The sequence below is a fragment of the Protopterus annectens genome, chromosome 6.part0 (genome assembly GCF_019279795.1).
Source record: "Protopterus annectens isolate FY-2018-M chromosome 6.part0, PAN1.0, whole genome shotgun sequence".
Lineage (NCBI taxonomy): Eukaryota > Metazoa > Chordata > Ceratodontiformes > Protopteridae > Protopterus > Protopterus annectens.
In genome coordinates, this window is record NC_056737.1 from 396,165,948 (window position 1) to 396,310,126 (window position 144,179).

The following is a 144,179-nucleotide window of genomic DNA, read 5'->3' on the forward strand; positions in this document are numbered from 1 at the left end:
AGTAGATATTAGAACCTCTCAGATTTATTTGTTAAGCATTTTTCATCTCCACAAAATGAGACTTCTTCAGAATAAAAAGTATACCAAAAGGATTAGAAAACATCACATAAGGGTTGTTAAATGATTTATTAGAATGCTGATACTCACAAGCATTAACATTTTAAAAGTGCAAAAATTTCTGCATGCAAATATTTTCTGTCTACCCAATATTGTAGCATTGACAAAAATAATTTTTAGTCCAAAAGCATTGTGAGAGCTTTGTGAACATTGTTTTTTTTAATTTACTGGATGGGTTACAGTATTAGGCATAAGATCTAGGTTGGGATGAATATGTACAGAAAGTGGAATGATAAATTTAAGTAGCTGCATATATGGAACATAACCTGTTTTCTATATGTACTTAATTTATTGATTTATCTAGTTGGTTAGTTAGTAATTTCATTGTAACAGGTGACGAAGGGTAATACATTATTATGCATTTTATCACCATATAGATTTATTTTTCAAACAGACAAAAATAACACATGCAAACTATGAACAGCAACAGTTAAAGAAATTATAAAAATGGCAACTTATAAGGAAACAAATTAACCATTTACAAGCAAATAGTAGATTTTAAAAAAATAGAAACATATGCATTTGGCAACTGGTAAATATATACTTAAAATGTAGAATCACTAAAGATCTGCAAATTGGAAGTACATCTTGTGATATATATCACAAAACATTTTGCAGTCTGTGACGCCCATGCCCTGGCCCAGCAATCAAGGAGCGTCAATCCTCACCACTAACACCAGCGAGAGGCGTCTCATATAGGAGTAAAGGATAACAAATACACACAGTAAAGTGCAATTTCCCTTAAGAGCACACAGAGATCACAGTCTGTCCAGGGCTGGTCGCTCCCTTCCTCTCCAGGTCCCCAATAAGACTCCCCACTGGCACAGCTATAGGATCCAGATCTCAGCCTAGTGGGCAAGCTAAAACCTCCAGCACCCTCTCTGTCCAACTAGTGCTTCATGTCCCTGCCAAAGCAGTGGCACACACACACACACACACACACACACACACACACACACACACACACACACTCTTTAAGAAGAGGTTATACAACCACACAGACACTCCTGGGGAAGGCTGGCACAGGTTCTCCAGCTGTGCCCCTTTTTCCCAGACTATACGGTAGTATCAGCTGCCACAAAGGCCCTTAAATGGGTGTCCAGGTATTACTGTGCAATGTTATTATCCAATTGGTAGTATAGCCCAGGGCTAAAGCTATTGAAGTGGCTTTGTACAATTTTACCAAAGACATGCAAGTACTCTAAAGAGCTTAAAATATCTCTACACAAACAGCCACAGTTGAAAGGGTTTAAAAATATTTAATAACAAATAGTCAAAACACAAGACAATACTTTTTACTACACAGTGCTAGTCAAGAGTTCAGAGATCACAGAGAAATACTTAAAATAATTCAGTAGTACAGTTCTGACATCACAGAAAAACAGTCTAATATTTCTAGTTTCTAGCTATTTCTAAGAGAAAACACAAGTCTAAGATATACTTACATATAGAGCAAGGGCAGTGCTGAGTTGGATGGTCAAGACAAAAATGCTTAATGCTCTCTGATTCTCTCTGTTTTTAAAATCACATTCCTGGTTCATATTACATCATTCTTCACACTTCCCTGGGTTCCCTGGCTAACAGAAACTACATTTACATTCTTCACCTCTGGGCAGAAACCAGAGCAATAAAGGACATTTATGCATGCAAATTCTGGTCATTAACTCTGGCCTTAAAACAGTAGCAAGAATTCCCTCATCTACAATGGCCGGAGCTGTGTTTACATCAAAGGGTCACAACATGCTTTACTTGGTCAGTAGAGTGCACTGTTGTTACATTTTTCTCAGTTCCACATGTAACACTATTTTTTACCATTTAAGACAACAAGGCTGTGATTTACATTAATATTTACAGATGACGGAATTATCTATAAAATTCTATCTGGCTAGGCTGGCAGCCGTCACATCCCCCCCCCCCATGGAGAACTCAAGCTAGTTTTTCAAGTGACCCTTGAGAAACCCTGCTTGAGAGGGTTAGGTCTATCGGAGTATACCTTACCCCATTCCCTCTCCTGAGAGCCCATCTGCATTGGCATTGCTAAACCCACTGCAGTGCTGCACTGACATATATGCTTGCAATCCTAGGCTCCATCTTAGCAACTTGGCCTTTTGCTGGCTGGCTCTGTTCTTCCTTGTCAGGTCTGTGAGGGGAGCAGCTATGGTACTATATGGGGACAAACTTTCTATAGTACCCTGCTGTCCCTAAAAATGCCCTCACCTGCTTTTTAGTAACAGGTGCAGGCCATGCGTGAATGGCTCCCACTTTACAAGCTCTGGCCTGGCTCTGGCTCTTATCTTACCAATCCCCACTCTATGTCCTAGGTAGGAGACCTCTGCCATACACATCTGACATTTGCTCAACTTAATGGTCAACCCTGCCCTCTGTAGTCTGCTCAGCACCTTCCGGACATGCTGAAGGTGCTGCGGCCAGGAATGGCTGTAGATGGCAATATCATCTAGGTAAGCAAGGGAAAACCCTCCTGTCCCTGCCAGGATATGATCTACCAGCCTCTGGAAAGTTGCTGGGGCATTCTTCATCCCAAAGGGCATCTTTGTGAACTCATACAAGCCAAAAGGAGTCACAAAGGCTGACTTCTCTCTTCCACTGGGAGTCAAGAGCACCTGCCAGTAATCCTTGGTAAAATCAATGGTTGTAATATACGTAGCCCCACCCAGCTGCTCTAGGGCCTCATCTGTCCTAGGCATGGGGTAAGCACCTTACTCTGTGTGACTATTTAATTTACTTTAGTCCACACAGAATCTGGTACTTCCATCCTTCTTTGGCACCAGCACCACTGGGGAGGCCCAGGGACTGTTGGACACTTGAATCACCCCTAGTTCCAACATCTCCTGTACCTCCTCCCTCAGAGTCTGTTTGACTCTCTCAGGCACTCTATAAGGGGTCTGCCTAATAGGCCTCTGGGGTCCTGTGTCCACCTGGTGCTGCCCCAGGTGGGTGCACCCTGGTTTTCCAGTGAACATGTCCCCAAATTCCTGCAACACTGCTCGGATTTCTCGAACCGGGATAGGAGATTGCTGCTGGGACATTGCTACCCCTTCCACTGAGGTGTCAGCCTGAGCATCACTGAGGAGATCAGTGCCTGGATCTCCCTCAGACTCCTCATGCAATCCACTGCAAATGCTCAGCACAAGGGCCTCCCTATCATGGTAAGGTTTCATCATGTTAACAATGTACAATTTGTGCCCCTGTTTTCTGCCTAGTGGTTCCACCATGTAACTAACATCACTTACCTTTCTTACCACCTTGTAGGGTCCCTCTCAAGCTGATTGCAGTTTGTTGTGTCTGACAGGAATGAGAACCATTACCTGCTGCCCCACAGCATACTCTCAAGCTCAAGCATTCCTGTCATACCACACCTTTTTCTGTTGTTGGGCTTTTGCCAGGTTCTCCTGGGCCAAGGCCATGAGTTCCCTGTGCCCTGTCCTGAGATTTAGGATGTATGCCACAAAAGACTCTTTGTGAGACTCACACTCACCTTCCCACTCATCTCGAATTAAATCTAGAGGTCCTCTCACCCTATGCCCATACAGCAACTCAAAGGGTGAAAAACCTGTGGATTCCTGGTAAACCTCTCTGTAGCAAACAACAGATGGGGCAAATATTTGTCCCACTCCCTCTTAAACTGATCTGCAAATACCAGTAGCATGGACTTGTCTGTAGAGTTTAACCTCTCAACAAGACCATTAGTCTGGGGATGGTTGGGAGTGGTCTTCATGTGCTTCACCCCACAGGACTTTCACACACAAGCCAGCAGATCTGACATGAAATTGGCACCTCTGTCAGTCAGTATTTCTTTTGGGAAACCAACCCTGCTGAAAATCTCTAACAAAGCATTTGCCACCTTCTCAGCTTCAATGGAGGAAAAAGTCACTGCCTCAGGGTATCGTCTAGCATAATCCACTACCACTAGGATATACTTTTTCCCCGTGGAACTTGGAGTACTCAGAGGTCCCAGAATATCCATAGCTACCCTCTGAAATGGCTCCTCACTCACAGGCAAAGGTATCAAAGGAACTCTCACCTTGTCTCCTGCCTTACCTACCTTTTGGCACTGCTCACAGGTCCTGCTGTACCCTGTTACATCTCTGGGAATTCCAGGCCAATAGACGTTCTGCGTAATATGTATCTTTGTATGTTTTATGCCCATATGACCTGCAAAGGGAATATCATGGGCTATGGCTAGAAGCGCCAGATGGTAGGCTCTAGGCACTACCAACTGCTGTACTCTCTCACCTTCTAGCCCTCCCTCAGGGGTCCACTCTCTGTATAGTAACCCTTTGTCCCAGTATACAGATTCCCCCTTTCCTTGAGAATGAGGTGCTTCCCTAGCTACCTGCCTTAGACCTTGCAATGTAGGGTCTGAGAGCTGAGCCTCTCTTAACTCCCTCCTTGTAACCCTTCCCTCACTGTCAGCCTGGGTACTACTACTCACCTCTACCTTTGCAGTCACTCTGTCCAAGGGACCATCAGTACCCCCAAGCAGCTGTAGCTCACCTTCAGTCTTACTGCTACAGGGTAGCTCCCTCCCTGAAGTAACCAACTCAGCAATCCTGTCTGCAAGTATGCAGTCTGTCTGGGTTTTCCACAGAGTACCAGACCCACATGCTTGTCTCCTAGCCTGACTGCATGTAAATGCATAAGCACATGGTACTGCCTCATCCAAATCATTCCCTATCAGGACATCTGCAGGATGGTAGTTCAGTACTCCTGTTGTCTCAAGACAACCTACTATTGGCATTTTGTCTTTCCCACTTACTGGCTCCCTTGACTTTTATTCCCCACCTTGCCTCCGTGGACATCTGTATGCCACATGGCCCCACTGGTTGCATTCAAAACATTTAACCCTAGGTCCTGGACGTGTACCTGGACTAGTGGCTTCCCCTGCTACTGGCAGATTCTGTTGGGGCAGACTATGCTGCTCACCATGGGTTCCTTTAGACCCATGAGCAGTACTGGGGGGCCTTTTCCTGTGCAGAGCTGCCCTGCCTGCCAAGTCTAGGTCTCTCTTCTTCCCAAATCATCTGAAGTAGCACATTGTCTATCAGTGAGCCAGATCTGCATGTCCTCAGGCAAAGTGCGAAGGGCTTGTTCCGTCACCAAAAGGTTGCCAGCCCTTCAAAAGTGGTGACCTGACATCCAATCACCCACCTATGGAAATAAGTGCCCAGTTCAGCAACATAGTCACACACACTTTCATCTGCCTTGCGTCTATGCTCACAAAACATTTTCCTATACATTTCAGGTGTTAGCTTAAACAATTCTATTAAGTGATTTTTAACAGCAGTATAATCAAAACATGCAACTACAGACATTTTTGACAAAACAGTTACAGCTTTACCATGTAGTAAGGGGGTCAGGAACCCTACACAGAGCCTTTGGTCAACACTATACTGTTTGCATACCCTCTCAAACATATGAATGAAACTATCAAAATTATCCCCTCTTTAAACTGCAGAAGAAATTTACTGACCTGTTGTGCTACTGGGATCCAGTTACTCCCTTCCCCATTACATCCATGACTCTGGTGAAGAGCCAGCATCTCCTTGTCATGCTGCCTCTGCCTCTCCTTTTCCTCAGCTTTCAGGTATCACAGTCTCTCATTGTCCTCACTCTCTAGATGCCTCAGTCTCTCAGTTGCTTCTATTATACATGCCTGGCCTCCAACTCAAGTGTCTTTAGCTCAAGATGGATTTTAAAGTCCTCTGCAGAAAGGTGGAGCTGTCTATTCTTCGAGGGTATTATATCTCCACTGCCAGTCTGATTGTCCTCCTGGTTGCTGTTTTCTGATGCAGCTGTAACCAAGGCTGCAATCAGGTCTGCCTTAGTCAGGTTTCCATGCAACAGTCCCCTAGCCTGGCACATCTCCGCCAGCTGTCTCCTTGTCAGCTTTCAATACTCCTCTGCTGACATGCTACCTGCTCACCCTGACTAACTAAGCTAACAAAAGAAATAAAACAATTCTGATCTGAACTCTGAGTATTCACTGCATAGCTGATTTAGAGTACAAAACACCTTCAGAGCTCACTGTACACAAGCTACAAGAATTCACTCTACCCACACCACTACAAGCCAATTAGTATTTGCCAACCAATTAATATGAGGTGTGGATATCCCACCACTGCCAAACAATTAATATGTGACACCCGTGCCATGGCTCAGTAATCAGGGAGTCTCAATCATCACCACTAACACCAGCAAGGAGCATCTCTTATAAGAGGAAAGGATAACAAATACACACAGTACAGTGCAATTTCCCTTAAGAGCAGACAGAGATCACAGTCAGTCCGGGGTTGGTCGCTCCCTTGCTCTCAAGGTCCCCAAAAAGACTCCCCACTGGCACAGCTATAGGGTCCAGATCTCTGCCTAGTGGGCAAGCTAAAACCTCCATCACCCTCTCTGTCCGAGTGCTCTGTGTCCCTGCCCAAGTAGCTGACATGCACACACACATACACACACACACACACACACACACACACACACACACACACACACACACACACACACACGCACCACCTGTGCCCTTTTTCCCAGACTATACAGTAGTACCACCTGTCACCACCCACTAATATTTATCAGCTACTCAAAGGCCCTTAAAAGGGTGTCCAGTTATTACTGTGCAATATTATTATCCAATTGGTAGTATAGCCTGGGGCTACAGCTATTGAAGTGGTTTTGTACAATTTTACCAAAGGCATACAAGTACTCTAAAGAGCTTAGATTATCTCTACAAAAACAGCCACAGCTGAAGGGGTTTAAAAATATTTAATAACAAATAGTCAAAACACAAGACAATACTTTTTACTACACAGTGCTAGTCAAGAGTTCAGAGATCACAGAGAAATACTTAAAATAATTCAGTAGTACAGTTCTGACATCACAGAAAAACAGTCTAATCTTTCTAGTTTCTAGCTATTTCTAAGAGAAAACACAAGTCTAAGATAAACTTACATATAGAGCAAGGGCAGTGCTGAGTTGGATGGTCAAGACAAAAATGCTTAATGCTCTCTGATTCTCTCTGTTTTTAAAATCACATTCCTGGTTCACATTACATCATTCTTCACACTTCCCAGGGTTCCCTGGCTAACAGAAACTACATTTACATTCTTCACCTCTGGGCAGAAACCAGAGCAATAAAGGACATTTATGCATGCAAATTCTGGCCATTAACTCTGGCCTTAAAACAATAGCAAGAATTCCTTCATCTACAGTGGCCGGAGCTGTGTTTACATCAAAGGGTCACAACATGCTTTACTTGGTCAGTAGAGTGCACTGTTGTTACATTTTTCTCAGTTCCACATGTAACACTATTTTTACCATTTAAGACAACAAGCCTGTGGTTTACATTAATATTTACAGATGGCAGAATTACCTATAACATTCTATCTGGCTAGGTTGGCAGCCTTCACATTTCCCCCCCCTGGAAAACTCAAGCTAGTTTTTCAAGTGACCCTTGAGAAACACTGCTTGAAAGGGTTAGGTCTATTGGAGTATCCCTTACCCCATTCCCTGTCTTGAGAGCCCATCTGCATTGGCATTGCTAAACCCACTGCAGTGCTGCACTGACATATCATATGCTTGCAACACTAGGCTCCATCTTAGCAACTTGGCCTTTTGCTGGCTGGCTCTGTTCTTCCTTGTCAGGTCTGTGAGGGGAGCAGTTATGGTACTATAACTGGGGATGAACTTTCTGTAATACCCTGCTGTCCCTAATAATGCCCTCACCTGCTTTTTAGTAACAGGTGCAGGCCATGCCTAAATGGCTTCTACTTTGGCAGGTTCTGGCCTTATCTTACCACTCCCCACTCTATGTCTTAGGAAGGAGACTTCTGCCATACCCACCTGACATTTGCTCATCTTAATGGTCAACCCTGCCCTCTGTAGTCTGCCCAGCACCTCCCTGACATGCTGAAGGTGCTCTGGCTAGGAATGGCTGTAGATGGCAATATCATCTAGGTAAGCAAGGGAAAACCCTCCTGCCCCTGCCGGGATATGATCTACCAGCCTCTGAAAAGTTGCTGGGGCATTCTTCATCCCAAAGGGCATCTTTGTGAACTCATACAAGCCAAAAGGAGTCACAAAGGCTTACGTCTCACTTGCACTGAGAGTCAAGGGCACCTGCCAGTAATCCTTGGTAAGATCAATGGTTGTAAGATACTTAACTCCACACAGCTGCTCTAGGGCCTCATCTGTCCTAGGCATGGGGTAAGCATCTGACTCTGTGTGACTATTTAATTTCCTGTAGTCCACACAGAACCTGGTGCTGCCATCCTTCTTTGACAACAGCACCAATGGGGAAGCCCAGGGAATGTTGGACTCTTGAATCACCCCTAGTTCCAACATCTCCTGTACCTCCTCCCTTAGAGTCTGACTCTCTTAGGCACTCTATAAGGGGTCTGCCTAATAGGCCTCTGGGGTCCTGTGTCCACCTGGTGCTGCCTCATGTGGGTGCACCCTGGTTTCCCAGTGAACATGTCCCCAAATTCCTGCAACACTGCTCGGATTTCTCAAACCTGGGTAGGAGATAGCTGCTGGGACATTGCTACCCCTTCCACTGAGGTGTCAGCCTGAGCCTCACTGAGGAGATCAGTCCCCAGATCTCACTCAGACTCCTCATGCAATCCACTGCAAATGCTCAGCACAAGGGCCTCCCTATCATGGTAAGGTTTCATCATTTTAACATGGTACAATTTGTACCCCTGCCTTCTGCCTAGCTGTTCCACCATGTAATTAAAATCATTTACCTTTCTTACCACCTTTTAGGGTCCCTCCCAAGGTGCTTGCAGTTTGTTGTGTCTGACAGGAATGAGAACCATTACCTGCTGCCCCACAGCATACTCTCTAGCTCGAGCATTCCTGTCATACCACACCTTTTTCTGTGTTGGGCTTCTGCCAGGTTCTACTGGGCCAAGCCCATGTGTTCCCTGAGACTTGTCCTGAGGTTTAGGATGTATGCCACAACAGACTCCTTGTGAGACTTGCACTCACCTTCCCACTCATCTCAAATTAAATCTAGAGGTCCCCTCACCCTATGCCCATACATCAACTCAAAGGGTGAAAAACCTGTGAGTTCCTGGGAAGCCACTCTGTAAGCAAACAACAGATGGGGCAAATATTTGTCCCACTCCCTCTTAAACTGATCTGCAAATGCCCATAGCATGGACTTGATTGTAGAGTTTAACCTCTCAACAAGACCATTAGCCTGGGGATGGTTGGGGTGGTCTTCATGTGCTTCACCCCACAGGACTTCCACAAACAAGCCATCAAGTCTGACATGAAATTCACACCTCTGTCAGTCAGTATTTCTTTTTGGAAACATACCCTGCTGAACCTTCCCTGGCTCAATGGAGGACAAAGCCACTGCCTCAGGATATCGTGTAGCATAATCCACTACCACTAGGATATACTTTTTCCCCTGTGGAACTTGGAGTACTCAGAGGACCCAGAATATCCATAGCTACCCTCTGAAATGGCTCCTCAATCACAGGCAAAGGCATCAAAGGAGCTCTCACCTTGTCTCCTGCCTTGCCTACATTTTGGCACTGCTCACAGGTCCTGCAGAACCCTGTTACACCTCTGGAAACTCCAGACCAAAACACGTTCTGCATAATATGCATCTTTGTACATTTTATGCCCATATGACCTGCAAAGGGAATATCATGGGCTATGGCTAGAAGTGCCAGATGGTAGGCTCTAGGCACTACCAACTGCTGTACTCTCTCACCTTCCAGCCCTCCCTCAGGGGTCCACTCTCTGTATAGTAACCCTTTGTCCCCGTATACAGATTCCCCCTTTCCGTGAGAATCAGGTGCCTCCCTAACTACCTGCCTCAGGCCTTGCAATGTAGGGTCTGAGAGCTGAGTCTGTCTCAACTCTCTCCTTGTAACTCTTCCCAGCTCCCCTTCCACAGGAAGTCTGGCATCCTCTGACAGTGGTGCCTCACTGTCAGCCTGGGTACTACTACTCACCTCTACCTTTGCAGCCACTCTGTCCAAGGGACCATCAGTTCACCCAAGCAGCTGTGGCTCATCTTTAGTCTCATTGCTACAGGGTAGCTTCCTCCCTGAAGTAACCACCTTACCAGTCCTGACTGCAAGTATGCAGTCTGTCTGGGTCTCCCACAGGCTATCAGACCCACATGCTTGTCTCCTAGTCTGATTGCATGTAACTGCATAAGCACATGGTACTGCCTCATCCAAATCCTTCCCTATCAGGACATCTGCAGCATGGTAGTTCAGTACCCCTGTTGTCTCAAGACAACCTACTATTGGCATTTTGTCTTTCCCACTTACTGGCTCCCTCACCTTTTCTTCCCCACCTTGCCTCCGTGGACATCTGTATGCCACATGGCCCCACTGGTTGCATTCAAAACATTTAACCCTAGGTCCTGGACATGTACCTGGACTAGTGGCTTCCCCTACTACTGGCAGATTCTGTTGGGGCAGTCTGTGCTGTCCACCATGGGTTCCTTTAGACCCATGAGCAGTACTGGGGGCCCCTTTCCTGTGCAGGGCTGCCCTGCTTGCCAGGTCTAGGTCTCTCTTCATAGGTTCATAGGTTCATAGGTAGGTACTAGGCTATCTGCCCGAGGGCATTTATAAGCCTTGCCAGAGTGTGTCGGCTTTCGCCGCCCCATTGATTAATTAACTGAGCCTCTGCCAAGCAGAGCCAATGAAGTAATCCCAGGGGTGTATTTTCAGTTACCCATCCACTCGTCAAGGCTTCTCTTGAAGAGTGTTAGTGAGGGGCTCTGCCTAATGTAGTTAGGAATGTTGTTCCAAAGCATGGGGAGTCTCTGTGACAGGAATCTATCCCTCCAGCATGTTCTATTTATTGTTGTGGCGAGGTTTAGCTCACTAGAGCGTGGCTCACAGTGAATTGGATTTGTTTAGGTGGAGCATGTCCATCAATTCTGAGTTGGACATGGCTTTGTAAGTCAGGCAGAGATCACCTCTGAGTAAGCGATATGTCACTGAGTACAGCCAGTGTTTTTTCTGTCGGGCTGCATACGACATATGTTTGAGGCTAGTAATCCTTTTGGTGAGGTGCTTTTGTGGTCTTTCCAGCTGTTGGAAGTGTCCTGTGAAGTACATCCCAAATGGGGCATTCTACTCTATGATGGGTCTGATGAGTGACGAGTAGAGGGGCACTATAACCTCTTTATTTCTAGATGCGAACCCCTTAGTAATTAGATGGGCCACATAGAAGGATTTCCTAACTACTTTGGCAATATGATTGTCAAAGGAGAGATTACTATCTACCTGGGTCCCCAGATCTCTTATTACCTCTTCTGTATTAAGGGGGCTGCTGCCTATGTGGTAATTTGTGGGTGTTTTGTTTTTCCCAAATGGGATGACTATGCATTTTTTGGCATTTAGCTTGAGGCCATGACTTTGACACCAGGTGTCTGTCTCAGTAAGGCCTTTTTGAAGGATGTCTGTGTCAGCCAGAGAGTCAATTATGGCTCCCAGTTTGCAGTCATTGGTGAACTTGGTTAGCCATAGTCCTCCTGTGTATACTTCTGAGAAATATATGCTGAACAGTAGGGGTCCCAGAACCGAGCCTTGCAGGAAACCACTTGTGACTGGTTTAGAGTCGGACCTGGAGCCTGCTATTCTTACCGTCTGAGTTCTGTCTGTAAGCCAGTTGGCAACCCATCTTGTGACATAGGGGTTTATGTTCAGACTGGTGAGTTTTTCTATAATACCCGAGTGAGGAATGGTGTCAAACACCTTGGCGAGATCAAGGTAGGCTGTGTGAACCACCTTTCCCTCATCTATGGCCTTGGTGACTGTCTCGAAGAAGTTAACCAGGTTTAGTAGGCATGATCTGCCCTTAACAAAGCCGAACTGGGTCAGGTCAAGTGTTTGGAGGCTCCCAATGTCTTTGTTAATGAGTTCCATGATGATGCGCTCCATAGCCTTGCAGTCCAGGCTACTCAGGCTTATGGGGTGATAGTTACCAGGGTCAGTTGTGGCCCCTCATTTGTGGAGTGGAATAACCATTACTGTATGTCATTCTATGGGCATGTAGCCTATGGAGAGGCTGAGGTTGAACAGTGTCTTTAGGTGGGGGGTTAGTTTGTTCTGTAGTTCATGCAAGACACAGCCTGGGACACCATCTGGTTGATGCTGTGTTTTTGGCTTTTGAAAGGGCTGTTTTCACCTGTGCTTCTGTGATTTCCAGGACACTACACTTTTCCAGTATTGCTGTGGGCCCTTTTGAAGGTGAGAGGGAGGTGAAGTTTGCACTGACTCTATCTGCCAGGATGTTGGCAATATCAGTAGGTTCAGTATATTTTGTGCTATTTTGCACTAGCTCAGAGCATATCTGCAAGTTGCCACTTAGATTCTTGACATAGCTAAAGAAGGCTTTGTGGTTATCTTTCCAATCCTTGGCTATTTTTCTTTCAAAGTTAGCCTTGGATGATTTTATGAGGGACCTTGGTTTCTTACTGATACTGATCAGGGATGTCTTTCCTTCTTGGGATTTGCTTTTTTTCTGAACTAGTTTAATCCTTTTGTTGTATAACCTGTTTATGGCAGGGGTCCACCAGACTGGTTTCCTTCTCTTAGGGGAGTGAGTCTTGGTTTTGCTAGGGATGGCATGATCCATGCATCCTTGTAGGTGCTCATATAGTCCATTTGTAAAGGATTCTGCATCTTGGGCAGTGTTATCCTTTAGCGTGGGGACTGTGAAACTTACCACCTCTGCCTTAAGTAAGGTGAAGTTTGCTTTAGAATAGTTTTTCACTGTGGTTTCCTTGGTTGGGGGTGGTGGTGGGGTGTGGACATCCAGGGTGATTAGTTTATGGTCTGATCTAACCAGTGAAGGGTTGACCTCCGGTACGGAACACCTGTCGCACCCATGTTGGTGATGACCAGATCCAATATGTTGTGGCCTCTACTAGGGGGAGTTTACCAGCTGATCCAGGGCATTTGAGTTGATAAATTCCAGGAAGCACTGAGCCTGGGAGTTTGTACTCAAGTAGTTTTCCCAGTTAATGGTAGGGTAATTGAAATAACCCAATATCAGGGTGTTTGGTAAGACCTTCATGTTTTCCAGTGTCTCCAGAAAGGTGGAGTGGTGGTCCTGAGTCATGGAGGGTGATCTGCAGCAGGCCACAATTTGCATTGCAGATTTACCCAATGTTAGCTGCACGTGGATGATCTCAGAGGTATCATGCTGTGCCACTAACCTGGAGGTGTGGGTATCCTTGATGAATATGGATACACCCCCTCCTTTTGTGTTTCAGTCCATGTTCTGTGGCCGAAATGTGTGGTATGAGTTATAGCCCAGTAGTGCTGGAGTGCTCTCTGGAGCCTTGAGCCAGGTTTCAGTTACTGCACAGATGTTGACATTTTCCATACTTAAGAGTGCTTCAAGCACATGCATTTTGAGATTTAAACTCCTGGCATTGAGTAGCATAACCCTCATTTTTTTACTTGTGCTGTTTACGGAGGTGGGTTTGAATTTTGAGCCTTGCTTAAAAAAGGCACTATGTGGGCAGCAAGAGCCTTGGCCAGTATTCAAAAGTCAAGGGGTGACAGGTGCAAGCCATGTCTTGCAAAGCAACGCGGCTTGTCAAGCATGTCATCCCAGGCTGACAGACACTGGATCCCCTTTTTCTTCTTCTTCCCCAACACATCTGAAGTAGCACATTGTCTATCAGCTAACCAGATCCTCATGTCCTCAGGCAAAGTGCTAAGGTCTTGTTCCCTCACCAAAAGGTTGCCAGCCCTTAAAAATTGGTGACCTGACATCCACTCACCCACCTATGGAAATAAGGGCCCAGTTCAGCAACATATTCACACACACTTTCATCTCTCTTGTGTCTATGCTCACAAAACTTTTTTCTATACGTTTCAGGTGTAAGCTTAAACAATTCTAACAAGTGATTTTTAACAGCAGTACAATCAAAACATGCAACATCAGACATTTTTGACAAAACAGTTACAGCTTTACCATGGAGTAAGGGGGTCAGGAACTGTAGCTAGAGCCTTTGGTCAACACTATACTGTTTGCATACCCTCTCAAACATATGAATGAAACTATCAAAAGTATCCCCCTCTTTAAACTGCGGAAGAAATTTACTGACCTGTTGTGCTTCTGGCGTCCAGTTACTCCCTTCCCCATTACCTCCATGACTCTGGCGAAGAGTCAGCATCTCCTTCTCATGCTGACTCTGCCTCTCCTTTTCCTCATCTTCCAGGTGTAACAGTTTCTCATACTCCTCAGCCTGCAAACGTTGCAGTCTCTCATTGTCCTCTCTCTCTAGATGCCTCAATCTCAATTGCTTCTATTTCCACATGCCTGGCCTCCAACTCAATTCTCTTTAGCTCCAGATGGAGTTTTAAGTCCTCTGCAGAAAGGCTGAGCTGTCCATTCTCCAAGGGTATTATATCTCCACTGCCAGTCTGATTGTCCTCCTGGTTGCTGTTTTCTGATGCAGCTGTAACCAAGGCTGCAATCAGGTCTGCCTTAGTCAGGTTTCCATGCAACAGTCCCCTAGCCTGGCACATCTCCGCCAGCTGTCTCCTTGTCAGCTTTCAATACTCCTCTGCTGACATGCTACCTGCTCACCCTGACTAACTAAGCTAACAAAAGAAATAAAACAATTCTGATCTGAACTCTGAGTATTCACTGCATAGCTGATTTAGAGTACAAAACACCTTCAGAGCTCACTGTACACAAGCTACAAGAATTCACTCTACCCACACCACTACAAGCCAATTAGTATTTGCCAACCAATTAATATGAGGTGTGGATATCCCACCACTGCCAAACAATTAATATGTGACACCCGTGCCGTGGCTCAGTAATCAGGGAGTCTCAATCATCACCACTAACACCAGCAAGGGGCATCTCTTATAAGAGGAAAGGATAACAAATACACACAGTACAGTGCAATTTCCCTTAAGAGCAGACAGAGATCACAGTCAGTCCGGGGTTGGTCGCTCCCTTGCTCTCGAGGTCCCCAAAAAGACTCCCCACTGGCACAGCTATAGGGTCCAGATCTCTGCCTAGTGGGCAAGCTAAAACCTCCATCACCCTCTCTGTCCGAGTGCTCTGTGTCCCTGCCCAAGTAGCTGACATGCACACACACACACACACACACACACACACACACACACACACACACACACACACACACACACACACACGCACCACCTGTGCCCTTTTTACCAGACTATACAGTAGTACCAGCTGCCACCACCCACTAATATTTATCAGCTACTCAAAGACCCTTAAAAGGGTGTCCAGTTATTACTGTGCAATATTATTATCCAATTGGTAGTATAGCCCGGGGCTACAGCTATTGAAGGGGTTTTGTACAATTTTACCAAAGGCATACAAGTACTCTAAAGAGCTTAGATTATCTCTACAAAAACAGCCACAGTTGAAGGGGTTTAAAAATATTTAATAACAAATAGTCAAAACACAAGACAATACTTTTTACTACACAGTGCTAGTCAAGAGTTCAGAGATCACAGAGAAATACTTAAAATAATTCAGTAGTACAGTTCTGACATCACAGAAAAACAGTCTAATCTTTCTAGTTTCTAGCTATTTCTAAGAGAAAACACAAGTCTAAGATAAACTTACATATAGAGCAAGGGCAGTGCTGAGTTGGATGGTCAAGACAAAAATGCTTAATGCTCTCTGATTCTCTCTGTTTTTAAAATCACATTCCTGGCTCACATTACATCATTCTTCACACTTCCCTGGGTTCCCTGGCTAACAGAAACTACATTTACATTCTTCACCTCTGGGCAGAAACCAGAGCAATAAAGGACATTTATGCATGCAAATTCTGGCCATTAACTCTGGCCTTAAAACAATAGCAAGAATTCCTTCATCTACAACGGCCGGAGCTGTGTTTACATTAAAGGGTCGCAACATGCTTTACTTGGTCAGTAGAGTGCACTGTTGTTACATTTTTCTCAGTTCCACATGTAACACTATTTTTACCATTGAAGACAACAAGCCTGTGGTTTACATTAATATTTACAGATGGCAGAATTACCTATAAAATTCTATCTGGCTAGGTTGGCAGCCTTCACATTTCTCCCCCCTGGAGAACTCAAGCTAGTTTTTCAAGTGACCCTTGAGAAACACTGCTTGAAAGGGTTAGGTCTATTGGAGTATACCTTACCCCATTCCCTGTCTTGAGAGCCCATCTGCATTGGCATTGCTAAACCCACTGCAGTGCTGCACTGACATATCATATGCTTGCAACACTAGGCTCCATCTTAGCAACTTGGCCTTTTGCTGGCTGGCTCTGTTCTTCCTTATCAGGTCTGTGAGGGGAGCAGTTATGGTACTATAACTGGGGATGAACTTTCTGTAGTACCCTGCTGTCCCTAATAATGCCCTCACCTGCTTTTTAGTAACAGGTGCAGGCCATGCCTAAATGGCTTCCACTTTGGCAGGTTCTGGCCTTATCTTACCACTCCCCACTCTATGTCTTAGGTATGAGACCTCTGCCATACCCACCTGACATTTGCTCATCTTAATGGTCAGCCCTGCCCTCTGTGGTCTGCCCAGCACCTCCCGGACATGCTGAAGGTGTTCTGGCTAGGAATGGCTGTAGATGGCAATATCACCTAGGTAAGCAAGGGAAAACCCTCCTGCCCCTGCCAGGATATGATCTACCAGCCTCTGAAAAGTTGCAGGGGCATTCTTCATCCCAAAGGGCATCTTTGTGAACTCATACAAGCCAAAAGGAGTCACAAAGGCTTACGTCTCGCTTGCACTGAGAGTCAAGGGCACCTGCCAGTAATCCTTGGTAAGATCAATGGTTGTAAGATACTTAGCTCCACACAGCTGCTCTAGGGCCTCATCTGTCCTAGGCATGGGGTAAGCATCTGACTCTGTGTGACTATTTAATTTCCTGTAGTCCACACAGAACCTGGTGCTGCCATCCTTCTTTGACAACAGCACCAATGGGGAAGCCCAGGGAATGTTGGACTCTTGAATCACCCCTAGTTCCAACATCTCCTGTACCTCCTCCCTCAGAGTCTGTTTGACTCTCTTGGGCACTCTATAAGGGGTCTGCCTAATAGGCCTCTGGGGTCCTGTGTCCACCTGGTGCTGCCTCATGTGGGTGCACCCTGGTTTCCCAGTGAACATGTCCCCAAATTCCTGCAACACTGCTCGGATTTCTCGAACCTGGGTAGGAGATAGCTGCTGGGACATTGCTACCCCTTCCACTGAGGTGTCAGCCTGAGCCTCACTGAGGAGATCAGTCCCCAGATCTCACTCAGACTCCTCATGCAATCCACTGCAAATGCTCAGCACAAGGGCCTCCCTATCATGGTAAGGTTTCATCATTTTAACATGGTACAATTTGTACCCCTGCCTTCTGCCTAGCTGTTCCACCATGTAATTAAAATCATTTACCTTTCTTACCACCTTTTAGGGTCCCTCCCGAGGTGCTTGCAGTTTGTTGTGTCTGACAGGAATGAGAACATTACCTGCTGCCCCACAGCATACTCTCTAGCTCGAGCATTCCTGTCATACCACACCTTTTTCTGTGTTGGGCTTCTGCCAGGTTCTACTGGGCCAAGCCCATGAGTTCCCTGAGACTTGTCCTGAGGTTTAGGATGTATGCCACAACAGACTCCTTGTGAGACTTGCACTCACCTTCCCACTCATCTCAAATTAAATCTAGAGGTCCCCTCACCCTATGCCCATACATCAACTCAAAGGGTGAAAAACCTGTGAGTTCCTGGGAAACCACTCTGTAAGCAAACAACAGATGGGGCAAATATTTGTCCCACTCCCTCTTAAACTGATCTGCAAATGCCCATAGCATGGACTTGATTGTAGAGTTTAACCTCTCAACAAGACCATTAGCCTGGGGATGGTTGGGGTGGTCTTCATGTGCTTCACCCCACAGGACTTCCACAAACAAGCCATCAAGTCAGACATGAAATTCGCACCTCTGTCAGTCAGTATTTCTTTTTGGAAACATACCCTGCTGAAAATCTCTAAGAGAGCATTTGCCACCTTCTCTGGCTCAATGGAGGACAAAGCCACTGCCTCAGGATATTGTGTAGCATAATCCACTACCACTAGGATATACTTTTTCCCCTGTGGAACTTGGAGTACTCAGAAGACCCAGAATATCCATAGCTACCCTCTGAAATGGCTCCTCAATCACAGGCAAAGGCATCAAAGGAGCTCTCACCTTGTCTCCTGCCTTGCCTACATTTTGGCACTGCTCACAGGTCCTGCAGAACCCTGTTACACCTCTGGAAACTCCAGACCAAAAGACATTCTGCATAATATGCATCTTTATACATTTTATGCCCATATGACCTGTAAAGGGAATATCATGGGCTATGGCTAGAAGTGCCAGATGGTAGGCTCTAGGCACTACCAACTGCTGTACTCTCTCACCTTCCAGCCCTCCCTCAGGGGTCCACTCTCTGTATAGTAACCCTTTGTCCCCGTATACAGATTCCCCCTTTCCATGAGAATCAGGTGCCTCCCTAACTACCTGCCTCAGGCCTTGCAATGTAGGGTCTGAGAGCTGAGTCTGTCTCAACTCTCTCCTTGTAACTCTTCCCAGCTCCCCTTCCACAGGAAGTCTGGCATCCTCTGACAGTGGTGCCTCACTGTCAGCCTGGGTACTACTACTCACCTCTACCTTTGCAGCCACTCTGTCCAAGGGACCATCAGTTCACCCAAGCAGCTGTGGCACACCTTTAGTCTCATTGCTACAGGGTAGCTTCCTCCCTGAAGTAACCACCTCACCAGTCCTGACTGCAAGTATGCAGTCTGTCTGGGTCTCCCACAGGCTACCAGACCCACATGCTTGTCTCCTAGTCTGATTGCATGTAACTGCATAAGCACATGGTACTGCCTCATCCAAATCCTTCCCTATCAGGACATCTGCAGCATGGTAGTTCAGTACCCCTGTTGTCTCAAGACAACCTACTATTGGCATTTTGTCTTTCCCACTTACTGGCTCCCTCACCTTTTCTTCCCCACCTTGCCTCCGTGGACATCTGTATGCCACATGGCCCCACTGGTTGCATTCAAAACATTTAACCCTAGGTCCTGGACGTGTACCTGGACTAGTGGCTTCCCCTACTACTGGCAGATTCTGTTGGGGCAGTCTGTGCTGTCCACCATGGGTTCCTTTAGACCCATGAGCAGTACTGGGGGCCCCTTTCCTGTGCAGGGCTGCCCTGCTTGCCAGGTCTAGGTCTCTCTTCATAGGTTCATAGGTTCATAGGTAGGTACTAGGCTATCTGCCCGAGGGCATTTATAAGCCTTGCCAGAGTGTGTCGGCTTTCGCCCCATTGATTAATTAACTGAGCCTCTGCCAAGCAGAGCCAATGAAGTAATCCCAGGGGTGTATTTTCTGTTACCCATCCACTTGTCAAGGCTTCTCTTGAAGAGTGTTAGTGAGGGGCTCTGCCTAATGTAGTTAGGAATGTTGTTCCAAAGCATGGGGAGTCTCTGCGACAGGAATCTATCCCTCCAGCATGTTCTATTTATTGTTGTGGCGAGGTTTAGCTCACTAGAGCGCGTGGCTCACAGTGAATTGGATTTGTTTAGGTGGAGCATGTCCATCAATTCTGAGTTGGACATGGCTTTGTAAGTCAGGCAGAGATCACCTCTGAGTAAGCGATATGTCACTGAGTACAGCCAGTGTTTTTTCTGTCGGGCTGCATAGGACATATGTTTGAGGCTAGTAATCCTCTTGGTGAGGTGCTTTTGTGGTCTTTCCAGCTGTTGGAAGTGTCCTGTGAGGTACATCCCAAATGGGGCATTCTACTCTATGATGGGTCTGATGAGTGACAAGTAGAGGGGCACTATAACCTCTTTATTTCTAGATGCGAACCCCTTAGTAATTAGATGGGCCACATAGAAGGATTTCCTAACTACTTTGGCAATATGATTGTCAAAGGAGAGATTACTATCTACCTGGGTCCCCAGATCTCTTATTACCTCTTCTGTATTAAGGGGGCTGCCGCCTATGTGGTAATTTGTGGGTGTTTTGTTTTTCCCAAACGGGATGACTATGCATTTTTTGGCATTTAGCTTGAGGCCATGACTTTGACACCAGGTGTCTGTCTCAGTAAGGCCTTTTTGAAGGATGTCTGTGTCAGCCAGAGAGTCAATTATGGCTCCCAGTTTGCAGTCATTGGTGAACTTGGTTAGCCATAGTCCTCCTTTGTTTGCTTATACTTCTGAGAAATATATGCTGAACAGTAGGGGTCCCAGAACCGAGCCTTGCAGGAAACCACTTGTGACTGGTTTAGAGTCGGACCTGGAGCCTGCTATTCTTACCGTCTGAGTTCTGTCTGTAAGCCAGTTGGCAACCCATCTTGTGACGTAGGGGTTTATGTTCAGACTGGTGAGTTTTTCTATAATACCCAAGTGAGGAATGGTGTCAAACGCCTTGGCGAGATCAAGGTAGGCTGTGTGAACCACCTTTCCCTCATCTATGGCCTTGGTGACTGTCTCGAAGAAGTTAACCAGGTTTAGTAGGCATGATCTGCCCTTAACAAAGCCGAACTGGGTCAGGTCAAGTGTTTGGAGGCTCCCAATGTCTTTGTTAATGAGTTCCATGATGATGCGCTCCATAGCCTTGCAGACCAGGCTAGTCAGGCTTATGGGGCGATAGTTACCAGGGTCAGTTGTGGCCCCTCCTTTGTGGAGCAGAATAACCATTACTGTATGTCATTCTATGGGCACGTAGCCTGTGGAGAGGCTGAGGTTGAACAGTGTCTTTAGGTGGGGGGTTAGTTCGTTCTGTAGTTCATGCAAGACACAGCCTGGGACACCATCTGGCCCCATTGATGCTGTGTTTTTGGCTTTTGAAAGGGCTGTTTTCACCTGTGCTTCTGTGATTTCCAGGACACTACACTTTTCCAGTATTGCTGTGGGCCCTTTTGAAGGTGAGAGGGAGGTGAAGTTTGCACTGACTCTATCTGCCAGGATGTTGGCAATATCAGTAGGTTCAGTATATTTTGTGCTATTTTGCACTAGCTCAGAGCATATCTGCAAGTTGCCACTTAGATTCTTGACATAGCTAAAGAAGGCTTTGTGGTTATCTTTCCAATCCTTGGCTATTTTTCTTTCAAAGTTAGCCTTGGATGATTTTATGAGGGACCTTGGTTTCTTACTGATACTGATCAGGGATGTCTTTCCTTCTTGGGATTTGCTTTTTTTCTGAACTAGTTTAATCCTTTTGTTGTATAACCTGTTTATGGCAGGGGTCCACCAGACTGGTTTCCTTCTCTTAGGGGAGTGAGTCTTGGTTTTGCTAGGGATGGCATGATCCATGCATCCTTGTAGGTGCTCATAGAGTCCAATTGTAAAGGATTCTGCATCTTGGGCAGTGTTATCCTTTAGTGTGGGGACTGTGAAACTTACCACCTCTGCCTTAAGTAAGGTGAAGTTTGCTTTAGAATAGTTTTTCACTGTGGTTTCCTTGGTTGGGGGTGGTGGTGGGGTGTGGACATCCAGGGTGATTAGTTTATGGTCTGATCTAACCAGTGAAGGGTTGACCTCCGGTACGGAACACCTGTCGCCCATGTTGGTGATGACCAGATCCAATATGTTGTGGCCTCTACTAGGGGGAGTTTACCAGCTGATCCAGGGCATTTGAGTTGATAAATTTCAGGAAGCGCTGAGCCTGGGAGTTTGTACTCAAGTAGTTTTCCCAGTTAATGGTAGGGTAATTGAAATAACCCAATATCAGGGTGTTTGGTAAGACCTTCATGTTTTCCAGTGTCTCCAGAAAGGTGGAGTGGTGGTCCTGGGTCATGGAGGGTGATCTGCAGCAGGCCACAATTTGCATTGCAGATTTACCCAATGTTAGCTGCATGTGGATGATCTCAGAAGTATCATGCTGCGCCACTAACCTGGAGGTGTGGGTATCCTTGATGAATATGGATACACCCCCTCCTTTTGTGTTTCAGTCCATGTTCTGTGGCCAAAATGTGTGGTATGAGTTATAGCCCAGTAGTGCTGGAGTGCTCTCTGGAGCCTTGAGCCAGGTTTCAGTTACTGCACAGATGTTGACATTTTCCATACTTAAGAGTGCTTCAAGCACATGCATTTTGAGATTTAAACTCCTGGCATTGAGTAGCATAACCCTCATTTTTTTACTTGTGCTGTTTACGGAGGTGGGTTTGAATTTTGAGCCTTGCCTAAAAAAGGCACTATGTGGGCAGCAAGAGCCTTGGCCAGTATTCGAAAGTCAAGGGGTGACAGGTGCAAGCCATGTCTTGCAAAGCAACGCGGCTTGTCAAGCATGTCATCCCAGGCTGACAGACACTGGATCCCCTTTTTCTTCTTCTTCCCCAACACATCTGAAGTAGCACATTGTCTATCAGCTAACCAGATCCTCATGTCCTCAGGCAAAGTGCTAAGGTCTTGTTCCCTCACCAAAAGGTTGCCAGCCCTTAAAAATTGGTGACCTGACATCCACTCACCCACCTATGGAAATAAGGGCCCAGTTCAGCAACATATTCACACACACTTTCATCTCTCTTGTGTCTATGCTAACAAAACTTTTTTCTATACGTTTCAGGTGTAAGCTTAAACAATTCTAACAAGTGATTTTTAACAGCAGTACAATCAAAACATGCAACATCAGACATTTTTGACAAAACAGTTACAGCTTTACCATGGAGTAAGGGGGTCAGGAACTGTAGCTAGAGCCTTTGGTCAACACTATACTGTTTGCATACCCTCTCAAACATATGAATGAAACTATCAAAAGTATCCCCCTCTTTAAACTGCGGAAGAAATTTACTGACCTGTTGTGCTTCTGGGGTCCAGTTACTCCCTTCCCCATTACCTCCATGACTCTGGCGAAGAGTCAGCATCTCCTTCTCATGCTGATTCTGCCTCTCCTTTTCCTCAGCTTCCAGGTGTAACAGTTTCTCATACTCCTCAGCCTGCAAACGTTGCAGTCTCTCATTGTCCTCTCTCTCTAGATGCCTCAATCTCAATTGCTTCTATTTCCACATGCCTGGCCTCCAACTCAATTCTCTTTAGCTCCAGATGGAGTTTTAAGTCCTCTGCAGAAAGGCTGAGCTGTCCATTCTCCAAGGGTATTATATCTCCACTGCCAGTCTGATTGCCCTCCTGGTTGCTGTTTTCTGATGCAGCTGTAACCAAGGCTGCAATCAGGTCTGCCTTAGTCAGGTTTCCATGTACTAGTCCCCTAACCTGGCACATCTCTGCCAGCTGGCTCCTTGTCAGCTTTCCATACTCCTCTGCTGACATGCTGCCTGCTCACCCTGACTAACTAATCTAACAAAAGAAATAAAACAATTCTGATCTGAACTCTGAGTATTCACTGCGTGGCTGATTTAGAGTACAAAACACCTTCAGAGCTCACTGTACACAAGCTACAGGAATTCACTCTACCCACACCACTACAAGCCAATCAGTATTTGCCAACCAATTAATATGTGGTGTGGATATCCCACCACTGCAAAACAATTAATATGTGGCACCCGTGTCATGGCCCAGCAATCGAGGAGCCTCAATCCACACCACTAACACCAGTGAGGGGCATCTCATATAGGAGGAAAGGATAACAAATACATACAGTAAAGTGCAATTTCCCTTAAGAGCACACAGAGCTCACAGTCAGTCCTGGGCTGGTCACTCCCGTGCTCTCCAGGTCCCCAGTAAGACTTCCCACTGGCACAGCTATAGGATCCAGATCTCAGCCTAGTGAGCAAGCTAAAACCTCCAGCACCCTCTCTATCCAACTAGTGCTTCATGTCCCTGCCCAAGTAGCTCACACACACACACACACACACACACACACACACACACACACACACACACACACACACACACACACACACACACACACACACACACACTTTGGGAAGAGGTTATACAACCACACAGACACTCCTGGGGAAGACTGGCACAGGTTCTCCAGCTGTGCCTCTTTTTCCCAGACTATACGGTAGTACAAGCTGCTACCACCCACTAATATTTATCAGCTACTCAAAGGCCCTTAAAAGGGTGTACAATTATTACTGTGCAATATTATTATCCAATTGGTAGTATAGCCCACGACTAAAGCTATTGAAGTGGCTTTGTAGAATTTTACCAAAGGCATACAAGTACTCTAAAGAGCTTAAATTATCTCTACAAAAACAGCCACAGTTGAAGGGGTTTAAAAATATTTAATAACAAATAGTCGAAACACAAGACAATACTTTTTACTACTCAGTGCTAGTCAAGAGTTCAGAGATCACAGAGAAATACTTAAAATAATTCAGTAGTACAGTTCTGACATCACAGAAAAACACTTAGTCTAATATTTCTGGTTTCTAGTTATTTCTAAGAGAAAACACAAGTCTAAGATAAACTTACATACAGAGCAAAGGCAGTGCTGAGTTGGATGGTCAAGACAAAAATGCTTAATACTCTCTGATTCTCTCTGTTTTTAAAATAACATTCCTGGTTCACATTATATCATTCTTCACACTTCCCTGGGTTCCCAGGCTAACAGAAACTACATTTACATTCTTCACCTGTGGGCAGAAACCAGAGCAATAAGGGACATTTATGCATACAAATTCTGGCCATTAACTCTGGCCTTAAAACAATAGCAAGAATTCCTTCATCTACAACGGCCAGAGCCGTGTTTACATCAAAGGGTCACAACATGCATTACTTGGTCAGTAGAGTGCACTGTTGTAACATTTTTCTCAGTTCCACATGTAACAGTATTTTTACCATTTAAGACAACAAGCCTGTGGTTTACATTAATATTCACAGATGACATAATTATCTATAAAATTCTATCTGGCTAGGCTGGCAGCCTTCACACAGTCTAATACAGTCTTCTGTATTAGGTGGGTTTAATAGCTGAATAAAGAGAATGCCCAGAAGAATTCCCCAGACTACTGACTGTGAATGCTGAAGGACAAATTCAACTAATAGTGCTTCACCTTTCATGACATAACGGCAATCTCTGGAACAGAGCATTAACCTTTGGATTTCTATGTTAATGACTCACAGATACTGTATGGTAGCACAAACACAAACATACAGTTAACAGGATAAATGCTCAGTTATAATCCTTCTTTAGTATAAGACACCATTGCAATCCATGAAGGAGTGGCAGTTAACAGAAGCAAAGAGTTGAAGATAGGGGGTGGAAGGCAGATCAATTGCATATGTGATATATTTATATGACAGTAATAAGGTGTTGGAGAAGTGTATTGGATAGTGAATAGGATCTACAAAAAGAGAGAGTGAGAAACAGGTGGAAAGTGTGCATTTCTCAAGTGGAGCAGGAGGAAGAGTTGTCAACTTGAGGAGAGGGTGACATTGCAATTGGCGAACAGAGGGTGAAAATGATGATAGCAGGGGGTATGGAAAAATTAAGTTAAATGATTTGGGTGAATCTGCATTGAACTTCAGCTGCCAAAACAGTTCTCTAGACTCTAAAAAACTTACCTCCACCTATAAAATACATGGAAATATGTTTAATAACACTAGTGTAAATTTCGTAAAAGAACAATTTATTAAATTATGTTCGTATAAAGCATTAGCATTTAGCATTGTTTTTAATCTTAATAACATAACTGTGTTCCTATACTTCCCATGACAGCTTCTGAGTGATTTTTCCTTAGTAAAACCCATCACGTGAAACACATTTTGCTTAAAAGACAAAGCAACCAGATTTATATGTGAAAAAACCCTTCTGGTTCTAAAGAAAAATCTAGCCTGTGCAAACACATAGCATGAAAGGGAGATTTTCATATTTGTTTAGAACCCAAAAAGCTGTTTCTCTATATCAATTAAGCAGACTGAAGGAGAAAGTAGAAAAAGTAGCTGAGCTAGGGTAGTTTAGGTAAGGGGCTAAGGAAACCATAATGAGGATCCCATGCATTGAGGGTTTAGCAAAGATTTCAATGTCCCCTCCAGTGAGGTTTTAGCAAAGATTTCAATGTCCTATCCATTGAAAGTTAGCAAAGGTTTCAATCACTTACACATAGAGGGAGGGGGTAATGTGGATTCAGAGGAACAAGGAAAGAGACAGCATGGTGGCATTGGACTTGCTGGGTTTCAAAAGATTTAAATTGTGTAACATAAAGAGGATCCTAGACCTTAAACACTTGTCCTATATGGACAGATTCAAAAAACTCCAACTATTCTCTGTCTCATATCGCCTACTTAATGGCGATCTCTGCTTGACTTACAAAGGCATGTCTGACCCAGCTCTGTTAGAAATGCAACATCTAAAGAAATTCCAATCCCTCCGCACCACATGCTCCAGAGACCTCAACCTCATTACCACAATCAACAGAACATGTTGGAGGGACAGGTTCATAACCCAGAGACTTCCCATGCTATGGAATAGACTTCTCATGCATGTCAAACAAAGCACATCACTGGCCCTCTTCAAGAGAAATCTTGATGAGTGGATGGGAAATAGAAAATTCACCCCAGAGGTCACTTCAGTGGCTCTACTCGACAGAGGCACTGGGAACTAAGGTCAGGGGTGCCACGATGCCAGGGTAATCCTATGGGCTAGGCTTGTAAAGGCTCCAGGGCCATTAGCCTAGTACACACCTATGAACCTATAAGTGAAACTGAGCTTACAAGACATGAGAACAAGTATTTATGAAAGGCATGACCTTCGTTCCCTCTGCTAAAGCTTCTTTAACTAGAATATAACTGAGCTTAAACTGCTTGTTTGTATGTTTAATTCTTTCTTTTTTTTGTTTAGAGAAAAGGTATCCATTTCCAGTCTAATTGAGACACATAAAATGAGTACTTTAAACCTCTTTTGGATGATATGCTTCAAAAATTTGAACATTTATTTGAAAATGAGATTAGGACTGTGTTAACGATTCCTAGTAAAAAAATAATATAATTGTTATAGTAAGTAAAACTAATTGTGTAAATGCAATTTTATCTACTGTAAAACTTTTTTACCACTAAAAAATCAAACATAAACTGAGAGTATCTCATCTCATATAGGTGCTTCCTTTTCAAGTTATCATAATACAATTAATCATAAACCAGTTCCTTAATCACAACTGATCAAGAATGCACTTTTCCTGAAACCCACCCACACTTATCAAAACAGTGTTTTTGCATAGAGGCAAGCACACCTTGATCTCTCACATCCCCTATATAGTCTAACTCCACAAAAACACAATAGTAGAGGAAAAGAGAAACCTCGCCAGTAGATCACGCCTTAGTCCCACAATGATACCATGGTCTCTACAGTACAATGAAATAACCTATGAGCAAATATAACTATGACCAAATGTGATAGAGCAGTTAAAATCCATTCCAACAGCCACTAATCATTTGCTGGGAAGATCTCAGGCCACATACCAGCAGTACATCATTCTTCTAGGTATATTTGACTATTACGGCTCTGTAATGGGCATCAGAAAACAGTGCTTGCCAGAACATGACATTACTGATGCTGATTATGTGACATCAGATAATGATAGACAACTTTTAAAAGGATAGAGTTTGAAAATTGAAATAACAATAGGATTAATTACCTCAAAGTCACTGCAATGGAGCATTTAACCGTTGCTTTTTTAAGACATAAGCAACAAAGCAGTATTTTTAGAAGTGTTCTGATGAAGTCTGATTTCCTTGGACAAAAGTGCTTAGCTCTTTTATTTTGTAGATTAAATATTATTTTTTGAGAGCCCTCTTGCAGAACTTGTGCATAACCTTGTGGTTGCTGGTTTGCTTTGTTATACTTTCTGCTCTTTCTTTGGTTCTTAAATGAATGTCCTTGTTTACTACATGCTTATAAAATGCTGGAGTAGAAGCAAGTCCAAAGACAAGAAAGCAGGACTGGAATGGGAATTGGATACACATATGTAGAGACTCTTATGGCACTCTTCATTAATGTAACATGACAGCAAGCATTCCACAAGTCCAGAGAGCATATTCTGAGAGTAAGACAACCTATAAAAATGATCACATGGTATCTTTATTATAGATCAGCTTAGTCTTCTGAGGTTCAAATTAGGTGAACATATCTGACATTAATGTAAAGAAAAAATACTAAGGAGTAAAGTCTATTCCTCAGTAGTCATCAAGTGGCCAGATGGATCAATACCTTGTTCAGACGTATGTCAACTTTGCTGATAGTCTACGCTCTGATGGAGTAGAACATGGCAAATGGTAGACTAAGGTTCTGACTCCTGATTGAACTCCAATACGTAACCTAATTTTACAAGTGGTTAATTAAGAGTCTGTCATTCATAATTGCTTGCTAAGCCACAAGATATAAGAATGTGCTTCTTCTGGTATGAGGAAGAAAGTATGAGTCAGGGCTTCTGATGTGGAAATTCAATAGATGTCTTCTGATAGATGTGAAATATCACAGAAAGACAGAATGCATCCATTTGGTTGAAAAACTCAAAATATTGAAACCTAAAATATTGAATAACTATTCAATGCTGGGGGTGTCCCCCTGCACCCCCCATGGGAGGCACTCCCCATCACAGACTTTCTGCTAATTATACATACACTAACTCTAAGATCACACAATAGTGAGGAAAGGGCAAATTCCTATCTTCAATATTTCACGGTTTCAACATTTTGGGTTTCAATATTTTGAGTTTTTTGACCAAATGAATGTATTCCCAGCTAAACACAATGTCTGTGTTGGCATGGTCACTGTTGTTGGTTTTACTCCTGTGATCTCCTGGAGAAGGGTCTTTTCTTGCTCCATTCACAGAAATTCTAATTCTTTTAGATCCTCCAGAAAGATCTGGTTAAATCTCTTACTGGGGCTCTGATATTATTTAGGTGTAAATATTCTTATTTTTTCCCATCCTTAAGTAAATGTATGAGATGAGAACATTAATAGCATTGGATATACTCAACTAGCCTTGTGACTCTTGTCATGATAGAGCCCTTCCATTTCACTTTCATCCTTATATTCAGCAAATATCACAAATATGAGACAATCCCTGATATTCTGATATAAAGCTGAGTACTTCAGCTGTTTTCCTTGCTGCAAACAGTACAAAATAACCTATCATGTTATGCAGCCAGGTCCATCTCCACACCCCGCTTGCATTTCTTTTTGGCAGATACTAGAAGCAAGCCAACAGCAGACAACTCTTGATGTTCTGATAGTACCTGTTAGAAATATTATAAAACCTTTAAATGTGGCCCCAGTTAATGCATTCATCTAAATTTTATTGTAGTCATCCATTTATCTTGCTTAATTAGTTTAGCCAAACTTCCATGCAACTGACCAGAATGTGTATATTGCAAGGAAGGAAAAATATCTGAAAACATGTGTTGTAAGCAGTTACTCCAGCTTTCCTATGCAGATGAAGTATTTATTTCTTTAGAGTAGCATATAGTAACAGTATTCAGCTATTTCAGGTTTATTTGATATCCAAACTCTGTCAGGTGACATCATCAGTGGAAGGCTTGCTTGCATAACTGATATGATGTGATCTGAAAATAATATCACACTTCAGATGCTACCAAATGTGCCCAGATGGGATTGACCAGTCAGTTCTGAGTGTATTTGGGAAAAGCTTATAAAACAGTTCTGAATGAAATGGTGACAATGTGTACATTTTATACCTTATACAGATGTGCCTGGATGGGACTGACCATTCATGTGTGTTACTTTTCTTCCTGGGTTTCTGTGGAATATAGGTTTCTTTCTACCCAGTCAGACTTTCCCAGTAATCAAATGGCAGTAAATAAATAAAATAAATAAATGTTTGTTTGAGTGTATTTGGAAAAGTTTATGAAACAGCTTTGAATGAAATGGTGACAATGTATCCATATTAGGCCTTAGACAGGACATTCTTTCATTTATTATCATTACCCACTTAATTCATTTCAGGGTCCCAGGTAGCTGGAGCTTCGTTTGCAAACAACGGGCATAAAGCCAGAATTCTGTCCTGAATGGGATGGCATTCATCACAGAATACATGCAAATGTGCTCACATACACACACACACACACACACACACACACACACACACACACACACACACACACACACACACACACACACACCTAGAGGAAATCTGAAAGTTAACAAGCATCTCTTTACGATATGAGAGAAAATAGACTCCAGGACATTGCTATGTTCTTCCATTTAGGTTTTGTCCATAGAATAATGCATACTACAAAGTATTTCCTAACAAGTTAATTTATTGAATAACATATTATGCAGCATTATGTGTAAATATTCTCTTGTATTTGCCGAGGTTTCATTTTAGAATATATGAAATACTACTGGCTATGATATTTGCAACTGAAGAGATCCACAAAGACCAATACCTTTTGCCAAATGTTACACTTGGATATGAGATTTACGATTCCTGTACAACTGTTGCTGGAGCTCTTGAGGGTACAATGAGGCTGCTTACAGGACAGACAATGACAGTTCCAAATTATCAGTGCCAGACTCATTCCTCATTTGTAGCGGTAATTGGTGAGTCATTATCTGCAACATCAATTCCTATTGCTAGGCTGCTGGGACTCTACAAATTTCCACAGGTAAGTCAGAAAAGTCCCTATTTTTAATTTACATTTAATGTGTGCCACCAAATATCACGTGTCTCTCCTTTTTGCATTTGGCCATGGGTATGGAGCTTGATTAATGTGATGTGCCATCTGTCAAAGTGCTACAGCTTAACACTTGCAAACGTCTCTCCAAAGATGGTTTCCAGCAACTTTGGAAATGAATAGCACTGAACGATCTAGCAATTGACTACTCCAAGTGTACCATAATGATATTAGCTATTCTTTAGGATTTACAAACTGCATCCACTTCTGGAGTTAATGATCCATATGAATCCCCAAGTGTCAGTGAATGACCAGAAATGCCTCCTTATTTGGATTAATCAATATCTTCCCATGTAAAAAACAATAGTGCAAGGAGAACATGCTTTATACTTTGCAGCATGCTACATATAAAACAAAGAGTTTGAAATCAATTGCTATCATACAAATGTTCACATTTTTTTATTTTCTAAAGCCAGGAAACATTAGCACCAAATGTGCTCATCCCCATTTAGAATACCATATCAATAACTGCACTAAAGCCCAGCTCAAATGCATCAGTTATTACTCCCCGGATATTAACTAACTAAATAAAACAAAATAAAATATTTCAATGTATATCCTTGGCCTTAGATAAAAAGCACCATTTCCTAGTTATATCCAAAGCTAACTGGTTGTCAGTGACTGGTAGACCCTGTTTCGTATTGAACTATTTAATATTCATTTATATACCTGCCCTCCCACTGCAAATTAAAAAGAAGATATTTATCTTACTTTTTTCATAAAGAGGAGGGTACACTTCAAGTTAAAACTCTTTTTTTAATCTAGACTTAGCAGAAAAAAACCCTTTTCCAAGATCACATCAGTCAGATGGAATACTTTATCTCAAGACATTAGAAATATTATTGAGCACACCAGTTTTATACAGAAACGCATGGAACACTTAACAGATACCCATCAATGTAACTATTTTAGTGATCCAGGTTAAATGTCAGTTTGTCTGCAAATGTGTAAGAATGTATTGTTCATCGCATTTCATTCACATTACCTCACAATATGTAGGACACCTAGTATGTTACCTGTTGATTATTTTACTGTATACTGTTTCTATAACATTCTGTATACTGGAAAACATAAATTAATGTTTAATGCATATATATATATATATATATATATATATATATATATATATATAGACATTTATATATATAAATATATAATGTATATAGTTATCTTTCTCTCTCTCTCTCTCTCTCTCTCTCTCTGTATATGGTTACACTTCAAAACATCTAAAACTCATAACATCTAAATTCAAAACATTGAGACCACAACATCTAAAACCCAAAACATCTAAAACTCATAACATCTAATTTCATAACATCGAAAATGTATAATATGGAATAGTGTATTGTGAAATGTGTAAATGTCATTGTTTAAGCTGTTAATCTTGTGGTATTAGTATGAGATGTTGTAGTTTTTATTTATATATTTTTTATTTATATAATGTTGGAATTTATTCTATTTATACAGTGTTTATTTTGCCACTTTGTATGTGGTTTTTAGGCCATACAAGTAAGTGATATAGACATTATGTGTACATTCATTATGGTGATCGTGATACAGTGGGGTTAGGAAATTAACTTTTTCCACTGTAGTGCAATCTCGGAGTTGGTATATTTAATTTACGGGGCATGTGGGGGCAGAGCCCCCACATGGCAGGTGCAAGGGGGCTTGACCCTGCAGAAATGTAGTAAAAAGTGTGTTTGTTAGTTTGGTGTTATAGGTGGAGGGGATGTTATTTTCAAGTGATTTGTAGTGTTTGATGTTGTGATGCAAAGTTTAGATGTTATGAAATTCAATGTTATGAGTTTTAGATGTTTTGGGTTTTAGATGTGGTGTCAATGTTTTGAATTTAGATGTTATGAGTTTTAGATATTTTGAATGGTAACCATCTATATATATATATATATATATATATATATATATGTGTGTGTGTGTGTGTGTGTGTGTATATGTATATATATATATATATATATATATATATATATATATATATATATATATATTATATATATATGTGTGTGTGCGTGTGTGTGTGTGTGTGTGTGTGTGTGTGTGTGTGTGTGTGTGTGTGTGTGTGTGTGTGTGTGTGTGTGTGTGTGTGTGTATGTGTATGTATGCTACATGAAAGTATATTCTGTTCTGTACAATCTATAATTATAAGACCTGCATTTCACATTTGTGTATATAAGATGAGCATTTCAGATGTGTATATTTTTTGTTCTTGACAAACGAGTCTGTTCTCCCTGTTTGTATTTTTCTATGTGTTTGTGATTGCATTTGACAAAAGTTGTGACTAAAAAGGGTACCTAAACCAGTGCAGTTTTTTTAAGTATTAGAAAAAACATGGTGGGGGACAAGAAAAAGTGAATTAATGAGACTAGAGACAACAGAATAAGAAATTGAATTACACAGCAGTTAAAAGATCAGCACTTCTGAAGACAATTTTTATTTCATTCTTAAATGTTTTAGCTTCAGAGTTGTACTTAAGATTAAAAGGGAGCTGGTCCTAAAAATATTCCTACATACACTGACAAGGAAGCATTATATTTTTTATTCTTTTGAGAGAGATAGAAAGACATTTGCCACTAAATATCTGAGTTTATAGATGTGCTGAACCAAGTAGGAGATTTCAGAAAGCAAGAAACAGTCTGCTGTATAACTCCAATCTTTTTGTTAGGAGTTCATGGATAGAGACAAAGTGATGAATGCATTCATAGAAGCAACCAGCATTTGGGTCAGATATTTCATTTTTACAAACAATTCTCTGAAACGGGCAACAATATTCCTAACAAAAAAGAATAAAATTAGCAGTCTTTCTAAAACATTGACTCTTGTATTCTAAATAAAATAAGGAGCAATATAATTATTTATTATATTGACAAACTAAATTCTAGATTTTTTTTGTCTAGGAAGATAAATTATGGATGCTGATTTTTATAAATCAGGCAGAAGCAGTCAATATTAACAATGCTTTAAACATAAATTAATTACCTGCCATCATCATTTATGATATAAACAAAGTTACTGATTTAATTGACAAATTATGCATTTTTGAAGAACTAAAAAGTCCAATCAATGTAATATAACAATAAAACCAAAAAAATGCATAAACAAGAAGCCATGAGTTTATTCTTTTTTTTTTCAAAATTCTTTTTTTTCCTCAAAATTTTTTTATTTTTCAAATAGAGTTAAATAAATTCCATAGTATTTGTATATAACATCTTAAACAACTATGTACACTATTTACATCAGCCTAACACTATAACAGGTCTCAATATATACAATTACTTTATAGGTATAACAATCCAGTTATCAGAGTGTATCCATTCAGTTATTGTAAAGTGTAAATTAATGATAAAACTTTTTTCAATGGATTGTCAATAAATGACTTAGGATGAATCCTTAATTCTTTAATTTTAATTTTAATTTCCAACAATGCTGTGATCTCCGGTAGGCTGTAGAAATCTTCAAAAGTTGGTATTGTGTTTGTATTCCATCTTCTTGTTATACACTTCCTTGAGATTGCAAGTATTGTCCAAACTAGATACATATTTGACTCATGCAAATGAGGACCTTCGTACACATTTAATAATACTAGAGCTTTAGATAAGTTAAACAATTCATTAAATAAAGCTTGTAAAAAGTTTTTAATACCATTCCAATATGGCAACACAGTCGAAAAAAATGTGATTCCAGTCTGCATTGTGTATTTGCTCACACCTCCAACATATTCCCTTTGTGGAAGAATTAATTTTAGTAATTCTGTTTTGAAGGTTGGGTGCCAGACTGCCAACTCAACACTGTAAAAATTCACTGCCAATCATTAGCAGACTGGAGTTCCGCTGTGGTGACCCCTAACCAGGAAAAGCTGAAAGACAGTTTATCTGGAGTTAAGAATGCTCTGTGCAAGCATTTCCAATTAAAAACTTTCCAGTATTGTGTATAGGATGTATGTTTTATGGATAATAAAATTCTTGATTTAATTTCTTCAGTTAGCTGTAATGAGTGTCCTTTTGTTATATAATTCCAATATGTGGATGTGGGTGTTGTTTTATAATTTATCAGTATATTGTAAAATTTCAAAATACTATTTCCCATGTCATAATCATTATATATGATTTCATATAGGTATTTCATAAGTTTAGGTATTTCTTTAAATGAAGAATTACAAATTATTCGGCATAGATCTTGCAAATACATGAGAATGCTTTGCATAGTTAGCCAATCTTGTTGTGGAATTTTGTATGTTATTTCTATTGCTTGCATATCCAGAACTTTTATTTCTTTAATACACTGAAACCAACAAACCAATCCTTTCTGTTCCCAGGAATTACTTATTTTCTGTATATTTTATGTGGGATAGCTCTTTGTAACTATGAATGGTGTTAAAAGATAAAACCAGATTTTTAAATCTATATGTGCATTAATAATTTTCCTAAATGAGTCAATGTAATTAATCATATGAGTTTTAGTGGGCTTAGTTATATTATATTGTATACTAATGCATAATATGTGCCACGGCAAATTATTTTTATCTGTTATTTGATTTTTTTTGTAAATAAAATTCATTTATTGATATCACAGTTAGTAATTCTTTCCAATTTGCTGAATAATTTGGACTTATCCAATCTGAGATTGTTTTAGATATCGATGCTTTTATATATGTTTCTGTATCAGGAAAATTTAATCCTCCCTGTTTCCATGGTCTGATATGATGTATTAAAGCTATTCTGTTTCTTTTGGGAAACCATAAAAGTTTTAGGCATGAATTTATTTCTTCGAGTATATTCGTTTCTGGTAACAGTTGTATTGTCAAAGCTATAGACAGAATCTTGGATAGTAAAACCATTTTATTAAATATAGTCTATCTTCAAATGTTAATATTATTTTGTTCCATCTTTCCACAGAGATTTTAATTGTATTGATAATATTATTATCCTTGCATAACTCAATTCCTAGATATTTATGGTAGATGCTTGTTTCCCTATAATGTATTCCCCTTTTGTCTGCAATTCTTTTTTTTTATTTAAAAATAAACATGTTGATTTTGATTTATTGAAATGGAGTACTGAAGTCCTGTAAAATGTGTCAATTAAAATATCTAATTCTTCAATGTCTCTTTTGTATTGGATAATGTTAATAACATGTCATCAGCAAAGAGCATTACTTTAGAATTGTATTGTTCATAAACATATACTCCTTTGATTTTTGTATTGTTATGTATTGAATCTGCCAATATTTTAATACCCAAAGCAAATAGAATCGGTGACATGGGACATATGTTAGGTTATATGTATAGATTCAGAGGTGAAAGGACCTAGCTTAACATATGCTAAATTATTTGTATATATATTCTTTAGTAGATGAACAAAGGAAGGAGGAAATTCAAATTACAGTAGAAATTTGAATAAATAGTCCCAATTTAGGGAATCAAAGGCTTTCTCTATATCTAAGCCAACTATGAGTGTTTCTATATTTTCTTTATTAATATAACTTATAAGAGAAATTATACTTTTAATATTGTCATGTGTGTGTCTATGATATATAAATCCAGTTTGATCATTATTTATTGTTTTGGATAGTGGTATTTTCATTCTGTTTGTTAATATTGTCATAAATATCTTATAGTCATTATTTAATAATGATATAGGTCTATATGAGGTACAGAGGTTTGGGGATTTGTTTTCCTTTAGGATTGGTGTGATTAAGGAATATCTCCAAGAGGGTAGCTTTAAAGCTTGTGAATGAATTTCTAATGGAGTTTTATGGAAGAGGGATAGTATCTTTGAAGGAAAAAAAGTTTATATATTTCCATAAGTATACCATCTATAGCTGGAGATTTATTATTTTTACCCTCTTTTATTGTATCTATAATTTCTTTGTAGGATATGGGTGCTTGCAGATCTAGTTTAATTTCTCTGTTTTTTTATATTAGAACATTTTTCATCTAGATTTAATTGATTGATATGTATATTTTCTTTTTGGAAATGCTCCATATACTGATTTCTATAGGCATCAAGAATGTCACCTTTATCCGAAACATTTTTCCCTTTCTTTTCATGGATGATACGTTTAATGTTATTAGCTTTTGATTGTATTTTGATTCGTGTGGATAAATTAAGTAGATATTTGGGAGAAGTGGTCAAGGTATTAATTTTTAGTTTTTCTAAAGCTAAACTAGTTTTATGGGTTAGAATTTAGTTGAATTTATTGTTTAATACTTCTACTTTCTTTCTCATCTCCAAATGATTTTGATTGTTTTCAGCTTTTACTGACAAAAGTTTGGATTGTAGATCTAATAATTCAGAATCCCATTTTCTGATTTGTTTATACCAAGTTAGGGTTTTACCATATATGTAAGCTTTTGATGAGTCCCATATCATTATTTTATTTATCTCTGTGGTGCAATTAATATCTAAGAAGAACTGTAATTCACATAATAAGCAAGGTTTGAACTCTTTAATTTTAGTTATATATGCTGGAATTCTTGAGTTAACGATCAATGGATTGTACCCATTTTGAAGTTTTAGTATCAATGAATTGTGGTCTGAAAAGGGGCAGGGAGTGATTGAGAAATTAATGATTTTAGAGTGTAAGTCATGGGCAGTAAATATTTAATCTATTCTTGTTTGGGTACCAAATCTGTGATCTTGATGGGAAAACAACAAAGATTTGTCTTCTTTAAATTTGAAAGTATCTACAAGATGAAATTCTACCCACTTGTTTAAAGCTTTTGATACAGCAGATCTGTGCATCTTTTATTTGTAGTTTTAGAAATATCAAATATACAGTTAAAATCTCCTCCTGATATTAAGTTGCCTTTATAATTACTGGAAATTAAATCCAAATGTTTTTTAACAGTTCCTGATCCAATACCTGGAAACCAGTATAGATTAGCTAGGGTACATATTCTGTTATTATATTTAACTATTACTAATACCATAAGGCCTTCTTTATCTTCATACTTATAAATTATTTCTGGGTTAATCATATTTGTTTTCCATAAAATTGTTACCCCTTTTGTCTTTGTCTTATAAGTGGATTGCGCCAATATCATATATTCCTTAGGATTCCATTTGTAATTGTCATTTGTTTTGAAATGAGTTTCTTGAAGGAAGACAATTTGTGCTTTGTTCAGTTTTAAATATTTCAGTAGATTTGATCTCTTCGAAGATTGTTTAGGCTAATTGTATTTAAAGATAATAAAGTTAAATCCATCTTAGGTTATTTAGACTATACATTTTTTTGTTTTATTGTGACTATTAAACATTTTCATCTGATAACTATAAAGTATATGTTTGAGCTTTTAAAGGAAATTATCAGTTTTATGCTTTGATTGTTTATCAACAAAGTAATGTTTTGGTCAGGCATACTAAAAATGTTTTTGTGAAATAACAAATTTAAATTAATAAATGTTAACAAAACTACGATCCGCACTAGCCATGGAATGAAAATCATTCCTAATCTGATGGATAAACCTAAGTCCATCAGATTATCACTCATATGTTGCAATCCAGAACATCTGAGCTCCATAAATTGAATTATCATATGGAGAATATTTGTATTAGGAATAAGCAATATTTATATTATTTTGAACAGCTATAGTAGTATTGTAGATTAGACAGAATTCTAATACAATAAAAATGTCTACTTATTGTAAAAGCAATTAATATTTACATGAAAGATAGATAACAAGCAATTCAATCATAGTAAAGTAGGATGTATCATATATAAAACGTCAGTAAAAGATTATAGCACACAGTTATTTAACATATTCACCCTTATTGATGAAGTCTTTCAAAACTTATTACTTAATATAAATAGATGGTAATAATATTTATACCTAATGTTTATAATCGAATGTATTTTACTGGATATATCAGAAGTTATATTTTGGGCAGCTGCAGTGGTGCAGCAGTTAGCATTGCCACCTCACAGCAAGAGGTTCTCCAGTTCGATCCTCGGCTGGGGTGCCTTCTGTGTGGAGTCTGCATGTCCTCCCTGTGGTCACGTGGGTTTCCTCCGGGTGCTCTGGTTTCCTCCCACATCACAAAGACATGCTGTAGGTGGATTAGACACACTAAATTGGCCCTAGGTGTGAGTTCGTATGTGTGCCTTCAGTGGAAGGTTGGACGCCAGGCAGGCAACTCGACACCGTAAAAACTCCACTGTCAATCATGAGTGGATCAGTGATCCGCTGTGGCAACCCCTAACTGGAAAAAGCCAAAAGGAGAAGAAGAAGATCAGAAGTTATATTTCATTGTTTACCAGCATTTAAGTAATCACTTTGTCGCTAACTTACTTAAAGCATCAAGTTTGTTTTATGTAAACATTGATGAAAGTTAGTGCATTTTAAATATCAGTGCATCTCTCTTCCCCCATTTCCTACACATAATGATTTTCATATCTATAATTTCTTATTATAAAATGAGTGTAATTATAGGTTAAAAACAACAAATTCACTTATTGTAATTAATGATTACATGGTTCCTTTTCATATTCATAAATTGCCATTTTATGGCATATACTGAAAGGCTTTAAGATTTAAATGGCAACCTTCTATTTTCTGTAGTCAGCAAAGGTTAAACTGAGTGATTATTGTCAATTTAATACTATTTGTTCAGAATGTGATTCTTACATTCTGTGACATTCCTAGTTCAGGATTCTATTGTTTCCCTTGAACAACTTTGTCAGTTTGATGGCATGTATAAAATATTAGTTACCTTGGTAACAGCTTAAATATTATATATGGTCAAGATGTGTTACAAGACCACAATTCAACAAAGCAATTATATGACTCGTTATGCACATTTACCTATATGAGAAAATCATAATGCTTCCCCTTGATGTCCAGTATAGTGTATGTCATTTATGACAAGTTAAAATAGTAGTGTTATTATACTCAAGCCCATGTTATTAAACTGTCTATTGTCAATTTAATACTATTTTTTCAGAATATGATTGTTACAGTCTGTGGCATTTCAAGTTCAGGCTTCTATTGTTTCTCTTGAACAACTTTGTTTGATGTCATGTATAAAACATTAGTTACCTTGGTAACTGCTTAAATATTATATATGGTCAAGATGGGTTAGAAAAACTACAATTCAAGTTAAAGCAATTACATGAGTTGTTTATGCATATTTACTTATATAAGAAAATCTTCATGCTTCCCCTTGATGTTCAATGTAGTGTATGTCATTTATGACAAGTTAAGACAGTAGTGTTATTATACACAAGCCCATGTTTTTAAATCCTGTCTTTAATATCTAAATTCAGCAGACTGTTTCATCTTATATGATGATTATATATGTCATATCTAGATTTACTAAAATCATACATTACATAACTATTGTGTGTGTATTTTTTTATCAAGAATCAACTTAATGAGCTAAATGAAGTGTTGGGAGACCATCACTATGTGTACATGTGGTTTAAAAAAGCCCTTTTATTATATATCTTTTTTTAAAACCAAAAATGTCATTGCCGAGAATCATCTCGGAGGCTCCTCAGAGCCGTTAAGCATTATCTTCACTCTGTCAATGTTACCATAGCAACCTGGGAGCATCTGTTTCTGTTAATGTGTCTGTGTACTGCATACTAGAAGGCTCACTATGCACCTAAAGCAAAGTTTCACTTCACTGCAACCTCAAGCCTAAATTCCCTCCCTTTCAGCTAGGCAGGAGACAGGAAAAGAACAGAGAGCAAACAGACTAAAAAAAACCTTCCCAACAAGCTGCCACAACAAGAGAAAACACACTGCTCCAGCCCTCCCACCACTCACTCAGCAGACATAAAAACAAACCACTCTCTGCCAAAATATCCCAAATCACAGCCCCATCCACCCCCTTCCCTCTGATCCAGGCCAAAACACCAAATGTCTCTTCCCAATGCACAAGCATCGGCAAACCTTGATCACAAGCCACAACCCACAGCTTCCCGGAGATGAAAACGGCAACACATAACAGCCACCAGACACAACTACATCCACACACACCATGTCAGGTCCAATCAAACAGCACTCAAAGCCATGATACCTGCCATAATTGATATTAACTATGTTTAGACAGAATAATAATGACATTTGTACTAGCTGCCAGACACAGCTGCATCCACGCACACCATATCAGGATTGATCAAACAGCACTCATAGCTGTGATACCTGCCATAATTGATATTAACTATATTTAGACAGAATAATGATGACATTTGTACTAAGAGCTTGCTACTATTATTTAACCAGGATATACATGACATTTCAAAATCATACTTTAACTGAAGAAGGCATTAGTCTCCATGACAGCATTTTTTTTTCAAAACACTCTACTGGAACTGCTATTATATATTATGTTAATTTGTTACATTTGAGTCTGAACTCTGATGAATGGTACCTTGTTGAATTAGTTAATTAATTACTTAAATTATTATAAGTAAAATCAATGAAAAATTAACAAGATAAGTATTCATTGAGTTTAAGTAGGGGAATAGAAACTTCTATGTTTGTATTATATGCTGCTTTGTTTGGCTTATATATAATATAAATAGTAACACATCTTGACCTGCCTTTGTTTGTGAAGAATTATTGGACTCTTTGAACATTCTAAATAAATCATTACTGTTTCTCAGTTGTTTAAGAATTCTTCTTTTTTTAAATAAAAACAGATGACAAGTGATGTACCATACCAGTTGATACTTTGAGAGATGTAGTTGTAAGAGTTATTTTTTTGGGACAGTTATCTTGGAATCTGTTTTTTCTTTTTTTTTTTTTCTTCTTTCTAGCATCATTCCAAAGATTTGTTTATTTTATTCTTTTAAGAGTAGGAGCCATCCATTCCATTTCTTCTGGGATAGACACTATGTTGTTGTTTTTGATGAATATAGTAGCTTCTTCTAATTCATTAAAGGTTTTCATCTCATTGGCAAAAAGTATTTTTATCTTGACTGGAAAGGTCAGCTGTGCTTTAATGTTGTTTTGTTTCAACAGTTTTATTATTGGCCAGACTTTTTTCCTTTGTTCTAGTATTCTGGAAGAATAATCACTGTCAAGCCTTATCAGGCTGTGATTCTATTTTAAGGGTGATTTTCTCCAAGCAGATTTTAATATTAGTTCCTTGTCCAGGCCATGAGTTTATTCTGATGCTGAGGAAGTTATGTGATATTTCAAGAATGAAAGCATTCAATAAATCCATGGCTGGTTGCATATATCAGGGTTTCTTTGTTTGCTTGTTTGTTTCATTTTTAAACTACTAGAATATTGTGGCTATTGAATTTCATGTGTTAATATAATTTAGAATATTTATGCAAACATTAAAACAAGTTAAGATAAACAACAATTTTACTCCTTTTTTCACTTTGGATACAGGATTTAAGTAAGGTTGCCACTTTTGATTTCATTTCATATTGTTGCAATTAGACATTTATTGCTACTATTTTAAAATACATATTAACCTAAAATAATTTGCTAGGAATACATCTGAATCAGGATAACATTCAGTTTTAAGGTTATGCAGATGATTTTGCTTTTGCTCCAAATTACAATCTTCCTTACGATGTTTTATGACGTAAAGAGATGAAACGTATCTAGGATCCCTTGCCAGTCCCTTTCCTTCTCTAGATGACGTTCCCATTTCTGACAAAGTTACATTTTAGGATTTACTTTTTTTTCAAAGCATTTGCAAACAATTAATGTTAAGTGTGTTAGATTCTAGAGTAAATTGTCAAGCTTATTTAAAAAAAATGTAACAGCAAACAAAAACACAGGCTCGGAATCGGAGGTAAACACAAACCAAAATGAAATACAAATGAGCCCAAACTGACTAAGCATCCACATAATGCAAGGGAAAGCCAATAAAAATAAATTTATTAAGCAATTTCATTGTTTGTAACAAATGACCACTTCAGGATGATACCAAACAACGTCCAAGAATTTTTAAAAACTACCACATATCACATGATTGAAGCAACCAATGAAAAACACTTGAAAAGTATAAGGGATACACAGTAACTCAGCAAGCAAACTAGTAATTAAAGGGCAAACACATCTCAAAATATTACAGAAATACAATCCTGCCCTAAAAAAATATATGCATTAAAGAATTCCAGATGTAGAGAAAAGAAAATCAAGTTGAATAAAAATGCAATTTTAAAACACTGGTGATAGAGAAAATCATTTAAACTGGGGAAAGAGCATGCATTAGGTCAAATTTGCCATATGAGCTCACTGCCCTCAAGGAGCTCTGACCAAGGTCCACCACAGAGATTTTTTTTCTAACTTGTGTAGCCCATAAAACAAAAACTGATGGTTAGGAAATTTATGAATATGTTTGTACAGGGAATTATTCTTGTTCATACGCTTGATATCACATCGGCTCAGAAATACACTCCTTAAATTTCCTCACTGTTTTCCCCATGAAAAAACAAAAGCAAGACTGACAAATAGCTACATAAATGAGACCAGAAGAATAACAGGTACAATAAAAATAAGTTTTAGCAACCACATTTCTTATAGTGACACTTGTCGACTCCAACATGAATTTACTTTGGGGCAAAACCCACATCTAAAAGTACATCTTCCTATTCATTGAGTGGGACAAATTACCCAAAAATTCCAAAAGATTCTTAATATGTTTACCTCTTTTAAAAACAGTAACAGGTTTGCCCCCTACTTTTTCCACTTTTTCCAAAATCTGCTTAAAGCAGGAAAACACAGTCCAGTATTTTTGTAATATATCCTTAATAGAGGAATGGTCAGAAGTAAAGGTAGTAATGAAGGAATCAGAATAGTTAACACAATGTTGGAGTTCAAAATTGTTGCTTGTAACAAAATCAGAAAGAACAACATTATCATCGACCTTACAACTCTAAAGGGTACAGAATGTAGCATTCATTCTTTTAAGCTTAGCCTCATTAAATTTTTCATACACCAAGTCTGTGGGATACCCCCGGTGGTAAACATACTAATTAACTTGTTATAGTCATTGAGATATAAGCTATCATCCAGCACCATCCTTGTTAAATAAACAAACTGCCCTTTTACAATCCTTCTTTTTTGATACAAAGGATGTCAACTAGTAAAATACAAAATAGCATTAGAATACAGGTCTATATTGCAAGCTCGAAAGCCCTAATAACCGAATACAAAAATGCCGACACATATTCCACGAACCACTAATACACTGAATGCCCTAAACTGCAAAATTCAAAAGCTCGAACCATCATACTTGTCCCACTCCACCACCCGCTACATACTACCTACCCAAACAAACTAAACAAACACATACATACACCAACCAAAACCCTACTTCTAACCCTAAACTAAACCCTACTTCTAACCCTACACTACATCTTGCATATACCACCATCTATTCACTTACCTTAACCCACACCCTAACCCTAAGGTCCGTAACTATCGCACATTTACCTTAACAAGCTATACCCAAACAAAATAAATAATCCACACACATACACATAACAAAACTCTGCATCTAACCCTATGCTAAATCTCACATACATTACCATCTATGAACTTACCTTAACCCGCACCCTAACCCTAAGGTCCATAACTATTGCACACTTACCTTATGGAGCTATACCATGGAAGGACCAACCATGATTTGACGTTTCGGATTTCGCACTTCAGAACGGTCGATGTTTACGTGGTTCGATGGAGAAGTGTCAGTGTTTATGTATTCGGGTAAGTGCGTCTTCGAGGATGTAATAGGGAACCTTAGAATATTTAGGTTTCCTATATATGTTAGTAATAAATGCTTTGGAATTGTAGTCCTTAAAAATCTCCACATCTAAATAATTAATTTGATCCTAATTATGTGAATGAGTAATTTTCAAGAAAGAAGTAGTAGAATTAATGTATTCCAAAAACAGCAACTATTTCCTCAGGGAAAACCTTCCATGCAATAAAGGTGCCATCCAATAAATGGGTGCAAAGGCCCCACAAGTTTGAAATAGGATGAATGAAAAAAATGTCTTCTCTCCTTGAATCATGATATTGCTACACCGTCAATTTGCAAAAAATATTGGCCTTCAAAAAATATAAAATTATTCTTCAATGCAAGTTCCATAAGCACTACTAATACTTGAATGTTGCTAGAAGAAAAATTAATAGATTCAATTAAAAACTCCTGAAACTATTCTAAACCAATAGCATAGGAATGACATTGAATAAATTAACAACATCAATAGTAAAAAAAAAAAGAAAGAAATATCATCACAAAAACTAACTTGTCACAATTTGAATAAAAAGTCTCATGAATCCCTACATAAATTAATAATTTGCTTTAAAATATCAATATCCTTAAGAGTGTTGCCAATGTATCTGGCAAGGGGGTGGGTTTTTGACCTCCCAACATTAACAATGAATCTTAAGTGAGGATCTACAACAGTCTTATGGATCTTCGGAATACCAACAATTGAAAGAACAATAGGATATGTTAATAGCATAGAATGGTTTACAATGGTTTCAGGATTCAAGTGTTAGTAGTGCTTATGGAACTTGTATTGAAGAATAATTTTATATCCTTTTAAGGGCAATAGTTTTTGCAAACTGAAGGTGTAGCAATGGGGACTGCATGTGCCCCATTTTTGCTAACATTATCATGATTCAGTAGAAGAAATTTTTGTTCAACCATCCTATTTCAAACTCATGGGTCTTTTATACCTTTTTTTTTTTTTTTGAGGAGCTTTTTGTTAAAAGAAAGGTTTCCCCTGAGGAAATGGATGCCTTTTTGGAATACATTAATTCTACTACTTTCTTGAAGTTTATACATTCATGTAATCAAGATCAAATTAATTATTTAGATGTGTAAATTTTAAGGCCTACAATTCCAAAGCATTTATTACTAACATATATAGGAAACCTACATATTCTATTGCTATTTTGCATTTTAATAGTTGTCATCCTTTGTATCAAAAAGAGGGATTGTAAAATGGCAATTTGTTTTTTTAGCAAGGATGGTGTCAGGTGATAGCTTATTTCTTAACGAATGTAACAGGTTAATTGGTATTTTTACCACCAGGGAGTATCCTATAGTCTTGGTGTATGAGAAATTTAATGAGGTTAATCTTAAAAGAATGAATTGTACATTTTGTCCCCTTTACAGTTGTAAGGTCGATGATGACGTTGCTCTTTTTTATTTTGTTACAAAAAAGCAATTTTTAACTAGAACACTGTGTTAACTATTCTGATTCCTTCATTACTACTTTTACTTCTGGCTATTCCACTATTATGGACATATTACTGGATAGTGTTTTCCTTATTTGAGCAGATTTTGGAAAAAGTAAGAGAGAAACCTCTTATTGTTTTTAGAACATGTAGAAATTTTAAGAATCTTTTGGAATTTTCTGGAAATTTGACCCAAACAACAAGTAGGAAGAAGGGCACTTTTAGATGTGTGGTATACCCCAATATAAATTGGATGTATATTACGTTATCGAATTGTTAAAAGTTCGAACATCATATGATCGAAGCCATATGATCAAAATTTGTTCAAAAAGCAAAAAAATAAATAAACAAAAAAAACCTATCTGACCATTTCAAGATGAGGGCAAGCCCCCTTGCACCCCCCCACACCCCCCACTCTTTAAATATACCAACTCCGAGATCGCACTACAGTGCAGGAAAGGGAAATCTTCCCATTCCGCACTGTATGGAGATCTCCATTGAAACATTCAAACTTTTAAAAGGTCAATCATATGGTGTCAACCATATGACATTTGAACTTTTTAAAAGTTCGATAACGTAATATGTACCCTATAAATCCATCTTGGAGACAAGTGTCACTATAAGAAATTTAGATGTTAAAATTCATTTTTTGTACCTGTTATTCTTTTGGTCTCATTTATGTAGCTATTTGTTAGTCTTGCTTTTGTTTTTACTTGGGAAAAACAGAGAGGAAATTTAAGTGGCATATTTATGAGCATACATATTACGTCAAGTGTATGAACATGAATAATGCCCTGAACAAACATATTCATAAATTTCCTAACCATCGATTTTTGTTTTATGGGCTAGACAAGGTAGAAAAAAATCCCCGGGGAGAACCTTGGTCAGAGCTCATTGAGTTCAGGGAGCTCATATGGCAAATTAGACTTAATGCATGTTCTTTTCCCAGTTTAAATGATTTTCTCTCTATCACCAGTATTTTGAAATTGCATTCTTATTCAACTTGATTTTTTTATCTCTACATTTGGAATTCATGAATGCATATTTTTTAGTGCAGATTGTATTTGTGTAATGTTTTTTGATGTATTCGCCCTTTAATTATTAGTTTGCTTGCTGAGTTACTGTGAATCCCTTTCATTTTTCAAGTGTTTTCCATTGGTTGCTTTAATATGGGGAGGAAGTTTTTAAAAACTCTTGAATATTGTTTGGTATCATTCTGAGGAAGTCATTTGTTTCAAACAACAAAAGCCCTCAATAAATGTATTTTTTTCGATTGCTTAGCCAGTTCAGGCTCATTTGTATTTCATTATTAAAAAATATATATACCATGACTGTTATTTATTGGTAGGAGTAGTCACGTTCATAAAATAGCTGTCCTTCCTGAGTAGTTGCTCCTGACAGAATATTTTGTCTCATCTTCTCTTCAATTAATCAAGTATTTACAAAACTCTTACTGCAAGAAGATTGTTCTCATATACCACTGAAAAGAGCAGTGATGTCAACCAGTAAATGTGGATTTTCAACAACTTACTTCCCTTCATTTGTAACTGCCAAAGGTTTTAAATGACATGCAGATCATACAGTAGATTATTCGTCATTCTAAACAGTGTGGTAAATAGGATGACCTCAAAACAATTCTCCTTTGTAAATTATGAATGTAATGCATATCCTTCCCTAACTTCATTAAATATGTTTTCTGTGGTTATAAACAATGACCACCACTACATATTACATGGAATTTTGCTTTATGAATCATTAAACATGTTCACATGTTTTTTTTTCCTACATCTTGAAATATGTTCATAATCCATGCCTTAATAAGTAATATGGATATTCAACAAGGTTTTAGAATTATAGAAGACACTGCTTCCATATCAGTTATTTGTAGAATTATAAATGTTTATACCCTAATTAAGGCACTATTTCCATATCAGTCATACATTAAAACAGTATACTTATACTAAGTGCCTTGTCCAATAAACATGAACTTATAAAATGCTCCTCGGACATGAATCCTATAAGAAGATATGAGTTTGGATACGTGTGGAAATCAAAATAGGTGCAGACATTACCCGTCTGTTTGTCAAATGAAGGCTGTGATCATGTAGGTAAAACAAATCATAAACACATTTCAGTGAAAGATAAGTAAATAGGCTTGAACATTATGTATGCCATATGGAATACTACACAAGAATCAATCATAAAATCTTGAAACCAAAAGACTAAAATTGCATCTTCCTAAAACTGCCCTTAACCACAAATTATTGGAAATATAATCCATACACTTAGGTATAATGACCTTGGAGTTGGAGATGAAACATTAAATTAAGAGTCATATGGGAGCAATCCACACTGCAGTACTTGTAGTGTGTTTGTGGGTATGTTTCAATATCCAGAAAATGTCCCTCTTTTTGGTTTGAAGATATTTCATATTGATACATTTGATATTTAACAACAACCAGACAGTGTTCCTAAGTTGTATTTGAAAAGAGGCACTTGTGTCCAATAGGCTTGCCTAGATTAAAAAATAAATAATAAAAAAATGAATTTTCATGAAACAAACAAGGATAACAAAAACAGCGTGAATAGTGCAAATTAAGTTATATGTAGATATCATTTTCAAGTGTGAAAAGTATAAGTGAGAAATGTGATTATATTTAATCACATATTTCTGTGCATCACAGACAAATAATGAACGTGGATTGCAAACTGACATGTATTGTATAAAACCAAGGAACAAGAAAAAAAAACATAAGGGGCCAATGTTTTTATGCATTCAGTAAAAATTGAGAAAATAACGTAGAAGCCACATCATAAATAAGAAGTACTGTATAGTGGTGGGTATGAGTACTGGAAAAATCCTTGAGTTACTCCAGAGTTGAACATCTATCTGCTATGAATGGAGTCAGATAATAGAGAGTTAAAAGCATGTTTAACTGTGTTCCTAACATTGGTGAGAATGCATTGGAAAGTTTAACAGTGTAGAACTGGAATTTTACATCCCAATTCTTCTTATGAGATTTAGGAATGCCAAAAAGATGGGTCATAGATTCTTGAAGAGACATTGGAGGGTCTTCCATTTGGTAATGCCAGTTAAACATTGGATAGTTTGAGTAGTATGGTAGTTTGTGAGTGAGGTAAAGCTGTGACAAGGTTAGGTAGTATCTGATTACTAGCCAAAATATTGAAATGAGAGGCTATGATGAAAAAATTGTTATGGCCAGTGACAAATCTGTCTGTTGTATAATATGTTTGTTCCAGTTTGAGATGGCTAGGAGAAGTTAAGTTTGTCAAGGGTGAAAAGAGCAACTGAAAGTGGAAAAAGGACCTAGTGGTGCCTAGTTCAGAGTTGTCAGTAAGGAATAAGTTAGCTCTGGAGTACTTAACCAATGTAAATATAGCTTTTGTAACTACATTCTTTACATAATGGATTAATATGAGTTGGCTATGAAGTATTACACCAAAGCATTTTGCAAGTTTAACTTAATCAAGTGTTATGATAAAGAGTGAAGAATTAACATGATAGAATGATAGGACTGGAGATGCCCAAGCTTAAGTAAGACAGGTTTTTGAAAGAGATTAGGGCAAAAGAATGTTAATTTTATTTTAGAGGCATTAAGGTGAAGGCTCATCATTTTAGCCATCATAAAAGTGAGTGAATAGCATTGGTGAATGATATAAAAGAAATGGAAGAAAAAGTCTAACAATGGCAGAAAATGGGTGCACTAGCACCTATTATAAGATAACAAGATAAGGAGTGATAAAAATAGGTATGTTGTATATGAGTGCAGAGAGAATAAAAAAGTATACATAACTGAAAATCAAACAGAGACCAACAAATAAAGGTGGCAGGAGTTCTTAAACAAGGGTAGTGACTATGAGCAATAGCATAAGTTACACTGTATAACTGAAAAATATATAAAAGAAAAGAAAGAAAAACAGATGAGATCACTAAAATAGAAACAAATGAATGGTTCAAGTGGAGCTTGGTTATGTAATCCTTGGTTCCGGGTTAAGTCTGTTGCATAAATTAATAAGAATAAGGTGATGCCATTACTTTATTAGAGCTACTTTTTGGAGAAACCTGGTGAACCACCAGGGAAAACTGATAGTGCATCATGCATGTGGACTGCACTGACATTGTCAGGTGTTTGTGAAATAATAAAGCAGCATTTCTTTAAAAAATAAAAATATTAAAGTCAGTGTAAGTAGGACTGAAGCTGAGGGCAGACATCTGTGGAAATGCTAGTAATGGAACATTCAGTGTACTGGATGAGTTTGACAGGCCATACACAGGGAATCATATTCCTCATTTAGAGACTGAAGGGAAATAGGCTAAGTACACAGCTTTAAGGAACATGTTTACACTGGAACAAGAGGAGAGATGCAGACATTCTAGTTTATTGTTTGTGATTTTTTCAGAGATTGCTATCAAACCAATGGAGGGCACTGCAGGTGAGACCAACATATTAGAGGGTCTGTAGCAGTATGCCATGTGACACTATATCAAATGGTTTTCATAGCTTTACTAAGACAATTTTCATCAAATCTACCAGAATGAGTCTTCTGACGAAGGAAGTCCACAAAGTCAAGCAAGACTGCATTTGTATCTTGACCGAGCCTGAATGCTTATAACCTTCTGAAGAAAATAACTGGGCTTAAACCCATGTTGAGTAACACAGATTAAGCTTTTGTTTAGCAGATGGCCAAGTAGTAGTTTACACATAAGAAAATATCACCAGCATGGGATTTATTCATTTTTATTACATAGTACAATATTTATAAAGATGGAAGAGCAGGATAAAGAAAAGGGACAGACTTGCTGAGTGGAACAGCATGGCATCTGCATTCATCAGATCAAATCCATGACATATATGTGGAAAATCCCTTTCTGTCGCTTTACATATGTTTATAGATTCTCATGTACAATCCAGGTGTCTGTCAAAACTTGCTCATGGGATAATGAAGCTTTCATGGATGAATCTAAATTACAATCTCATTCTAAAGCAGCATAATCCCCAAAAGAGTTGCAATACTTTCAAAGAACTGTGCTGTGAGCATATTGCAGTCATGGTTTAATTTCAGTAGATACTGGAAAACAGAAAGATGGTGGCGTTGACTGGCTGCCTAGTGAGTAAGAGAGTTTTCTTGTTGCTATTGTGTTAATTTTCTGTTCTATGGTTAATGTAACAGTTACCTTTACAAAACATATCTTCTGCCAGATCTAGTAACCAAATCAAATCAAAATGTTTCATTTATATCGCTAGAATTGGTTTCAACAATCTATTGGCTTGCTGAGTTTTTTTACTACACATACTGTACTCCACCCTCACTTTTCTAAACTGACAAATGCTGTTCAATTTAAGACTTGATTGATTCCTATGCAAGTGCTCCAAAATGCCTTAAAGTGTTGCAGAGCAGTGTTTTTGAACTTAACTGCATTTTTTAATCGAAATTACAATAACTGCTTCCAGTCATCATTTGCTTATGTCTGGATTTATTACCTTGCTACTCAGACAGCTTTGAATCAGAATGAGACTAAAGTAAGCTTTAAAAGACAATGCAGAGCTCAGATTATATTAGGTTTGCTTTATTGGAGACTTCATTGCACTCTAAGTCATTAAAGCAGAAGCTGGTGTTTTCCTGCTGCTGTTTTAATAATCTCAGCTTTGTGTTTCTGAAGAATCTGTTTTGATATATTAATTAGACCTTTAAATGCTACACTTTGCTTCCCACAATTCTTATTACCTTTTAATGAAGACTGTTGGAATATAATCTTTTACTGAAGCAGATGATTACACTGTTTGGTTTGTAGGGTCACTGCCTATCACTGACTTTATACACTTGCTGCTTCTGGACACTTGTTGGTTTGTTTGAATTAACTTCTGGGTGGCTGGTCAATCAGACCAGTCATTTACATAGTTGATTTCTTGGTGGTTCTGAAAATTTTTATTGCATTCCTGGTGCATGATCACTTTTGCCTTTGCTACACGGAAACTGAGTTGTTTCACTAGACTGACTACTAGCTATTTCTGTTAACTGTGTCAGTTTGCCTAGTGATGCTTAAAGACCTGGACTTGAGCAGAATAAATCCATAATGTGATGAGTTGAAGAGGATGTTCATAAACCCATGTGATTTATGCAAGAGCACTAACTAATTCTAGGGCTTAGAAGACATTGTATCTCTTTCTTCTTTGCTGTTCTAAGCTTTCAGTCACTTAAATACTTTTGAATCAGAGACGTTTATTAAAAACTTATTTCAGTGTTTTGCTGTTAGGATTTTAATGTAACAATTTTACAATTTGATCATCTGGAACTATGTAGCTGGTGCAGGGATGGTCTTTAGTCAACTGGTGCCCTAGGCAAAAGGTCTCCACAGTGCCCCCACACACACCACCCAGTGCCCCCATCCTGATCTACTTATACCATCCAGATTACTGAAAAAGTGCCCTTACAGGAGCAGCGCCCTAAGCAGCCGCCTAGTTGGCCTATGCCTAAGGCCGGCTATGAGCTGGTGTATATAACACCTGGCTAACTCAGTTTACTTCTCACTTTTACCTTAGTATGGATTAATACATCTTTTAATGACATTATGCCCTTTTATCCATTCCAGGTTGTCTTTGCCTATATTTCAACTCTCTAGGTATGCACATCACTTCATGGTGGGTGGTGCTATTAGTCCTTGTTGAGTGTTCCTATGGTGGGACAGGGAGCTTGACACTACTTCCTTGTGGATAACTTTCAAAATTCATATCCATTAACAGTAGCCAGGGTCCGTATATGTCATCAGAGGCAGACATCAGGGAACCAGTCTCTTAAGGTCTCTCTAAGGACTCTGTATTCTAATACATTGTCCATCTACAATAAATGTGGTAAATCGCCAATCTGTTATATGATGCTGACCTTGCTTTTATACCCAATACCTGGTTGAATGAGAACTTTCATCTGAATTTGGCTGCTGCTATCCCACCTGAACAGTGCATTATGCAGTACCTCCAGAGGGTTAGGACTTGGGAGGAGGTTGCAGTTTGCTGCAGTGATAAGCTGAGGCAACACAAGATTAACAGAAGGGAGACCAACTCCTTTGACAACAAAAAATCATGGAGCACTGCTGTAGCTGCCACTTCTTTTTTATTTACTTCATCCGGTACCTTGGCCACACAGGCCTTCAAAGGAATAACTCAATGTCTTTCCAGCAGCTCTTATATATTCCTATTACACATCTATTAACACTTTAATTAATTAATCGATTAATTAAATGCTTAAACAACATTATTCAAGCTTAAAGATGTAGCTCCATACAAAACCCAAGGTTAACGTCATACATATACTGCTTCCCCAAAAGGAATCTAGGCTTCAAATATCAACTTTTTTCAAATTGTCTTTTATCATTTTGCACATTAGCTTAAGCATTTTGAATATGTTAACAAGAAATAACATCATCATTCCTTCATATTATACTTTCACAAAAAAATTAATACTTTTTTATATACATTATTAATTATTAAATATATTAAATATATATTATGCGCATATTGAATTATATTCCATCCTCCTATTGCATTACCATAAATAACTTACTATTATTACATCTTCTCAGGAACATTAAACTATTAAACATGTTAAATTTGTTAAATTCATACATCTTCCACACCTACAAAGTTCCAAAATATTGCCCAGCTTAGTCACTAACTTGTCTTTACCAACACCAATTTTTGAAAAAACTATCATCTATATCTCCCAATCAATTTCCAAATTTACACCCATAGGAAATAAAGTACCCAAATAAACTATTATTTTTGTTTCTAACTTAATGAGTTTCCATTTGTATTTATCCCACCCCCACCATGTTGTGGCCCCCATAGGCTTGTGGTAAAACAGTAAAAAATAAACTTTCTGTGTTACCCTCATGGGCACTGCAAACATGCTGAGCCACCGGGCTCTCCATCCTTCTATTTCTCATATCTCCCAGATGTTCTAAAATTCTCAATTTCACCTTCCTTTTAGTTTGTCCCACATACCATTTACACGGTGTGCATCCACATCCAATAATGTAGACCACACCATAAGAATCACATCTGAACTCATTCTTTATCCAAAGTTTCTTCCCATTTATCATCCACCTATCAACATTCTTCATTTTATCGCATATTTTGCATGCTCCACAAGGGAATGCACCCTTTCTTCTTCCTATATTATCTTCAGCCTTTGGTTTCAATAACTCTTTTAAGTTATTAAAATGGCCATAGGAAAATTTAACTCTGTCCAGAAACAATTTCCCCACTATTTCATCCCTACAGACCGCAGGCCATAGATTGTTAACTAAACCTCTCAATGTTTCTGAGAGGGGAGAAAATTTAGTCACAAAAAAAAAAGGAGCTCATCCTCATCCTTCCCAACTTTGCTACCCCTCACAACATTCCAATAAATCCTAGGATTGCTTGTTTTCCTTTTGTAACTGGCCTTCCCTTTCAATTTGTTCAAGGCCTCCCTTATATGCCCTTCAGTATAGCCTTGCTTTAATAATCTTCTCTTTACCATATCAAATTCTCTCTCTAGCACTACGCTATTTGAAGTGTTAGTCAAAATCTTCGTAAACTCCCCATATGGTAAAGACTTTATTAGATGCATGGGATGTGCACTACCAGCCTCCAAAAAATTATCTGCAGCAGTTTCTTTATGAAATGGCCTGTATCGCAAATTTCCCCCATCATCTAAATAAAATTCTACATCCAAAATTGCATATTACTTCTGCTGGTTCTATAAGTAAATTCCAAACCAAAAGTATTCTGATCCAGTAGACTCATAAACTCATCAGATTCACTAATTTCCCCTTTGCACACAAATATCAAGTCATCTATGAAACGTTTAAACATTACCACTCTATTTTTAACAAAATATGTCGGATAAACAAACTGATTCTCAAAAAGCGCCATGAATAAAATTGCATATGATGGAGCAAATGCTGCCCCCATTGCTGTTCCCTCCAATTGCAAATAATACTCACCATCAAAAACAAAATAATTATGTGTCAAAGCATATTCCAACAATTGACAAATGCATGTGGTTTTTGGGCCTTCACCCATTACTTTTACTATTGCCTCCTGCTGTCCTAAGCTTTCAGTCACTTAAACACTTTTGAATCAGAGACGTTTATTAATAACTTATTTCAGTGTTTTGCTGTTAGGATTTTGATGTAAAAATTTTACAATTTGATCATCTGGAACTCTTTAGCTGGTGCAAGGATGGTCTTTAGTCAACTGGTGCCCTAGGCAAGAGGTCTCCATAGTGCCCCCCCTCCACACCACCCAGTGCCCCCGTCCTGATCTACTTATACCATCCAGATTACTGAAAAAGTGCCCTTAGTGGAGCGGCGCCCTAGGTGGCCGCCTAGTTGGCCTATGCCTAAGGCCGGCTATGACCTGGTGTATATGACACTTGGCTAACTCAGTTTACTTCTCACTTTTACCTTAGTATGGATTAATACATCTTTTAATGACATTATGCCCTTTTATCTAATCCAGGTTGTCTTTGCCTATATTTCAACTCTCTAGGCATGCACATCACTTCATGGTGGGTGGTGCTATTAGTCCTTGTTGAGTGGTCCTATGGTGGGACAGGGAGGTTGACACTACTTCCTTGTGGATAACTTTCAAAATTCATATCCATTAACAGTAGCCAGGGTCCGTATATGTCATCAGAGGCAGGCGTCAGGGAACCAGTCTCTTAAAGTCTCTAAGGACTCTGTATTCTAATACACTGTCCATCTACAATAAATGTGTCAAATCTCCAATCTGTTACATGATGCTGACCTTGCTTTTATACCCAATACCTGGTTGAATGAGAACTTTCGTCTGAATTTGGCTGCTGCCGTCCCACCTGGACAGTCCATTAAGCAGTACTTGCAGAGGGTTAGGTCTGGGGAAGAGGTTGCAGTTTGCTGCAGCAATAAGCTGAGGCTACACAAGATTAAACCAAGGGAGACCAACTCCTTTGAACATGTCCAAGTTGCAGGAGCAAACTATAGTTTTTCTGCTCATCTATTATCCCCAAGACTGTGCAAGGACATTCCTACAGGAGTTCACTGACTTCCTTGTTGACTGAGTAGTAGGCCACCAGAATTTAGTTGTGCTGGGTGGGATTAATATCTGCATCAATGTCGAGCCAGTGACTCTTGCCAGTGAGCTTTCTGTGTTCTGAAAGGCTTTGGGATTGCTCTGGTAAATACTTTTGCAAAACATAGGGCTTACACTGGACTTGATATTCCTAATGGATGTGATGGCATCAGCCTTGGTGGTCTCCTGGCCTGTTGGTTTCCTGGTTCACTTTGGCCTAAAGCTTCCACTGTATAGTCTACTCAATATTGAACTGAAGGTTATTTGTTCTACTAAGTACATTAATTCTGAAAGTTTATCAAATGTGTTTCTTCAGTTCTTCCCATAGAGTAGTGCTAAGTCATCAGACACCTTAATTGGGGATTATAACAATTGTCTTTCCCCATCTCTGGAGACGTTTGCCCCAGGACATGTTCACCTAGTCCCTACCAGAAGATGTAATCTTTGGTTTCATTACAATGTCTGTATTTTGGGTAGAGTAGGGTGCAAGATGGAATATTACTGATATTAAGTGAGATTATGGAGTGTCAGACTTAATCTGGATAAACATGATGCCATCTGCCAGGTAGTGCTAAGTATAAAGGAAAACTACAAAATACACAATTTATTGATGACTCAAAATATTTTATAGAGAGCTGGTAAACAAAGCAAAAGGAATAGAAACACCACCAAAAAGAAGAAATTAACACATTTTGGAGAAATATTTATGAAGACCCTGTGGAACATAAAGACACTGAATGGATAGAAAAATTAAAAGAAACAGCATGGGGTTCAAATGTACAGTCTATGAAATGGGATCAATTAACAGTCAGTAAAACTGAAGGAAAATTAAGAAAATGTCCTAACTGGAAAACCTAAGGCCCAGATGACGTACCTAACTTCTGACTAAAAGTATTAAAATCTTTACATAAAATATTTAGCCTTGAGTAAGAACTATTTATATGCCCATCATGAACAGATACCAACCTGGTTAACAACAGGGAAAACAATAATCTTCCTTAAGAGTGAACCTGTAAGCCATCCTGAAAACTATAGACAAATAGCTTGCCTTCCAGCGATGTGCAAACTATATACTGGAATTGATACATTCAGAGTTTATAGTCATTTAGAAGACAAGTCAATTGTAGCAATAGAACAAAAAAGGTAACAAAAAAACAAAGGCTCATTTGTTGCTAAAGAAAGCCGTAATGGTGAATTGTAAAAAGAGGACGAATCTAAGTATGGCTAAAACAGATTACAAAAATGCATTTGACAGCATACCACATTCATGAATAAAGGAGTGCTTACAGATAGATGTACAAGATATGTCCTACATTGATTAGTTATAGTTCAGTGACCATGAAACAATGGAAAATCTCATCAGATCCAAACATAGTGAAAGTTTTATAACATGAGGTGAGGAAGTCTAAAATGACCTCTTTGCTTAGCAGACGCATTCAGGTGGCAAACAGGAGTAGCAATCAGACCAGAAGTAAACAAAATCATTCCGTGACTGAATGTTCTAAAAAAACAAAAGAAAGAATATAAGGAGAAGGATCAGATGAGAAGGAAAGAAATGTGGAAATGCCATAAATATACTGGCAAGTGTAGAAATCTCCTGGAACAACCTCATTTCGATCAAAATTTGATGAAGGAATGGTTAAGGTGAGTTAAAACCAAAGGGTGATAGGTTATAAATGGCAGCTCAGGATAGTGGACAATGTACGTTTGTTTACATAGTCACTTGAACATGTACTAGAAACAGACAAATGTAGGTTCTATAAAAAAGAATTGGAAATAGTTGCACACCTTGTTGTCGGGTGTGATATACTCAAGACCGAGGACCTGTACAATGAAAGACACAATAATGTGGCAAGATTGTTGCATTTTTAGATTGCGCAAACACTGCAATATAGAAGCAGCCAAGAAGCATTGAAACATGAACCACAAAGCATTATAGAAAATGGTGACTTATACATCACATGGGAATACTCATTACCAACAATTCAAAAAACAGATGCACAAAAACCAGTATAGTAGTCCATAAAAAAGACCAAAGTAGGATTGATCTTTAAAACTGTTACACCTAACAATCACAGTATCTCACATACAGTGAGACACAAAGTCATAAAATATTAAGATTTGCAGGCAATAACAAGAGCAGTGCAGAAGAAAGATACCCAGATAGTTCCAGCCCTATCTGAAGCAATGGATCTAATAAAAAATAATTTACTGTCATATTTAGATATGCTACCAATGCATGTATCTCCATATGAATTGCAGAAGGAGTCACTTCTGGGCACATTGTGGTTGCTGCAAAGAGCACTTCTGGCTAATATCAAAAATTGAAACAACAGTAATTTCATGAACTTTAATTATACCCTGACTAAGGAATGGTGTCCATTCCCGTCTTGGTATTAGAAACCCAAAAGAATTGGAGATATTAAAAAGAGATCTTCTTGAAAAAGGCAGACATTTTCCAGTGAGATTTTTTTTCCTTTGGAGGTTAACTGATCAGCAGGGCTCTTATATGTGGTGGAGAGATTGTGTAGCCCAGCCTGTATAACCATTGGATGAGGAGTATCTAACAAACAGCATCAATCTGTTGGTCAGTTCTTTGCTGACATGACTGGCACCATTGAATATGCTCTTCTATCAGCTAACACATGAACAGCACAGTAACTCCACCATATCCTTCAAACCGTTTCCTGACTGGTGTTTAACATTCCTGATTTTGAGGAGTTCACTACCTATACCACTAGTATGCAACTGATAGCTTGTGGCTGGATCCTTTCCTATCAAGGCTAATAACGGCTAGTCGTGATATTTTTATAATAGTAATTTATCAGATCTTTGATGGATTTTTTCCATTATCCTTAAAAGTAGCTATTGTTATCCCCACCCTCAAAAAACATCTTTAGATTCAAATCATTTTGACAACTACTACACAATCTTAAACCTTCCATTTTTTGGGACAGTTATTGAGAAGGTTGTCTACAAGAAACTAGAGACATATTACAGTTAGTAGATTCATGGACCCCTTTTAGTCAGGCTTTCACACCCACCAAAGTACTGACATAGTTCTTGTAAGAGCTGTTAATGATCTTCTTATGGCAATGGACTAATAGTACTATGCAGTGTGTCTCTCCTGGATCCCTATGCAGCATTAGATGCCAATACATTTTGATAGAATATTTGCAATCCTACTGTGATATTTCTGCTATAGTCTTCTCTTACCTCTTGGCATATAGTCACAAGGTCTGCTCAAGGCTCAGTTATTCTTCCTTGTACACCTTGGAATGTGGAGTACCACAGGGCTCTGTCTTTGGCACATTATTGTGTGTCTCTCCTGGATCCCTATGCAGCATTAGATGCCAATACATTTTGATAGAAATATTTGCAATCCTACTGTGATATTTCTGCTATAGTCTTCTCTTACCTCTTGGCATATAGTCACAAGGTCTGCTCAAGGCTCAGTTATTCTTCCTTGTACACCTTGGAATGTGGAGTACCACAGGGCTCTGTCTTTGGCACATTATTGTTCTCAGTGTATATGTTCCCCTAGGAGATCTGTTAAGGGAGAGGGATCTAGCATAGCATAGATTCTTAACCAACATTTTTATATTATATCAAATTTGTTATAATTATTTAAACTGCAGATATTTTGTTTTATTCTTAAGATTGTAAAATTATTGTTCTTAAAATGTTTTGCAATAAGTTGGAGCTTTTCTCCCTGGGCCTCCACTGAAAATGGGCTTCTACTCAGTTGGACTTTCCTAGTAATCAAATGTCAATAAATAAATGAATTAATTAATGCTGATGGCATGTAGATGTACTTCACCTTTCCCCAAGATTTAATGGAGATCATGTACCCCTGGGTGATGATCTAAAAGTCGCATAGTCATGGCTAATCTTCAATTGTTTAAAAGTAAACATCCCCAAAGTGAAGCTTTGACAATTCATGCAAACTTAAGAGACTCTTCCATTCCTCATTTGCACAATTGTAATATGCAATGGGGCAAATATATCAAGGATTAGACAACTCATATATCAAACTGATCTCTGAGTTGATGTCCATTTCCTGATCTCTTTAAAATTTGACTAATGCAATGGCTTTTACTTGGAGCTCCCTAACACTGAGCTGGACAGCTTATACATGGTGGAGGACTCTATGGCAAGGATACTTACTGGTACGCCATGTTGCCAGGCTATCATATCTGCTCTGCGTAGCCTTCAATGGCTTCCTGCCAATTACAGGGTTACCTATAAGATCTTAGAGCAGGTTAATTGTCTACTTATAACCTGGGTACTTGCTACCTGAAGGGACTTGTGGTACCCTACTGCCCTACCCACATTTTGTGCTTGGCCTGCGAGGTGCTATTGAAAGTTCCATGTGTCCATTTTGAAACCTGTGGGTATAGTTCTTTATTTTATCAGGCACCTCACCTCATAGGTTCATAGGTTCATAGGTTCATACTAGGCTATCTGCCCTAGGGCATTTATAAGCCTAGCCAGAGTGTTGTGGCTTTCACCACCGCTTAGGATGAGAATACTACGCCCTTTTAGGGTTTAGTTTACTGTGCCTCTGTCTAGTAGTGACACAGAGATGACCCCCGGGGTAAACCTACGATCTCCCATCCACTCGTCAAGATTTCTCTTGAATAGAGTTAGTGAGGGGCTCTGCCTAACATGGATTGGGATTCTGTTCCAGAGTGTAGGGAGCCTCTGGGTTATGAATCTCTCCCTCCAGCATGTCCTATTTATTTCAGTGTTGAGGTTTAAGCCTCTTGCTCTCGTGGCTCTGATGGATTTGGATTTTCTGAGGTGGAGCATGTCCATTAATTCCAGATTGGACATGGCCTTGTACGTCAGGCACAGATCACCTCTGAGTAGGCGGTATGCAACTGAATAGAGCTGGAGTTTTTTCAGTCGGTCAGCATATGACATATGTTTAAGACCCTTTATCCTCTTGGTGAGGAACTTTTGGGGTCTTTCCAACTGCTGCAGGTGTCGGGTAAGATACATCCCAAATGGGGCATTGTACTCAATCATTGGCCTGATAAGAGAAGAGTACAGGGGCACAATGACCTCACTTGATCTAGATGTGAAACCCTTCATGATAAGGTGGGCAATATAGAAGGTCTTCCTAACCACTTTGGCAATGTGAGTGTCAAATGAGAGGTTACTGTCAACCTGGGTCCCTAGGTCCCTGATTACCTCTTCCGTACTTAATAGATTACCACCTATGTGGTAATTTGTGGGTACCTTGTTTTTCCCAAAGGGTATGGCTATACATTTTTTGGCGTTCAGCTTAAGGCCATGGCTCTTGCACCAATTATCCGTTTCTATGAGGCCTCTCTGAAGGATGTTTGTGTCCGCTGGAGTATCAATTATGGCGCCCAGTTTGCAGTCATCTGTGAACTTTGTCAGCCACAATCCTCCTATGTTTGCCTGTACCTCGGAAAAATAAATGCCGAACAAGAGGGGTCCCAGGACTGAGCCCTGTGGGACACCGCTTGTGACTGACTTAGAGTCTGACATAGCTCCAGCAACTCTGACCCTGTGGGTTCTGTCCTTGAGCCAGTTTGCAACCCATCTTGTGACATATGGGTTTACATTTAAGCTGGTGAGTTTGTCTATGATGCCCGAGTGGGGTATTGTGTCAAAGGCTTTTGCAAGGTCAAGGTAGGCTGTGTGAACTGCCTTACCCTCATCAATGGCCTTAGTGACTGTTTCAAAAAAGTCAACCAAGTTCAAAAGGCAGGATCTGCCCTTGACAAAGCCAAATTGGGTAGGATCCAATGTCTGTAGGTCCCCAATGTCTTTGTTTATGAGTTCCATAATGATCCTCTCCATAGCTTTGCAGACCAGGCTCATCAAGCTTATGGGGCGGTAATTTCCAGGGTCCGTAGAAGCACCGCCTTTGTGAAGTGGGACCACTGTTGCCGTACGCCATTCTTTGGTTACGTATCCTGTAGTAAGGCTAAGATTAAACAGCAGCCTTATGTGTGGGTTTAGTTCCTCTTGGAGTTCATGTAGTACACAGCCCGGGACACCGTCTGGTCCCATTGATGCTGTGTTTTTAGCTTTAGAGAGAGCGGCTCTCACCTAGGCATCTGAGATGTAAGGGAGGCTACACTCTGCTGGGATAGTTATTTCTCCTTTTGGGGGGGAGGGGGAGGAGAAATTTGCACTGAACCTGTCTGCCAGAATGTTGGCAATGTCAGTGGGTTCAGTGTATTTTGTGTCATTTTGGACTAACTCTGAGCATATCTGGGAGTTACCACCCAGGTTTCTAACATAGCTAAAGAAGGCCTTGTGATTGTCTTTTGTGTCTTTTGCGATTTTTCTCTCAAAGTTGGCCTTGGATGATTTTATGAGTGATCGTAGTTTTTTGCTAGTACTGATCAGAGATGCCTTCCCTTTTAGGGATTTTAATCTGTCATGTAGTAGCTTCCTCCTCCTGTTGTAAAGTTTGTTTATGGCTGGGGTCCACCAGACCGGGCGCCTGCCTTTGGGGGAATGGGTCTTGGTTTTATTTGGGATTGCATGATCCATGCATTCTTGAAGGTGCCCGTAGAAGGCATTTGCAAAGGATTCAGCAGTGTGGGTTGTGGTTTCCACTGGCCCAGGGGCCTTGAAGGATACCACTTCAGTCTTAAGAAGTGTGAAGTTGGCTTTTGAGAAATTCTTCACTGTGGTCTTTTGTGCAGGGGGTGGGGGCGGGATGTGGATATCCAGTGAGATTAATTTATGGTCTGATCTTACCAAAGAGGGATATACTTCCGGTGTGGAGCATTTTGTCCCCATGTTTGTGATGATCAGGTCTAGTATATTGTCTCCTCTTGTGGGAATGGTGACTAGTTGTTCCATTGCATTTGAGTTTATGAATTCTAGGAACCTTTGGTCTAGGGTGTTGGGGCTTGAGTAATGTTCCCAGTCTATGTTTGGGTAGTTGAAGTCTCCCAAAATGATGGTATTTGGAGAGACATTCATACTCTCCAGTGTCTTCAGGAAGGCTGTGTGGGGTTCCTGAGTTTGAGAGGGTGGTCTGTAGCATGCTACAAACTGTAAGGCAGTTTTGCCTATGGTTAGTTGCACCTGGATGGTCTCCGATGCTTCGTGTGTTGCCACTAACCTGGAGGTGTGGGTATCTTTGATGAATATGGATACTCCCCCTCCTTTTGTGGTTCGGTCCAAGTTTTGGGGCCGGAAAGCATGATATGAGGTAAAACCTGATAGTGCTGGGGTGCTCTCAGGAGCCTTGAACCAGGTTTCAGTCACTGCACAGACATCGATGTTCTCCATACTGAGGAGGGCTTCGAGGGCATGCATCTTGAGGTTTAGACTTCTGGCATTGAGCAGCATTACCCTTAGTTTTTTTCCACTTGTGTTTTCTAGGGAGGTAGGTTTGTCATTTGAGCCTTGCCTAAAAAAGGCACTATGGGGGTGGCAAGAGCCTTGGCCAATATCCGGAAGCCCAGGGGTGACAGGTGCAAGCTATCCCTTGCGAAGCAGCGTGGCTTGTCAAGCATGTCATCCCAAGCAGACAGACATTGGATCCCCTTATAATGACACCAGTAATTAAGCCAATTGTTAAAACTGATCATTTTGTCTTTGTACTGTCTTTGTACTGTGGCTATTACAGTGGTCAGTGGCTCCAGGAATGCCCAACACTGGATGGCTTCAGGAGGGCATATAAAACATTCCTCCTTGATATGGTACTTGACAGGATGAAATTCAATTTATGAATTTGTTTGCTAATATGAATATTTTTTTATCTTATATGTATGTTAGTAGATGTTGTATGTAACTCTTTTGCTGTTTTGTTTGTTGTTACTGGTGTTTTGTGCAAAATCACTTCAATAAAGTTGAAGCTGAAGTTAAAGTTACATGTCTTTAACTGACTGCCTTATTATATCATGATTTCTTCTATCCTAAACAGCACTTTCCTGAAGTGACCTGTTGACTAACTATAACTTATCACAATGTGGTATAATTTTGGAAGTGGTATAATACCCACCCAGCACACAGACACGCGCACACACATGGGTGCAAGAGGGGGCAGTCTTTTATTTATTTTTTTTGGTTTGGCATTTGAAAGTTGCTGTTTCATTTTTGTGGTTTTTAAGCAATCAGATTTTGTTCATTATGTGTTCATGATAAAAATGTTAGTCTTGTTTGGCTTCCACTCATGGTCATGTTACCATATTTGTCAAAGACTTCAGCATTTATATAACAATATAAATATCTGAAAATGCTGCCCCAACTGGTTCGCATGATTATGCCTACAATACAGGAAACCTTTTCTTCATTAACAATACATTGAATAAGCAAACTTGTCCAACAATGATATAATAGAATGATATCATAATAAAAACTTGAATATGGTATTTTCAAAAATGTATACCTTTATTAAAACAGATGAAATATTTTTTTCCAGATAAGTTATTCAGCAACTGTTACAACTCTAAGTGATAAAAATCAGTTTCCATCTTTTCTCAGAACTGTACCAAGTGACCTCTTCCAATCTATTGGCATTTCCTATTTGATTCTACATTTTGGCTGGAAATGGGTGGGACTTTTGTCTGACAGCAGTGACTATGGCCTACAAGGCATTAATAATGTAAAAGAAGAACTTGTCAAAGCTGGAGTTTGTATTGCGTTTTCTGAAACAATACCTGCTATGTATTCTGAGACGAAGATTCAGCACATAAGTGAAATAATTCAGAAATCATCTGCAAATGTAATAGTGATCTATTCCATAGATACTACTCTCTACCCTGTCATGGAGGTGATTGCAAACAACAATTTGACTGGAAAAGTCTGGGTTGCCAGTGATGCTTGGGCACAATTTTACCTGTTTATTAAGAGTGAGTTTTTGAGAACTTTACAAGGAACTCTTGGGTTTCTAGTAAGAAAAGGAGAGATGCCAGGATTTAAGGAGTATATTTATAATCTTAATCCTTACAGCAATCTAGATGACATATTTCTAAAACAGTTTTGGGAAATTGTTTTTAACTGTAATCTGCAGTTCCTGAATAAAATAGAAATGGTTAATAAGAACTTGACTAAAGAATCAAAAGATTGTGATGGAGATGAAACACTAGAAAAGATGAAACTGGATTTTTTTCAACTCGATGATTTACGAACAACATATAATGTCTACAATGCCGTATATGCAGTTGCCTATGCCTTAAGTGACATGATTTCATGCAAACATGGAGAAGGACCTTTTGATAATGGCACGTGTGCATCAATGCATGATTTTCATCCGTGGCAGGTTTGTTTATGTGTGTGCGTGTGTGTGTGTATGTGTGCGTGTGTGCGTGCGTGTGCATGCGTGTGTCTGTGTGTGCGTGTGTGTGTCTGTGTGCATGAGTGTGTGTGTGTCCTGAGATTGACTTCATCTTGTGCAGAATTTTTTTCTCTACATTACATTCAGTGCTTTCTGTAACAGGGTCAGGCTAACTTTTGACCCTAAACAGGATAAAGAGGGTATGCAAATATGAATGAATAAACAAAACCACCAATTCTTTCATTTAATAAAATAATTAGCAGAGACCTTGTCTTTACAGCTACATAATTATGCAATGACTGAATGATGCCTGACTACTGCATAGTTTGTCTTTATACATAGTAAGCTTTGTGCTGCGCAGTCCTAGTAAAATGCAAAGTATGCTTATCTATGTAATAAAATGGCTTCTTGAAAATCAAAATCATTTGGAGAGGGTAAAGATTCATTCCACTGTGTACCACAGTACCACGATATAGCCTTTACCTTTTACAGGGGCGATGCAATATCTTTTATGGTATGGGGCTCAGAATGGCTCTTGTATGTACAGTTTGTAAATTCTTGACAACATTCCTCAGTGTAAGGCAGAATACAATTTCTAGGCAGGATACCACTTCACTGTAGGACACGCACACACACACAAACAAGCACACACCTATGACAATTTGGAGGATCATCAATTCACCTGTCGGCATGTTATGAAACGTGGAAGGAAACTAAAAAAAACATGAAAATCTCATCAGGCACAGATAGGGCACAAACTTCTACACAGAAGGCACCCAAGCTAGGAAATGAACTGGAAAACAAAGCACTGCAAATCATCAACAACTGTCATTGTAACTACCACTGCTAGTAGTCCCTGGTGAAGTAACATTACATCCATATTCAAATCAGACACGTGTCAGTACTAAGTTATGGGAATCAGACAGTATAAAGTGCAGTGAAACCATACTGTACTCATACACCTCATAGCTATGGATCACAAAAAATATATGCGCTAGATGTTATATAGTGAAAAGGGAAAATTTAGTACAATACCTTGCTTATGGAAAGCCCCAGTTTTCTTTATTGACAAATTAAAACTAAAATGCACTGCATGACATTTGCAAAATCAGATGGAATAAATAACAAAACATTTGAAGACCATTATCTTAAACATCCAATTCTTTCTACAGATTTTCTACTATATAAAGAACATCCATTTTAGGAATAAAAATGGTGAAGAAGTATTCTTTGATCTGTATGGTGACCCTCCAGCACTGTACAGCATTATAAACTATCACGTCACAGCAGAAAACACTTTTAGGTATGTGAATGTTGGACGCTTTGACTCCGGTGCTGCAGATAACCAAAAACTGATAGTTGATGCGCCCGCCATTGTGTGGAATGAAGGTCATGGAAAGGTCAGCACTCAAACATCCCTTTAATCAGCTTTAGATTGTCATTGTAAATATTTCATATCTTTATAATTATAAAGGTGTATTAAATGCTCTGTGAATACATAAATACTAAAAACAACAAATTTTGGTAAAAAGAGATGTATTAAGTCAGGCTTTAACCCTTCACTATGGGCTTCAGTGGGACAAATGGATTGCCATGATGTAACACACTATATTATTTAAGTCATATATAGATATAGATATATATACATGACCCTATATTATCTTTACCATATATATATATATATGTATATATATATATATATATATAGAGAGAGAGAGAGAGAGAGAAAGAGATACATATAACATTCCGGTACAGTTTGTTGACTATTCATTTAGCCAACCATTGTTTACTATGTTCCAGTCTGTCACATGTTCATATAGCCAACTTCTATAACAGTGTGACATCCTGAGATCAATTATACATAGCTGAAATATTTTTCCATTTATCTATGATTGTGTGACAGTTAGTATATATAAATATGAGGGGTGGAGGATATCGCTTCCCAAGTAAATATACTTGTTTGTAAGTTCTTTCTTTTTAAGTTATGTTTGTGGGGAGGAGTATACTGTTTTTGGTATCGGATATATTTTTTTTCTGTCTTCCTTTGTGGTACTTAATGTAAGTTTCTTATCAGAAAATACCTAAATATGTGTCTTGCATTTGTGATAGGACTCATAAGCATTTGTGTGTATACATACATGCATACATATGTCTGTACCAAAATCACAAGTTTTAAGATACCGAACCCAAAACATCGAGATTTCGGTATCTCTAAATGTAAAAGTGTAAAAAAAAAAAAAAAAGCTAAAATAAAGTGTTTGCAGGGGGGCAAGCTCCTCTGCACCCCCCACACTCCCCCCTACTTAAATATGCCAACTCCGGGATTGCGCTACAGTAAAGAGAACGGTAATGCTCCTGTTGCACTTACCATTCTCTTCACTGTAGCTCGATCTCAGAGTTGATATATTTAAGTAGGTGGGTGTGGGGGGTGCAGGTGGGCAGCCCCCCTGCAAACACTTTAATTTAGTTGATTTTTGTTTTCTTTTTTTTTTTTTTTTTTTTTTTTTTACTTTTAGGTTCATAGGTTGATACTAGGCTATCTGCCCTAGGCTAGGGCATTTATAAGCCTAGCCAGAGTGTGTTTGGCTTTCTCCACCCTTTTAGATTAGTTGACTGTGCCTCTGTATAGTAGGTCACAGAAGATAGTCCTTTTAAGGTTAGTTTACTGTGCCTCTGTCTAGTAGGTACACAGAAGAGATCCCAGGGGTAAACCTACGATCTCCCATCCACTCGTCAAGATTTCTCTTGAAGAGGGTCATTGAGGGGCTCTGCCTAACATGGATTGGGATTTTGTTCCAGAGTGAGGGTAGCCTCTGGGATATGAATCTGTCCCTCCAGCATGTCCTATTTATTTCTATGCTGATGTTTAAGTCCCTGGAGCGTGTAGCTCTAAGGGATTTGGATTTCCTGAGGTGGAGCATGTCCATTAATTCTGGTTTGGACATGGCTTTATATGTCAGGCACAGATCGCCTCTGAGTAGGCGGTAAGCAACTGAGTAGAGCTGGAGTTTCTTTAGCCTAACTGTGTAGGGCATCTGTTTGAGCCCCTTGATCCTCTTGGTGAGGTACTTTTGGGGTCTTTCCAGTTGCTGCAGGTGTTGGGTAAGGTACATCCCAAATGGGGCACTGTATTCAATTATGGGCCTGATGAGTGATGAGTAGAGGGGCACAATGACTTCTCTTGATCTAGATGTGAACCCTTTCATCATAAGGTGTGCTATATAGAAGGTCTTTCTAACCACTTTGGCAACGTGATTGTCAAAGGAGAGATTGCTATCTACTTGGGTCCCCAAATCCCTAATTACTTCTTCCGTACTTAATGGATTACCACCTATGTGGTAATTTGTGGGCACTTTGTTTTTCCCAAAGGGGATGACTATACACTTTTTGGCATTTAGCTTTAGGCCATGGCTCTGGCACCAGTTATCCGTCTCTGTGAGACACTTTTGGAGGATGCTTGTGTCAGTCGGCGAGTCGATTATGGCACCCAGTTTGCAGTCATCTGCGAACTTGGTCAGCCATAGTCCTCCCATGTTAGCCTGTACCTCAGAGAAATATATACCAAACAAGAGAAGTCCCAGGACTGAGACTTGTGGGACGCCACTTGTAACTGGTTTAGAGTCTGACATGCCACCTGCAATTCTGACCATGTGGGTTCTATCCCTGAGCCAGTTTGCAACCCATCTTGTGACATAGGGGTTGATATTTAAGCTGGTGAACTTATTTATGATGCCTGAGTGGGGTATTGTGTCGAAGGCTTTTGGGAGGTCCAGGTAGGCTGTGTGGACTACCTTCCCTTCATCTATGGCCCTGGTGACTGTTTCAAAGAAGTCAACCAGGTTCAAGAGGCAAGATCTGCCCTTAACAAAGCTGAATTGGGTGGGATCCAGTGTTTGGAGGTTCCCAATGTCTTTGTTTATGAGTTCCATGATGATACGCTCCATAGCTTTGCAGAACAGGCTAGTCAGGCTTATTGGGCGATAGTTTCCGGGGTCCATTGTGGCACCACCTTTGTGGAATGGGACCACTGTTGCTGTACGCCATTCCTTGGGTACATATCCTGTAGTAAGGCTGAGATTGAACAGTGACTTTATGTGAGGGTTCAGTTCTTCTTGGAGCTCGTGTAAGACGCAGCCCGGGACACCATCCGGTCCCATTGATGCTGTGTTTTTTGCTTTGGAGAGGGCAGCTCTCACCTGTGCATCTGTGATGTCAGGGAGGCTACACTCTGTTGGGATAGATATTTGCTCTTTTGGGGGGAAGGGGGGGAGTTTGCACTGAACCTGTCTGCCAGGATGTTGGCAATGTCTGTGGGTTCAGTGTATTTTTTGTCATTTTGCACTAACTCTGGGAGTTGCCACCCAGGTTCCTGACATAACTAAAGAAGGCTTTGTGATTATATTTAGCATCTTGTGCAATTTTTCTTTCAAAGCTGGCCTTAGATAATTTTATGAGGGATCGTAGTTTCTTGCTAGTACTGATCAGAGATGCCTTCCCTTTTTGGGATTTTGCTCTATCATGTAGTAGCTTCCTACTTCTGTTGTATAGCTTATTTATGGCTGGGGTCCACCGGACAGGTCTCCTGCCTTTGGAGGAGTGAGTCTTGGTTTTATTTGGGATAGCAGGATCCATGCATTCCTGTCGGTGTCCATAGAATGTGTTTGTAAAGGATTCTGCGGTTTGGGCCGTATTTTCCACTGGCCCGGGGGCTTTAAAGGATTCCACCTCGGTTTTGAAAAGTGTGAAGTTTGCTTCTGAGAAGTTCTTCACCGTGGTTTCCTTGGCTGGGGGTGGGGACGGGATATGGCTGTCCAGTGAGATTAATTTACGGTCAGATCTTACCAATGAGGGGTATACCTCTGGTATGGAACATAGAGTCCCCATGTTGGTGATGATCAGGTCCAATATGTTTTCCCCTCTTGTGGGAGTGGTGACCAGTTGTTCCATAGCATTTGAGTTTATAAATTCTAGGAACCATTGGGCGAGGGTGTTGGGGCTTGAGTAGTGCTCCCAGTCTATGTTTGGGTAGCTGAAGTCACCCAATATGATGGTGTTTGGAGAGACCTTCATATTCTCCAGTGTTCTCAGGAAAGCTGAGTGGGGTTCCTGAGTTTGGGAGGGTGGTCTGTAGAAGGCTGCAAACTGAAAGACAGTTTTGCCCACTGTTAGTTGTACATGGATGGTCTCCGATGCTTCATGCAGTGCCACTAACCTGGAGGTGTGGGTATCTTTGATGTATATGGATACTCCCCCTCCTTTTGTGGTTCGGTCTGAATTTTGGGGCCGAAAAGCATGGTATGAGGTATAACCTGGTAGTGCTGGGGTGCTCTCAGGAGCCTTGAACCAGGTTTCTGTTACTGCACAGATATCGATATTCTCCATACTGAGGAGAGCCTCGAGTGCATGCATCTTGAGGTTTAGACTTCTGACATTGAGCAGCATTACCCTTAGTTTCTTTTTCCTTGTGTTGTCTATGGAGGTGGGTTTGTCTTTTGAGCCTTGCCTAAAAAAGGCACTATGGTGGTGGCAAGAGCCTTAGCTAATATTTGAAAGCCCAGGGGTGACAGGTGCAAGCTGTCCCTAGTGAAGCAACGTGACTTGTCGAGCATGTCATCCCAGGCTGACAGACACTGTATCCCCTTTGAATGACACCAATACTTTAGCCAGTTGTTAAAATTGATCATTTTGTCTTTATACCGTGGCATTATTCTTGGTGAGGGTAAGATGCTACTCAAGGTCAGGGTCATACCGGCCTGGGCTACATGATCAGAGAGCTCCTCTATGTCTCTTTTCATGTAGTCCAGGGAGGTACGTCTCAGGTCATTCACACCAGTATGGACAATGATGGAGTCATATTTGTACTTGCTTTGGAGTGACCTGAGTGTTTGTGTTATGTGGCAAATCCTGGCACCCGACAGACAGCTTACAATAACCTTCTCCTTGTTCTGCCTGGTGAGTGGGACGTCAGTGTGTCTGACAATAGAGTCACCTATTACAAGTGTATCAGCTGTGTTGTTTAGCCTTAAGGGCTGTGACTGTGTGGCACACTGACTTTGTGAACTATGTGATACATGGGTATTATTGTGGGGTAGCGGTTGCTTGGATGTCTGCTTTGGAGGTCTCTGCTGCTTGGGCAGATTTTTATTTAGAGCCTCTGAGTATGTTTTTATGTGTTTATGTGTTTGGTTTGCTGTTGCGATAGGTCTATGTGAGACTGGATTTGTGGTGTGTGTGGTTACCTTCTCCTCCTGACTGACTGTGCCAGTACTGGATTGAGAGAGCTCAGCCTCCAGTTTGGCTATATAGTTGCATTTCTCACATATATTTGAGCTTGTTGGGAGGAGGAGAGGGTAGTCTGTGTACATAAGGCAGTGGTAACATTGCCTCAAGATTCCCAGATTCACCAGCTGGACTGGAGAGTAAACCCAAAACTGACTTTTGGGCATGCCAGAATAGTATAAGGAACTACTTTTTGACTGATCAAAAAGGACCAAAAGGGAGCCAAGTACTTAAAGAGAGTATAAAAAGGTGTAGTGCTTTAGTTTATAAGTGCTTACTTATAAGATTACTTATACGAGCAACTGCAGGGCTTTAGAATGAAAATAGAGTGCTTACTTTGAGATTTAGAACAGTTCTAAGGGAAAAAGTGAAGAGCAGACTTTGTAGAGCCTGGAATAGTTTAAACCCGTTTAAGTGGCGCTGCTCAATGCTGAACCACGCAAATGTGGGTTTTAAAGCAGGGAAACTGAAAGAGATAGGAATTGACCCAAAACGGCCAATAAGCTACTAGTTTCAGGGCTGAGACCACTCCTCCAGGGACAGATAGGCTGCTCAAAGCTCCCCACTCTCACTGGTGAACAGAGAAGCTTCCTCCTATCCAAGTAAGGATATGGGCAACACAGGAAAATATACCACAGTCTGGAATTCAGCAAAACCTGAAATCTGGAGTAATCTATTTCAGTAAAGGTGGGAAAAGAGAATTTTTTCTGTTTTTTTTTTTTTTTTTTTTTTTATTCAGGAAACAGCAGAAAAACACACAGAAAACACTGTAAATGCTATAAACAGGCTAGCGCACTTTAGTGTGTAGCCTACAACAGTTATACAATATAAAAACGACTTAAACTGATATAAAACAAGTGCAAAACTGTAAAAAGCAGAAGGCAAATGCAATTTAAACTTTTTAAAGCACAGATCAGTTAGAAATCCGCTTTTAGGCGGGAAAAGGCAGTCGGAGCAAAAAAAATAGAAAAAATACTTAAATCTGGAAAAGTCTCTCTTGGGTCTCTCTGTTGCCTGTATCACTCTGCAGGACACCACGAGGAGTTGTGCGGAGTTGTATACAATAACAAACTTTTTAAATCACAGATTCGCTAAAAAAACTGGTGTTTTAGGCGGAATTAGTTTAGACAGCAAGAAAAACAGAAAAGTGATACTTAATCACTCCAAAGTCACTCTTTTGTCTCTCTGCTGCTGTAGACTCTGCAGGACACCTGGAAGGCACTTGCTGAGCGGAATACAAGTGTAAAAACTGTGCAAATGAGGTTTTTATAGCAGGGAAGTGAAAGAGATAGAAATTAGCCCAAAATGGCCAATAAACTACTAACTTCTGGGCTGAAACCACTCCGCCAGGGACAGATAGGCTGCTCAAAGCTCCCCTGTCTCACAGGTGAACAGAGAAACTTCCTTCTATGCAAGTAAGGTAATGGCAACACAGTAACTTGTAACACAGCCCTGGATTCAGCAATAACCTGAAAACTGGACTATACTAGTTCAGAAAGGCGGGAAACAAGTATATATATTTTTTTCAGAAAATAGAGCAGATACAATCAAAATTAGCCCAAAAAAGCCAATAAACTACTAACTTCTGGGCTGAAACCACTCCTCCAGGGACAGATAGGCTGCTCAAAGCTCCCCCTCTCTCACAGGTGAACAGAGAAACTTCCTTCTATGCAAGTAAGGTATGGCAACACAGAAACTTGTAACACAGCCCTGGATTCAGCAATAACATGAACACTGGACTATACTAGTTCAGAAAGGCGAGAAACAAGTATATATATATAATTTTTTCCAGAAAATAGAGCAGATACAATCAAAACAACACTTTACCCAATTAACCAGTTAAACAGCTTAAAACTGAGCCCTGTTCCAGCAGTCTTCAATCAGACAAGTTCTAACTGCACAGTCCTGCCACTAGGGTACAGAGAAACCTTCTCCAAAAAAGATGGCCTATATTAGTGCACAAGTTATACAAACAAAGCTAGATCCAGCCGGCCTGAATCGAGTCTATACTACAGCAAACAAGGCGTACCGATTTCAGAAAGAAACCGTTCAAGTAAGCATGCGCAATAAGCCTTTAACCAGAAATTCCCAGCTCAGAAGGGCAGAATGTAGCCTCTCCTCCCACAAGAGTGCAGACCACAAACCTTCTTAATGTAAAATAACTGGCCTGAATCCCAAGTTCTTAACCCAGAACTAATACACTTTTAGAATAACAGACACTGAGCCTTCAGTCAGCAGTTCCCAACTTAGAAGGATGTACGTTACCTGTCCTGCCACAACAGTGCAGACCATAAACCTTCTTAATGTAAAACAACTGGTTTGAAGCCCAAGTGCTTAAACCAAGGGCCTTAGAATAACAGTTACAATTTAATCAGGCTACTAACAAGCAGTAATAAAGGCAGCAGAATAAATTCAACTGAGTACTTTTAAGAAGAGGCAAAAGCAAAAATAAGGTAATAAAGTAGGAAGAGAGCAAACCAAAAAGTAGGAAGAAACACAAATACAGTAAGGCAGATGAAGTGCAAATTTTTTTTTTTTTTTTGAGATGGAGGAAACAGAGCAGATTAAGATACTATAGGGGAATGCCCTTCCCAAGTGCTCTCTCTGTACACTGGTAGGAGTATCCAAAATCAAAATATGATCTCACTGTACTCAGTTGAGTGAGCAAATGAGATGGGTCCAGGAGGAGTGTGCAAAAAGAGATTTACAGCAGGGGCGGGCAATTCCAAAGCCACCAAGATTAACACCACAACTAGAAACAAGGAGGGGGGGTGAGGAACTAACTGCAGAGAGACAGAGACACAATATTTAGTGAATCAAAGACACACAATATTTACTGACTCAAATCTTAAATAAGTGCAGAAAAAATATACTTAAATCATCTTGTGCCCAGTTGATATATGCAGACAAGTCTCAGTAGTCAGCAACTCGATTTAAAATGATTAGTAGAAATGTAACCAACACAGATTTTAATGCTAGCAGAAACCCCCAAGCTAAGTAACACTAACAAAGGAATTTCAAAGCAGTCTAACAACTTTCAGTGAGCTCAGATAACTGCAGAGAGACAGAGACACAATATTTAGTGAATCAAAGACACACAATATTTACTGACTCAAATCTTAAATAAGTGCAGAAAAAATATACTTAAATCAGCTTGTGTACAGTTGATATATGCAGACAAGTCTCAGTAGCCAGCAACTTTAAATTTCAAGATACCGAAATCTCAATGTTTTGTGTTCGATATCTCAAAACACGAGATTTTGGTAGTTCGGGATATAAAAATGGACCCATAAATAAATATATATATATATATATATATATATATATATATATATATATATATATATATACATACACACATATATATATATATATATATATATATATATATATATATATGTATGTGTACACATATATATATATATATATATATATATATATATATATATATATATACATACATACATACATACACATTTGAATATATATATATATATATATATCTGTATGTATTCTGCCAGTGGACCTCAGTGGACCCCTAGATAAAGGCTACGACAAAACATGTATCTGGTAAACTGTGAAGATAAATTTTAAACTCACTCTTGGTGCACCATACATCATCAACATTTATCATCATCACTTGTTTATATAAACCCTAAAAGCATCATCAAAACTCCTACAATTCTCCTAATTCTGCTATATTATCACTATTAGGTAAAAATTAAAGTAAAAGTTTACATACTACACACAAAAAAGAGACAATGATATTCCGGAAGTCACCCAATCCCACCTAAAACAACTGCAGGAAGCCCAAGTGTACCCTAAATTAAGTTTAAAACTACTAAATAAAATAAAAACACTGAAACGCAGACCACATTTCCCATTCATTATAATGAAACAAAAGTAACTTTATACACTGCATTCACAAAAAAGAAACATTGACACCCCCTAAAACTACCCTAATACACCAAAAACTACCACTGTAACCCCAGACCTACAATAATTTAATAATGCTAAATAAAGTAAATAAAAATAAACTGAAATACAGACCACAGTTTCCATTAAGTGCAGTATAAAAAGAAAAGTAGTTGTCCATACATACTGCACACGCATACATATGCACAACCCTTCAAAGACACATTTAAACTGGCCCTTTAGAAATCAAAGGCTGGAATTCAGCAGTACTCCATTTTTACCACTGGCAGTAACCCTATCTGATTCAGAGACAGCCCTATCACAGTGTTCTACCAAGAAAAGGTGGTAATGAGGCATTCCTGAGAATTGGTCGATGCTAATTAGCCATGTGCTACTCCCCCCCCCCCCTCCAAAATACTTGTAGCAAATTAGCTCAGCTGGACATGTTACTGAACATGGGCAAAAGTTCATGTTCATCCATTACTTTTAACGGCTGAGATAATGTTAGAGGTAGTACTGGGGAGTTTAGTGAACAGGTTGCTGTGGGTGTGGGGGTATGTATGTTTGTCACTGAATGTGTTAGTGCATGCAGAACGATGAGTGGTTTCAAGTGAATGTGTGTGTGTGTGTGTGTGTGTGTGTGTGTGTGTGTGTGTGTGTGTGTGTGTGTGTGTGTGTGTGTGTGTGTGTGTGTGTGTGTGTGTGTGTGCGTGCGTGCGTGTGTGCGTGCGTGTGTGTGTGTGTGTGTGTGTGTGTGTGTGTGTGTGTGTGTGTGTGTGTGTGTGTGTGTGTGTCCTCATGTACATATACATGTGGGGGGGCTTATACCTCCAAATTTCTGTAGATTAAATTCTGCAATATGAATGGGAGCACTAGACAGCAGGGACACTCCATTTTAGCTTCAAGACACTTAAAAAAGTTAATAGAACAAAAGTATTACAGCACAAAAGACATAGTGGGTGGATGGGAACACTGGACACCAGGGATAAAAAATATTACCTTAACTCACTTAAAATAATTAACAGAACAACTGGTTTTGCAGCACAAAAAGATATATGGGAGGGGTAAAAGCAGACACCAGGGACACAGATTAAATATTGCCCAACTTCACTAGCCAATGAATGGTGGGAAAAAAAAGCTTAGAACCCTGTAGCTTTGACACAGAGAATGACTCCTTAACTAAGCAGAGGTTTATTCTTCTGCACTAACACTAAAGATCAAGGATAGCCTTAAAATTTTAGAATAGGTTACTTAAAAAAAATAAATAACTGCACAATGGGGGAAAAGAGCTGTGAACCTCACACCTTTGGCTCAGAAAGCACCTCACCAACACTAATTTAGTCCTCTGCAGTAAAAAGCAGCTACTTCAGGTACAGCTATGTCAGAACCATACGAGGTATGAAACTTTTATGTCTGGCCATCATTTTCAGGGACAGGGCAGGCATAAGGCAAAATCTGGGACATTCCTCTCAATGAGGAATGGTTAAGTGGGGTGGAAGGGTGTCTTTTTGGGTGAGGGGGTAACACCTCTAGAAAGCTATGCTCAATACTTTCAAACAAAGCTTGGAGGAACAGTAGATAGATTTGTTAAGCATACTCCCAGGCACTTCAAAAGTGAAGAGGCCAAAAGATGTAGCATCACGATTCACTTTCTGACCTACAAGATAAAAGAAAGCCTAATGTCTGGCATTATTAACGCACTGTAATCATCTATAATTTATGAGAGGCATAGAAAAAGGGCATTCTATCAATTAAGGTACAGCTAAGAGATATGGAGGTGTGTGTGTGTGTGTGTGTGTGTGTGTGTGTGTGTGTGTGTGTGTGTGTGTGTGTGTGTGTGTGTGTGTGTGTGTGTGTGTGTGTGTCTGTCTGTTTTTCAATGTGTGCATTTGTGTGTGAATGACTGGGGGGTATCTGTGCCAAACATGATGCATGGACTATCAGAGGTGTTTATTGCAGAAAAGTGCTGATTTGCACTACCTGTAATTATTTATAATCAAAGACATGCAAATTACCTGATTGTGAGTTTTTTCCTGTGATGGGGTTCTTTCTGAATCCCAGGGAAAAGTTGTTCTTATTAGAATGAATGAAGTTAAAATAAAAAATAAAAAATAAAAGGCTAATGATAAATAACTTTTCAGAAAACAGCCTTATCAGCAATAACAAATCTAATTCTAACTACCTAAATTAACTATAAAAGAGACCTGCAAACCACAGATTCTTGAGAAAGGAATTTGACCCTACTTAAATGTAAAACATGAGCATTCTTGTATGGAAGCAAACTCACTGACATTGATTCATTTTAAATTAAAAGTGTGTGCTTTTCATCTAATATTTCAGACTTTTTCAGGACATTTTATGAAACAGTGGTACAAGGGGAATTTATACAAGTACTCTATTTACATATCAAAATGATCAGAAATATTTGGACCGAGGGGGGGCAGGTTAAGATAAGCAAGACTTCATAGCAAAGCTGAAGGAATAAGGGTACCAATAGGGATACAGCCAGTAGGAGTTATTATTTGAGGCAAAGATAACAATGGAAACCAGGTGGGTTCCTTCCTTTGGTACAGGGTTATGTTAGCCAAGGGCAGTGGATCCAGGAGCTAAGCAAGGGGTGCTGTATATTCTGCAGTATCCAACATCTTGGATTCACTTGATTTTAAAGAAAAAATCAGCAGGATCATTGTTTGTAAAAGCTGGCTTCTAGTTACAGTTTATTTTATTTTATTTATTTTTATTTTACATTTGTTAACCGGGGGTGTCTGACTGAGCCGAAAAGGCCCTTTTTCAGCAGAGGCCCGGGGAGAAAAGCTCCACAAAGAAAAATTACAGACACATTTAGTTATTTAGAAATGATCAGTATACACACAAATTACAGGAGACATGTTTTTACAGTGGTATGCAGCACATAAACAGTTACAGTGGAGAGAACAAACAAAAAAATATTAATTTTAAAAATAAAGGTAATTAATAGATTTGTGGTGTACAGCTTTAATATGGAACATAGGGAGAATACATACATAGTACACAGGTACAGTACATACATTGTAGATTAGCCAGTGTTTGTGAGTAAGATTGAAAACTATTATCAAGTGCTCTAGATTTTGTATGTATGTGTTATCTGCTTTCACTAGCCTGGGGAGCAATCATGGCACTGCCAACTTTCCTTGAGATGTTGCCTGATGAGGTCTTTAAAGGAAGCTTTGGATGATGTGTTTTGAATGCTTGTAGGGACAGAGTTCCATTTTTTAGCCACTGAACTACTATATAGTGCAACTCCAAAGCTATTGTAGCTGTTGGTGACTTCTAGTAGTAGTTTGCTTGATGATCTAAGAGGCCTTTTGGCTGAGTGATGTTGTACTAGGTTTTTGAGGGAAGGACACTTATTGGGGAGGTAATAGATAGAATGACAGAGGCAGAGCTGATTGTAGGTTAGGAGGTTGGGCAGTTCAAGCCAGTGGAGCTGTCTCAAAGCAGTACAGTGATGAGTTCTATATGAGCAATTTGCAGCAAAGCGGGCAATTCTGTTATAGCAGGCTTCCATTTTGCTTAGTTCAGTTTTGTTGAGATTAGTCAGAATGGGAGATGCATAGAGTAGGGTGGATAGAAGTTGCGAGCGAGCAATGGCTGATCTTGTGTTGTTGGTAAGAAATGGTTTGATACGGTAGAGCAACCCCAGTTTGGCATGTACTTTTTTAATAGTTAAGTTGAGATGACTATCAAATTTTAGGTGGGAGTCTATGGTTATTCCCCATAGCTTAGCCTGTGCCACTGGAGCAATTGGAGTAGCATTAGTGGAATAGATAGTGAATTGAATGTTAGTGTTTTTGTTAGAACTGGTTATAATCATAAGCTGAGTTTTCTTTGGATTGAGGATACGTTGGGCTTTGGTAAGGTAGTTTTCAAAGTCAGAGAATGCTAGTTGAGTTGTTTGCAGGAGGGTGGGAATGTTTTGTGCAGCACAGATTAAGGTAGTGTCATCTGCATACTGAATTATAGATGCATGCTGTGTGGAGGTATGGAGGTCATTTGTAAATACTGTGAATTGTAGTTGTCCTAAGATAGAACCCTGTGGGACTCCTATAGTTATGGGCAGCTGAGGAGAGAGAGAATTTTCCCATTTCACAGCTTGGTACCTGTCAGTTAAGTAGCTTTGGAACCAGGTAAGAGTGGAATTTGATAGATGATATTGGTTTAGTTTGTTTAGCAGGATTTGGTGTGAGACTGTGTCAAATGCTTTGGACATATCCAAAACAAAAGTTGACACTTGTAGGCCTTCATTTTTGAGACAGTTTACTGTGTCTGTGAAGTGGAGGAGGGCTGTAGTGGTACTATGGGCAGGTCTGAAACCATGCTGAGTAGGTGACAGGATGTTGCTGTCTAGGAGATAGTTTAGCATCTGGGTATGGATGCATTTTTCTAGGATTTTGGCTAGGGGGGAGAGTAAAGCAATGGGTCTGTAGTTATTAAGTTCAGTGGAGGTCCCGCCTTTATGTATGGGTGTAACATAGGATATTTTCCAGAGTTTGGGCACATAGTTTTCAACAATTGATCTGTTTATGAGAGTGGAGACTGGGATAGCAATAGCATCTGCTGTGAGTTTCAAGAAATAGCTGGGGAGTAGGTTGGCTGCTGTTGATGAAGTTTTTAGTTTGGAGAGCATGCTTTTGATTGAAGTGGTGGAAACTGTTTTGAGGGTAAAGCTTGTATTAGTGTTATTTGTGTTGGGGGATAGTGAGGAAGGAACTGTCCTGTGATACTAAGGATAGAATTGAGTTCACAAAGTGGGAGTTGAATTGTGTTTCGATGGGAACTTTAGTGTCAGGGGTGGTTGGTTTGGGGGTAGCCTTTTGGGTGGATTTTAGTAGCTAGTTTACATTTTTCCAAAATTTTTGCGGGTTGTGTTGGTATTTAGTTTGTAATGTTGTGTAGTAGGATTTTTGTCCAGCCTAATGCATTTTTGCACGGTTGCGCAGTTCTTGGTACTTAGTTAGGCTTTGTGTTTCTTTGTTTTTTTGATAGTAAAGCTAGGCAGTGTCTCTGGACTTGAGGATTTGTTTGGTTTCTTTACTGAGCCAGGGGTTTGAAGAGGTTCTAACCTTGATTTTGTGCAATGGAGCGACAGTGTCTAGGTGTTGTAGAAATGTTTTGTTGAAATATGCTACAGCCTGGTCAAGTGGGAGGGTTTTTAGTGGGGTCCAGTCACAGTTACAGAGTAAAGTGTTGAGGACCTCAGGAGAGAATTTTTTTGTGTTTCTAGTGGATATATAGTTAGTGGTTTTGCATATGCTTGTTCTACTACGTATAAAGTATATTATGTTGTGGTCACTTAAGGTGTCTGGGAGACTGCCTGTGTGAGGGTACAATGTGGGGTTGTTAGTTAGGACCCAGTCAAGGATGGATTCCCTTTTAGATTTTTTATCACATCTAGTTGTAATTTGGACTAGCTGCTGGTAGCCATGGAGATTTATTAGATTACTTGGTGGTTCTGATATACAGGTGAACCAATCTAGGTTGAAGTCCCCCAGAATAAGGGTTTCTTGTGAGTATGTGGAAGAACACCAGGATAAGAAGTCTTCAAGGCTAGCAGGTGTATTACCAGGTGGAATATAGATCACAATTGTGGTGATGACCTTTTTAGGATGAAGTTGAAGTTGTGAGATAAGTATGTCCCAATTATTGGGGGAGGGGTAGGAGTTTGGTAATTGACGGACAGTTAAGTTTGACTTGTACAGTAAGGCAGTTCCACCCCCTTTACGAAGTGGTCTGTCTTGTCTAATGATATTGTAGCCGGTAGGTAGAACTTCTGAGTTAGCTATGTTTGTATTTAGCCAGGTTTCTGTTAAAGCAACTATGTCTGGGGAGTAGTGTGCTATTGTGGCCTGAAGTTCAGGTATTTTATTTTTGATACTTCTAATATTAATATTTAGCATCAAAAGATGGTTGGTTTTGCTGCTGTTGTTGATTTGCCCAGGGATGAAGAAAGTGGGGATGTTATGTTCTGACATTTGTGTTGGAGCAGTTTGAGTTGGACAGGATGGATTTGGGCCTGGGTTGAGGTGGATATCCCCACTTATGGTGAGCCTGGAGTTAAAATGGTTATACAGATGTTGGAGTTTGGTGAGGAGTGTGAGAAAGTATTGTGTTTTTTTGGAGTAGGAATGAGAGCATATGTGTTTAGTCCTGAATTGGTCCGTTATGTAGTTCTTGAATAACTGTGGGCAGATATTATTATAATGTGTGGCATCTGTATACGAGAGTGCATAATGCAGTGTTGTGCTACTACATTTAGGGATATTGCTAGAGTGATAACTTGTGGTGTTATAAAGAATTATGAGAAGACAGTTCAGTTGAAACTGAATCTCTGCACACTATCCTTCTACATGGTTATAGCATTAGTGCAGTTCAGCACCTCATACCTTTGTTCATAATTCTGAGTTATACAAGTGGATATTGGGGTACAACATTCCTGATGGCTTATTTGTTTACCTGGAAGAATGGCACTGATGGGCTTAATCCAATTATCCAGCATATCTGCAGGTCAAACTAATTCCTAAAATCTACTATCCACTATGGCCTGAATAAGACAGTGTTTCTGGACAGGATGGTTTGAATGAAATTTGGTGAACTCTTCTTCCTGACTGACACTTACCAAAAGCCCATATGAGCAAACAACTACCTGCATGCCCACAGGATGCACCCCAGGTGTAAAATGATTAGCGTCATCAAAACTCAAAGGCCTCCAGTGACCAAACTCTGAAATATTATGAAAGATGGGAGCAAATTTACTGAGAGTGGTTACATTTAAAAGTGTATTACTAACATCCCTGAGCCCATCAAAACCTTCAAGGAAAGGAAAATATGCTAACAGGGCCAACAGAGATGAAGCTGGATTTCTTGGATTGTTTGCTTATGGAATCAGAGAAAAATGCCAGACAGAAGACTCGTGATGTAAATACATGGCCTGGAGTTCATCAAAGTCATTTTCATTCCATAATTTGAAGGTTATCTTGGGGAAAAAAACTCTCCATTGCATCCTGGTGACCAACCCTGGTTGTCTACAAGAGATTTAAAAGAATCAGGGACTTGGTTGAGCAAATTATCTCTTCCATCCCTTTTACTCTCGATGACTAAATGCCGAGGCCATACCTCTTTGAATGATGTGCCCATTGTATCCTATTCAGTGGCAGTGACATAGCCAACAACCCTAAAACCTAGAACCCCCAAAAGTCAAAGATGAAGAGTAAGTACCTATTTTTTGCATAGTGTACATAGTACAATGCTGTAAATGTGCTTTCACATGGGTAAAATGTGCAGACGACTGGTGGACTAGATACACATGCACCAGTATAAAGGTCATTAATGCATTGTACATATACAGTGTTACCTGCCCTTCACTCAGCCGTCTCTCTTTCTGTATGCTACAAGAAATTCCTCTAAGCCCATTAGACAGATACTAAAATCCTGCACTGGAAAAACTTCAGTTAATGTAATAAATTAAACTTGATGTTGGTCATTCTCAGGCATTAATGAAAGTGCATATTTAACCTCAGACAACCTCAGACAACTTAACCATCACAGATACTATAACTAATGATCCTCTTAACTCACTTCTCTTTTTTTTCTGTTGGTTAGACCCCTTTCTAACTCAGTAGTAACTGGCTAGACAACAGCACCACATTTCTTTATATGGACCTAAAGACTGGGTGGGGGGGCAATCTTCAGCTACAGCGCAGATATTTTTTCTGAAGTTGGCTGCCAGTTTTGAACAAAACCTTATTTTTCATTTTCCCTGCACAAGTGTCTTTTCTCAGTATATTTCTTAACCCATGTTTTGTATTGAATCTTAAATAAAATATTTCACTGTTTCACTATAAAACTTGTACCTGACTGATTACTGGTGTTTTTATTATTATTACAGTAACTCTGGTAAGATAAAACTGTTAGTATCTGCCCTGTTAAGAGAAAAAGCTTTCCAGAGATACTACAAACTAGGACATCCAGTTATTGAGGACTTCAGGTGCTAAAATGACCTATCTGGTGGCAGAGTGATACCAGAGAAAAAGTAGCAGAGGCGGTGGCACTGGAGAGGCATAACCAATCCTCCTGATAATAAGTGTTTGTGTATATGTTTGAATTATTATGAATGAAGAAAAGTCAAAATCCAGTTATTGGTGGTGAAAGTACCATTAGAAGACCCTATGCAGTCAAGCTGCAAAGTGTATACCTTATTTGGGCATGGCAGGAACTATTCACTGTTCAGGACAGCAGCACTCACATGCCACTGCCTCTTTTTTGGTCTCCTTTGTGATGCCATTTAACTGGCCCAGCTTCCCAGTGCCCCACATCCATGATGATTCTACCAACTTATCGCCTACCTCCTCACCTGACTTACTCCAGTACTGCTGGAGCCAGTCATGGATCCCAAGGGCTGCCTGGGGGCTTGGTTGTCTTTGCATCCATCCTGTTTTTTTTTCTTTATACACCCTACCTGCTCCCTTCCCCACCATCTGTGATTCAATTACATCTGAGGACAATGCCCCTCTTTGGACCACCACTCCACTAAAGGAGTGTCATCAATGAACAACCTCCCACCTTGGATGGGCACACCCATCCCTCCCTGCTGCTCTGTCAGTCATCCGAGCCACTAGTTGAACCCGCATCCACTAGGCTCAAGTCAGGCATTTATCCCTCCACTCCAGCAGAGCAGCACATGCTATTCACTCTTAAACAAAATTCTGTCCAAGATTATAGACAGTGTGACCGAGCAATAAAATTAGAAACATATCACAAGCAATTCCATTATTAACATCAAAAGAAAAAGCTCAACCAGTATAGCAATTCACAAAGACAACTCTGACAGGTCACAAGGCTTTCATCTGAGAGTCTTTTCACTTGTAAGAACTTTTTCTCAGTCTTCCTCTGCAGAGGCACTGTTATTATTTAATGTGTCATATCCTGTGCACTTATTGAACATTTATCAAGAAGCTCCTATGTTATGCCAAATATCTCAGGTGCTTAGCAGTACTACAGAATAATTTAGCTTACATATCTTTTAGCATCCTTCACTGCATGCTTAAAAATTGCAATACCCTACTCTACTTTGCTAGTTTTGAACATCGCCCTGTTCTCATAAGTGCAATATTATCCGCAATGCACTATGAGGACAGAGCTGATGAGACTACAGCGCTCAACACTGTCTTCTCACATCGTTGTACCATTCACTTGAATTTAAAGTAGTGATAAATACTGACCCAGTAAAAATGACATTAACTTTTTTTCAGTACTATTACATATTTGTTTCCTGGTTATGTCTTACACCATCAATGAAAAGTTTGTGTAGAATGAAAAAGGATTAGCTGAGATGACACAGACTTTTTTAAAATGATATTTTGTGAGTTTCAGTTCCAATCTTCATTCCTTCATCTTCCTTGAGTCAGCTAGAGTTATATTTTCTGGCTTGTAAAGCTCTGATAATTTGTGAAATCACTCTAACTGGTAATCAGGTTTATTCACCGTCAAACTACAAAAGGTTCCTCAGTAGGTTTATGGCCCTTAGTAAGGGCTCTGTGAATTTTTAGCCTTGGTAGTTGTATGACCTCAATCTTTGTGAAATAACAAAAAAGAGCCACAGATACCTTGATGTGTGTGTTTTCCATGTGAAGAAAAAAACAACTACTAGATGTGATAGGCAAAATTATGTGAGAGCAAGGGAGACAAATTCATGAAAAAAGTAAGATGACTAGGGTAAAATGAGGGGAAAAAACTGCTAATTTATGTTTTTCTAATATGTGAAAGTATGGGCATATTCTTTAGGGAGAAAAATACATTCTGGGAAAAACAAATAAGAAGCATGATAATGTGTTTAAAATAAAAATATTTCACACATACTGAAATAGATCATACAAATTAAAAATGCACAAAAAGTGCATTTCATATAATTAATACTTTTTTGCATCACTACCATTCCATTAATGCTTAATATTTTTTTCAATTCATATAGTTAAATATTTTCCCTGACTACTACTGCATTAACACATAACTAAAAAACTTTTTAAGGTTCCCCCTTAGAAGTTATATTGACAAAAGACATTTAAGAGATGTACGATATGTATTTTCACCTTAATGCATGAAACAGGAGTACAGTTTGAAGAATGGAGTGGTAAATACCAGGGGACAGTGTTAAAATTTATATCTGCAAAAATATACCCACAAAATGATATTCTGTTGATATATGTATATATATATGTATATATATATATATATATATATATATATATATATATATATATATATATATATATATATATATATATATATATATATATATATACCCACAAAATGATATTCTGTTGATATATGTATATATGTATATATATATATATGTATATATATATATATATATATATATATATATATATATATATATATATATATATATATATATATATCTTCTTTTTCTTCTTTCGGCTGCTCCCGTTATGGGTCGTCACAGCAGATCAACTGTTTCCATTTCTTCCTGTCCTCTGCATCTTGCTCTGTCACACCAACCACCTGCATGTCCTTTCTCACCACATCCATAAACCTTATCTTAGGCCTTCCTCTTTTCCTGTTACCTGGCAGCTTCATCCTTAGCATCTTTTTCCCAATATACTCTGCATCCCTCCTCAGCACATGTCCAAACCAATGTAATTGTGCCTCTCTGGCTTTGTCTCCAAACCTTCCAACCTGGGCTGACCCTCTAATATACTTATTCTTAATCCTGTCCATCCTCGTCACACCCAGTGCAAATCTTAACATCTTCAACTCTGCCACATCAAGCTCTGACTCCTGCCTTTTTGTCAATGCCACTATCTCCAACCCATCTAACACAGATGGTCTCACTACCCTCTTGTAAACCTTCCCTTTCACTCTTACTGGTACTCGTCTGTCACAAATCACTCCTGACACTCTTCTCCACCCACTCCATCCTGTCTGTACTCCCTTCTTCACCTCTCTTCCACACTCACTATTACTCTGAACTGTTGATGCCAAGTATTTAAACTCATCCACCTTCACCACCTTTACTGCCTGCATCCTCACCATTCCTCTATCCTCCCTCTCATTCACACACATATATTCTGTCTTAGTCTTGCTGACCTTCATACCTCTTCTCTCTAGAGCATATCTCCACCTCTCCAGGGTCTCCTCCACCTGTTCCCTACTCTCACTACAGATCACAATGTCATCTGCAAACATCATAGTCCACGGGGACTCCTGTCTGATCTCGTCTGTCAACCTGTCCATCACCATTGCAAATAAGAAAGAGCTCAGAGCTGATCCTTGATGTAATCCCACCCCCACCTTAAATACATCCGTCACTCCCACCGCAGACCTCACAGCTGTCACACTACCCTCGTACATATCCTGTACCACTCTTACATACTTCTCTGACACTCCCAACTTCCTCAAACAATACCACAACTCCTCTCTAGGCACCCTGTCATATGCTTTCTCTAAATCCACAAAGACACAATGCAACTCCTTCTGACTTTCTCTGTACTTTTCCATCAACACTCTCAGAGCAAACATCGCATCTGTAGTGCTCTTTCCTGGCATGAAACCATACTGCTGATCACTAATCATCACCTCCCTTCTTAACCTAGCTTCCACTACTCTTTCCCATAACTTTATGCTGTGAGTGATCAATTTAATCCCTCTGTAGTTACTACAGCTCTGCACATCACCCTTATTCTTAAAAATTGGTACCAAAACACTTTTTCTCCATTCCTCAGGCATCCTCTCACTTTCTAAGATTTCATTAAACAATCTAGCTAAAAACTCCACTGCCATTTCACCTAAACACCTCCATGCTTCCACAGGTATGTCATCTGGACCAACAGCCTTTCTGTTATTCATCCTCTTCATAGCTATCCTTACTTCCTCCTTGCTAATCCACTGCACTTCATGATTCACTATCCGCACATCATCCAACCTTCTCTCCCTCTCATTCTCTTCATTCATCAGCCCCTCAAAATACTCTTTCCATCTGCTCAATACACTCTCCTCGCTTGTGAGTACCTTTCCCTCATTATCCTTTATCACCCTTACCTGCTGCACATCTTTACTAGCTCTGTCCCTCTGTCTAGCCAATTGGTACAGGTCCTTTTCTCCCTCGTTAGTATCCAACCTTTTATACAGCTCTTCATACGCCTTATCCTGTCACCTCTCTCTTTGCCATGCTCCTCATCTCCTTAAACTCTTGTCTACTTTCTTCATCTCTCTGACAATCCCACTTCTTCTTCGCTAACCTCTTTCTCTGTATACTCTCCTGTACTTCTTCATTCCACCACCAGGTCTCCTTGTCCTCCTTCCTCTTTCCAGATGTCACACCAAACACCTTTCTAGCCATCTCTCTTACTAGCTCTGCTGTAGTTACCCAGCTATTTGGTAACTCTTCACTGCCACCCAGTGTCTGTCTTAACTCTTCCCTGAACATCACCTCACAATTACCCTTTTTCAATTTCCACCATTTGATCCTTGGTGCTGCCCTCACACTCATCCTCCTCTTCTTGATCACCAATGTCATCCTACAAACCACCATCCTATGCTGCCTAACTACTACACTTTCCCCTGTCACCACTTTACAGTCTCCATTCTCCTTCAGACTGGCCTTTCTACATAAGATATAATCCACCTGTGTGCATCTTCCTCCACTCTTGTATGTCACCCTATGCTCCTCCCTCTTGTTAAAATATGTATTCATCACAGCCATGTTCATCCTTTTCATAAAATCCACTACCATCTGACCTTCTGCATTCCTTTGCTTAACACCATACCTAACCATCACTTCCTCATCCCCTCTGTTCCCATCACCAACATGCCAGTTGAAATCTGCTCCAATCACCATTCTCTCACCCTTGGGTACAGTCATCACCACTTCATCCAACTCACTCCAAAATTTTTCTTTCTCATCCATCGCACACTCAACTTGTGGAGCATATGCACTAACAACATTCATCATTACACCATCAATTTCCAGCTTCATAAACATCACTCTATCCGACACTATTTTCACCTCGAAAACACTCTTAGCATACTATTCCTTCAAGATAATGCCTACGCCATTTCTCCTCCCATCCACACCATGATAAAACAATTTGAAACGACCTCCGATACACCTAGCCTTGCTCCACTTCCACCTGGTCTCTTGCACACACAATATACCAACCTTCCTTCGGTCCATCATATCAGCTAGATCTCTCCCTATACCAGTCATACTGCCAACATTCAAAGTTCCAACCCTCACTATCACAGTCCTAGCCTTTACCAGCCTTTGGGCATGCCTTTCCCCTCTTCTCCTCCTTTGGCCAACAGTAGCCCAATTTCCGCCAGCACCCTGTTGGCCAACAGTACTGGTGGTGGTCGTTGTTAAGCCGGGCCTCGACCGATCCGGTATGTATATCTGTACTGTTGTCTGCATGTATGATTTGGCAAAATTTTATGCCAGATGCCCTTCCTGACGCAACCCTCCCCATTTATCCGGGCTTGGGACCAGCACAAAGAAATGCACTGGCTTGTGCATCCCCAGTGGCTGGGTATGGATCTAGACCTATCTACCGAACTCCCACAACACCAAAACCAAAACAGCCAAACACACTTTAGCAAAAGTGCTTTTCACCAAAAAAGCACCTTCGCTAAAGTGTACAAAAAAAAAAAAACACACACAGAATTTACATTTACACAGGGGGGAATCCCCCCTGCACCTCCCCCCCACTTTTATATTCTCACTCCGAGATCGCACTACCGTGGGGAAAAGGGAATATTCCCTTATCCCTCTCACTCCGAGATTGCACTACTGTGGGGAAAAGGGAATATTCCCTTATCCCCACTGTGCCGTGATCTCACCAACATCCATTTCCCCATGTTTTTCTCTTTTTTAGCACACTTTTGCGAAAGTACTTTTCCAGTGAAAAGCACTTTCATGAAAAGTGCCTCTTCACTTTCGTGAAACAGTCGCTCGGTAGACAGTATCGATCCCATATATATATATATATATATATATATATATATATATATATATATATATATATATATATATATACACACATACACAAACAGTTTTTTTTTCTGGGCTGCAATTCAAGAGTAACAAATGTCATACAGAATCCTGATTCAATATCCCAATACCCCCCACCTCCACAGCCAATCCCCAACATTCCTCTGTCACCATTACCTTAAGTGCAAAATAGACTTGAGGATATATGGAATGTGGAGGTGCAGTTTAATAGAGACATCTCTTCTGTTGGTGGAAGATCTGGCAGAGAGCATGTTATACTGACCCCAGCATACAATAGATGCTCCCTATCAAACTGATAGCACATATAGCATTAATCCTGAACTCTAGACTAGAAATGTGGCACCTTACTCAACTCTAACCCAGTGCCTGTCACTGCCCTAATAATGACTGGTCTACTTTATCCTGCCAAGCAGGCAGTAGATGTCCCAAGCCTCCCTCTAGCTGTGATCAGAATCCTATGGCTCCCTCTACTCCATCTTGCTATCAATCACTGGAACACAACGGCTCACCTCTCTTGTCACTCATTTCAGTTCTATACCTGCCTTGTTTCCCACATGTCCTGTGAGCAACTTGGATCCTGTGCCAGCCTGCCCTCCTTCCTGGTCTTTCTGCAGTAAGTACCCACAGCCCCCCCCAACCTACACATAGCTGGTCTATGGTCAACAGTCCCCCCTCCTTTGTACACTGACAGTAATCAGTGAAGTCACTACTCTTGACCACATCATGGTACTGTTCACAGGAGCCCTCCTGCCTCAGTTCTACCTCACAATAGCAACATCAGTGTTCCAGACACTCCCTTATCAACCTGTCTTCCCATCCCTACATGCAAGTGGTCACTTTGACTCCTATACTTACTCCGCACTTATGAATTACCCTGACTCCAGCTGAATGGACTTCCTGCAGATACCCAGCAAGCACAATCACTATGCTAATGACATGTATAATGAGTCAATTACCAACATTTGATTTCAAATTTTCCTCTCTTCTTTTATTTCCTTCACCCCAAAGTGACCATCAAGCTTTATTTCCCAACTGACCCATCCTTTCCTCCAGAACTTCAGCATCCAAACACATTGTGAGAGAAAGACAACAGGAGGTGTTGAAAGATTTTTTGAATGCACCTTACACCCTCCCCTTGTTGGTTGGATAGTTTAGTGCATTTCCTGCCACTTCGGCTCAGCGGAGGTATAGACTTTGACATACCTGTGATGCTTAGATGAAGTGACATGCTCTACTTGATGTGTAGGCCTATGCTGTTTAAGGTTCCAGTAACAGGAACTACATTTCTCAGACATCTCTTAGATGACACCTATGGCAAGGCTTTGCCAAACTACTCACCCTGGCTGCACGGTTCAGCCATTGGATGACTGTTCCTATCCATCCATGACCAGCTCTTCCCACAGCCAGGCCACTAGCAGAAGCTGGATCTTCTGGGGCATCCAAGGCCACAGAGCAAGAACGATTCTCTTTGAAAAATGTACATCCCTGACATAGGCAGGGTAACTAATTTAGCAGACCACAATGGAGTGCATCCCCTTTACTGGCTCATACCTGAGCCATTCTCTGTGCTTCTCATAACCTCATTCCACAGTTCTCCACTTGGCTTAAGCCATGACAGAATTAGGAGTTCACATGCATCCATGAATCATGCACAGTTCTTCTCTCATTTTTACTGTCGAAATCAGAGTACCTCATTCATTTACATTGTTATTACTATCTAAGATAAAGGAGTGATGGAAGATAGAAAGGGAAAATAGATATGGAATTATTGATGACAGTGAGAGAAAGAGAGAGAAGTGAGAAACAGAGACAGACAGAGAGACAGAGAGAAAGGAGCATAGTCACAAGTTTGTCAGAGTGATTGGTTCCCAGCTGCAAAGCCATACAAAGATAAAAAAAATATGAAAAAAAAGCATTTGTGTAAAATGTCAGGGTGTTAATATAATACAGGACAGTAGTTAACTATTTCAGTTTCTATTTTCAGTGCACATTTAGGATATTTTATTTAGTTGTCAGGTAGGTGGATTGGGCCACTAGTATCCTTTTTCAACCACAACACAAGCTACTACTTCAGGAAATCAAGATTCAGCATTATAATGTAAGAAAACAACATAATTTGCAGGTGTTCAAGTCATAATGCAGAACTCACACACAAATGTAAATTAAGTCAAAAGCAGTAATAGGCAATGCTGGCAAACATGTTTACAAGATAGTTTTATATTTTTGCATGTAAATGTAACTCAAACCCAAGGGTGCATTCCAAGCTGCTGCAATGTTGCATGAGATAGACAGCTGTGTATTTCAACCATACTTGGCTGTTAATGCTAGGAGCATTAATAACTAAGTTTTTTATTGGAAAATTTGCTTCATTTCTATAAGACTGATGTTATTATTTTTTTGTGAAACATGGTTAAAAAACAATTACTACAAATTCTATGAGGGTATAAATGTTTTTACTGTAACAGACATTCTAACAAAAAATCAAGTGGAGTTGTTATGATAAGGATTAAAGATAGTTATGAGACCTGTGGTTATTACATGCTCATTGATAACACCATTACAATAGACTGTGTAACTGTGACAATAAAGACAATCCTGGAACACATAACAATTGTTACAATGAATACACCACCAAAGTCAAGTGCTGATGATCTAGAGGAATTCATACATTTCTTGCATGAAACACAGAAGTGAAAAATAACAGTGGCTGGGTACTTACATTTACCAGAAACAGACTGGAATAATATTGATTCAACAACATCAGTAAGGAGATTATTCACAATGTATATTCAGGAACAACAATTGCTTCAGATTATTAAAAAAAAAAAAAAACTACCAGGGAACAGAACATACTAGACATTGTTTGGGCTTCTAAATAAATTACTGTTACTTCATGTCAAGTCATAGTTCTCAACTGTCCAGATATGAGCAGAATGTCCAGATTTTTGCCTCATATTCTCGGTCTGTTCCTCTTAAAATTTGTGGTTCTCTGGCAAATCATTGAGGACTGAATTCACTAAATAATAACAGACATTTAAGTTTCAGACTTCATTATCATTTTGAAAATGTGTGGCAATACTAAACCTTTTATTCTAGCAACTTTCTAAATTTATATGAGTAGTATATAAAATGTATCCCTATATTTGGAACTTTGACCTCCACTATATTTGGCTTTGTCTAGAGTTCTTGTGCTAAGATGTTGAGAGGTATGTGTCAAGTTTATCACAGCTGATTTGCAATGATCATGGGGTTATAGAGCACAGGATCATAGATTAGTAATAGGCTAATTGTCCTTGTGGGTCATTTCAATACTAGCCAGTTGCCCCTTGTAAGAATCAAATCCTGCATCTTGTGTTTATAAGGGAACCACATTAACCATTATACCAGCCAAGTTTAATTCATTGCTAGATAATTCTATTAAGCTGAAATCTAAACCAATGCACAGAAGATTAATAACAGATTATATGGAAGCAAAACAGTCCCTATGTAAAACTAATTGGAATGATGTGTTCAGTAGAAAAGCAGAAGAAGAAATGTGGAAAATTTTGAAAGAGAAATTGTTTAAATGCAAAAAATAAAAAAAATATTTAACATCAGGATCTAGACGCACAACATCAGGAGAATATATCTCCATAAGAACAAGATACTTGATTAAAGTGAGGGGCAAAAATATAAGAAATAGAAAAGAGGTTGAACTATAACTTTTGAATACTGAAATAAACAGGCTGGACAAACAAATTAAGCATAATGTGAGACAAATTCAAGAAAAATTTGAAAAGAATGTATATAAAGATATTGAGTATAATAGGAAACCATTTTATAGATACATAAGATGTAAAAGGAGTAAAGACATACAAAGTGAAAAACTGTGTGTAGCTTCTAAAATGTATTCTCAGACACAACGGAATATAGATATATTGACAAAATCATATGCAAAACAGTTTGGCTCCACAAAGGGGGTGATAAGTTGTCCTAGTGGCATCCCAGTAACCTCAGATATTGAAATCAAAACAGAACTATGTAAACTGGATTCAAACAAAGCAGAGGGAGAAGACAGAATGACCTGAGAACAGCTCAATAAGAACTTACACTACCATTATATTTATTATTCACTAGGTCATACAAATATGAGGAGATTCCTCAAGATTGCAGACATGCCCTTATTAAACCTGTCTTTAAGGGAAAGGGGAGTAGGACAAACCCAGAATCATATAGACCTTTAAGTCTACTTTCATGCTGTGGAAAGATAATGGAGAAGGTAACATTGGATAAGCTATTGTCAGAAATTGATAGGCTGGGACTTGAAATCATATATCAGCAAGCATATTTTGAAGACAGATCTATTACCACCTGTAACATGATGCTCTATAACAATATAATAACAGCTGTGAATGAAACATTGAGTTGTGATGTAACTTTTATAGATTTAACTTCAGCATTTGATAGGGACATACACAAAACACTGATCAACAAATTAGAACAACTAGGTATTGATGTACTTTTGATAAGATGGGTAGCTGCATGGCTTATAAATAGACATGATAAGTATCATACAGCAGTTGGACAGGTGAAATTCTTGATTACAGTCAAGGTATTCCACAGGGCTCTGTCCTAAGCCCATACATGTTTAAGTTGTATCTTTCAGATGCATCTTGCTCATCTGAGGTGTTCTACAGTCTGTATGCAGATGACTTGAAACTAGGTAAATTGATTATATGTGTTACAGATAGGGCATGCCTGCAAAAGAACTTGATTAAATTGACCATTTGGGCACAGGAAAATAATATGCTGATAAATACATCAAAAACTAAGTATATGAGATTAAATTGAAAGGTGAATATTTAATACAGCACACAGTGATTGAAACTGTAGATTCATTTAAGGATCTCGTTATATGGGTAGATCTAGCTTTGAGTTTTTCTAATCATATCAACCAATTAGTTAATGATAGTTATAGAACTATAGGTTGGGTAAAAATATTTATAAAGTCTTAGAAATTAGAAATGATGAGGTAATTGTTTCATACATTAGACCCAACTTGAGTATGGAATAATAATATGGAAACCTTATAAGAAAACATGCATGAATAAACTGGAACGAGTACACCGGAGATTAAAATAGCCAAACTAGTGCAGTGTCGCTTATAGATATTTAAGAGGAGATCTTATTCAGGTCTACAGGCAGTTAGAGACAACTACCTCTGGGAATGTTTGGGGGTTATGAAAAATTAGTAGAGAATCATCAGACAACCTAGATAGAAAATTGTACAGGAATGAGAAGTGTACTAATTGGTTCTCTGAGACAGCAGCTGATGCCTGGAACAGACTACCAAATTATATTAAAGGAAGCATTAGTTTAGATATTGTTAAGAACAGCCTGGACACATTATGGGAACAAGTGTTTGGCTATATTGGCAGGCTAGAAGAGCGTTAATGCCCGTGCCTGAAATATTTGTATGTATGTATGATTTTGGCTGTCTGTCAGCACTTATAACACTGACTTCCAACATGCTAAAAAATATGAAAAATGCAGACCACTGAATATCAGACATCACTCTTCTCCTTTACACTTATTTTTGCAGGGGGGTGAGCCATGCACACCCCTGACCTTATATATACTAACTCCTTACCTTGGAGAAAAGAGAAATAGCCAACATGGACTTACTATATGTAAGTCTATTTTTCCAGCCATTCAGCCTGTTATTACAGAACTTATTCCAAATGGTTACCTATAATTTTACAAGCTGTGTCTGGTATTTACTACATACTGCAATGCTAAGGTTGCTGGAGATGTAACAACTTAGGTGATGCCTGAGTTTCATTTGCTCTGTGAATAGGTGACCTTGTTGGACAAAGACAGACTTTTCCAGGGTTGGTTGAGTTTTGATGGTGTTCCACAACCTGAGTACACAGGTTAAGAATGCCTTTATGTGGTATCCTTGGAAGTACTATGGGATAGTGACTAATAACTGGGAGGAGGCAAATAATCTTAATATCCTAATACAGATATTGAATGTTAGTGTCTTGGCTAAGGAAGGGCAGTATCTCTGCTTAGGGAGATTAAATATGTCAGTACAGCACACTCTTCTGGCCAATAGAGATCCATCTTGTTTTTTCTGTATTTTGAGGTCTGAGACAACTATAATTTTATAAAATACCTCCTTATGTGCTTCACTGCTAGACTGACACCCCCTCATGAAAGATCTTTTGACACACTAAGGTATATGAGTAACTCATTACATACATAAATACATCAAATATTTCATGCATAGGCAGTAATGCCTTTATAGACTGCAAATATACTAAAACAATCATTTCCATGATAAGTGTCCAACTTGTTCTTAAATACCTAAGCTGGCATTTACTTTATTATAATTTGGTGAATTATTCTATGAATCAGCTACTTTCTCAGAGAACCAATTAGTACATCTCTTATTCCTATATAATTTCTCACATGGGCTATCTGCTGATTATGTGCTACTCTTTGATAGCCCTAAACATTTCCAGAGAGAGAGGGGAAAAAAAGTATATAGATATATATATATATATATATATATATATATATATATGTATGTAAATATATATATATATATATATATATATATATATATAGATTTAAATATATATATATATATATATATATATATATATATATATATATATATATATAAATATATGAAACACTGTACAAATTCAAATATTTTAATATTTCATAACTTAAACTTTCACATCCATGATTGTCTTTGGTATATTTCTGCTGTAGTCTTTCCAATTTACTCATGCTAATTTCTTATAAGGTTTCCATATTATTATTCCATACTCTAATTTGGGTCTAATGTAACTTACAAGCAAGGACGTCATCATTTTTGGTTTTCTAGACTTTATATTCTTTTTTATACAGCCTATAGTTTTATAACTATCATTAATCAATTTGTTGTTAGGATCAGAAATTCAAAGCTGGATCTACCAATATGCCCAGATCCTTAAGGAATCTACAGTTTCAGTCACTGTGTACTGTATTAAACATTCACCCTTCAGTGAATGTATGTTTCACAAATCTCATATGCATGTTTTTTGATGTATTTATCAGCATATTATTCTGCTGTGCCCAAACTGTCAATTTAGTCAAGTTCTTTTGCAGACATGCCCTGTCTGTAATGGATGTAATCAGGGCACCCATTTTCAAGTCACCTGCATGCAAATGAAATGAAAAACATATATCTGAAAAGTACAACCTAAATAAGTACTGGCCTAGGAGAGAGCCCTGCAGGATACCCTGACTGGAACTTAGAATTTCACCTGTCTGATTGCTGTATGATAGTCACCGTGTTCTTTTTGTATGTTAGTCTTTTATACGTTGAATTAAATATCTGAGAAAGTTGGTCTCCCGCTGTTTCATGGTTTCTTAGTAATGGACACTGGCAAAGCTACAATAAACATTGTCTTAGAAGCCAGGCACTGTAGATTGTATTTCCCTCTAACAATCCATACTGTATGAGGTGAAGCAGCGTGGGGTAAGCAGGCTTCATGGAACAGACCCAATATTTGCTGGCCTTGTGCAGTAGCTGCTAGCATTTAGCTATTTGGGACAAGAGGAGACTGTTGTTGTCTTCTAGCAATGTAAGGTACCCATGCTTGAATATGCCTCACCTTTAGTAACCTAGTTCAAGTATAATTATGTTCTGGGCAGGCCAAAGAGAAAGACAGAAAGGGAACATGTTCAGCAGAGAACATGTAGAACTCCTACACATATCAACCCATATTTTGGTTATGCCTTCTACTGGCACTTTCCCAGGGAAAAAAATCGCTGTTCCCAAAAAAAAAAAAAAAAGACATTAAAACATTGCATAAAGTGGGGAGGCTTCACCCCCCACACCCCCTGACGTGGGGGGCTCTGCCCCCCACAACCCCCCTACTTAAATATACCAACTCTGAGATCGCACTACAGTGCCGAAAATGGCAAAGTGATGGAAGAGGCCAAGCGACTTCTTTCCCAGGGAAAGAATTCGCTTACATGCCGCTTCGTTATTTTGCCTTTTTGACATTTCAAATTTGACCAAGACACGTTCAACAAAAGGCATCTTTGGTCATCTGATAGGAACCCAAAACATATAACATTCAACAGCTTTTACCTGAATGGTGAGCTTAGGTCCAGTAAGAAAACAAATTTGACAACTGGAAGGGCTGCATCCAAGACATTGTGCAGAACATATCTAGCTTCATCAGCATGGAGTGTGTGGAAGATACTGCACATACAACTCAACTTGCAATCATGCTCTACAGTTCTGGTGTAGTTCTGGAGGTTAAGGCTGGTAGGGTCATGCTCCTCTTCTAATATGTAGGAAGAAAAACACTCAAAACACTCTTCTCTACTCTACTGCGCAACCTCATGCTTTCCACGTTAAACAGAATGTATCTGTAGTATTTGTCACACATGCATACACTTTGACATTCCCTGCATTCTCAGCATTTCTTTCCACTCCAGCATACATCATTCCATCAGGTGCAGTGTGATTTCTTTCATAACACCTTTCATTTCACCCCATCATGCATACCTCTGTCAAGTATACTATCACTTACTTTTACTAAGTTAGCAGAAATTCACCAAAACTCTTGCTGCCAAAACATCATCATCTTCAGCCCCCTTTTTCCCATTTTTCTACATGGAGTTGGGGCATTGTGTTAACTGTCACCAACTCTCTCGATTCAGTGTCACACTCCTGCATTCTTCAACACTCATGCCTGACTGTCTCAGATCTTCTTTCACACAATCCATCCACCTCTTTGCTGGATGTTCTCGCTTCCTCTTACCTTCTTCCTGTCTGTCCTAAATCTTCCTCACCAGATTGTTTTCTGCTTTTCTACATATGTGCCTAAACCACCGTAATCTGTTCTCTTTGATCTTTTCTGCAATTGGAGCTACTTTGGCTCCTGCTCTTATGTCCTCATTTCTTCATCTGTCCCACAGTGTGTATCCTATCACCTTTCTCAGGCACTTCATTTCCATCAACTCTAGCTTCTTCAACTGTTCTGCCTTTACTGCCCAGGTTTCTGTACCATACAGTAGTACTGGTCACACCACTGTCTTGTACACCTTAGTTTTCAGCTTCTTGGCATTCTTCTGTCATAGACTACACCTGATACTCTATGCCAGTTGGCTGCAGCCCCTCTGATTCTAGCATTGACCTCTTCATTCAAACTACCCTTCTCCTCAACTACTCCTCCCAGATACTTGAAGCTGTTTACCTGTTCCACTATCTTCCCTTCGATCTCTATTCTCAGCTTCTTCTGATTTCCCCAATTTGCTGCCATTACCATCATCTTATCTGTGTTACGTTTCATCCCATGTGCCTTCAGATTTGCATTCCATTCTCCTATCCTTTGCTGAAGTTCTAGCTCAGAGTCTGCCTGTACTGTCACATCGTCTGCATACAGCAGCTTTGTTGATCCGTCCCCTCCATTCTGTTTGCTAATGTAGTCCATCACCAGTATGAACAGCAGTGGGCTCAGAGCTGAACCTTGATGTACACCCACACCCACTGGGAAACCCTCTGTAAGGCCAAACACTGTCCATACTTGAGTCATTGAGTCCTTGTACATAACCTGCACTAATTCTACCAATGTTTCTGGGACTTCAAACCACTGCAGTACTGCCCAGATCAGCTTTCTTGGGACCTTGTCATATGCTTTCTCCAAGTTTAGGAATGCCCAGTTGGAATCTCTCCTCATCTCTAGCTTCTTCTCAAGTATCTGTCTCATTGCAAACATTTGGTCAGTTGTACTGCAGCCTGATCTGAATCCAAACTGCTCATCTCCCATCTTACATTCTACTACTCTGTGTATCCAATTATCAGTCACCCTCTCCAGAACTTTCATGCAATGTGATAGGAGTTTGATGCCTCTATACTGCCCATAGTTGTGGATGTTCCCTTTGTTCTTGTACACTGGCACGAGTATGCATATTCTCCAGTCATCTGGGATACACCTTTCTGTCCACACTGCTATTAGTACCCTCAGGAGCCATTTCTCCCCTATCTCAACCAGCATCTTTATCATATCTGCTGTGACCTCATCTGAGCCTGCTGCTTTCCCTGACTTCATCTTTCTTAGTGCTGTTCTTACTTCTTCTGGAGTGGGCTCCTCTTCTTCTCTCATTGTAGGCTGTTTCTGGGGCAGTACAGCTTCTGTGGGGTTTTCTTCATTCAGAAGCTGCTGGAAATACTCCTTCCATCTGCCTTTGATGTCCTCTGGGCTGGTGAGCAGGTTGTTGCTGGCATTCCTTATGAAGGCTGTCTGACTATCTTCTTTATCTTTCTGTCTTTGCCTTGCAACCTGATATAGTTTCTTTGTGCCCCTTACTGAGTCACTTTCCAGAAGTTGGTACAGTGCCTCTGATGCCATATTCTTTGCTATTGCAACTTCTTTCTTAGCTTCTTTGTTAGCCAGCCAGTAGTCCTTCCTAGCCTGGTCAGTCTTTTCTGTCTCCCATTTCTTCCTGCACTCCTCTTTCATTTAACGACTTCCTGGACTTCTGCATTCCACCACCAGCTTTCCTTATGTACCTTATTTCCATACCTGGCTCGGTCACATATCTTTTCTGCAGTCCTAACACATGCTGTTTTTAGGCGCTGCCATTCTTCTTCAACTCCACCTATTTCCTTGTATTCTTGGGGTGCTAGAGCCCTGAGTAATTCCTTGAACTGTTGTACTTTCTCTCCAGTCAACTTCCAGATCTTCAGCCTGGTCTCTGTTGACCTTAGCACCTTCTCTGACCACTGCTTGCAGCTGATTGTGGCAACTAGTGGTTTATGCTGTGGGCTGATTGTTTCACTGGGGATGACTTTGCAATCATGGATTCTGCCCCAGTGCCTTTTCCTTACTAGGAGAAAGTCTAGCTGAGTTGCATGTTGGCTACTCTTGTATGTGATCTTGTGACTGTCTCTCTTTCTGAACCATGTGTTGGCTTATCAAGCCATTTGCCAGACTGAAGTCTAGAATGGCTTCTCCTTCTTTACTCTTGTTGCCCCATCCATGTAGCACAGGCAGTCCTTATAGCCTGTTCTGTCTGTCCCGATATGTGCATTCATGTCACCCACTATCAACACGTCCTGCTTTATCTAGTAGGTTCTGCAACTGCTGTCTGAATGCACACTTTTCCTCACTATCACAACCCTGCTGTGGGCATAGGCTGAGATTATGAATACTACCCTATCATTACACTGGAGTCTGACTGCCATTAGTCTGTCATTAATTCTGATGATATCCCTTACTGCCTTCTGAAGCCTCTCTCTCACCACAATTCCTACGCCATTTCTAGCCTGCCCTCCACCTGAATAGTAAACTCTGAATCCAAAGCCAAGTGGCTTAGCTGCACTGCCCTTCCATCTCGTCTCCTGGATACATAGGATGTCCAGCCTCCTCTGTATCACCATATCATCCACTTCCAAGCTGCATCCTGTCAGCGAACCTACATTAAACGAAGCAATTCTCGGTTTATGTTTGGCAAGTTGGTTGGTTTTATATCCAGCTTTCACTCAACAGAGCTATCCCAGATAACCCAGGCTGGGCAACTAGACACCGGCCAGCCAGTAGCTTATTGACCCAGGGCTGCTGGGTTTTATGAGAGCACACACTGGCCAATAGGGGCACATATACCCCTTACACTGTTAGCACGGGTCCCTGGCATGGGTCAGAGTAGGCCGGGTCCTCAACTCACTTATCACCAGTAACTATCCTTGCCCATTTTTGGCAGCATTAGTCAACATGACCAAATCACCTAGAGCCATATTTTACACCACTGCGTGGCTAGCCCTGCCACAGCACACAGTCTGTGATCCATGTTCTCCTATCTTGAGGATATTGTGCACCACAGTAGATGCCCAAAGCAGTTGATTTGTACAACTTTTCCCCCTATAGGGTATCATGTAGAGTCTGTGCTGCTGCCCACAGCTCCAGTCATTGGTGAGTTTGAGATGAAAACACTCAGCATGTTTTTCAGACATGGGAGAAACCCCACGGAGACACAGGGAGACCATGCAAACTCCAAACAGGCACTGGTCGGAGGTCAGGATCGAACCTTGTACTTTGTGCATGTGAGGCGAAGACCTTAACCCATCTGGTCTCCTTGCTGCTGCCAAAACGTGAAGCCAAAAAATGTGATCAGATAGGAAAGCTGATCAGATCCAGTGACTTTAGAAAAGAAAACAAGACTGATAATGTATAATAAAGAGCATTATGGAAGCATCACCCTCACATCCCTCTTTATTATATACTACCAGCTTGAGGATGCACTTTAAGATAAGTGTCAAACAGTGAAATGGCTTCAATGTCTCGTAATTCTAACACTGATTAATTATAACAGTGACCAGCCAGTTCTGGTGGCAATCTAAATCTTGTTACCTTCAGTGTCTGTGACATACTGATAAGGAAGGAAATGCCGATCAGATCAACATGTAGTTTTAGCAGGTAATATTAAGTATTAAGAAACTGTATTCAGCAACCCACAGCATATTAGCCAGAGAAAATGACAAACTATATGCGATGGGAGATACAGTCAAGCTACTATGACTTCAAGATGGAAAAAAAGAACTAAACATGGCATGATGCACTGTTAAATTTGCATAGGAGTCTGAGCCAGCTGATACCATCACATATCAGTGTATGTACTGCTGAGAAATAGGCTAAGACAGCCAGAAGATGACATATTCTGCTGTCTTAAAACAGTCCATCAGAGTAAAATTCTAATAAAGATAGTCAGGTAATTTTCCCTATTTTTATTATGTATATTTTGCACTCATATTAATAATGTAGAGCATTATCTTATGTTTGTTGCAATTAAATGCCACATTATCCTCCTGCCTACAGAAAAAAATGACCTCTGCATCTATGAGACCTGCCTATAGCTAGAATGATTCCCCCACAGTTGTTGAAGTCACATTTTAGCCAACACATGAGGTACCCCAATGCCCACTTTGTTACCTTGTATAGTCATCTGCTCAACTAGGGATATAGTTCATAGCTCAGAGACCAAAGGGTCCACCAGTGAAGAAATATCAATGGAAAATAAATAACTTGATCAACAAAGATATTAGTGGGTCCAACAAAAATGGGGAATTATTTTTCCTCATTTTAAGAGGCTTTTCTTTCTGGCTGAGGGTTGTGAACATGGATTCATACAGGTGAAGTACATGAAAACATTGCTCTAATACTAATTGTTTCAGTAGTTTTTCTAGCATAAGCATAGTTAAGGGATTTCAGTTCAGTTCCATTTGCAGTATAAACAATCAAATGTGTATGTGTATATATACATATCTGTTATAATTAACATATATATTTTGTTTAGATACCTCAGTCACTGTGCAGTGAAAGTTGTCCTGAAGGTTTCAGGAAAGCACCTCAACCAGGCCAATCAGTCTGTTGCTATAGCTGCATCATGTGTGCTCAAGGAGAAATTTCCAATGAAACGGGTGAGACAATATTAAAAAAATCCTGTACATTATACAAAACTCTGGGTTGCAGGGATTTGCATGAAACTTATCTTTTTCCTGTCATTTTGCAGTGTTTATCTGCAGTACAAAAAAGTGTAACAAGGTAAACAAAATATTACTCCACTTGACAAGAAAACACATTCAGTGGAACTTATTAAATGTGAAGTGCCTGCAGAAAACATTAATTTATGAATAATTTCAGAATATGTAAATCTAATACAGAGTTCATAGGTTCATAGGTAAGTACTAGACTATCTGCCCATGGGCATTTATAAGCCTAACCACAGAGTGATGGCTTTCGCCTCCCCATTAGATTAGTAACCTGGGCCTCTGTCAACAGGGCTCCTGAAGTGATCCCAGGGTAGAACTTACGATTACCCATCCACTCATCAAGATTTCTCTTGAAGGGGGTCAGAGAGGAGCTCTGTCGAATATGGATTGGGATTCTATTCCAGAGTGAGGGGAGTCGCTGGGATGGGAATCTATCCCTCCAGCATGTCCTGTTTATTGTTGTACATAGGTGCAAGTCACTAGAATGAGTGGTTCTGAGGGATCTAGTTTTTTTGAGGTGAAGCATGTCCATTAGTTCAGGGTTTGACATGGCCCTATAGGTCAGGCATAGGTCACCTCTGAGCAGACGGTAAGCGACTGAGAAGAGCTGGAGCTTTTTTAGTCGTGCTTCATAGGGTAATTGTTTAAGGCCCTTAATCCTCTTAGTGAGGTACTTCTGTGGTCTTTCTAGTTGTTGCAGGTGTCTAGTGAGGTACATCCCAAATGGGGCATTGTACTCTATTATGGGCATAATGAGTGAGGAGTAAAGGGGCACAATCACCTCCTTGGATCTGGATGAGAAACCCTTTGTGATCAGGTGTGCCACATAGAAGGATTTCCTGACCATTTTGGCTATGTGGTTATCAAAGGAGCGCATGCTATCTACTTGGGTACCCAGGTCCCTGATTACTTCTTCTGTACTTAGTGGATTCCCATCTATGTGGTAGTTTGTAGGTACTTTGTTTTTCCCAAATGGGATTACTATCCATTTTTTGGCATTTAGCTTGAGACCGTGACTTTGACACCAGGTGTTTGTCTCTGTGAGACCCTTTTGCAGGATGTCTGTGTCATCTGGAGAGTCAATTATTGCACCCAATTTACAGTCATCTGCAAACTTAGTTAGCCACAGTCCCTCCGCCTTTGCCTGTACTTCGGAGAAATATATACTGAACAGGAGGGGTCCCAGGACTGAGCCCTGTGGGACTCCACTTGTGACTGGTTTAGAGTCAGACATGGCGCCTGCCACTCTTACCATGTGGGTTCTGTCTGAGAGCCAATTGACAACCCATCTCGTGACATAGGGGTTGATATTTAAGCTGGTGAGTTTGTCTATGATTCCTGAGTGTGGGATGGTGTCGGACGCCTTAGCGAGGTCCAGATATGCTGTGTGGACCACCTTCCCTTCATCTATGGCCTTGGTGACTGTTTCGAATAAGTTGACCAAGTTCAGGAGGCAAGATCTGCCTTTAACAAAGCCGAACTGGGTGGAGTCCAGTGTCTGGAGGTTCCCAATGTCCCTGTTAATGAGCTCCATGATAACGCGTTCCATGGCTTTGCAGACCAAGCTAGTCAAGCTTATAGAGCGATAGTTCCCAGGGTCAGTTGTGGCACCACCTTTGTGGAGTGGTACGACTGTTGCTGTATGCCATTCTTTGGGTACATAGCCTGTAGAGAGGCTGAGTTTGAATAGTGATTTGAGATGGGGGGGGTTAGTTCATTTTGAAGCTCGTGTAAGACACAACCTGGGATAGCATCTGCTCCCATTGATGCTGTGTTTTTGGCCTTTGCAAGAGCTGCCTTTACTTGTGTGTCTGAGATATCTGGAGTGACACATTCTTCTGGGATGGGTGCTAGCCCCTTTGGTGGAGAGGGGGGTGAAGTTTGCACTGAACTTGTCAGCCAGGATATTGGCAATGTTGGTTGGTTCAGTGTATTTATGTCCATTATGCACTAGCTCGGAGCATATCTGAGAGTTTGCCCCTAGACTCTTGACATAGTTAAAGAAGGCCTTGTGGTTATCCTTAGAGTCATTGGCTATTTTTCTTTCGAAGTTGGCCTTGGATGATTTAATGAGGGAGCGCAGTTTTTTACTGATGTTAATCAGAGATTTCTTCTTATTTTGGGATTTTGTTCTATCTTGCAGGAGTTTCCTCCTTCTGTTGTAAAGTTTATTTATGGCCGGGGTCCACCAGACTGGCTTCCTCTTTTTTGAGGAGTTGGTCTTGGTTTTACTTGGGATGGCTCGGTCCATGCATTCTTGAAGGTGTTCATAGAATGCACTTGTAAAGGATTCTGCCGATGGGTCATCATTTTCCATTTGATTGGGAGCTTTGAAACTTTCCACCTCGGTCTTGAGGAGTGCGAAGTTGGCTTTAGAGAAGGTTTTTACCTTGATTTCCTTGACTGGGGGGTGGGGGTGGATGTCCAGTGTGATTAGTTTGTGATCTGATCTTACCAATGACGAGTTTACCTCAGGTGTGGAACATAGGTTCCCCATGTTGGTGATGACCAGGTCCAGTATGTTGTCACCTCTTATGGGAGTGGTGACCAGCTGTTCAAGGGCGTTTCAGTTTATAAACTCAAGGAAGCATTGGGCTAGGACATTTGAGCTTGAGTAGTTTTCCCAGTCGATGCTTGGATAGTTGAAGTCACCCAGTAGCATGGTGTTGGGTAGAATCTTTATACTTTCTAATGTCCTCAGAAATGCTGCGTGAGGGTCCTGAGACAAGGTGGGAGATCTGTAGCAAGCTATAAATTGAACAGTCAATTTACCTGCTGTTGTGGGTGTTCTTGATGAATATGGACACACCCCCTCCTTTTGTGTTCCGGTCCTGGTTTTGGGACCTAAAGGTATGGTAGGAGTTATAGCCTAGTAGTGTTGGGGTGCTCTCTGAAGCCTTGAACCAGGTTTCTGTCACTGCACATACATCGATTTCTTCCATACTAAGGAGAACCTTGAGTGCGTGCATTTTGAGGTTTAGACTTCTGGCGTTGAGCAGCATTAACCTCAGTTTTTGTTTATTATTGTTGTTTATGGAGGCAGGTTTGTCTTTTGAGCTTTGCCTAAAAAAGGCAGCATTGGGGAGGCAAGAGTCTTGGCCAGTATTCGAAAGCCCAGGGGCGACAGGTGCAAGCCATCTCTGGCGAAGCAACGTGGCTTGTCAAGCATGTTGTCCCAGGCTGACAAGTACTGGATCCCCTTTGAATGACACCAGTAGTTTAACCAATTGTTGAAACTGATCATTTTTTCTTCGTATGCTGGAATCATTTTTGGTGAGGGCAGGATGCTACTCAGAGTCAGAGTCATACCAGCCTGGGCTACATGGTCAGAGAGCTCCTCCATGTCTCTTTTCATGCAGTCCAGGGAGGTACGTCTCAGGTCATTTACACCAACATGTACAATGTCAAAGTCATATTTGTACTTGTTGTGGAGTGACCTGAGTGCATGTGTTATGTGGCGGATTCTGACACCCAACAGGCAGCTTACAGTAACCTTCTCCTTGTTCAGTCTAGTGAATGGGACGTCTGTGTGCCTGATGATAGAATCACCCATTACTAGTGTGTTAGGTGTGTTATTTAGCCTTAGGGGCAGTTTTTGCTTGGCACACTGACGTTGTGACGTATGTGTTACCTGGTCTCAGTTGTGGGGTGGGGGTTGCTTGGGTGTATGCTTAGGAGGTCTCTGTTGTTTAGGCAGGTTCTTATTTAGAGCCTCCGAGTATGTTTTTGCGTGTTTCTGAGAGTTGTTTTCTGGTGCAGCTATGGCTGGTCTATGTGAGTCTGGTAATGTGGTGCTAGTGTTGCCCTTCTCCTTGTGACTGGTTGAGCCAGTCGTGGGTTGAGAGAGCTTAGCCTCCAGTTTGGCTGCTTAGCTGCATCTCTCACATATGTTTGTGTTGGTTGGGAGGAGGAGGGGGTTGTCTGTGTACATGAGGCAATTGTAACATTGCCTCAGGATGCCCAGATTCACCAGCTGGACTGGAGAGCACACCTGAAGCTGTCCCTTAAACATGCCTGAATAGATGGTTGGGACTGTATTGCTGACTGGATGAGTAAAGAGCCTTATACTTCCTGAGTATAGGGCTGAAGTGCAAGCTGTAAGCTAGTGCTAGTTTTAGTGAGTTTTAGTAAGTGCCGGTCCTAAATTGCCTTATTTCTAGTGCTGGGTTGAAGTGTTTCAAGTTTCAAATGAAAAACTGAAGTGCAGACTTCGTGGAGCCTGGAATAGTTTAACCGCAGCTACAAAACCTGCGCAAAACCGCACTAAGCTGTTTTTATACCAAGGAGATCAAAAAGGATAGAAATTAGCCCAAAATGGCCAATGAGCTGCAAGTTGCTGGGCTGGGACCACTCCTACATGGACAGATAGGCTGCTCAGAGTTCCCTCTCTCACAGTGAACAAGGAAGCCACCTAATTATCCAAGTATGATATGGGCAACACAGGAACCTTTACTACAGTCCTGGATTCAGCAAAGCCTGAAAACTGGACTAGACTAGTTCAGAAAGGCAGGAAACAAGGAATTTTTTTGTGTTTTTTTTTTTTTTTTTTTTTTCAGAAACAGAAATGCAGAGCTTAAATTACTTTAAATACACAGAGGAGGCTAGCGCACTTGAGTGTGTAGCCTGCAACTGTGTTACAGGTAACTTAAATGCAAAAACGACAAACAGCAACTTTTTTCAAGTGCAACAAAGAAATAAGTACAGTAAGCAATGCAGATATCGCTAGGGAGCCACAGAAGCTCTGAAAAGCCGCGTTTTAGGCAGAATTAGTGCTTCAGGGAAACAGCAAGCAAAAACAATACTTAATCAAGTCCAAATTCTCTCCTTTGTCTCTCGGCCGCTTGTAGGACTCTGCAGGGCACCACGAGGAGCCTGCTGAGCTGTATACAAGCACAAAACTGCACTAAGCAGTTTTTATACCAGGGAGATCAAAAAGTATAGAAATTAGCCCAAAATGGCCAATGAGCTACAAGTTGCTGGGCTGGGACCATTCCTACAGGGACAGACAGGCTGCTCAGAGTTCCCTCTCTCACAGCGAACAAGGAAGCCACCTAACTATCCAAGTATGATATGGGCAACACAGGAACCTTTACCACAGTCCTGGATTCAGCAAAGCCTGAAAACTGGACTAGACTAGTACAGAAAGGCGGGAAAACAAGGAATTTTTTTTTTTTTTTTTTAGAAACAGAAATGCAGAGCTTAAATTACTTTAAATACACAGAGGAGGCTAGTGCACTTGATGTCAGTAATTCTGAAGCCTGGTGATGACAAGACTTGGGGCCAGAATAAACAGCACATATAGAAATTCTGTAGAACAGCTATTACAAAAACATAAAACAAAGGAATTCTAGTAAATTATTTCAACAAAATGACAGTTGTTTCATTTTATTTAAAGTTTAATGTAATACTGCTAGAAGAATTTCATCAGGAAGTTAATCTAGTGGCACTATTGTGTAAAACTTCAATTACTTTAAATTTGCACTCCAGAAATGGAATAGTATTTAATTCTTTATGAAGGTAGGATCCATACTTATGCTCACTAAGTCTTTAAATTTACCTCAGCTAATGCAGAATTTATCTTTTTCTTAGTAATGGAAATTAGGCTGCAATTTTAAACATAATCTGAACTAATGATTTTCTTTCTAAAGCAAGTTTCTTCAAGGCCTCTTACAATTCATTAGGAAAGAAATACTAATGTTAGGGAAACATCTGACTGTCATAATAACTTCCAAACTAATACATGAAACAAAGTCCATATAAAGACAAGAACAGCCTCTGCTAAGATTCAGTAGACAAGCCTCAGCTGTTCTGTAAAGCTGTCTACCTCATCCTTTGCACATGGCTGACTACCTGTCTAGACAAGGATATTGTGTTATATATTCATCTTATCCCAGTTATCTTTCACAGTAAGTTCAGAAGTTAGCATTGCTTGACAAAGTTTATCTGGTTACTAAACAAGCTACCTACTAACAATATTCTTCTGGGTCAGACCCTCCTGATCAGAGGTAAGCCAGAAATAGGTTTCAGTTAATCACGCAGAACAGTTACTGTAATTTCACGTGCTGCAGTCTCTTCACAAGTAAAGGATGCCTTTTCTATACAACAGATACCAGATGTGGAGTGTGACAATTCCCTAAAGTAAGTCTATCTTCCATTTATAAAATTCATTGGACAGGCTCTGGCCTTGACAAAGCCAAACTGCTGGGGGTCAAGTCTAATAAGACATTTGATATCATAGCTAATTAGATCTGTATTAATACATTCCATAGCTTTGTATATAAGACTTGTTAGGTTGATGGGTCTGTAATTGCTGGGGTCTGAGGTGGGGTCACCATTGTGAAGTGGCATCATAACAACTGTGTACCACTCCTGTAAGACAAATCCAGATGACAGACTCAGGGTGAAGAGTCTGAGGAGCATGAATACCAGTGCTTGCTTTGTCCTATTAATTAAACAACCTGGTATGTTGCAAGCCTCTCAGATGAAGTATTCTTCATTTTGCAGAGTACCTTCAGTTTGTTCTCTTTTGTGATGATTGGTGGCATGATTCCATCAGGGACAGATGGGTTTGGAAAAGGTGTCTTATGAGTAAAGTTGGCACCAAATTTATTAGCCAGTAAGACAGCAATATCCACTGGATCTGAGTAGTTGGTACCATTATAAATATGCTTAGAGCAATGGTGGGTGTTATGTCTTATTTTTCTGACATAATCAAATAAGGATTTATGGTTGTCTTTGGCTTCCTGTCTAGCTGTTTCATGCTCTCTTCAGTTTGGGAGTCTTTTGTTCTGGTATATAGTTTCAGGAGTTTCTTTCTTTTATATGTTATTCCTGTCTAGCTGTTTCATGCTCTCCTCAGTTTGGGAGTCTTTTGTTCTGGTATATAGTTTCAGGAGTTTCTTCCTTTTATAACTCAGTCTGTTAATGTTAGAAGACCACCATAAAGGTTTGCTTTTGAACCTACCCATTGGCTTGGATTTGATGGGAACTCCCAATCTGATGCATTTGTCCAGGTGTGAGTAGAACATTTCTGTATAACTCTTCACATTAACAACATTTTGGGTAATACCGTTATACTCTTATTTAAAGACTTCATTATATAATTCTAGGAGGTTTGTGATATAAAGTCCTTGAATTTTGTGATATTCACTTCCATCAGTCTGGAGATTTTGATAGAGAAGGATTCCAGACTGTAGTCTGACTTGACTAATGAGGGGTTACATTGGGGATAGTACATACAGAAGATCAGTATGCTATGACCAGGTCAAGTATAGTTTGTTCTGTAGTCCAGGAAGTTCTTGTTTATAAAAATCTAAGAATTTTTGTGCATATCGTACTATGATGGTGTAGATCCCTCATTTAATGATTGGGTAGTTAAATTCACCTAGGATTACAGCAGTTCTATTTATGGGGAGTTAGTCAATTATATTTAGGAATGTTGTGTGAATTTCTGGAGACATAGAATGAGTTTTATATCCTGCAATGATCTGCTAGTTAATCCTATTTAGCATAGTTTGAATTCTACTTGAGGATCTCTAGGTATTTTCTTGAATTAATTAGTTAGTCCAAAAGCTTCACTTTTACAGCAGGCCATGGCCCCTCTTCCCTTTCATTGCAAGCTGTAAAGCCTGCCTTTGAAATTTTGGGGTTGAAGCACATGAAGACATAGACATACACAATGTGACTATCTTTGAAGAACTTATATCACAGTTGTAAGCATGAGAGATACATGCTGAAATGTATTCCATTGGTATTCTTTTGTCTCTTTTAGCCATTGGTAAAGACATGATGTGCTCGATCCTCCCTTTTTAGGTACAAGTGGCTATGAAGGCACTGTATATAGCATCAGTAACTTACTAACTGCTGATGAAGGGCACTTGTTAGTACAGAAGCTTGAACAACATTAAGACCTGCATTGGTCCAATAAGTGCTATCACATCACCTCTGGGATCCAATGTCAACCATAGATGAGGGGGGTTTCAGATCATATTGTGGAATGTGGACCTATAACCTTATGAAAGTCAATCATAAAATACTACAAAGCCTGGTCCACAGACTGTTCTTCATATACTTCAATTAACAATCTATACTGTTGGATATCCAACACTGCTTTCTGGATGCTATTTATACTACAGAGATCTATATTCCCTGGTAATATGAAAAAAAAATCTTAAAGGTTATATCAGGATTAACAATTCCAAGATAGCTGCACAACAACCAACATCTCAATTTCAGATCTACCAGCACGATAAAAAGAATTGTAGAAATAAATTCTGCAAACTTTAGCAAAATTCAGTTACTGGCCAGTAAGTACAGACTTGGGAAGCCTATAACAGGAAAAATAAGTAGATATCCTGTAGAGATATTACAGATATTTTGGACATTTTATGAAAATCTGTATAAAGCAGAAGAATGTGGAAATCAGGAAAAAGCACAAATATAAATATTTATGTAAGTCTTAGGTATACCAAGGCTAGAGGTAGATAAGGCTTAACAGTTAACACAAGATAGGAAAAGATGAGATAAAAACAATGGTGTATAATTGATCTGCAGGAAAGTCTCCGGGAATAGATTGTATTCATGTGGAAGTTTAGAAGCTAGGAGGGAAGAAAGTGATAAATATCTGGAAGGTTTTGTTTAAGAGTATTTTAAAAAGAGGAGAAGCACCAACATCCTGGAAGAAAGATGTGGTGGCTATAATGCCTAAAGATGGTAAAGACTCATCAGACCCAGCTTCATATAGGCCCATTACAATTTTAGTTAAAAGAATGGAAAAGAGGTTGCCAAAACTGATAGATATGGATCAATGTGGCTTTGTGGAGGGGAGGCAAACATTTGGCAACAATTAATAGAACAATGATGATCCAGGAAGAAGCAGAATATACGAAAAATACCACTGTTGTTGGTGGGCTTGATGCAGTAAAAGCATCTGACAAGGTAAGCTGGGATTTTATGAGTAGGGTAATGGGAGCATTTTCATTCCATGATACAATAATGTGGTTAATTAGGAGGCTATATGACGGATCAGAGGCAAAAATTAAATTGAGAAGGTTCTTCTCTGATAAGTTGTGTCTGAACAGAGGAGTCAGGCAGGGTTATCCTACTTCTTCATACCACACATACCGCCCCATCAGGTGGTAATTTTAAACATCAGTTGAACAAACTGGAAAGTCAAATGATTATTATCATACATTATATCCCCAAGGAATGAATTTGGAAAATAATCTTAATATCTGATATAGCTCAGTAATGCATTTGAATTATTGTTATTAAAGGTTAAAAAAATCAAGTTTAGAAAATCAAGTTAAAAGTCAAGTTTAAAAGTATGTATAATAATGTGTTAGACTTTATATTTAGTGTGTGCATTACATTTTGATTCACTAATATTGAATGTATTTAAATGTGGAAATATTTCATATGGAAGCACATAATTTTGTACAGATTTATTCCTTATTTATGCATTCACAGATATTTACTTGCATAATAAGGGTATTACAGCCGTATTTAAATATTATTATGAATGATTTTGTAGCCAACGGGGGTATTGCTTATAGGTTAAATAATATTTCCTTTCAGAGTGTTTGTAACTTTTTAAGAGAACTGGGTGTATGGCGAATTTATTTAATGATATAATTAACATAATTAAGAAAGCTTAATTGATTTATTGTTGGTTTAAAAATGATATATAAAGGGACATACTGGGAAGTTGTAAATGTTGTGGCAGAAGGCAAAATGCTGAGGTACCAGAACGGTTGTAATTAAGAACTACATGTCCTGATAGTGGATTTCCTTGCCTTTTTTCATGTGGCATGAAGAGTTGGTCCATTTATGTTTTTGTGAAGGGTTATCCTACTTCCTCTTTGTTATTTGCATTATTTTTAGAGCCACTGGCAAAGAAAATCAGGGAAGCAGAAATTCAAGGATATAATTGGTGTGGTAATCAAGACAATTTGGATTTATTTGTAAATGATATTATTTTATACCTGATAAAACCAGGAAAGTACATGTCAGTGTTGTAGAACATTCTGAGACAGTTTCAAGTCTTTTCAGGATATGAAAATAATGAAAGACAAAATAAAAGCTATAGCCGTTAACTATGTAGCCACACATGAACTGGTTCAGCAATACCTATATCTATGGGACATGATAAAATGAAGTATTTAGGAATATGGGTTAAAAGGGATTCTGTTATGGCAGTTAAGGATATGTGGAAAGAGACCAAACAAAAGATAATGCAAAAACTGAGACACTAGAAGCTCTTGCTTATGGATATGAATAACAAGATACAAGCAGTGAAAAATGATTTGGTCCCTTTAGTTTGATACACAGGTCAGGAGTATTGTTATCAATCAGAGGAGACGTTGTAAACAGTAATTAATAAAGATTTGAAGGATTTTATCTGGGAGATAATGTGATCTTTCCAATATAATTAGGTACTTTAGGATTACCTGATCTGAAGGCATATTTTGGAGCTACACAGTTTAGGCTCATATACAAAACACAAGCAGAAAGATATAACTCAAAGGAGAAAGGAAGGTTGATGAAGAGGGGGGGTTCAACAAATAAGGAGAGAGTGGGATTTTCGATGCAGATCATTAAGGAGAATAACAACAGCCATACAGAATATGGTTATGGTTAAGGAGAGGCAAATTCAAACCAAGAGATGAAAGGTTAATATTGGCAGCCCCGAGATAGTGGGCTGCATACATGCTGGTTTACAAAGTCCATTGAACATGTGGGAGAAATAGACAAATGTAGGTTTTGTAAAACTGAATTGGAAACAGTCGCACACCTTGTTGCTGGTTGTGACATACTAATGGCAGAAGGACTGTATACTGAACGGCATAATAATGTGGCAAGACTGTTGCACTGGGGATTGTGCAAACATTATGGTATTGAAGTGGCTGAAAAACGCTGGAAACATGAGCCACAAAGCATAATAGAAAATGATGATGTTTATATCACATAGGATCGCCCATTACGAACAGTTCAAAAGATAGATGTTAGAAAACCGAACATAGTGGTCCAAGAAAAGAAGACAAAAGTAGCATTGGTCATTGAAATCGCCACACCCATTGACTGCAGTGTTTTGTGTACAGAGAGACACAAAGTCATAAAATATCAGGCTCTGCAGGCAGAAAAAAGAGCCATGTGGAAGAAAGATACCCAGACAGTTCCAATACTAGTAGGAGCAACGGGTCTTATAAAAAGGAATCTACAATCATATTTAGATATGTTACCAATCCATGTGACCCTGTATGAATTGCAGGAGGAGTCATTACTGGGCACATTGTGGGTGCTGCGAATAGCACTTTTGGCTGATATCAAAGACTTGAAACAATATTAACTTCATGAACTTTAATAATAATTTGACTTAGGTATGGGGTCCATTCCCATCATAGTATTAGAAACCCAAAAGATTTGGAGAAATAAAAAATATTATATTCATAAAGTAGCAGAAAGTATTATTAAAACTGGGAAACACAAGAATGGAGAAAGGGGATTCTGCTGAGAGGGATGACTGCAATTAGAGGTACAGAAATGGGGTTGGAATTTACTGGAGAAATCTGGCAGAGAAACCAAGATATTGGAAGCAAGTAACTAGACAGGGAAAGATTATAGAATGTAAAGAGGTCAAGAAGACATTTAGACTGCATGCTAGAAACTGACTTCTTTTTCAGGGATTGATATCAGAATATAGGCAAAGGGAAAGGGATAGGAGAATCCTAAGTGAAAGATCTACTCTGGTAAAGCTTTTATTTGAATCTAGAACACAAGCTGCTGATAAAAAAGGGGTAATTAATAGGGTGTATAAAATATTGTGCAATAACTATAGGAATCAATCAGAGGAGGTTAGAAAAGATTGGGAGGAGAGATTGCATGAGAAATTCACAGGCCAACAATAAGGACATATGTATGGCTCCCAAATATGCAACACAGTCTAGAAGATGTATGGTTTTTGCTTGGAAGTGTTTGCATAGGTATTTTTATACTCTAAGCAAACTCCAAAGAATTTTTGCTCAGTAGATGGCAAATGTTGGAGGTGTGTTGGGGAAGAAAGTGGTAACTGGGAACATATGTTTTGGGAGTGTAATGAGTTAACAGACTTTAAAAAATTCCCTACAAAGTACTGAGTCAGAAATACTGGATGAACAAATAGGTGTAACTAAGGAAATTATTAATTAATTAATTAATTAATTTATTTATTTATTTATTTATTGTGATGGGATACAGAATCTGAATTGCCTAAACATAGTAAAGCTTTGCTAAGTTTAAGTTTAATTCTGATGGCTGTCAAAAAATCAATTACTAGAAAATGGAAATCAAAATCTAAACCAAATGTATTTGAAGTAGTAAATAGTATAACAGAGATAAAATAACTAGAAGTGGAATCTTTGGAAAAGTGTAGGAGCACATTAAATAGAAAAAGTGGAAATTGTGGGAACAATACATGCAGAATAATGCTTTGGAGGAGGAGTGAGGTTTAAGAGAATGCAGGAATTGATCAATGTATGCAGCGTTGGATTGACGATAACTGTATAAAAGAATATATGTGATGTATAATGTTTACAACTATGAACATCTTAACATGGTTTGTTTTCATTTATATAAATGCATGTTTGCCTATGTCTTAAGTTTTAATTCAATAAAGGTGTTAAAATAATGGTGTTACTTATTATTATTGATATGCATGGTATTTATTTAATATTTACCCAATACTATTTCTCATATGGCCAAAATATTAAATTATGTAGATTAAGATTTGGTCTTATCACTAATGTAGTAATATATTTTATATTAACCAGTCTTCAGATGTTGGAATAAATATCAGTTAATGATCTTTGCTAATTAGATGTGCTCTCATCCATAGAACTGGCTCCAGGAAATCATCTACATTCTGAGTAATTCAGGATATCTGTCAGCTGGTGTAGATCAGCATGGATGGCCTCACCTGTTGTTGTACTGAACACAGCCAAAAGTCTGTGTTTGTCTTCTGGAAATTAATGTAGTATGGGGAAAGGGGGATCTGCTATATACCAGGGGAAACTACAATTATGCCATAATGGCATCAGCAGTAGCATGGGAATCATGGGGTGAGGGAAACACTAGCCACCAAGGATGCTACACTTGTGCCATAACGGCACTTACAATAGTATGGGGATCAGGGAGAGCACTAATCACCAGGGACACTACACTTGTGCCATAATGGCATTTACACTAGTATGGGGATAGGGGAGGGGGGAGCACTAGCCACCAGGCAGTACTGTAAATATTTGTATCTTAATGGCACTTACACTAGTATGGGGACTGGGGGGACAACTCAGGGACAGGTACAAGGACTATTTTGTGTGTGTGTGTGTGTGTGTGTGTGTGTGTGTGTGTGTGTGTGTGTGTGTGTGTGTGTGTGTGTGTGTGTGTGTGTGTGTGTGTGTTTCAATATGTACTTGTGTGTGTGGAAGACTGACTGAGTGGTGATAACTACGGCTATACACTCTGGCCACAGCAGTTAACTACAGTGACAGCTCAGTAGGCCCTTTCATGAATCTCTGGTTAAATTTCTATGAGACAGTATTTTTGTTAAAATTAAATTGAATGTATCTATTAACAAATTAACAGCTTCTATGAGGGCATATTTATATACTTCTGTGTTTATACCGTATCCCCAAATGATTTATTAGGTTTTAGTATAATCACAGGTTTGAGCTCAGGATTAGTAATCTTTGTGTTGGCGTATTCAGCATTTATATTTGACAACTCAGTATTCAAATTATTGTAATACAATTCTTTAAATTTTAATATTTAAAGTAATATATTTTTATTAATAAAAGTCACCCCAAGAATCATGAAAATAGAATAATATTTTTTGTATGCTTATTCATTTTATGAAAGCCTTGCTTGATCTTAGGTATTTAAAATTATTCTTGCAAAAACAGCTATTGTTGAACTTTAAAGAATAGCCTAAAGTCTTGGTACAAGTTTAAAATCTGCATTTCACTCTCACTGCCATGATTACAAAGATCCATAAAACTTTAGAATTTTCACCTGTTTGCCCAGCTGTAGCAGGGTGTCATAACTATTTAGAAAATATTGGTAATATTACAGCCATCTTTTGAAGTATGTTAAAAAGCTGAGTTTTTTGCAAATTTTACTAATGTGGTGTACAGACTTGAAGGGATATGTGGGCATAATTAAATGTTCTAGGTGACTGAGGAGGTCACTAGTCCTTGCACCAATATTAGATGTGAAAATGTCACTAAAGCCTTTTTTTTTGGTGGACGGGGATTTATAACAAATTTCTTCACAGAGCTGACATCTTTTTGTCTTAATCCCATTGTTGTTGATTGGGTGCATCAACAAAAGACGTGATACAATAAATCATTTTATAATTTTTTGCACCATCTTTTTCAAACCATTTTATGGAGTTAGTGGAATTATAATATAGTTACCAGATGAATTTCTTGGTATAGCATAGATTTTTTTTTTAATATATAGACATTTTAATATTTATTTGTTGGAGGTATTGCTTAACTTTGTTAAGGATTTAAATAGTGACTGCTTTGATTACAACATTCTATACTACATGAATAAGAAAGAAATTCATTTTTTTAACATCTTACCTAGTAGCAACAATACTGCAAAGATAATCACTAAATTACACAGTAAACCTACATCTGCAAACACGTTTATCTATGGATCTATTTGCCATCCTTCATACCATATTTTATTTCCCCCTTCTGAAGAATGTGAAAGAGATAAAGGAACATGCAGAAAAAGAAGTGATATTGAAATGTACTGTTTTAAGAAAAATAATGATTGCGGAGACATTTTAGCAGCATATAAAAAAGGTTCTTGTTACGGACATGACATTATTATTACATTCTCTAGTTAGTTTACATCTATGAATAATGTATATCTGTCTAAGAAAATAGATAAAAACGCTTATTTTTGTCAATAAATACAGTATATGATTATATGGCATTATGTTTTTCTGCTTTTGTGATTAAGAAATATAGTATGCTATTGTGGGATGATGTCATATTTTGTGACATATTGGAACCATTTCCTACTACTTTTTATAGTAGGAAAATACTATCAGTAATTGTGTAGTCCATAGTCAGTTCAGACATTGTCAAGTCACTTTCTGATAATTAGAACGTGACTACAGGGGGAAGTAATCCTGTGATTTATTATCAGTTTTGCTTTTGATAGCTGGACAATCTGATAGAATCACTGGTAACAAATACACTAGTATGGACAGATATACATTCAATAGTGAATCTGGTGTTTATGCCCTGAAATGCCTCCGTAGTCTAAGTTATATATAAATTTTAAAACATTATCTGGGACATTAGAAAATGCTGACTCAAAAATCCTGCAGCATTTCATTTTAGTATGTTCCATGCAGAAGAATATAAATTATAAGACACAGCGGTAGAACAAGTTTATTATGACAAAAGGAGGTGTTCAGAGAAAAGTAATAGACTACAGTATAAAGCATACAAATTTATACTTAAAATTACTGTGGTAAAGCTCTAATGGTTAAATAATTCATTACATTGAAAGTATTTTCCCTACTAGATGTCCATTTTAGTGTTTTACTTTTTATACATATGTTTTCTATCCATTTGATTCCCTGGAAGGCAACAGCTGTGACACCAGAAGTTTTAATAAATAGTTGTTTATGATGTACAGATGTTGGTGCCCGTCTTATTTTTTCACAATTAAGTCCTTGTATAGAATATAATTATCAGTAATTCCTGTAGATACCAATTGACATTTGAAGCTAGTGTGTACAAAAATATTTGGCATAAATTTAAAATTAGTCTTCCATTTTCTCCAGATTCTGTTTTGTGTATGAAGTGCCCTAAAGATGCATGGCCTAATGTCAGACAGGACAAGTGCATTAAGAAAGCAACTGAATTCCTTTCATATGAAGAACCACTTGGTGTAACCCTGACAACAGTTTCTATACTCCTAGAAATGGTTTCTGCTGCTATCCTAACAATCTTTATAAAGTGTCATCACACACCTGTTGTGAAGGCCAACAACCAGGAGATTAGTTACTTGCTTATATTCAGTCTCATGTTGTGTTTCCTCTGTCCATTAATTTTCATAGGCCGTCCCACACATGTGACATGCATGCTCCGCCAAGGTGTTTTTGGAATCATTTTTACATTGTCTCTCTCTTGTATTTTAGCCAAAACTGTTGTGGTTGTCATTGCCTTCCGTGCTAGCAAGCCAAATAGTAACCTACAAAAATACAAAGGGCCCAGAGTACCAAAAATGTTAGTTATGTTCTCTACATCTGTTCAGGTTATAATATGTGTTTCTTGGTTAATTATCTCTCCTCCATTTCAGGATGAAAATACAACCTCTGTAACAGGTAGGATCATTATAGAATGTAATGAAAGTTCACCTGTGGCATTTTGGTGTATGCTATCTTATATGGGCCTTTTATCCACTGTAAGTCTTGTAGTTGCGTTTCTGTCAAGGAAGCTCCCAGACAGCTTTAATGAGGCTAAATTTATCACATTCAGTATGCTGGTATTTGTTAGCATGTGGATGTCATTTATCCCAGCATATCTGAGCACACAAGGGAAGTTTATGGTAGCTGTGGAAATATTTGCTATTGTATGCTCAGGGTCTGGACTGCTGCTATGTGTATTTATTCCTAAGTGCTACATTATTCTCCTTAGACCAGAAATGAACACCAGGGACTACCTAATGGGCAAGGGTGCATTTAAGAAAGGAAAAGTTTGAATTACATAATTTTTAACAATTCCTGCTCTTGAAAAGGAGAACCAACTATAAGTTTTTTTTTAATATGAGCTTTACTATAGAGATTAAGCATAAGCACTTACTATAGGGATTAAACATAAGCAAACTAGTTCTGTTACATTTAAGATCTTCTAAATGTATTACAATTCTTATGAATTTTAAAAACAGTGCTGAGAGTCACACATAAATGTAATGAAGAGTGTGGCCAAAATATGTGTTCTAGATAGGATATTGTTACCAAATAACCCACAGGAAGATAGCCTCTTCTGGGAATAAAGACTGTATTGTGCACTGCAAAATAAACAAATTCATGAATTAGAAGGAGAATCATGCTGTCCATTCTCTCACTTAAAGATTTGTCAAAATTATGTTGCAGGTAACTTACTTTTCTAATGCTCTTACATTCTTTCAACACTATACACTCAGCCCATCAAGTACAGTTAGAATTCAAGAATTATACATATTAACCTCTCTACTCATAAAATGACCTGGCTGCAATTTGCAGTTTATCAGATAATTTGCTTACAGCTCCAGTTATAAATATTTTCAAGGTCTATGGCAAGTTGGCCTAATTTTTAACATTTCTTACGAGTGCTTGCAGGCTGGATGCATCATGCAACCTTCTAGAGGGCCAGTCTGCTCTCTAGCTTACCAGATCTCCAGTCACCTGCCATTCATTACTTTGTATGTACTTTTTATCAGAAAAACTGTAGATTTATATGTGGTACATTTTCTGTACATATAGTGTTATATAGTAGTACCCCCTTTTAGATGAGAAATATATTCAACCCCTATAATGGCAAATCAGACATTTTATAAACCTACAAAGCAATAATTAATATTATGCATTTCTAACATTACATCACACACACACAAAACACTACTTTAATATCACAGCAAGTACAGTCCTTAAGAACTGTAGGTTTTTGTATAGGCTTTCTGTTACTCTGTTTTTATAGTAATTCCATTTTGCTTTTAGGTTTGTATTACAGTCTGGTAATTAATGTCAAAATTTGTTAGCTCTTTATACTTTTTTGACCCCTCTTAAAATCATGCACTCAGTCTTATTTTACCCATAGGATTTTTACGTTATGTCCTTATGTAGACAGTCCTCTTCCATGATAACTTTATTTGATGTTTATTTAATTTTGGCTCTATTTGCAAGTGAAGCTGAATATCAGACTTGCAGGTGAGAAATAGTCAGGTGTGCTGTTCTCTTGTAACCTTTCACCATTACAAAAACTTTGTTTCTATGGAAGCAGTTTAATAGATACTGCTTTCATAGTTTTACATTATTAAACATGAACTTCTAAGCCAATCAATATGATTGTAGTCAGGTGTGAGTTATTTCTTTGTGTTGTATCCTTAATTGTATGCAAAACTGGTCAAACACACAATTACTGCCTGGAGGGTTAATGTCAATTTTAATGATCTGCTGGACCCCAAATGCAAATATCTTGCACAGTATGGGAAAAATCGACTTTTCAGCTCTCAAACTTACAGTTTCCACCACTGGAATCCTGTTGTATTCATTGCTTCAGGCAAGTAGTAGGGACTGTTCCATTTACTGAATTACAGAGTTTAATGTTTTGGAGCACAGTGTTTTCTGTAGATCTGCAGAGAAACAGTCATACTCTTACATGCTTCTGCCTGTCATAGTTCACAGTCACTTACCACTCGGTTAGCTGATCCATTACTGTAAATGAAATCTGCTCTCATGGTTATACTTTTGTCTTTACTAAACATTAATGAGGTTTCTGGGATAAGAGTAGGAAGTAACTGCACTTACTAGTCAACTTCCTGTCAATAAATATCCACCCCATCTGTTAAACTGCATTCAGTTAACAGAAGTTTCAGTATGGCATGACAGTCATGAAAAAAAGTATTAAGTTAATAGTTTATGCTTTAGTGACTGTCATGTCTTACAGAAAGTTCACTTAATTGCATATGGTTTAATATACAGAATTCCTGCCCCTACCTATTAAACTGCATAAAGTAAAAAGTGTCAGTAAAGCACAACAGTTATGAAAACATAACATATTAGTTTAGTACTATATTTTAATGAGTGTCTTCCCTTAAACTCCCTCCAAAGATTTAATCCTACCAGTGAATTTTAATGGGTTTTGGGTCTCCAACCTGCCTCATGATGTATCCATGACAGCCTATACACATATGTACAGTAACCACCTTATCATAGGATCATGGGATCATAGGAGGTTACTAGGCTATTGGCCTTGAGGACCTTATAAGCCTAGCCAAGAGTTTAGCCCATGTTTAGACAAATCAGCACCCAATGCCCCTGTCCAACAGGGACATGGGTGGAATCCCAGGGGTATATTTTCTGATTCCCATCCAGTTATCCAGGTTGCCCTTAAAAAGGGGTAAAGAGGTACTCTGCTTGATGTGGAGAGGGAGTTTATTTCATAGATGAGGGAGTCTCTGGGACACATATGTCCTGATGATAAGTCTTGCTGATGTCACAGACCAGGTTGAGGTCACATGTGTGGGTTACTCGAGTGCAGCTTGACTTGCGGATATACAGCAGTTCCATCAAGGTGGGGTCCATGATCGCCTTGTATGCCAGACAGAGATCACCTCTGAGGAGTATGTATGAAATTGAGTAGAGGGATAGGGCTTTTAGCCTATCTGTGTATGGTAGATGTCGGAGGCCCTGGATTCTCCTGGTGAGGAACCTTTGTGGTCTCCCTAGCTGCTGCATGTGCTTTGCGAGGTACATGCCAAAAGGTGCGTTGTACTCAATAATGGGCTTTATAAAGGAAGAATACAGGGATGTTATGACCTCCTTGTCCGTGGATGAGATACCCTTACTTATGAGGTGGGCCATGTAGAAGACTTTCCATACCACAGAAGCAACATGGTGGTCAAAAGTCAGGTTGCTATCAACCAGGGTGCCCAAATCCCTCACGACTAATTGAATGCTTAGGACATTGTTATTAATGTGATAATTTGTGGGGACGTCACCCTCCCCAAAGGGGATGATGATGCATTTTTTGGTAATTCAGCTTGAGGCCATGTTTCTAGCACCAGTCATTTGTCTGAGTGAGACCCTCTTGGAGGCTGTCCACATCACTAGGGGAATTGATGACAGCACCCAGTTTGCAGTCATCTGAAAACTTGATCAGCCATAGCCCACTGGTTTTGGCCTGCACCTCAGAAAAGTATATCCTAAATAACAGTGGCCCCAAGACCGATCCCTGGAGTATGTCACTTGTTATGGGTCTACTGCTTGAGGTGGCTTCCCCTATTTTGACTATGTGGGTTCTATCAGTGAGACAGTTTGCTACCTATCTGGTAACATATGGATTGATGTCTAGTTGAGAGAGTTTATCTATTATGCCAGAGTGGGGAATAGTGTCAAAGCTTTGGCCAGGTCAAGGTAGGCGGTGTGCACCATCTTCCCCTCATCCATGGCTTTGGTGACTGGCTCAAAGAAGTCAACCAAATTTAGCAGACATGACCTCCCCTTGATGAAGCCAAACTGTGTGAGATCAAGTGATTGGAGGTTGCCAATGTCCTTGTTAATGAGGGCCATGATAATCCGTTCCATGGTCTTGCAGATCAGGCTAGTTAGCCTGATGGGTCTATAATTTCCCAGATCGGTGGATGCTCCACATTTGTGTAAAGGGTTGACAGTGTCTGCCCTCCACTCAACTGGGATGAAGCCAGTATTCAGGCTTTTGTTGACTAGAGTGCCTAATGGTGCTGCAAGTTCCTGCCTGGGTTCACGTAGGATGCAGCCTGGGATGTTATCAGGTCCCATGGAGGCTGTATTTTTTGCCTTTGAGAGAGCAGTGATGACCTGTTCCCTAGATATAAGGGGAAGGGGGCAGGTACTGGGGATGTCCTGATTTACTTATGGGGGGACAGAAGGGTAAAGTTTTCACTGAATCTGTCTGCCAGTAAGTTTGCTATATCTACGGCATTTGTATATGTGGTGTCCTTGACCACCAGCTCTGAACAGATCTGGGTGCTTCCTTTGAGGTTGTGGACATATGTGAAGAAGGCCTTATGATTGTCTCTAGTAGATGTGGACAATTTTGAAGTTTGCTTTGGAGGATTTCACTATTGCTCTTATTTTCTTGTTCAGGCTAAGGATAAATTGCTTCCAACTGGGCACTTGTTCCTTCTTGGTCTTGGACAGCAATTTTTTCCTTTTGTTATAGAGTTTATTTATTGCAGATGTCCACCAGACAGGTTTACTCTTCCTTGCGGAGGATGACGTAGTCCTGTCGGATATTCCTGATTCCATGCATCTATACAAATGCTTGTGTAGTGCTTTGGGGTAGTTTTGGATATTGGTGCCAGTTCATACAGAGGGGGAGAGGGCTTTGAAGCTGTTTATACCATCCATCAGGAGGCTGTAATCAGCTTTGGAGAAGTTTTTATGTCTGATCCTAGCTAGAAGGGAGTTGGGGGAGATGGTGACTTCTAAAGTTACCACTTTGTGGTCGGATTGTACCAGGGAGGATGATACTGCAGGGATGCTGCAGTGGTTACTCATGTTGGTTAACACCAAGTCTAAGATATTATCACCCCTTGTGGGGGTATCAACTAGCTGTTTCAAGGCATTTGCATTGACAAAATCAAGGAATCTCTGGTCATTTGTGTTCTGGCATGAGCAGTTCTTCCAGTCTATGTTTGAAAAGTTAGAGTCAGCCAGGATCAGGGTAAAGGGTTGAATCTTGATAGATTTGAACAGGTCCAAATAGGCAGATTGGGCATCTTGAGTTAGATTTGGGGGCTGGTAGCTAGCTAGGATTTGAATAGGGGTCTTGTCAATAGTTAACTGCACCTGGAGTGTCTCTTATGCAACATACTGTTTAACCATCCTGGCGGTGTGTATGTCTTTAATGTATATTGAAACTCCACCTCCTTTGGCTTTGCTGCCCCCCTGCACCCTTCATACCACCTGCTAATTAAATATACCAACTGCAAGATCACAATACAGTGAAGAAAATGGTAACCTATTTCTACTTTGCCATAATACTTCACCATATCCTATTAGTATTTCAACATTTTCAATGAACATAATAATGTTGTCAAATAATTACAAAAGTCGCATGGTCAAAATGTTACTACTTCACCACATCCCAGTATAAAACTGATGGTATCTTTTTCCAAATGATTAATATATTCTGTGATATTCAAAAGTGTCAGAATTGTTCGAGCATGCAATTGTAAAATATGTTTACTCATTTTGTTAATATTATGCCATATTCTAGTAGGAACCTGGCATTAACACTGTTCTCTAGTTAATATTCTACTGTATTTTACAATATCTTAACAATGTTAAACAATATTTTAATTGTTCAGTCTTATGGTTACAGATCACCATAGTTCCACTAAAACCTAAGGGTAACACATTCAAATGATTGCTACTTCACCATTTACTATACTATATAAAGTCAATAAATTGTATGCCTCAAAAGATATTTAATGTGGGCCCTTACTCAAAGATGTTATTGATACCATTACCTATGCCAAAAGTGACCTTTCTGCTTGGTAAAGTTACCTGGTGAACATTCTGACAAACGTAAACCCCGGGATACATGAAAAGTAAAACTCTGTGCAGGAACAATGTAGCAGCTCCTGTACAGAGTTCAGCCGCTGAGCGATTCAGCAAACAGCTGATCAGACATGCATGAGCCTGTCTACACTGTTCCTGCACAGAAGACCATGCGGCATGCTAATCACTTCATTTGCTGGTGAAAACCATGCAAATGAGGTGAATTAGCAATTCAGGAAGCTGCCAGGTCTCCGTGCAGGAACAGTGTCAGTGCAGAAATGTGTTCAGTTACTAAATGAACACATTTCTGGAAAAAAGAAAACAGAGGCATGACAGCACAAATAAAAGCATGTATTCACATTTGTAGACATGCCAATGAACAAATATATGGCCATTGGCATGAATAAATGTTTATTTTTTTTATAAAATAACTTTTTCTTTGTGGCCAGTCTTAGCTGTTTAAGCATAGTGCAGCAGTACGCAAACATGATAGTGCCAAAAATAAAAAAAAATGTGAAAACCCAAGTTTAAAGAAAATCTGCATTTTGCCATTATAGTCTATGGCATGCAGAATTAAAACAATACCAGGGGACAGCGGTTGTCAAGGGGAAAGGCTCCATGTCAGTGCAGTAACTATGGGCTAAGACAATGGGATATGCAAATTAGGGGAAATTTACTAAATCACAAAATATTCTAAGTCCAAAACCTGCATCTAACCATGTAGGTGCTAGAACTGGATCGTGTAGGTAGGAGGAGCAACTAACATGAAAAGGGTGTATGTTATGCTTGCTGTGAGCACATTGGAGCACTGTTGCCCGGGTTTGCGCTTAGCTAAGCCCAGCTAAGCAAGGGTGTATGTCTGAGGCTGTAATATGTTACACCATGAAATGAAGTGCATATTCGCGTCCAGGAAGGGACATTTCTGCTAAAATGTGTTTAACTTCGCTAATCGGGTTTGTGCGGTGTGCACTGGGACTTAAACAAAAAAAAACCCACAAGAAATGATAGCACTGTATATATGTAAGCAAGGGGGTGTGTCTGAGGCTGTATAGCCTTGTTTACCTTGCCTAAACGGGTGTGCGCAGAGTGGATTTAAACCACAAAACTAAAAAAAATACAGAAAATGGCAAGTGGAACAAGAAAAAAAGGGAAATAGCAGAATAGAGGCACGCAAATACAAGTGACAGAACTGGCCGGTGAAATGTATCATACTAAGCCAATCACAAAGGCAGCATCTTCAGCACACCACTATAAACTATGCAAACACCTTTCAGTCTGTTTTTTTTCCCACAGACTCTACACCACTGGTGTACACATACAGGGAAATTTTACCTGACAAAACTAACAGAATGTTAGGGGCTGCTGTCGCTCTCATACATCAGTATGTGCAAGCGGCTGAGGGTGGTGATGAGGATAATGCTGTCAATCACCCCAGACTTATTTGGAGGAGGAGAGGATTGTTCAGGCCCAGGGCAACCTACCAGGGGCTACATGATCTGGAGATAGTAGAGCACTACAGGGTGGACAGGGATATACTGCCACAAATTGTGGAGGTGTGCCAGCCTCGCCTCACATTCAGAACAAACAGAGGGGAATCCATCCCAGTGGATACCATAGTATGTGTAGCTCTAAGAATACTAGCTACAGGTATTTTACAAAGACCAACTGGGGATATCATGGGAGTCTCACAGGCATCTGCATCCAGGATACTCCATCAGTTCCTGGATGCCATGCGATCACATGCCGAGGTGCACATTAAATTCCCCACCACCTGTGAGGGGAGGACCCGCAATATGTATCTCTTCCACCATGTAGCAGACTACCCAGAGGTACTGGGTGCCATAGACTGCATGCACATCCACATCAAAGCAACACCTGGTGATGAGGTAGGGTCTACATAAACCACGAGGGGTTCCACTCCATCAACTGCCAGGTCATGTGCGATGCCCAGGGCATTATCATGGGATCTATATTATGTTATCAAAAAATCAAAATGTTGAATGGCACAACAGCACAAGTGCCGAAATGTCGAAGGTTCTTTTTTGAGATTTCAGTACAGTGAAGATTGGGATATTTGCCCTTTCTTCACTGTAGTGTGATCTCAGATTTGGAATATATATTTAGCAGGGGTGTGTGGGGGGCACAGCCCCCACAATACCGAATTCGAGTTTCGGCATTTTCACTCTTGTAAGCGTTCGACATTTTGCATCTTCAATGTTATGATATAGAAGCTTATCATGAATGTGTGTGCTGGCTGCCCTGGAAGCTATCATGACTCCCACATCTGGCATTCCTTACAGCTGTATTAGTGGTTTGCCAGGGGGGGGACATCCTGTATGGCCATTTAGTGGGGGATGCTGGCTATGCACTAGAGCCATGGATGATGACACCCATCAGAAATGCACACACACCCACTCAAAAATGTCATAATGAGGCACACGCACATACCATGATCATTGTAGAGCATGTGTTTGGGATGCTCAAGTCCCGGTTCCAATGTCTTGACATATCTGGCGGAGCCTTGCAGTACTCTCCAGCCACATGTGCATACATGGTCATAGCATTGCACATACTATGACCATGTGCATACATGGTCATAGTATGTGCCATGCTACACAATATGATCCTGTGGAAACAGCTGCAGCAGAAACAAAATGGAGAAGGGCTACACAGCCCCCCACCATCGTCAAGGCCTCCACAGGCACAGAGTGACTCAGAGGAGGAACACCCTAAGCCTGCCCCCGTAGGCAGATGGAGGCATGCCCAGTATGCCCTGGCCTTTGCAAAGAGGCAACACATAGCACATACATTGACACTGTAGGGCCCTAGGGACTGATCTCTCTCTCTCTCTCTCTCTGTCTGACTCAAACACACAGTAAAATTGATGCCAAACATCACACTACCTATACCTGACCATGTATAGGCAGTGCATTGTGTGCATCCGACATAGCCCTCAAGCATCACCTTCACAACAGCTGCAGGCACAAGGTAAGCCAGTCTCTGTCACAAATTAAAATAATTGGGTGGACTATTCCAATAGCATATCTATGGTATTGATCAAGCATGTAAGGGAATGGGGTGGCTAACTGGGATAGCAGCAGACAACTGACTATTCTGTGGGACAGCAGGATGTATATCCCCAGTACTGCCCTAATCACACCATGCAGTACTACCCTAGTCGACAAATACCACTGCAGTATATGTGGTGAGCCAAATAAATGGGTGGTCATAGATCACATGCATGGATGTCAAAGTGGGGGTCCCATACCTACCACCAACCCCACACAGCAGATCAGCTGTAGACAACCATACAGAAATGCCTGGCAAAGACCCCACATGGCGACATCCATGAAATCCCCACCCACAGACTTTTACACAGTGATATCACAGCAGGTCTGGCAGTGGCAGTATGGCTTTGAAAGGTAAGAAGTCTGAAACTACAAATGTCTATGCCAGAACAATCTGACCTGTGTTTGATACTGTTATGCCTGTAGTCTGAAAGATAGGGTACACCACTATGCTACATGGGACTAAAATGTGAAACAAATATCAGCACAGTCTGTGAAGATGTGTATTGTGTACAGTTGTGTTACCCCCCCCATAGTCCCATAGAAATGCAGTAACATGTTCCTAGACTTAAGCAGCATACAGCTGTCACCCAGACTGATAGTGCAATAGTAATAGAAAGCAATTGTCAGTACCACCCACAGTCAACTTACTGGTGCTATCCTAGGGGTGTCTCCAGCCAGCAGCCTGGGAACATATGATCATCAGAATGCAATGCCCTGTTACAGATGGCCTGCACCTGTCATGCCTGGCCTACAAGCCTCTGGCAAATGCCTATGCCTCACCCACAGTACCCTTTAGTGAGTGTCATGAGGTCCATAACACCAACATAACACAGTCTACAAAATGCAAAGAAAGGCCATGCTGACAACTGCTAGGAGCAAAACTGCCAGCCTCAGGGAGCCAGAAATTGGGACAAAGCCATGAATAATGGGGTGATGAAGGTCCAAAGCAAAGGCCACCTGTGAAATGCTGCTCTAATAATGTTATAAAGTTGATAGAATGATTTTTAGTAGCATGGAATGTCTGATGAGTACTAAGTCTGAAACTGCAATGTCAACTGTCAGTAATATCTGACTTCAACTCAGAGTGACTTGCAAAACACTTTGCCGGAAAACCACAATTGTTTGGGTAACCAACAATATATATGAGTCGTGGATGTGGACATTCTGTGATACTCTGTACACTCAACAGGCCGGGCTAGGAGTTTAAACATGGGAATGCACTCACTGCAGGCAGGCCTAACCCTGAAAGATGGTGACATGTCTGCACCCACAGAACCCTGAGCCACAGCCATGGGGAGTAACACACCCCTCCCTGAACACTTATCCTATGCAACATCCTGACCCCAACATGTGGCCATCCAAGCAAAATGAGGTGGGCCATACATATACATATATATATATATATATATATATATATATATATATATATATATATATATATATATATGTGTGTGTGTGTGTGTGTGTGTGTGTGTGTGTGACAAACACACACCTCCAGGCTGGTCAGTCTGACACACACAAGACCTTCTAAGCATAGTCAACCATTGAAGAGAGCCCAATGCAAAGTACTGCTAGCTATAAGCAAACATATCTGCTCAGGACACACACCTCCCACATATCCTATCCCCTATAACTCTATATGGAGTCTGCCTGTCACCCTGATCCTGTCTGACTTATATTACCCAACTGTGGACTGGAAATCAGACCAGGCCAGAACATAAATGCACAGAGATTCCATCATTGTAATATATCACCAAGGTGCTGGACCATTTCCACAGCACCAGCAGTCAATTGCTTGTAGCCACACCCCTCAACAGGCTGGAAAGTGCAAGAATGCATAGCATTTGACCCATAAACCTTGTGTGTGCATCATCCATCCTGTATTCCTTTGGTAAATCACTGTGATGATCTGAGGAAGTATGTCACCAGGTACTGAAACAGTACATGACAGTGTCAAATGGCATATATGACAGATGTCTGCTAAAATCAGCCCTGTAACCCTTGCAACCCATACATTACTGAGAGAAATTGTCAGAATCATCGTATGGCCCATTGTCCCCACATTTTGATAGGCTATCTCCAGATATCCTGCACCAACAGGTTGAGAGGTATGGCCGTAGCACAAAACAAACCGGACTGGAGTACAACATTCCCAGGAATGGAGTCCCACATGTACTATAGAAGGACACACTGGGCATGCTCATACACTTAGAGAAATGTCAGTAGGATCTAGGAATGAAAAGGCCTTCCCCACCAAGTGCACTTTCCATTGCCCCACCTTAGCAGTCCTGAAGATGTCTGTCTCCATAGAAGTCACTTTTGTTAAACCCACCCCCATAAGCTCTGTGGTATGTGCGATAACTGCTTAACACTGTAGTACAAATAACTAGTTAAGTAGGAGTTCTAATCTCAGTCCTGGCAAATGTAAAAGAGTGTGTGTGTGCGCTCACAACTCAAAGCTTTTGGGTCCATTCAAACCCAGTACACCTCCCCTTTCCCTACTTTAGCAGTCCTGCAGATATCAGTCATCTTAGAAGTGCCTTCCATCAGGTCGCAGCCCCAGCTAGGTAGGAATTCTAATCTCAGTCCTGAAAAATGTTAAAAGTGTGTGTGTGTGTGTGTGTGTGTGTGTGTGTGTGTGTGTGTGTGTGTGTGTGTGTGTGTGTGTGTGTGTGTGTGTGTGTGTGTGTATTCATAACTAAAAGCTTTTGGGTTCATACAAACCCAGTACACCTCCCCTTTCCCTACTTTAGCAGTCCTGCAGATATCAGTCATCTTAGACTTGCCTTCTGTCAGACCTCAACCCCATAAGCTCTGCAGTGTGTGTGATAACTGCATAACATGATAGTGCAAATAAGTAGTTAGGTAGGAGTTCTGATCTCATTCCTGCCAAATGTAGAAGTGTGTGTGTGTGTGTGTGTGTGTGTGTGTGTGTGTGTGTGTGTGTGTGTGTGTGTGTGTGTGTGTGTGTGTGTGTGTGTGTGTGTGTGTGTGTGTGTGTGTGTGTGTGTGTGTGTGTGTGTGTGTGTGTGTGTGTGTGTGTGTGTGAGACATTTGTGCATGCAAGACTGAGGGAGTTGTGTGTTTGTTTATGGGTGATACAGTTTTATGCCATTCCCACCCACGACACTTCACAGTGCCCCACCTTATCAGTCCAGATGATGTTAGTCCCTTATCAGCAACCTTGGCTAGCTGTCACATCTGTAAGTTTAGTAGTACATGTGATAAATGCTTAACACTATAGTACAAATGACTAGTTTGGCAGGAGCTCAACTCTTGTATCCAGTGTATGTGGGTATGTATGTTTGTAAGAAGAAGTATTTTGAAATGTTTCCCACCCACTGCCCTACTTTATCAGTCCTGCTGATATCATTCCCCATATCAGCACCTTTGGCCAACTCTCAGTCCAGGAAGCTCTGTAGTGCGTGCGGTAACTGTGTAACAATTTGGTACAAATCACTAGTTAGGTAGGGGTTCTACTCTCACATCTGGCAAGTGTGTGCCTGTTTGTAGGACAAAGTATTTTGATAAGTTAAATACCCACTGCTCTACTTTATTAGTCCTGCTGATGTCATTCCCTTTATAGGTTCACAAGTGTGCAGTAAGTAATGCCCCAGGAGCCTTAACAAGCCTAGCACATAGAAGAACCTTGCCATTGTGCCACCTGATGTTATGTCCCAGTGCCTGTATCAAGTATAGCCATTGCAGTGATCCTTGGGTTGAACTGTCTATTACCCATCCACTCATCAAGATTTCTCTGGAACAGGGTCAGCTAGGTACTCTGCATGACATGTATGGGAAGTGTATTCCAGGGCATGTGCAGTCTCTTGGTGAGGGACCTGTCCCACCAGCATGTTGTGGTGATTGTGGTACTGAGGTGGAGGTCTCTACAGTGTGTGGTGTGGATGGATTTATATGTAGCATTTCTAAACCAGCTGGGTCAGACATGGCTTTGTAAGTCAAGCACAGATAGCTGCTAATTAGGTGATATGACACAGAGAATAGCTTGGATCTGATGAGTCTGTCTGTGTAGGATGTGTGTTTAATGCCTAGGAACCCCTTTGTGAAGTGCTTCTGTGGCTTCTCCAGCTGTAGCAGGTGTCTAGTAAGGTACATGGCAAATGGGTCACAATACTTGGGGAGTGGTCTAATGAGGGAATAGTAGACAGAGATCATTACCTCTGTCTTCCTGGATGCAAAACCCTTGGTAATGCAATGTGCCATATAGAAGGACTTCCTGACCACAGTGGCAACGTCGTGCTTGAAGGAGAAGTTGCTGTCAACCTGTGTCCCCAGATCTATTATAATGCCTACAGTGTTCATTGGGCTCTCATTAATGTGGAACTTACTGGGAACTAAGTGTTTTACCAAAGGGATGATGATGCATTTTGTGGTGTTAAGCTTCTGGCCATGGTTTCCATACCATTCATGGGTCTCAGTGAGGCCTTTTTGTAGGATGTCAGCATCACTTGTGGAGTTCATGATAGCTCCCAGCTTGCAGTCCTCTGTGACCTTGGTCAGCCAGAGCTCCTCTTTGTTGGGCTGGACTCCTGAGAAGTAGATGCTGGACAGGACACTATCCAGTACTGATCCCTGTGGGACCCCATTCGAGACTGCTTGACAGTCTGACTTGGAGTTTGCCACTGTCACACTGTGTGTTCTGTGAACTACTTTGCAAACCACCCACTGATATAGGGGTTGATGCCTAGTTTGTTGGATTTACCAGTAATCCCTGACTGAGGAATGGTATCAGAAGCCTTGGCCAGATTGAGGTAGGCTGTATGCAGTGCCTTACTGTCATAGACAGCCCTGGTGACTCACTCAAAGACGTCAACAAGGCTGAGCAGGCATGCTCTGCCATTCACAAAGCCAAACTGTGTGGGGTCCAGAGTTAGGAGATCACCCAAATCTTGGTCAATCAGGCCCCTGATAATGTGCCCATACCTGTAAATAGTAGACTTGTCCGGCTAAGGGCCCAATAATCCCCAGGGTCTGTAGATGCTACCCCTTTATGGAGAGAGATGACTGTAGCAGTGTGCCATTTTGGAAGGACAAAGCCTGAGGTGAGGCTGTGACAGACCAGGCACACAGATGTGGTGCCAGGTCTCCTTGTATGTCATGTAGAACACAGCCACGGATATGTTGGGGTCCCATGGAAGCTGTATTCTTACCTGTGGACAATGCAGGTCTAACCTGGCCTGCAGTAATGCTGGGTGCCTGGCTTTCATCTGCCATTGTGATTGGCTCCTTGGGGGGGGGGGTAAAGCTGGCACTGACTGTGTTGGCAAGACTGTGGCCGATATCTGTTGTGTCAGGAAAGGAATCAGCATTGTGCAGTAACTCACAGGACTTGTGGTTATTGCTGTGGAGGTTGTTGATATAACTATCAAAGGCTTTTGTGATTGGCATCAGTGTCTGCTGCAAATCTGCCTTCATAGCTGCCTGTAGGTGATTCCATGAGGGATTCAAGTTGTGTTTGAGGCTAATAAGGGGGTTCTCCAGTCTTGGGACACCACCATTTTCTGCAGCAGTGTCCTCCTTCTGTTGTTCACTTTAATAATGCCAGGGGACCATCACAATGCCTTCCAGTATTTGGAGGACAGTGTCTGTGTTCTGTTGGCTATGGCTAATGCCATGAATCCATGTACATGTTTGTGCAGTGCATATGTGTATGATGCGACAGTCATGCAGCTATTTCCCATTGGCATGGCTGCAGTGAAGTCATTCACCCCTGTTTTTATGACTGCAGTGTCAGCATTGGAAAAGTTTTCCAAGGTGGTTATCTTTGTGGGGGGAGTGAGTGAGATGTTGGCTCCATGTTGATTACATCATGTTTGGATCTGACCAGGTAGGGACTGACAACACAGGTCAAGGTTGTTGCATCCTCTACTGGGGGTCAGTATGAGCTGGTCCAGGCCATTGGAACTGATGAATTCCATGAAGCATTGGGCCAGTGTACTGGTGCTTGACTACTTTCACCAGGTGATGGAGGGGCAGTTAAAGTTTCCTACTATGTCAGTCTTGGGTTGGACCTTCATAAATGCCAAGGTGTTGAGGAATGTGCATTGACAGTCTAGGGACATAGCTGGGGACCGATAGCAGGCTATGGTGTGGATTGCACTATAACCCAAAGTCAGTTTTACAGGAAGTACCTCCGATGCATTATGCTGGGATACTAGTCTGGAGCTGTGCATATCCATTATGGATATGAAGACACCACCTGTGGAGGTGTGGACGATGTTTTGGCACTGACAGCTTTGGAATGTGTCATAGCCTGTTAGTGCAGGGCTAATGACTGCTGCTGTGAACCACCTCTCCATTACAGCACAACTGTCAATGTCCTCCAGTCTGAGGAGTGCTTTGAGTGACTGCATCTTGACAGTTAGATGTCTACTGTTGAGCAGAATGACCCTCAGGTTGCATACATGTCTAGCTGTTATGGTGGTAATTTGATTTGGAACACTGTCTAATAAAGCACTATAGGGGTGGCAAGACACTTACCCTGTACCTGGAAACCCAGAGCTGACAGATTTAGGACATCTCTGGCAAGGCATTGAGGTCTGTCAATGATGTTATCCTAAGCAGAGAGATATTGAATCCCCTGAGAATGACACACAACATGTAAGCCAATGTTGCAGTCAATTATCTGTTGATAGTACTGCAGCATCAGTCTGGGTGATGACAGTATACTGCTCAGGGCTACTGTCATACCTGCCTAGACCACATAATCTGAGTGTTCAACCATGTCTCTTCTTATGTAGCCCAGGGAGGTGTGTCTCAGGTCATTCACACCCATATGGATGATGACAGAGTGATACTTGTAGCTGTTATGAAGTGGCCTGACTGGGTGTGTCATGTGTTGGATGCTGGCACATGATGGACAGTTGGCTGTTACCTCCTCCATAATCAATATAGTGAGTGGGACATCTGTGTGCCACAGTACTGAGTCACCCATGATAACTGTATTTTGCAAGGTGGTCAGCCTTAGGAGCTTAGGTTGAGGGGCACACTGTGTAGGTGACATATGTGTCCTTTGGCATGTGAAATGTCATGGTGTCTGAGTGCGTGTCTGTCTTGCTGGTCTGTGCTGTTTGTGTAAATGTCCATTGAGTGTCTCTGTGAAGGTGGATGTGTGGCTTTTCAGTGTATGTCAGGGCTGTCATAGTGGGTGTTGCGGTAAGCTATGTGGTCCACATGGTGTGGTGCAGGTGTTGATCTCATCCTCTTGACTAGCTAGTCCAGTCTTTGCTGGAGAGTGCATATTTCCACATTTGGTGATATAGGGATAACTCCCACTGGTCTGAGTGTTTGGACTTTAGAGGACAGGATTGTCTGTGTACATGAGGCAATTGCAACAGTGCCTCAGACTGGACACGTGCACCAGGTTAATGGGTGAAAGCACAGAAAACCACACTTCAATCATTCCAGAAGGGGTGGTCATAAGTAGTAAGTACTGGGGCTAATTCCGTGATGATGATGGCTCCCAGGTGTGATACACTTATTGATACAATAACCTGATGAAGTGCAAAGCTATAACGCTATCTGAAAGTGCAAGACAGAGAGAACTAGCAAGATGTATGGTAGAAACTGAAGGCAGGCTTCCTGCCACCTCTAATACTTTACCTCAGCTGTGCAGTTATCAGAACCTTTGGCCAGTTGTAAGTTCAGTAAGCTCTGTAGCGCATGCAGTAACTGTGTAACTCTATAGTAGACATAGCTAGATAGGCAGGAGTTCTCATACCAATACTGGCAAGTGTGTGTGTGTGTGTGTGTGTGTGTGTGTGTGTGTGTGTGTGTGTGTGTGTGTGTGTGTGTGTGTGTGTGTGTGTGTGTGTGTGTGTGTGTGTGTGTGTGTGTGTGTGTGTGTGTGTGTGTGTGTGTGTGTGTGTGTGTGTGTGTGTGTGTGTGTGTTTGAGAGAGAAACATGTACTTTGTGGGATATACCATTTTTGACTTGTGTACCACATTTTACACTTCCCCTCACTCCACTTTAGAAGTCCTGTTGATGTCATTCACCTTAGAAGTACCTTTGGACTAGGTGAAATTGTATAAGCTCCGTGGTGTGTCTGACAACTGTGTAACACTATAGTAGACATAACTAGATAGGCAGGAGTTCTCATCCCAATACTGGCAACTGTGTGTGTGTGAGAGAGAACCATGTATTCTGTGGGTTATACCATTTTTGACTTGTGTATTACCCTTTACACTTCCCCTCACTCCAATTTAGAAGTCCTGTTGATGTCATTAACCTTAGAAGTACCTTTGGACTAGGTGAAATTGTATAAGATCTATGGTGCATCTGATAACTGTGTAACTAGTCTAGTAGAAATAACTAGATAGGCAGGAGTTCTGATCCCAATACTGGCAACTGTGTGTGTGAATCGGATACTGTGTGTCTTATACCATTTTGATTTGTGTTCCACCCATTACATTTCCCCCACCGTACTTTACTACTGCTGTTGTTGTCATTCACCTTAGAAGTACCTTTGGACAAGGTAAGATTGTGTAAACTGTGTGGCAAGTCTGCTAATTGCATAATACCATAATACAAATAACTGGATAGGCAGGAGTTCTAACCTCAATATGGCAACTGTTTGTTCCTGTGTATTTGTGTGAGAATCATGTACTGTGAAGTTTATACAATTTTGAGTTGTGCAACACCATACTCATCCTAATTTAGTAGTCCTGTTGATGTCATTCACCTTACAAATACCTTTGGACGAGATGAAATTGTGTAAGCTCCGTAGCACATCTTATAACTGTGTAACACTATAGTAGACATAAATAGATAGGTAGTAGTGCTAATCTGAATACTGGTGTGTGTGTGTGTGTGTGTGTGTGTGTGTGTGTGTGTGTGTGTGTGTGTGTGTGTGTGTGTGTGTGTGTGTGTGTGTGTGTGTGTGTGTGTGTGTGTGTGATACCATGCATGGCGGGTGACCACGCCCTGATGCCATTACTTTAAATAGTGTGGTAATGACATCTGCCTCACATGCAGCATGTGAAACCATTGTACAGGCCATACCAGTCCTCTGTACAGATGTGTTTGGAACATCCAGATGTTTGGAGCCTATTAGTGCTCTGTCTACTGTAACAATGTCTATGTATGTAATATAATTGCCAAGTAGGCCACAGTAAGTGTACTGACACATATGGCAGCATCAGATATCATACCTGACTGAAACAGCATACTGATACAACGTCTGCTACTTTCACACTTGTCCAGGCTTGTAGGTGCAATACATGAGCCCAGATGCTTGGTTTTACAAATTAATTGTTCATGTCATGGGTCACATTAAAGGTTGGGAAAGGTGTGGACTGACATATTTTGGTCTCAATCAGTATCTTTCAGAAACAAATGGCATCTTAACAGGTGTGTGTATACATTTTATATACACTGTATAGCAGTAATGTTTCACACATGTCCCTACCTTAGTCTGTCCAACACATTTTGCTGGTGTCTGTCCAGACGTCTTGCACTGACAGGTTGTGAGGTATGCTACAGGATTGTTACATTCTCATCAGATAGTCCCCTGTGGTGACCACTGTGATGCAATGCAATTAACTCCACCACAAGTTAACTTGCACATAAAGCAATATGGCTATTAATCATAGTTGTGTGCATAGTAACTTGCATGCCCTCCACATGTCTGGTGTATTGCCAAAGCACAACTGAACAATTCCATACCCACCAGCTTCAGGCTGCTGTCCCACATGCAGACCAGAGTGACCTATGTAGTTGCAGGAGAGAAGTATTGTCAGCAGACTCACATGTGCCCTTGGAAAAGGATGGATGCAGCATGTCTGCACATTTACAGTACAGCACCCAATACTACACAACTTGCTGTCCTTCACCATAGATTTGCACTTCTGTGCATTAGAAATCCCCATCCACAACTGCAATCAGATCTGGCACATGCATGTAGATACTGTACAAATGCAAGTATGTCTCATACAGTATTCTACTAATCCCCACTGGGACCTTACCTGCACGGTCCTTGTCCATTGTGTGTGTGCCACCCACCTCCAGCAAGTGTGGCTTTGTACACTGGTGTTGTACTGTGATGGGTCACCCAAGCTTGGCAAGGAGCTCCTCATTTGGTGTCAGTGGGGGCTGCATGGCTGGGCTCCCATCTGTGGTTGTGTGGTCCCTGGGCACAGCAGCAGCCCTTTGCCAGGCATGGCATATGAGGTTGGTGGCATGATGCCACACCTGCTCATATGTACATGTGTGCAGGCCCACCTAATTTACCCTGTGGACAGGGTTATCCCACAGAGTGGTCCTCTCCTGCAGATGTTGCTGGCTTCGGCCCAACAGTACTGTGTTGTTCTGCATTATGGCTTCCATTATCAGGTTGCATTCCACTGGTGAAAAGGTCTCCCGCCGGTGATGTGACATTGCACCTGGTAGACACTAACAGGGAAATACATCACAAGACCCCATACATTTGGCAACAGTATCTCCAGTACCTGCACATGTACCTTGAATACCAGTAGCCAACACTCACAACTATACCAGTAGCCACCAGTCACAACCACAACATACCCCTGTAATCTATCAACACAGTATCAGCTTGCATTGCACTCCTGGTCCTGATGAGTCATATTGCCCACAGTGAGGGCAAGTTGTTTGTATAATCTGTCGTTCCTCATTCAGGTCTGTGTAAATGGATGACATTAGCCATCTTCCATGCGGATGGTGTGTGGATGGTGCTGCAGTTAGGTGTGACTACAGTGTATAATGCAGCTGGGAGCACATGCCTGAGTTCATGTAGGATGCACTAAAAAAAAACAAAAAATAGCCTAGGCTAGAAAGTACAAAAAAGAATTTAATGTGACAGTAAGCGCTTTCGTGGGCACACATAAACCCACTTCTTCAGACTGTTCAACAAAACTAATACACCACATTTAAATAACTAACAAAATAAGCACATGATGGTCAGATGTTTAAAAAGGTCCAATGGGACTTAGAAAACAATCAAACATGTAATTAAAATACAGCTTATAAAATGTTTAAATACAGGTATAGTATAAAATCTGAAATTACCAAGAAACTGTATGTCCCTAAACTACATTAGTTTATTATTTTTTTTTATTAATTAACAGGTTCATACTAGGCTAACTGCCCTTATGAGCCATTTTAAGCCTAGCCAATTATCCCATGTGAGAATCAAACCCTGCACCTTGTGTATGTAAAGTAAACACCTTAGCCATTATGCCAACTTCCCACCATACAAAATGCACATTCTAAAGGTAAAAATAACATTCTAAAGGTAAACATACTATCTCATCAAATGTCTTCGTTTTAGAATGCAAGCTATTGAGCATGTTTCATTTAACCCTGGGTATTTGAAGGCATCTAGTCTGAGCTGCCAATATAATTCTTGCTGCTTTAGCCATAAAGAAAATACTCCTCCGCTAATATGAGAACAGATCTGGTCAATAATCCTAAAGGAGAATGAATGGCCAGGGTTATTAAGTATATGCTTAGCTAAGGCATTCTCAGCATTCCTGTTCCTAATAGCATATTGATGTTCATATATGTGTTCCTTAAGTTTCCTATCCGTCTTACCTATATAGAAACCTAAGTAGGAATTACACTTAGCTAAGTACACACACCCCTTAGAATTGCAGTTATACCCCCCTGCAAACAATATTTGTATTATTAACTTGGCACAAGGAGCCAGTATCTATGAATCTGCAAAAATTGCAGGCTTCACATTTAAACATACCCTTAGTCTTCGGGGTTTTTATCATGTTGTTATCTAAGAGGTACCTCAAATTGCTGCCCCTCCTAAATACAATATTGGGAATGAGTGGCAACCTTTTCCACACATTCTCATCCGCAATAATAAAATTCCAATTTCTCTCCAAAATGTTCTTAATATAATATGCATGTGACAGACGAGTACCAGTAAACTTGCTATGTACGGTCTACAAGAGGGTATGGAGACCACCTATGTTATATGGGTTGGAGACAGTGTCATTGACAAAAAGGCAGGAGTCAGAGCTGCACATGGCAGAGTTACAAATGTTATGATTTGCACTGGGTGTGACACGGGTGTACAGGTTTAGCAATGTGTATATGACTGGCTCAGGCCATGCTGGACGGATATGAGACAAAGTTGGAGAGGCAGCATTTCATCAGTTTGGACATGTGCTGAGGAGGGGTGCTGAGTATATTGGGAAAAGAATGATAAGGATGTAGCTGCCAGGTAAGAGGAAGAAAGGAAGGCTTTAGGTAAGGTTTCTGGATGTGGTGAGAGGACATGCAGGTGTTTGGTATGAGAGAGCAAGATTCAGAGGACAGACAGAAATGGCAACAGATGATCCACTGTGGCAATCCCGAATTGGAAAAGCCAGAGGACAATGAAGGGGGATGTTGTAATGTCAGTCTTCACAGATTTGGCAAGGATTTGACAGACATACACATATGGTCAGATTGCAGAACACTGGACAGTTGAATGGCATGAGCTCAGTATATAACACACAGTTCAAGACACACATGTGCAGCAGTACTTTACTCTGCACATGCTCTATATAGTTGGCTTATATTTACAAGACAAAATGTGTATCATAGTTATATGCACAGGTAACATATGGATATGTACAACATCCCAGTAGCTGGCCTAGTTACTACAGACAGAGCCACATGCTCTGACCATCAGTGCTGTTCAGCAATACATCAGTACAGCAAGTCTTGTTGAGTCATATGCTTTCAAACCCCTATTTTTCATTACTACAGACCACCTACTGCATTCAATCACATGCTTATTTGTTTCACATATCTTTTTTCTTTTCTTCTGGATTTTCCACAGATATATCCTTTTTTTTCTCACACTACTTCAGCTTTGCACTGATGGATTGTCTATGACAGAGGTGGTTTGAATAGATGGCAGCTTGCCTTTTGTAGGTAATGCTCATGACCATGTGATGGCCTGAGCACCAATTGGTGTTCCCCAGTTGATGATTGCATGCAGAGCAGCTGTGTAGTTATTCCAATAGCCAATGTCATGGCAACACACTCCCATAACTGAGTACTCCATATGGGCGTTGGCCCTTTCCCTTATCTGTGAGGAAGAGATCCTGGAGGTGTGTGAGCTAATACTTCTTAGAACAAGACCTGTGGAGACAAGCAAACTAAATGGTGGAGAAGATTCAAGACTTAAGGACAGAATGTGAGTATTGCTGTTATATGTTTTGAATACTGCTTGCTTAACAGGGTCTGCCTGAACATGCTATTTCTGCATGGGTTTCAGTCTGACAAAGTTCTGTGTCTGCATAGCTCTCAACTGTAGGGCTATCCACATAATGGCCAGAGGTTTGCCTGTTATGTTTGGTCTGTTCCCCAGACAGGTCTTGTCCTTGGCAAATCAGTAGCATATTCTGATGATTGCAATCAGTAAATGCTAACATCCATTTGTTTTACAGACTTCATATCCCTCAGAAAAGATATGTAACAAACCCTGTAACACCAGCAATGTTCTAAGTGTATAACAGCAATATTTCAAGTATGGTCATGTTTTTGGGCCTCTGTCCCAAATTATGTCAGGCTTTGTACAGATGCCATACAGTAGGAGGTTGATAGTTAGGGTCTACCATTATTTTGTTCAGTCATTCCTGCTGAGGAGAAAGGGTAGACAACATGTGGGACTCTGTACATTTAAGAGGTTGGTGTATGGACAATGCTCTTAGATGCCCTTGTAACATATTTATGTGGGGGAGAGTAACAAGTGTTTTAAAACTAGGCTGTTAGAACATGTGAGACTTATTACTGATGGGAAAGAAGACAGTTCTATGGCTGTACATTTTAATAATTCTCACCATGGGGGTAGTAGTCATAAAAGAACATTTGTTATGTACAGAATCAGTTTAAATTCTTAAATGTTATACATTATGCCCTAGGGGGTTAAATGAGTAGTGTAATTGGAGGCTGTGTATATACATGTAATGAAGTGTAGTGGGTTACAAGGTACTGCTTTGGAAAAAGTCTGTTTCTCAGTTTGATCAGTCATCAAAGAACAATTGTTATGTACAGAATCAATGTATGTTTTTAAATGTGATACTTTATCCCTTAGGGGGTTGAATGAGGAGTGTAATTGCAGGCTGTGTATTTAAATGTACTTAAGTGTTAATTGTCTTCTAATTAAGGCAAGTATTCCTTTTAATGTGTTACTCCTTGAAGGCTTTGGCAAAGACATCATAGTAAAATGAACTTGTGTGAATTACTGGCTGTTTGTATTTTTGTTTACTATCTTCACTCGTAGTTGTTTTGCTAAGAGGTCACGGTATATGTCTGGCCATTGTGTATGGCCTATCATGATTTTGTAGCAGCGTACTGTTCACATATTATTTGGACTGGGGGGCAGATGTGAGTGTCCTGGGTCCTTTTGTATCCAGCTGTGCATGCTGACCCAGTTCTGGGTGGTCTATCAGCAGCATATGTTTGTATGGGCATTTAGAGACATGTATGTGTATATATATATATATATATATATATATATATATATATATATATATATATATATATATACACACACACACACACACACACACACACACACACACACACACACACACACACACACACACACACACCATAATTTCTTGATAATATATATATATATATATATATATATATATATATATATATATATATATATATATATTGTTATACATATATATGTATCTCCACACATATCTAGCTATCCCTCTATACACATAAATATTTTTTCATGTACATATTTGTAGATAATCATTCCTCATTGCACAGTGTGTCTTTCCTATTGTAAACTGACTGTACTGCATGATATGTTGTAAAAACATTCTAACATCTCACAGCTAAGATGGCCTAGTGGTAAATTGCTGTAACTATGGTGTACAGCATCCAGTGCTCAAGACTGAACACGGCTGATTATTTTGTTTCTGAGCAGAAGCTGGGCTGCTGGATACAGAGTGATTAAGGCAGTTTTAAGCAGTTGTAAGCAGGTTTGCTTGGGTTTGTGCAGTGCTAAGTGGCACTAAAACACGGTTAAACCGGCAGGTGCTTAAACTGTGTAGGCTTCGCTTACCGACGCTTAGCAGTGCGCAAATATGCTTAGCAGAGCTAACTACTGGTTATCATTCACATTTAAGAAATTTGTAAGCCTGCGAAGCATAGCTCAGCCCTGGTAACCATTGCTCACATTCCAGTCTCATAAAATAGCAGAGTAATGACATCATGTAATAAGTTTATTTAATGTCCTGTACATAACATGCTTTTATGTGCTCTCATTACAGTAGCAAGGGGTGTGACTATACTGTACATGACATTTGGGTATACATGGGTAGTATCATATTTTTTTTATTTATTATGTTTTATACATGGGTAGTATCACATGTTATATGCACTCACACTTGCATGTTACACCAGCTACAGTACACTGGTTGACGAATATGATTCCACACATATTGTATTATGAAATTAGTACTGTTGACACTGCTTTTCCATGTAAAATTATATTGCCTATTGTAGTACTCCAACCATGCACCTCTGCATGCAGAGCTGGGACTCTGAGTACTATGCTATCTTGTTCTTGGTGTTTCAGCTGTATGTTTTTTATGTATCTCCTATTGGATTGGATATTCATATGATATTATCATATTAACTGTATAGTACTATGTTTTCTGCCCATGTCATGAGGACTGCTGTGATGTAGTAATGGCATACATTTCAG

At 39.8% G+C, this 144,179-nt stretch overlaps 1 protein-coding gene across 1 annotated transcript; it reads left to right on the forward strand.

Moving 5' to 3' along the window:
• Positions 1–30,402: 30,402 nt before the first annotated feature.
• LOC122803846 (extracellular calcium-sensing receptor-like) lies at positions 30,403–119,850 on the forward strand. The gene is made up of 5 exons (XM_044073529.1): positions 30,403–30,660; positions 64,442–65,281; positions 66,469–66,696; positions 102,894–103,017; positions 118,931–119,850. Exons 1-5 carry the CDS (start codon positions 30,403–30,405, stop codon positions 119,848–119,850), a joined length of 2,370 nt encoding a protein of 789 aa, XP_043929464.1.
• Positions 119,851–144,179: the final 24,329 nt, after the last annotated feature.

What these genes read in the sequence shown, in the direction of transcription:
- LOC122803846 (XM_044073529.1), top strand. Translation starts at nt 30,403, where the DNA reads ATGATATTTGCAACTGAAGAGATCCACAAAGACCAATACCTTTTGCCA. An exon ending in ATGATTTTCATCCGTGGCAG is followed by an intron (nt 65,282 to 66,468) that starts GTTTGTTTATGT and finishes TTCTTTCTACAG; the next exon opens with ATTTTCTACTATATAAAGAA. An exon ending in AGAAATTTCCAATGAAACGG is followed by an intron (nt 103,018 to 118,930) that starts GTGAGACAATAT and finishes CATTTTCTCCAG; the next exon opens with ATTCTGTTTTGTGTATGAAG.